Below are 137,186 nucleotides of genomic sequence, written 5' to 3' on the forward strand. Positions count from 1 at the left end.
GTTCTTCCATCTCTCTTCATCCTATGTCATTTGCTAACACATCAAGTGCCTACTGTGGGCTAAGCCGTGGAAGCAGAGCAGTAAGCCTAACAGACAAGCCCTTGTTGTTACAGAGCTGACATTCTAATGGTGGTGGACACAGTGAGGACACAGGACACAGTGAGGACACAGGGGGGCAGAGTGGAGGCCAGGAGACCTGTCCAGAGGCCACTGTGACAATCTGGGCAAGAGAACTTGACGTTGGTGTTGGGGCTCTTGAAAAGTAGTCGGATTCTGCCTAAAGTGTGAAGGTAGAGCCAAGATTGGTTGCTGGTTTGGATGAAGGCATATGAGAAACAGGCCATGCCCAGGGGTGAGGTCACCGCTGGGGACATGGGAAGGGCCACAGGGGGCAGCGTGGTGCTGGGGGTCTACAGGTCAAGTGAAGGCGCATTCGGATTTAATGCCAGAGATACCCAAGGGGAGGCATTGAGGGGACAGTTGCTTCTTGTCGTCTGGAGGTGAGGCCTAGGCCAGAGGTAAGAAATGGCATCATCAGTGCATAGACAACGCTTTAAGGTATGACACTGAACAAGCGCTCAAGGGGAAGGTAAAGAGGGAAGAAATGACACCTGGGCTGAGCCCTGGGGAGCCCACATTACAGCTTGACATGAAGAGTCAGAAGAGGGCTATGGGAAGGAGCAGTGTGGGGAGTGTGGGTGGACCGTGGAGTGGCCTGCCATGTCAGGTGACGCCAGCGGGTCAAGGAAGATGACAATTGCCACTGGACGTGAGCTTGTGGAGTGTTTCCCGGTGTCGCTGTGCACACTCCTTGCTCTGTCTGGAGCAGTGCCTAGCGTTCCCCTCAAAGATTTAAGGAGGCTCTGAATTCAGTCAGTATTTAACCAGGAAGCCACAGAATCAGCCTGCAGGTTTGATGATGGGCTGCCGCAGCCCCATGGGCCGCTGGAAACAGGAGGCTCCTTTGCAAATCGGAGGAGTCGTTTGTGCCAGGACACACGGCAGCTAAAAACCTGACCCTGTTCTCTTTCTTCAAGCTGTTTGGCGCTGTTGGAAGCAGCCACCTGACGCTGGGGGCATTTCTGAGGCCCTTTGCGCACTGTTGTCAGGGGAAGCCCTGGGCCTCCCCATACCCTGTCCTCGGTCCTCAGTGGGTCCCTCATGTGAGGGGCCACCAGTGGTGTTTTCTTTTCTGACTTCACCTCGGACCCTAAATTTGGTGGTAGTTTCACACCAATGATGATTTCTCTGACTCTCCCACACCAGCTAGTTGTCCAACAATTCAACTCAATTTGGACACCAACTCCTGAGGGAGTGTAGGCCCTACAGGTGGAGGGCTCAGTCCCACAGGATCGACCCTACTTCAGGTGCTAGAAAAAGTCTCTAGGGGGCCACTTGTAACTTCTTACCGGGTGCCCATACGTCAGGTATGAGCCCCCTCCTCAGCTTCAGTAATTTTGGGGACTGGCTCACAACGCAGGGAAATACTTTATTTACATTAACCAGTTTATTAACAAGGACACAATTCAGGAACAAACAAACAGAAGAGAGGCATAGGGCGAGGTACTGAGGGGAGGGCAAGCTTCTAGGATGACCAAGGGCTCCTGCATTCCCAGCTCCGGAAGCTCCCTGAATTCACTAGGCAGGGGGTTTGATGGAGGTTTCTTACGGAAGCACTTTGCCAAGTTTAAGGACGGGTGTAGGAGAACTGGGGTACCAGGAGACTTTACCTTCAAAACTCCTAGAAACCAAGTTACTTAGAGCATAAAATCATTGGATTCGAATTTTGAAAAAACAATGTCTTAACTTAAAATCTTTCTTTTTGGGGGCACCTGGGTGGTTCAGTGGGTTAAGCCACTGCCTTCGGCTTGGGTCATGGTCTGGGATCAAGTCCCACATTGGGCTCTCTGCTCAGCGGGGGCCCTGCTTCCCTTCCTCTCTCTCTGCCTGCCTCTCTGCCTTCTTGTGATCTCTGTCTGTCCAATAAATAAATAAAACCTTTAAAAAACAAACAAACAAAAACCACATTGGCCTTTGGTTGATAGAAGTGAAATCTCCACTCCCCACCTCCCCAGTTCGGCCTGGAAGTTTCTACCCTCTATTCCTGGCTTGGTCTTTTTGGTGACCAGCTTCCTCACCCCCATCCTGAACCTATCTGGGGTATGCCTTTTCTTGTAGGGGAGTCTTCTCATTAGCATCCAAAAGACAGTACATTCCAAGTGTTTTAGAAGGTCTGGTGCCAGGAAGCAGAGACTAAGAGCTTCTCTCTCTCTGTCTCTCTCTTTTGTTAAAAGATTTTATTTATACATTTTATATATAAATTATATATATATTATTTATATTTACATATTTATATATATATAATATATTATTTGTATATATTATTTATATATTATATTATATATAATATATTATTTCTATATATTATTTCTATATAGCACAAGCAGGGGGAGCAGAAGATAGAGGGAGAAGCAGGCTCACCGCTGAGCAGGGAGCCTGATGCGGGACTCGATTCCAGGACTCTGGGATAATGACCTGAGCTGAAGGCAGACACTTCACCCACTGAGTAACCCAGGTGTCCCAAAGACCATCTCTTCTGTATTAAACGACACCCCCAATGGGGGCTTCAGCCTGCCAGGTTAGCTAGAGCCCTTTCCTTTCATCCTAGCTGGATTTCTTTAGCTCCCACCAGATGAATGTCCAGTCTGGACACCTCCTGCTATCCCTGGGGACAACTCCTCTGTCAGTCGCAGGAAACAGGACTCTGCCCAACTTAATCAAAGAAGGCGAATTTCTTTCTTTCTTTCTTTTTCTTGAAGATTTTATTTGTTAATTTGACACAGAGAGAGCATAAGTAGGCAGAGAGGGAGAGAGAGAGAGAAGCAGGCTCCCTGCTGAGCAGAGAGCCTGATGCAGGGCTTGATCCCAGGACCCTGAGATCATGACCTAAGCCGAAGGCAGAGGCTGAACCCACTGAGCCACCCAGGCGCCCCCAAAGAAGGCAAATTTCTAAAAAGGAACTTGCGTAGCAGCCAGAGCCACCAAGGAGGTTAGAGGACAAGACACAGAGCCACACAGTTTGCCTCCAGCCCAAATCACAGCTCTGTGCTTCTCCCGGTAGGCCCAGACACTGCAGGAGGCCCGCCCCCACGAACTAGGCTCCCAGCAGTCCTGCCGCCGGTTGGTCCCCAGCCCCCGAGGGAACTCCAGAGCGGGTAGGTTTGATTGGCTGGGCCTGGACAAAGGCCCTTGCCCTCGGGCGAAGGACACAGGGGAGAGTGAGTATGTGGCATTTCTGCCTTCTGAAGCGGAAGAAAGGGGCCAGGTGCTGGGTGGAAAGGGATGGCCGGGGCCTCTCCTGTAGTATTGGTAATTAACGCGAATCCAGCTGAGTAACATGTAAAGCTCTAATTGGCTTAATTAAACACTTGGTTAATTGGGCAGCACTCCACCTGTTGAGTGGAGGGGAGCTCCAAGGACTAGGACCAGATGGAGGGTTTCTTTAGATGGACGGTAGAAGCGGGAAAGTTATTAGCAAAAGAAAAGGATTGTTCTAGGCCTCCTGGCTTGGGGGGGTGGGCAAAGCCAAGTGTTTTATCATGCAGATGACCTCATCTTTCTTTGAGTGGGGGTGGGAGAACAGCAGGTGGCAGACTCAGTGGCGCTCATCCAGAATTCCCGACAGACCGGTTAAGACCACATTTCTGGCGGAGGTTGAAACCGCAATTAGATTGGGGATCAAGCCCTGGTTTGGGGACTTGGTCTGAGGGGCCTGCAGTTTTCTCTTTAACAGCACTCACCCATCTTGTCCCTGAGGCTCAGTCCAGGGCTGATGGGCCGTGCCCACGCCCTGACACCCACACCCTGTCAGGACTGGGCCTCCGGGCATCACTGGATGTGGCTCTGGGCTGTGGGCCCCACTTAGAACCCCAGCACATCTGGGCCACCCAGCACAAGTGAAGGCCCCATTCCCATCAGGCTGAGTGTTCGAAAGGAGTTCAATCAAGGGTTGTTTATGGGGTTGTAAATAGGTTCAAGGGGTCACCTAGGTTGGCGCATCACTGGGGGGCTAACATCAGGAGGAGCCCTTTCAGGGTGTCTGGGTGGCTCAGTCGGTTTACTGTCTGCTTTAGGCTCAGGTCATGATGGGGGGAGTGTTGAGATTGAGCAGTCTGTTGGGCTCCCTGCTGGGTGGAGAGCCTGCTCCCCCCACCCCCCCCCCCCCCCGTCCCTCTGGGCACCTCCACACTTGTGTGTGCACGCACACGAGTGTGCACACGCACCCAAGTGTGCTCTGTCTCTCACTCTATCTCAAATAAATACAATCTTTAAAAACAAAAACAGCCACCCGCCTGGGTGGCTCAGTGGGTTAAGCCTCTGCCTTCGGCTCAGGTCATGATCTCAGGGTCCTGGGATCGAGCCCTGCATCCGGCTCTCTGCTCAGTGGGGAGTCTGCTTCCCCCTCTCTCTCTGCCTCTCTGCCTACTTGTGATGTCTGATGGTCAAATGAATGAATAAAATCTTAAAAAATAAATGGGGAGCCCTTTCCATCTAGGCCTGCAGGGGCAAAGTAGGGAATGGTTACTCAAACCTGGTGTGGGCCCACGCCTTAGTCCCGTTCAGTTCCTGTGATCTGTCCACCAGAGGGATCTCTCAAGTCATGCCCTCCTGTGGTCCTCTAGATAAAGGCCCAATATCTCAGCATATAGCCCTGCCAGGGACCTGGGAGAGGGGTGGCTGTGGGGTGGGGTGTGTTGACTGCAGGCAAGAGTTTGGGGAAGGAGTAGGGGAGGAGTAGCCCCACCCACACATTCTCCAACTTCCTACCTTTGCCTTCTATTTGCCAAGTCCAACAAGCAGCCCTGGAAGAGGGAGCCCCAGGACAGAGTAGGGTGGAAGATGGACCGGGATAGGAAAGTCAAGACAAGCTGCTGCCACAGGCCCAGACTATGGGCAGCACAGAGGCTTGGGGGCACTGAGGCAGCCTGTCCCCTAGGGGAGTGATTCAGGGCTGGTACTCAGGGGAAAGTGATTAGTGGGTTGAAGGGGATCCTGAGGATCCCTTTCAAAGAAAAGGATCTTTCCTTTTTCAGTTTTCTGGCATGTGCATGGCCCTTGTGCTGGTTATAGAAGATAGACCTCTACCCCAGCCTCACTGAACCCCCAGAGTAGCAGAAGACACCCATATAACCCAGGGTTTGGTGTTGGGCTGGGGAGCCACGAGGGCTGTGGGAACGTAGAGGGGAGCCCTAACTCAAACTTGACATCTTGGGAGGCTCCCTGTAGGAGGTGGTGTTTTAAACTGGGACCTAAAGGGTGAATCAGAGGGGGTGAGGGGGATGTATGTAGTGGCTGCAGAGCCAGGAAGCACAAGGAGCCCCATTTTATTGCTGGGAACAAAATTGGAGCTTTACCTTAAGAGCCATGGGAAGCCCTTGCAGGGTTTAGGGTGGTGGGGGGTGTGGGGGGCGGCGCTGGCTACTGATTTATTCTTTAGGAAGATCAAGACTGGAAGCATGGAGAGAGGTGGTGAGACCAGAGCTGGGTCAGTGGTGAAGAAAAGAATGTTCTGGAGCTGAGAGTGGCAGAGTTGGGGGAGTTGAGCACCAGTCTGGGTGACCAGGTAGAACTGAGGAGACAGGTGTGAGTTGTCCGTGGAGGCCTAGGAACTCTTGGGAGGTGCTGTCCTGGGAGTCCTTAGGGCCTGGACTATGCTGCATGGACAGGGACTCTCAGAGGCCCAGCCGGCTTCGAGAGAGAGGTGAGGGCAGGGACCTCTGGGAGCACACTGGGGAGGGGGCAAGAGGAGAGTTGTGGGTGGACAGACGGTGAGGAAGGTGAGGATAAAGTGTTCTGGGACTCCAGTAGGGAGTGCAAGGCGGAAATGTAGAGGGAGAGGGTGAGGACTTAGGGGAGGACCCTGTGGTGCCAGTGGCCTGGGACAGGGGAAGAGCAGAAGGGAGTGAGTGTGTGTGTGCCCTGAAGTGAGGTGTGAGCCATTCCAGGTAGACTAGACAGGGGTGGGGGGTTGGGGGGTGCAGAATTTAAGGGAGGGTCTGCTTCTAAGCAGGGAAGGGCACCAGCTGGAACCAAAAGCAAGTAGAGGAAGCCTGAGGAGACAGGCTGTCAGAGGGGTGGGTCTGAGCCCAACAGCCCCTGCTGCCTGGCCCCTCCATCCCATACACAGACGTGGTCTGACACTTTTTGGCTGAGCTAGTCCAGTTGGTCTGGGTCCTTCCATCAGGTATCCTGCGTTCGACCCTCAATCCTGTTGAATACACTTTTTTTTTTAATGTAAACTACTTGCAACGGAGGACTTGAACTCATGACCTTGAGACCAAGTGTTGTATTGGAGGGACCTCAGTCTTGCTGAGATGCCCACGTTTGGCACAGGGAGTTTGGTTTCTGTTTCAGAGCAGCTGATTTCCCCAAGGTGGCTTATGGAAGTGACACCTTCCCCACCCCCCACCCCCCCACCCCCCCTGCTTCGCAGACTTGGTGTCCTCCTCCCTCGCACAGACTCATGCCTGTCGGGGGCATGACTGTGATTTCTCAGCCATGGGCTGTTCTTGGTGTCCAGCCCCGCCCGGTCTGCACACAGCTGTGGGTGGGTCATGGAACCCTCACCGGACTCCCCCATGAAGGCTTCCCCTATTTGTCTGTGAGATATGGGAAGATGACAGGGCATGGGGTCCCCAATCCTGAGAAGGTCAGGGAGGATGAGGCCAGGGGAGAGGCCCCCAGAGGAAGTGGGGTGGGGGTGTCAGAGCAGAGAGGCCAAAGACAAGTGACAGGATGTAAGAAAGGACAATTCTTTTATTTTTTTTTTAAATTGCCTTGGAAATGTAGGAAAACATTGCATTTCCTCCCCCCACCTTTTTTTTTTAAGATTTTATTTATTATTTGACAGAGAGAGACACAGCGAGAGAGGGAGCACAAACAGGGGGTGTGGCAGAGGGAGAAGCAGGCTTCCCACAGAGCAGGGAGCCAGATGTGGGGCTCATTGAGTACCCTGGGATCATGACCTGAGCTGAAGGCAGATGCTTAACAACTGAGCCATCCAGGCGCCCCATGAAATAAAGGACAACTCTTAGGAGCTTTACTCAGGTCAGGGACTGGGTTATGAAGAGAGATCAAGTCTGTGGGAGGCAGAAGGCTGGGCACCCAGGGTGTGGAATGAGGTGGGGGAGGCTTGCTGGTCAGGTGCACGTGGAGGGGAGCGTGTGGCGGCTGTTGTCCTTGGGAAGGGGGACCTGAGCTGTGTTCAACTTCAGACTGTATTGCTGAGGGGGCGGGACAAGGCTGAGAGGTATCAGGGACGGCTCTTCATTCTGCTGGGGGACAGCCATGCCTCTACCTCTGCTGAGTCCTGACCCCTTCCTCGCCAGGTGGTCCAGGTGGTGACCAAGCTGAGCTGTCTCCTCCCTCTTCTCACCCCCCAGCCTGGGGCACCGCACTGAGGACCTCCCAGGTGGTCCTCTGGGGTCTGTTAGTCCCAGCGATGCCCCTGTCCTCCGGTGAGAAACACACGGCAGGACACAGGGTGTATGCCCCGGCTTGGGTGCCCAGTCAGTGCGACATCTCATTTTTTCTGCCTTGAGTATGAGGTACTGCACGTGCCAGGTGTGGGGTGGGCAGCAGGTCAGAAACCCTGGGTGAAAAAATGCTGCCCATAGACTGAACACCTGTGTCCTCCCCAAATTCAGATGTTGAAATTCTAACCCCAAGGTGATGGTATTTGGAGGTGGGTCCTCTGGGAGGCGATTAGATCTTAGGGGTGGAGCTCTCATGAATGGGGGTTAGTGTCCTTAGAGAAGAGGCCCAGAGAGGTCCCTTGGTCTTTCTGCCAAGTGAAAACACAGGGAAAAGACAATCATCTATGAACCCAGAAACTCATCAGATACAGAATCTTCTGGCTACTTGATCTTGGACTTCCCAGTTGGCAGAACTGTGGTTCCCCGAGCCTATGATGTTTTGGGATGGCATCTGGAACAGAGTCGTGGCAGGGCTCCTTCTGCATTTCCTTGGCTCTGCCCAGACCCCTGACCACAGTGAAAGACAGGGTCAGGGGTAGCTACTGCCCCATCTCAAGGAGTCTTGTGTGAGCACATGGTCCTGGAACAGAAAGGAATGCAAGCCAGCCAGACTCCCCTGAGCCAGGAGGTGGCCTAGAGTGCCTGGAAGCTGCCAGTTCCCATCCTTAGAACAGCTCATCTGAACCGGGCATGCCCTGAGATGGGGGATGAGCCTGCCTGGGCTGGGGCATAGGATGACTGTGGGGATAGAGAGGTCAACCCAGTGGATGGAGTCTCCTCAGAGTCTTTGGATTAGCATTTATTGAGTGCCTACTGTGTGCTTAGGTCTGCTCTGGACCCTCTTCTCACCACCTCACCTGGTCCCCGGCTCCCGGTGAGTCCCGAGTGAGGATCCGCCTGTGTCCTGCCTCCCAAGTGTTAGGATGCAGATTTCCCCCTTCCCAGGAGATCCCCTCCGGGCCAAGGGCTGGGAACTGGGACGCGGGGGTGGAAGGGGGCTGGAAGTATCCCGGGCACAGAAGGCGACGTCGGGGGGTGAGGGGGTGGGGCAGGAGCCGCCACCTCCTGAAGGAGCTGGAGTTTCCGCGTGGCCCCTGGACGTGGGCCTGGCCGGGAGGCTGGGAGAGGCGTCTGCTCCCCCTCCCTGGCCTCGCTCTCCTCCCCTCCGCTCCCTCCTCCGGGCGGGGTTCCCGGAACAGGCCGCCAAGGGCGGGGCGAGGAAGCGGTGGCCGTACGGGTCGCTGAGGCTGCCGCCGCACCTCAACCCCTCCTGCTTCTGTCCGTCTGTCCTTCTGTCCGTCCGCCGCCCCGCCATGGCTGCGCGGGTCCCCGCGCTCCGGATCCTACTGCTGCTGCTTCTGCTGCTCCCGCCGCCTCCAGGTGGTGAGCCTTGGGGGTGGGGGCAGTTTGTCCCGGGCAGGGACCGTTTGTCCCGGTGTATCTGGGAGGGGGGGCTGCCCCATTCCTGCGTCCCTAGAGTGCACCCAGGCAGCACCGGGATCCCCACAGTGTCCCCCACCCCCAGTAACCCCGAGGCAGTTAGCCAGACCCCCAGGACCTGACCTCAGCTCCCCTCCGTGTCTGAACGGACCCTAGGAAGTTGCCACCATTGTTGTGCCCTGGGTGAGGGTGGCAGTGGTGGGGTCTGTGTTCCCTCAGATGTTCGGAAGGATTGGGTCCCCAGGGGCTGGCATGGGAGTCCCTGCCTGGTCTTAGCCTAGGGTGATGGCGGAAGGGAGGCCTGGCCCCCTCCATCAGAGGCCTTCCCTTCAGCTCTATGTTCTGGCTGGACTCCCCCACCCGCTGTTCCCACGGCCCTTGTGTTCCTGGAGACGACTGAGGCTGGCCTCCCGGGTTGGAGGAAACACCACTGTGTGTGTTGATGGTACACTGATGATTCACAGACGGAGGAGGCCAGGCTGGGGGCCATTTCGGGGTAGGAATTGGAACAGACCCTGACCCAGCCGGCGGAAGCCGGAGTGATCCCTCTGGGGTGAGCAGTTTCCTCAAGGAAAAAGGCTTTATTTCCTGGGGGAGCTGAGATGAATCTGTGGACCCGGGCTGGGAAGTGAGAAGGTAGTTCCCTGGTCCCTGGTCCCTGGTCCAGTAAGTTCTGGCAAGTCTCAACCGGCCTGTCTGGGGCCCAGAAGAGCCTTTGTGTCCTGGGCTCTTGGCCCAAGCAAGTGGTGTGTGTATGTCTTTGTCCCCAGCTTTGAGGCCGAAAGGACCCTGCTGGAGGGGGGGGGTCACCTGAGTTTCCGGTAGCGTTGGCCAGGCTGACTTACCTACTACCATACAACCTACTGTTGGATGGACAGCTGGTTAGGGGAAGCCTGGGAGTGGTCAGGTCCTCTGCGCCTCCAGCTTTGCCCAGAGCAGGGTTCTGCCTGAACCTGCCAAGAACAGAGCACCCCTCTCCCGTTCCCCACCCCTTTCTAGTTATCTCTTCTCTAGGAGGTCACTTAGTGCCTCTGTCTTTGGGCCTCGCTCTGTATGTGATGCACTGACCAGGCTGGATCTCCAGACATGGCACACCGCCCTGGGGCTCTGGCCAGTCTGGGTCTTGAGAGTCCAGGTGCTGGGCTGGGATGTTTTCTAGGTGACATAGCCATATTTCAGGGTTTATCATTAGACCTGTCCCCAGGCTACCATAATCATCTGGGTCTTGCTGGACTGTGTGTTCTGTTCGGGGTCTGTCCAGGCACAGTCTGGGACCTGCCCCCCTCCTGCTGGTGGGCACTAGAGCTCTGCTCATGTGGTCTAAGGGTGCATGGGAACATTTGGTTATAGCATCTTCCTGGAAGTTGGCAAGCCTGTGGTCTCCCAAAGCCTTGGGTCATTTCCCACACTGGTCAGTCAGGTCCTCTCAGCATGACCTGGAATACTGGAGCTCTGTCCTTACCCCAGCCTGTGGGAAGGTCCTTGGATCCCTACTCTGGCTGAGAGCCTTGTAATGGTTCTGGGGCTTGAAGTGGGGCCACTGCCTCGGAACCCTGGCCACCAGTTGCATAAACATTTTCTGGGCATCTGCGCTTCATGGACTTTTCTGGGCTAAGCGCTTCATGGACATATATGGTGGGTATGACCATGGCCCATGGCGAGCCTGGTGTGAGGGTGTGGTCTGTGCGCGCCAGGCCCCTGCAGTCCTGTGTCTAGCAGAGACTGAGGATGCTGTGACTGAGTGGTGAGGAGAGGAAGTTAGGGACTGAGTGTGGATAGAGCTGGAAAGTTGGGGTGACCATCAAAGCCCTTGGCAGTCCAGCCCATGCTTTGTGGACCCTGGACTTGATTCTGAGGCAGTGGGGACCTGGGATGGTCCCTGAGCAGGAAGTGGCCCCACCTGAACTCCCACTTAGGAAGGCCAGTCTTCCTGCAGAAGCCAAGTGGCTGGTGGGGGAGAGAGGGAGCCCGGTTAGCTGCCTCTGCTGTGGGACAGGGGAGAGGGCAAGGCAGATGGGGGCTGTGGCTAGAGGTGGCCAGTGACTGGGGTGGCTCAAAGGCCCCCCAGATGCTTGTGACTGCTAGCAGTGCTGGGGAAGGGGCTCCATTGTACGGGCCATGGCCGAGATCTGGCGTGACACCTGGCCCTGTGGCCTCCCGATGAACAAGGGTGCTTCTCCGCTCCAGCCCACAGTGAGGTGTGTGTGGCTTCCCGTGGACACAACTTCTTCCCAGAGTCCTGTCCTGATTTCTGCTGCGGCAACTGTTACAACCAATACTGCTGCTCCGACGAGCTGAAGAAATTTGTGGGGAACAAGGAAAGCTGCGCAGAGCCCAAGGCCAGGTGGGTGCACAGTGGTCGCAGGGTGGGAGGGCTGAGTCTGCACCCAGCAGGAGTGTGCATGAAGGAGAAGTTCGCTCTGCCCCCGGCCTCTCAGGCTCTGCAAGGTGGTAGAGCACTGGACCAGGGATGGGGGGTGAGGGTGTGGAGACCCTGTTCTGGGCTGAACCCCCCACCCCCCCCAGAGCTTACTCAGTTAGTCCCCTACCCTTCTCTCCCCAACCCTCGAGGGCCCCGGCTCACCCAGCTCCCTCAGTCTTGAGCTGAGCAGTTTTCCCAGGGCTGGTGGCCTCAGTTGGCCCTGTGGCTCGCCCCTGGGTATGCACCTGGACCAACAAGGTGCACCCTTTGGTGTGAGTCTACCCTATAGCAAAGCATGCACCTGGCTGGGGAAGTATGTGACTTGTGTAGGCATCATCTTGTGAGCCCTGGAGCTCAGGTCGCATCCTGCACCATGTCCCGTGTCCTCTTAGTGTGGCCAGTGGATTTGCATTGCATCATGGGCTGGAAGCAAGGTCTCCCTTTGCCACATAGGGGTTTCTTTTGTGTTTGATCATAGGGATAGAGAGGGTGGAGGGGGTCCAGCTTCTCTGCTCGTGACAGGTTATCATCACTGGTCTGGACAAGACCAGCCCATGCCGTCCTATATATTTAATCTCACATACCCTTCCATTTCCCTCTCACCCCATAAGCAACCAGTCTGTATGTCATTTTCACTGTTTGTGATTGATTGATTGGTTGTTTGATTGATTGATTTTTAAACTCTGTACCCAACCTAGGGCTCAAACTCACTACCCCAAGATCTAGAGTTGTGTGGTCTACTGATGGACCATCAGTTTTGGAAAAGTCTACATTGTTTTGTGGATGCAAGGAACACCCTTACTTTTTGCATTTGGCTCAGGGTTTATAAGACCCAGTCATACTGCATTGTGTGCATCTGGCCTATGTCCACCCCTGTGGTGTTATTCTCTGGGGTGTGAGTATTAAGCTTGCTGTCATAGATGATTGCTGTAAGCATCTTCCTCTTTTTTATGGAACCATGTGAGAATTTCTTGGAAGTGTACACGGGAGCAAATTGCCAGGAGAGTGAGATGTATGTAGGACTTCTAAGGTGTTCTTGGGAATGGCAGCCCCAGGCTACATACCAGCCTACCTAGATTCCTGATGGATCAGAGTCCCCCCTTTCACAGGAAGTGAACACCTTTTGTTGTCCTTACATTTTTACATGAGTCTTTTAAAGAAAATCCATTCCAGTAATTTTTTTTTTAAATACACGAGCATTTCATTTAAATTTAATGTAATTATTGGTGTTCTGGGATTTTATTTGCCATCTTATTTTGTGCTTTTTATTGCTCTCTTCTATTCTCTCTTTCTTTCTTCTTCCCTTACCATATTGTTTTGCTTTGTTCCTACTCCATTTTTTTTCTTCTATTCTTTACTTCTTTTACCTTCTGTATTCCTTTATTCCTTTTTCTTGCCTTGTCGCACAGGCTGGGACTTCCAGTGCAATGTTGAATAGAAGTGGTGAGAGCAGATCTCCCTGTCTGGGTCTCAATTTTAAGGAGAAAATATACAGGATTAGGTATGATGCTAGCTATAGCTTTTTCATTGGTGGCTTCTATCAGATTGAGGAAGTTGCCTTCTATTTCTAGTTTGCTTGGACTTGAAGCGATCTTGAATTTTGTCAAATAGTTTCCCTGCATCTGTATTTTTTAAAATTAATTTAGTTATTTTTTTAAATTAATCTTTTTGATGGTACTGTAAGTAGTGTAGTTTAGAATTCTTGTTATTTATTGATATAAAGGCAATACATTTTTATAAATTGACCTTGTATCCAGAGACTTTACTAAATTTATGTATTAATTTGAGTGATTTTAATAAAAACTTCTTAAGAATTTTCTACAGAAATGGTCACGTCATGTGTAATTAATGTTTTATTTCTTCCATTCTAATTCTTATACTTTTAAGTAATTTTTCTTGCTTTATTGCACTGGCTAGGATATCTAGTGCAGTGTTGATTGGAAGTGATGATAGATAGCATTCTTGTCTCAGGGGAAGGCTTTTATCATTTCATGATTAAAAATAATTAAATAAAATCTTTTAAAAAGGGGGGGAGGCGCCTGGGTGGCTCAGTTGATTAAGCTGCTGCCTTCTGCTCAGGTTGTGATCCCAGAGTCCCAGGATTGAGTCCTGCATTGGGCTCCCAGCTCCATGGAGAGTCTGCTTCTCCCTCTGACCTTCTCCCCTCTCGTGCTCTCTCTCACTCTCTCTCTCTCTCAAATAAATAAATAAAATCTTTAAAAAAAATAATGTTTACTGTAGTTTTTTTTTAAGATACCTTTTATTAGACTAAGGAAAGATTTTATTTATTTATTTGACAGGCAGTGAGAGAGGGAACATAAGCAGAGGGAGTGGGAGAGGGAGAGGCAGGCTTCCTCCCGAGCAGGGAGCCTAATGTGGGCCTGGATCCCAGAACCCTGGGATATGACATGAGCCGAAGGCAGATGCTTCATGACTGAGCCACCCAGGAACCCGGTTTCTGCTAATCTGATAGTGATACTAAGAACTTTTTTTTTTTTTTTTAAATAAATTCTTGGTGCCCTTTATAGATTTACTTATTTATTGTGAGAGAGAGAGAGACAGAGAGTGTGTGTGCATGAGTGGTGGGGAGGGGCAGGGAGAGGTAAAGAGAGAATTTTTTTTAAAAGACTTATTTATTTATTTATTTAACAGAGAGAGAGAGAGAGAGAGATCACAAGTAGGCAGAGGCAGGCAGAGAGAGAGAGATCACAAGTAGGCAGAGGCAGGCAGAGAGAGAGAGGGGGAAGCAGGCTTCCTGCCAAGCAGAGAGCCCGATGTGGGGCTCAATCCCAGGACCCTGAGATCATGACTTGAGCTGAAGGCAGAGGCTTGACCCACTGAACCACCCAGGCGCCCCAACGAGAGAATTTTTTAAAAAACATTTTATTTATTTATTTGACAGAGAGAGTGAGATCACAAGTAGGCAGAGAGGCAGACAGAGAGAAGGGGGAAGCAGGCTACCTGCTGAGCAGAGAACCAGACACGGGGCTTGATCCCAGGACCCTGAGATCATGACCCAAGCCGAAGGCAGAGGCTTAACCCACTGAGCCACCCAGGTGCCCCTAAAGAGAGAATCTTAAGCAAACTCCCTGCTGAGTGCAGAGCCTGACTTGGGGCTTGATCTCAGGACCCCAAGGTCATGACCCGACCCGAAATCAAGAGTAGGGCACTTAACTGACTGAGCCACCCAGGTGCCTCTCCTTGGTGCCTTTTATTTTTTTAGAATTTGTAAAAGATTTAATTAATTTATTTGACAGAGAGAGTGAGAGAGCACAAGCAAGGGGAGCAGCAGAAGGAGAGGGAGAAGCAGGCTCCCTGCTGACCAGGGAGCCCAATGTGGGACTGTGGGACTCCATCGCAGGACCCTGGGATTATGACCTGCGCTGAAGGCAGATACTTAACCATCTGAGCCCAGGCGCCCCACCTTGGTGCCTTTTAAAAGAAAACATTTCTGGGGCTCCTGGCTGGCTCAGTTGGAGGAGCATAGGACTCTTGATCTTGGGTTCGAGTTCAAACCCCATGTTGGGGATAGAAATTACTTAAATAAAATTTTAAATGGAACATATTTCTTTTGGGTAAATATCTAGGAGTCAGATTGCCGAGTCATTGGGTACACGTGTTCAGCTTTGGCAGATACGCCCAGTTTTCTTTTTTCTTTTAATTTTTATTTATTTATTTTTTTTTGACAGAGATCAAAAGTAAGCAGAGAGGCAAGGCAGAGAGAGAGAGAGAGGGGGAAGCAGGCTCCCTGCTGAGCAGAGAGCCCAATGTGGGGCTCGATCCCAGGACCCTGAGATCATGACCTGAGCCGAAGGCAGAGGCTTAACCCACTGAGCCACCCAGGCACCCCTACCCCCAGTTTTCTAGCATTGTTGTAGTGTTTATGCTCTTACCAGCCATGTACGAGAGTTCCGGTTTGCTGTGCCTCCTCTGAAAACTTGGCATTGTAAATCAGTTTTTAAAAATTGAGGTATAATTACATGTAATAAAATGCACAAGTCTTAATGTTTCAGTTTGATCAGTTTTAATAAATGCATATTTCTCACCTGTAGTACCTCAGTCAAGATCTAGATCGTTTCTATTTCCTAGAAGGTTTTAATTTTAGTAATTTTGGTGAATGTGTGGTAAGACCTCATTGTGTTGTTTTCTTTTTAATTTCTTTTTTTTTAAAGAATTTTTTTTTTTAAGATTTTATTTATTTATTTGACAGACAGAGATCACAAGCAGGCAGAAAGGCAGGCAGAGAGAGAGAGAGAGAGGAGGAAGCAGGCTCCCCATGGAACAGAGAGCCTGATGCGGGGCTCGATCCCAGGACCCTGTGATCATGACCTGAGCGGAAGGCAATTGCTTAACCAACTGAGCCACCCAGGCGCCGCTGTGTTGTTTTCTTTTAAGATTTAAGTGTTTTGAAATTTATTGAGATTCATTTTATGACCGAGCATATACTATACCTTGGTAAATGTTTCATATGAACTTGAAAAATGGTATATTCTGCAGTTGTTGGGTGTAGTGCTTTTAGAAGTGTCAGTTAGGTCAAGTTGGTTGATAATAGTGTTTAGATCTTTTCTGTCCTTGTGGGCTTTGTCTGCTTGTTTTATTGATTACTGAGAGACCACAGATATGTTCATTCTTCTTTTAGTTCTGTCAATATTTGCTTTGTGAATTCTGATGCTTTGTTATTCAGTGCATACATATTTAGGATTGGTTTGACTTTCTTTTTTCTTTTCTTTTTTTTTTTTTTTTTTAAGATTTTATTTATTTGACAGAGAGAGAGATCACAAGTAGGCAGCAGAGGCAGGCAGAGAGAGAGGAGGAAGCAAGCTCCCCGCTGAGCAGAGAGCCCCATATGGAACTCTATCCCAGGACCCCAAGATCATGACCTGAGTTGAAGGCAGAAGCTTAACCTATTGAGCCACCCAGGCGCTCCTGGTTTGACTTTCTGATGAAGTGTTCATTTTATCATGTGTAATGTCCCTCTTTATTTCTTGTAATACTATTGTAAACCTTAAAGACAGTTAAGTATTTTAATTGGTTTTGACAGTGAATATTTATTTACATTTATCCATATCTCTGTCTTCTCTGCTGCTGCTTCTTGCTTCCTACATCTTTAAGCCTCGGCTGAGATCGGGTTCCTTCTACATCTTATGCAGGTATGCTGGTGTCATATTTTCTGTTTTTGTTTCTCTGAAAATGTCTTTATTTCACCTGCATTCTTAAAGGATATTTTTCCTGGTTATAGATTTCTAGGTTGGCAGCTGTCAACTTCTCTCAGCACTTTAAAGCTTTCATTCCATTGTCTTTTCTTTTCTATTTACTTATTTTTTAGTAATCTCTACACCCAGTGTGGGGTTTGAATTTATGACCTTGAGTTGCTTTTCTGCCTGAGCCAGCCAGGCGTCTCATTCCATTCCATTGTCTTCTGATTTCTGTTGTTTCTGTGGAGAAACCAGTTAACAGATTAATTATTGCTCCTTTGCAAGCAACATGTTTTTTTCTGACTACCTTTTTTTTTTTAATTTAAAAAATTTTAAAAATTTTTTAGGTTTTTTTTGGTTTGTTTATTTATTTGACAGACAAAGATACAAGTAGGCAGAGATAGGCAGGCAGAGAGAGAGGGGGGAAGCAGGCTCCCCGATGAGCAGAGATTCCGATGTGGGGCTCCATCCCAGGACCCTGAGATCATGACCTGAGCTGAAAGCAGAGGCTTAAACACTATGCCACCCAGGCACCCTCTGACTACCTTCTTTTTAAACTTTTTATTTTTTAAAGATTTTATTTATTTATTTGTTTGAGAGAGAAAGAGAGAGAGCGTGTGCGCATGTGTGTGTGTGAGCCAGGGGAGGTTCTGAGAGAGAAAGAGAGAGAGTGAATCTCAAGCAGACTCCTCATAGAGTGGGGAGACTTTTGTGGGGCTCGATCCCACTACCCTGAGATCATGACCTAAACTGAAATCAGGAGTCAGATGCTCAACTGACTGAGCCACTGAGGTGCGCCTTTGAAGACTTTTAAAATTTTTCTTTGTATTTGGTTTTCAGCAGTTTTGCTGTGATGTTCCTGGGTATGGCTTTGTGGTGGTTGGGGTTCACAGTACTTCTTCTTTTTTTTTTTTTTAAGATATTATTCATTTATTTGACAGACAGAGATCACAAGCAGGCAGAGAGGCAGGCAGAGAGGAGGAAGCAGGGTCCCCGCTGAGCAGAGAGCCTGATGCGGGGCTCCATCCCAGGACCCTGGGATCATGACCTGAGCTGAAAGCAGAGGCTTTAACCCACTGAACCACCAAGGCACCCCCCCTTTTAAAGACTTTTTTCTTTATTTATTTGACAGAGATTACAAGTAGGCAGAGAGGCAGGCAGAGAGAGAGGGAGGAAGTAGGCTCCCCGCTGAAGCAGGCTCCCCAGAGAGCCTGATGTGGGGCTCGATCCTAGGACGCTGAGATCATGACCCAAGCTGAAGGCAGAGGCTCAACCCACTGAGCCACACAGGTGCCCCCACACTACTTCTTGAATTGTTACTTTTTTCTTCAGTTTTGAAAAATTGGCAGCCGTTATCTCTTTAAAGATTGCTTCTGCTCTATTTTCTTACTCTTTTCCTTTTAGGACCCTAATTACAAATATGTAAGACCTCTTGTAAACCTCTTATATTTCATATCTTGCCCACCATCTTCTGTCTTTACATTTACTGTCTTTTTGTGTCTCTGAGCTTCAGTCTACGTGTATTAGACCTATTCTCCAGTTTATGAATTGTATCTTCAGCCGTGTCTAATAAATTATGAATTTGTAGTATTGCTTTTTAGTTCTAGAATTTTTGTTTCTTCTTTTATATTTCATGTTCTCCTGAAGTGCTCAATTTTTTCTTTGATCTCCTTGAACTGTGTATGTGGTGGTGTTTAATATCAGTGGCTTTGCTATTTGAGGCCCCGTGGGTACTTCTGTGGTCAGTTACCTGTGGTCACTTGTGTTGTATTCATGCTGTCTTGTGTCCTCATGTTTCTGAAACTTTTTGATAGTGTGCCTGATGTCACATTTACAAAATTGATTGTAGAAATTTGGAGCCCAGGACTTCTTCCAGGGAGAATTTGTGTTGCTTTTGCCAAGGTCACAGTACTCTTAAGACCGTCTGGGACCCCCTGCATGGCTCAGTCGGTTAGGCCTCTGCCTTCAGCTCAGGTCATGATCCCAAAGTCCTGGGATGGAGCAGGCTCCTTGCTCAGGGGGGATCCTACTTATCCCTCTGCCTGCCACTCCCCTCGCTAGTGCTCTCTCTCTGTCTCTCTCTCTCTGGCAAATACATAAAATCTTTAAAAAAAAAAAACCATGTTGGGGCGCCTGGGTGGCTCAGTGGGTTAAGCCGCTGCTTTCGGCTCAGGTCTTGATCTCAGGGTCCTGGGATCGAGTCCCGCGCCAGGTTCTCTGCTCAGCAGGGAGCCTGCTTCCCTCTCTCTCTCTCTCTCTCTGCCTGCCTCTCTGCCTCCTTGTGATCTCTGCCTGTCAAATAAGTAAATAAATAAAATCTTTAAAAAAAAACCCAAAAAACCATGTTGGCCTAAATGCAGACAGAGACAGAGGATTAGAAACTGAGCTGTCTGCTCACTTCCTCCCTTCTTCTCGGGGTGTCAGGGCACAGCTTTTGAGGTCTCATCCCAAGTGAGTGGGAATCACTGGGGCCTGCCCACCTGGTGGACTCTGGGTCTAATCTCTATTACCTGAGACCTTCAGAGAACAGGGCCTCAGGTGCCAGCCTTATTTCCATGGATCTTTCTAGCCTCCCACACACCAGCTTGGTTTCCTTTGCTCTGTTATTGCTCACCAAAGCCTACACAATGATTTTTTTTTTTTTTTACTTTTATTTAAGAATTGTCTGTACCCGACGTGGGGTTTGAACCCATGACCCTGAGATCAAGAGTTGCATGCTTTTCCAAACTGAGCCAGCCAGATGCCCCTGCACACTGGTTATTTATTTATTTATTTTTAAAGATGTTATTTGTTTATTTGACAGAGAGAGAGAGACAGTGAGAGAGGGAACAAAAGCAAGGGGAGTGGAAGAGGGAGAAGCAGGCTTCCCGCAGAGCAGGGAGCCTGATGTGGATCTCCATCTCAGGAACCTGGGATCATGACCTGAGCCAAAGGCAGATGCTTAATGACTGAGCCACCCAGCCGTCCTGCACATTGGTTTTTAAAAAAATGTTTTCTCCTCAGCTTTACTTTTCCTTCAAGTTTAGGATATAATTGTTCCTAATGCTTTTTAATTTATTTTGTTTTACATTTAATTTTGGAAATTTTCAATATATACAAAAGCAGAGAGAATAATATAATAACTGTACATATCCATCATCTGCTTCCATAGTCACCAACACTTTGACACTGTTATTCCCCCCATTTTTTTCTGATCATTTTAAAACAAAATAAAAATTAAAACATCATAAATATTTCTCCCAGGGACTTCCTGGATGGCTCAGAGGGTTGAGCGTCCAACTCTGGATTTTGGCTCAGGTCATGATCTGGGTCCAGGGATCCAGCCCTGAGTTGGGCTCTGCACTTAGTGGGGAGGCTGCTTGAGATTCTCCCTCCCCATGCTCCTTCCCCTGCACGCTTGCGCTCTCTCTCAAATAAATAAATAAATAAATAAATAAGTCTTTAAAAAAATGTCTCCTTAAATGTTAGTTTTTTTTTTTTTTAAGATTTTATTCATTTATTTGACAGACAGAGATCACAAGTAGGCAGAGAGGCAGGCATAGAGAGAGGAGGAAGCAGAGTCCCCGCTGAGCAGAGAGCCTGATGTGGGGCTCGATCCCAGGACCCTGGGATCATGACCGGAACCAAAAGCAGAGGCCCACTGAGCCACCCAGGTGCCGCTTACAAGTTCTTTATAAATAAATATAACCATGATTATATTTGGCATAATTAACAGTAACTCATTAATAATTTTCAATGCCAGTCTGTCTTTAGCTGCCGCCACTTGTTCCAAAGTGCCTTCTCATGGGTGGCTTGTTCCAATCAGAATCCAAAGAAGGTTATTATTGTTATTCTTCTTAAATTGAAGTATAGTTGAATACAGTATTTTGTTAGTTTCAGGTATATATCATAGTGATTCAGTATTTTCAAATGTTACAAAGTGATCCCCACGATCAGTGTAGTTACCATCTGTCACCATACAAAGTTACTGCAATATTATTGCCTGTTTCGCTGTTACGTACATTACATCCCTGTGGCCTATTTATTTTATGACCACAGATTTGTACCTCTTAATCCCCTTCGCCTCTTTCACCCGCCCAGCCCCCAGCTGGCCCTCTCTCTGTAACCACATCTTTGTTTCCTGTATTGATGAGTCTCTCTGTTTTGGTTTGTTGTTTGCTAAATTCCACACAGAAAGGAAATCATGCGGTATTTCTTTCTCTGTCTCATTTCAGTTTGCATCATACCCTTTGGCTCCATCCATGTTGTGGAAAATGGCAAGATTTCTTTCTTTTTTTTGTGGCTGAGTAATATTCTGTTGTGTGTGTATGTCTCCCATCTTCATTTTCCACTAATCTACCAATCAACACCTAGATTGCTTCCATTTCCTAACTATTATAAACAATTCTGCAATGAACATAGGGGTGTACATATCTTTTCAAATTGGTGTTTTCGTTTTCTTCAGATAAATACCCAGAAGTGGAATTGGTTATGTACGGATTTTTGTAGTATTTCTGTTTGTAACCAGTTAGGGGGAACCTCCATGCTGTTTCCCCACAGTGGCTGCACCAGTTCGAATTCCTATTAACAGCGCACCCGGGCTCCCCTTTTTCCACATGCTCCACAGTACGTGTTGTTCTTTGTCTTTTTGATACTAGCCAATGAAGTTATAACTTTTTTTTTTTCATTTTTCAAAAGTTTCTTTATTTTAAAGTGAGAGAGGAGAGGGCGGTGGGAAGGGGCAGAGGGAAAGGGGGGAGAGTCTCAAGCAGACTCTGCAGCGATCATGGAGCCTCTGTGGGGCTTGAACCCACGACCCTGAGATCACGAACTGAGCCAAAACCAAGAGTCAGATGCTCAACAGCTGTGCCAACCAGGCATCCCTGAAGTTATTACTTTCTTTTCTTTTTTTTTTTGGAAGAGGGAAACAATTTTTTTTAAAGATTTTATTCATCTGTTTCTTGGAGAGAGAGTCCACAAGCAGGGGAAGCAGCAGGCAGGTGGAGAGGGAGAAGCAGACTCCCCGCTGAGCATGGAGCCCAATGAGGGCTCCATCCCAGGACCCCAGGATCATGACCTGAGCCAAAGCCAACGCTCAGTTGCTCAATCGACTGAGCCATCCACCTGCCCCTGAAGTTATTACTTTTTTTTTTAAAATAAAATATTTTATTTATTTGATAGGGAGAGATCACAAGCAGGCAGAGAGGCAGGCAGAGAGAGAGGGAAGAAGCAGGCTCCCTGTTGAGCAGAGAGCCCGATGCAGGGCTCGATCACAGGACCCTGGGATCATGACCTGAGCCGAAGGCAGAGGCTTTAACCCACTGAGCCACCCAGGCGCCCCCTGAAGTTATTACTTTTAAAGTCTTTGTTGTACCTGTAGTTCTTTCCTCTTTTTTATTATGCATTTTTTTCTTTTTTTTTCTTCTCTCCTTGATGAGTCTTGCCAGAAGGCCTGCCAACTTTGGATTTTTAAATCTTTTTTTTTTTTTTTTTTGGTGGTTGTTGTTCTTTCTTATTTTTATTTTTATTTTATTTATTTATTTTTAAAGATTTTATTTGTTTGTTAGAGAGAGAGACAGAGCGCAAGCACAGGCAGACAGAATGGCAGGCTAAAGGCAGAGGGAGAAGCAGGCTCCCTGCCGAGCAAGGAGCCTGATGTGGAACTCGATCCCAGGATGCTGGGATCATGACCTGAGCCGAAGGCAGCCACTTAACCCACTGAGCCACCCAGGCGTCCCATGTTCTTTTTTATTTTTGTGCTTTATTTTATTAAATTCCTTTATTATCCCTTTATTAATCTCTTCCTTATTTGGGGGATTGACTCTATTAGTTTTCCCTCACCTTCTTGAGTTTAATATTTTACTTTTAAAGATAAATAAATTTCTGGGGCAGCTGGGAGGCTCAGTCGGTTGAACATCTGACTCTTGATTTCAGTTTGGCTCATGGTCTCAGGGCCGTGAGATCGAGCCCTGCATCAAACTCTGTGCTCTGGGAGGAGTCAGCTTGAGATTCTTTCCCTCTCCCTCTGCCTTTCCTCCTGCCTATACACTTTCTTTCTCTCTGTGTGATAAATCAATCTAAAAAAAAAAAAAAGATAATTTCCCTCTAATAACTGCATTAGCTGTGTTTTTTACCTGTTTTATTTTAACCTGTTGTATTTTTGTTATCCAATTTTACTAATTTCTCTCTCTCTCTCTAAGATTTTATTTATTTATTTATGAGAGAGAGCGAGAGAGAATGAGAGGGGAGTGGGTCAGAGGGAGAATCAGACTCCCTGCTGAGCAGGGAGCCCAGTGCGCAGGCTCCATCCTGGGACTCTGGATCACGACCCGAGCTGAAGGCAGTCACCTAACCAACTGAGCCACCCAAGTGCCCAGTTTTATTAATTTTTAAATTTCTTTTTCTTTTACTTGGCACAATTTTATTTATTTTTTTCTTCCAAATTTGTATTTAAATTTTGGTTAGTTGACATATAGCATAATACTGGTTTCATGAGTAGAATTTAGTGATTCATTACTTACAAACAGCACCCAGGGCTCATCATAAAAAGTGCCCTCCTTGGGGTGCCTGGGTGGCTCAATCATTAAACATCTGCCTTTGACTCAGGTCATAATCCTAAGATTCTGGGATCAAGCCCCATATCGGGCTCCCTACTCAGCGCAAAGCCTGCTTTTCCCTCTCCCACTCCCCCTGCTTGTGTTTCCTCTCTCGCTATCTCTCTGCCAAGTAAATAAATAAATAAAATTTTTTTTGTTGTTGTTAAAAGATTTTATTTATTTATTTGACAGACAGAGATCACAAGTAGGCAGAGAGGCAGGCAGAGAGAGAGAGAGAGAGAGAGAGAGAGAGGGAAGCAGGCTTCCTGCGGAGCAGGGAGCCCGATACAGGGCTCGATCCCAGGACCCTGAGATCATGACCCGAGCCGAAGGCAGCAGCCCAAACCACTGAGCCACCCAGGCGCCCCAATAAATAAATTTTTTTTAAAAAGTGCCCTCCTTAATGCCCATCACCCATCTAGCCCATCCCCCACCCATCTTCCTCCATTAACCCTCAGTTTGTTCTCTGTAGTTAAGAGTCTCTTATGGTGGGCGCCTGGGTGGCTCAGTGGGTTAAGCCGCTGCCTTCGGCTCAGGTCATGATCTCAGGGTCCTGGGATCGAGTCCCGCATCGGGCTCTCTGCTCAGCAGGGAGCCTGCTTCCTCCTCTCTCTGCCTGCCTCTCTGCCTACTTGTAATTTCTCTGTCAAATAAATAAATAAAATCTTTAAAAAAAAAAAAAAAGAGTCTCTTATGGTTGGGGCGCCTGGGTGGCTCAGTGGGTTGGGCCACTGCCTTCCGTGCTGATCTCAGGGTCCTGGATCGAGTCCCGAGTCCGGCTCTCTGCTCAGCAGGGAGCCTGCATCCCTCTCTCTCTCTCTCTCTCTCTCTGCCTGCCTCTCAGTCTACTTGTGATTTCTCTCTGTCAAATTAATAAATAAAATCTTAAAAAAAAAAAAAGAGTCTCTTATGGTTTACTTCCCCCTCTCTCCTTTTCTCTTGCTTTTTCTTTCTTACACGTTCTTCTGTTTTGTTTCCTAAAATCCACATATGAGTGAAATCATGTGATATTTGTCTTTCTCTGACTGACTTATTTCACTTAGCATAATACATTAGCTCCATCCACATCATTGCAAATGGTAAGATTTCATTCTTTTTGATGGCTGAGTAATATTCTGTTGTTTAGATATGCTACATCTTTTTTTTTTTTTTTTTTTTAAGATTTTATTTATTTATTTGATAGAGAGAGATCACAAGTAGACAGTAGACACAAGTAGACCGAGAGATAGGCAGAGAAAGAGGGGGAAGCAGTCTCCCTGCTGAGCAGAGAGCCTGATGCAGGGCTCCATCCCAGGACCCTGAGATCATGACCTGAGCCCAAAGCAGACGCTTAACCCCCTGAGCTACCCAGGTGCCCCTACATCTTTTTTTCTTAAGATTTTATTCTTAAGATTTTATTTTTTTATATTTTTGTTTGAGAATGAGGGAGAGAGTGTGTGTGCCCACATGCACAAGTGCGGGGGAGGGGCAAAGAGAGAGAAGCTGGCTCCTTGCTGAGCAGGAAGCCCTACTCAGGGTTCCATCCCAGGACCCTGAGATCATGACCTGAGCTAAAAGCAGACACTTAACCCAACGGCACACCCCTGGTGCCCCGATATACCACATTGTTTTTATCCATTCATCAGTCAGTGGACACTTGGGCTCTTTCCACAATTTAGCTATTGTTGATAACGCTGCTGTAAACATCAGGGTGCATGTGCCCCTTTGAATCTGTATTTTTGTATTACATATATCTTAATTTACTTTATAATTTCTTATTAAGGCACATTATTTTTGCTGCCTTTTTTTTTTTTTTTTTGGTAGCGTGTTAGTTTCTCAAGGTGTGAGTTATGTTCAGTATTTCTTTTTTCATTTCGTCACACAGTAGTCTTCCTTTGCTGATTTCTAACTTCATGGCACTGTGGTTGGAGAAGATAGCTTTGTGTGGTGCCCATCTTTTCAGATCGATGGAGCCTCTTTTTGTAGCCTTGTATGTAATGTCTACTGGAGAATGTTCTGGGTACACCTGAGAGGAGTGTGTGGCCTTATAGTCTGAGATCCTCAGGAGGCCTTGAGGAGTCTTCTGTGGCCCGTACAGGATTGGTTCTTGTGCATTTTGTGTGTGTGCTGAGGTAGTGTTTGTTTCTGGTGTGCTGGGTAGGGCTAGGGTGTGTCAATCATGAAGCTTTCTCTTTTCAGTGTGTTTGCCGGTACAGAGCCCCTGGAGCAGCTGGGCTCGGCACTGAGGTTCCGTTCCAGCTTGGACAGCGACCCCATGTCAGGGTAAGTAAAACCTGCAGGCAGGGTCCGTCTTCCTGGTGGAGGTGACAAGGGTCTCAGTGGGCTAGAGTGAGGGCTGTGGGTACTGGGATGCCACAGAGGCATTGTAGTGGGGCCCCAGAGTAGCTGACCAATAGGTTCCCTGATCCTTAGGTTGGAAAGTCGAGTCCTCATCATTGTGGACTGGGGATGGGGGGCCGTGGTTGACAGTTGAAAGGCCAAGTGTAGGGGGTCTGTATTGACCTAGGTGATGGGGTGGGCACTGGTGACTGATGGGGAACGAGTGGTGGTGTGGAGGTGATGGAGTTGATGGTGATGATGGTGATGGTGGTGACGGTGACAGTGATGGTGTAATGGTGACAGTGACAGGGCAATGGTGACAGTGGTGGGGTGATGGTGGTGACAGTGATGGGGCGATGGTGACAGTGATGCGGTGATGGTGATAGTGACAGGGGAGATGGCAGTGACAGGGATGGGGCAATGGTGGTGACAGGGATGGTGTGACCGTGGTGATGGGGATGGGATGATGGTCGTGGTGGGTGACGGTGATGATGGTGGCAGGGTGACGGTGGTGACCACGACAGGGCGATGGTGGGTCAGGTGGTAAAGACGCTGGGATACTGATACGCCTGGTCCCTGTGTCAGGGCCTGTGAGCCATGGTTGCTGTGTCAGGGCCCTTCTGTTGGGCCAAGGAACAAGACTGTCTCCCAAACCTCAGTTCCCTTGGCCAGGTTCCTGCTCTGTCTTGTTGCCACCGACGGGTGTTGTGACGCACCCTTCACGTGGGCGGAGCCAGCGTGCAGCCATGTGTATATTTTCCTGGTGGGGTCTGTTCCACGTGCTGCCCTCCTCGGCCCTGGTGGGTCTAGAAGCCCCCCTCAGGAGATCTGCACAGGCCTTGCCCCCCCCCTTGGGAGGAAGGCCCTTAGGGCTCCAGGCCCACATGGGGGTCCAGGTATGTACCTGCCCTTTCTGCCCTGCGGGGCTGGGTGGGTGCGGGGTCTCACTGGCCACAGTGGAATCAGGACAGGGCTCCCGGGATGGGGGAGGGAAGAGGTACAGCCTGTGGGCCCTCCTCAGAGCCCAAGGCCCAGCCTTGGCCCTCAGGTCTGTGGGCGGGTCCTTCGCCCTTGGCTGATGGGAGAATGACACCCTGATGAGCCCCTCCCTCCGCATGCAGGGGGCGCCCTTCCTTGGCTGAGTCCCCGAACTGTGGGCTTTCTGACAGCCCCACAGGACCTCCTGCTGTCCAGCCAGCGTGGGCCTGGGGCAGCCCGGGAGTGGGCCTTGTCCTGAGGACGGTGGAGTGTTCTGGGCAGTGCTGGTCTGAGCGGTGTTTAGGAAGGAGACCATTCTGGCTGCTCCAGGGAGGATGAGGCTGGGAGGGGGTGGCGGCCATGGCTTCCCAGTCCCAGGTGTTGGGAGCTGGAGGGAGGGAGACTGGGCTTGGTGCAGGGAGGTGAGTGCCTGGCCTCTGCCCTGGTGATGGGGACCGGAGGTCCAGGCCTGTGAAAGGAATTGGGACCAGGAGGGGGGCCAGGGTGAGGGGCTCAGGTTGGATGGCAGGAGTGTGCCGAGGACTGAATCTGAGGGTCAGCAGCATTTGAAGAAGGGCCTCGGGAGATGCTGAGAGGGAGGGTTCAGAGAAGCAGAAGGAAAGAGGAAGATGCGTGGGCTGTGGGCTGTTGAGGAATGTGGACTCCCTACCACAGAGGCCGTGGCACCCTTGGCAGGAGTCGTTCAGTGCAGCGGACTGAAGAGTGAGCCGGAAACGTGTAGGGTAAAGTGAGTGTGGAGGCTTCAGGGAGCCACTGGGCTGTGAACTCCAGACCGGAGTTGGAGGAGGAGTCAGGGTGAGGAAGGGCTTCTTGGGTGCTGGTAGAGACTTGAGCTCAGAGAGGGGACAGAGGGGACATTGCAGAACCAGGTCCCCGAGGGGCACGGGAGGAGAGGCTGCCGGGGCTGGTGGCTGCAGCGAGGTGACTGGGTGTGAGCACAGGAGCACCTGTTCCTGCCCGAGGTGTGCGCACAGAACGGGGGCTGGTGGGAGATGTGCGCGTGCCTGTGTGTGCGGGGGGTGCCTGCTGCCTCCCGCCCGGCTGTCCTGCCCACTGGGGAGCGTGGGTGACGGCAGTCGTGCTACCCCATCTCTCCCTCCCTGCCTTCTGGCCAGTGCCCCTGTGTCTCGCTCAGCACCTGCCTTACACAGGTTTAGGGCTTGGGAAGCAGCCAGAAGGGCAGGCTCTCCAATGACACATCTGTGTGCTGCCCTGTTGGCCAAGGGCACTGTTTCTCTGCTGGAGTGTTGGCTCTGTGGTGGGGTTCATCCCCTGCTGCCCAGGCCATGGCTGGAGCTTCAGGAAAGCTTCAGTGGGGGCAGAAAACCCCCCACATCTCCCTCTGTGGGTAACTCCTTGGGTTCTGCAAGAATGAGGCCCCAGGTCAGAGCATAGGGACCCAGAGGAGGTCTCCTCTGCCTGTCACAGCCTCCATGGGTGGTGTCTTCCCTCCACGTGGGCCCTCGGCTCCCTAGATGTGGCCGTGTTGCCTATGGGCCGGAGGTTGGCCCAGGTCTTCTGTAGCCTGCTCCTCAACTTGGGCGGGTGAGCCCCATCCTACCCTGTTGAATGGTCAGTGTCTGTGTCCACTCTTGGCTTGTATGCTCCCCATGTGCATACAGGATCCTCGGTCCCTGTCATGGTTCTTTTGGACCCTAATATCATTGTCCTTTCTGGTTCCTTGCTACTTCTGGGATCGATGTGTGTTTCAGCATCTGAGTGGTAGAATGCATGAATGCAGGCCCCACTTAGGTGGCTGCTGGCCCTGACTGCCGTGAGTGACGGTATGGGAGAAAGGCATGCAGGTCCCTTAGGTGCAGTGGGGTTGTGGTACACCTGGTACACCTGTCCCAGCTCTCCCAGCATCCTTTGTGCTGCTGTCACACCCACGGGGGCATGGCCGGTCCACCGCCTTGCCAGCATGATGCTGAAAATGCTGTTGTCCCTGCTCCAGAGAGGGTCTTCATCAGTCCCTACAAGAGGAGTCTTCAGCCTTCTAGAACCACGCCCTTTAGCCCTGTACACTCTCTGCTTGCGCTGATTCTGCTTTTTGAACTTGGCCTTTGGACTGTCTGATCTGGGAGGTAGCACCAATGTTGGGAAACCCATTCCTTCCTCTCAGAGGCATGGTTCCACTAGAACTGTGGCCTTGGGTACCATAGGCCCCTACCACACTCTGGAACCACCCCTCAAATATTACCCATCCTCAGAGCATCATGCCTGGCCTCCCTACTAGGTGCTGCCCATGGGGTCTCTGTGTGAATTTTTCATCCATCAAATCCCTATTGAACACACATAGTGTGCTCGGTGCTGGAGATAGAGCGATGGCCCAAAGCAGGTTCAGTCTGTGCCTCTGTGAATCCACAGGCTGGAGGCAAGATGCTCGTTAATCAATGCTCACAGAGTATATGTTTGTAAACTGAGGGAGACAGGGATTTAGTTCCGTCAGAGCATTTTCAGGGAAGATGTCCCCAAGGAAGTGGTATTTTGAGCTGAGTTCTGAAGCGTGAACAGGAATTAATTACGTGGAGGGCAGACCAGGCAGGAGGAACTATATATGCAAAGGTCCTGAGGTCAGATTATAGCATGGTGCTTTGAAAAACTGGAAGGAAGGTGATGTGGCCAGAGCACAGAGAACAAGGTGAGGTGGGAGTTCCAGACCACACAAGTTTATTTTTTTATTTTTAATTTTATTTTTTTAAAGATCTTATTTATCCATTTGACAGACAGAGATCACAGTAGGCAGAGAGACAGGCAGAAAGAGAGGGGGAAGCAGGCTCCCCACTGAGCAGAGAGCATATATATGTGGGGCTCGATCCCAGGACCCTGAGACCATGACCCGAGCCAAAGGCAGAGAGGCTTTAACCCACTGAGCCACCCAGGCGCCCCCACAAGTATTTTATTTTAATAGACTTTGTTAACAAAAGATATTTTTTAAAATTTGATTTTATTTTTAAAAATTCATTTAGTTAACATATATTACTGGTTTCAGAGATAGAGGTCAGGGGCGCCTGGGTGGCTCAATGGGTTGATCTCAGGATCCTGGGATCGAGGCCCGCATCGGGCTCTCTGCTCAGCAGGGAGCCTGCTTCCCTCTCTCTCTCTCTCTGCCTGCCTCTCTGTCTACTTGTGATCTCTCTCTGTCAAATAAATAAATAAAATCTTAAAAAAAAAAAAAAGAGATAGAGGTCAGTGATTTATCAGTTTTATATAATATTTATTAACTAAAGATTAAAATTTGTCTTATTTTAAGTTTTACTGTCTGGTGAGACAAATCATAGATTTTTTTCTTTTATTTTCAACTATCATATATATGTATGTGTGTATATATATGCATATATATATATATATATATATATATATATATATATGCACCCACACACAGAAAATTACACATAGATACATAAAGGGGTTGGTTTTTTTTAGGATTTAAAACAATTTTTAAGTAATCTCTACACCCAATGTGGGGCTTGAACTCACAACCCTGAGATCAAGAGTTGCATGCTCCACCGACTGAGCCAGACACGTGCCCCAGATACACAGTTTAACAAGTAAATTATAAATCAAATTCCTGGAGATCTCAAGAGCTACGGGAGCCATAGAAGGCTTTTGAGCAGGGTGACATGATCAGACCAGGCAGAATGGCCAAAGGCACTTGAAGAGGCTTCTGTGTCGTCCTGGCGAGGCAGGCTAATGGCTTGGAGCCCGCGCTGGTGGGAGAGGGGAAGCTCCAGGGGTCCCCAGGGCTGCTGGTGGACCTAGATCGCTGAAGGTGCCCATCAAGGAGGACAGCTGCAACAGGGCTGGCTGGCTGAGCAGGAGTGTGGCTCGGTCCCCCACACCTCGGATCCAGGGCAGCATCAGGGCAGGAAGGGGGACAGCCATGGTGTGAGGCCAGACCAGGTCAGGGCAGACAAGGCCGGGACAGGAGCCACTTTGGGAGGACCGCTGGACAGCCCTGGCTTCCCTCCCTGCTCCGGGCCTCCCTGGCACCGCTGGGCTTTGCTGTGTCTTTAAGGGCTCTGCGCTGACGTCAGAGATAGGGGAGGGCCAAGACTTGCTTTCCTTTCCTCGAAAGGGGAGGAGTTTGGAACTGAGTGGCCCAGGATGGAAATAGGGAAAGTCCAGGGCTGTGGGGAAGCCCGGGAGTGAAGGCGGAGGCTAACTAACATGGGGTGAGCTTGGGCGCCATAGTGTGTGTGTGTGTGTGTGTGTGTGTGTGTGTCTGTGTCCCCATTCCTTGGGGGCAGCAGCGGGTCTGGGAGGTGCTTGAGTCCCGGGCAGGTGACGCGCAGTGATCAGTGGTTTCTGGTTTGTGAATGCGTTTGTGTATTTTGGAATCCTCAGTGTGAAAAGTCTGTCACTAGCCTGTCCCTGGGCTGTGTGGGGCCCTGCTGAGATGGTGCTGCCCCTCTGAACTGTGAGGGGAAGCCCCTCCACCCAGGGCTGGGGTGGGGTGGAGTGGGGTACACCCCCCCTTCCCCCTGGGCCTGCTGTGAGGAGGCTCCACGCCCAACGTGGGTGGGGCTTGAACTCACAACCCAGATCTAGAGTGGTCTGCTCTACCAGTTGAGCCAGTCAGGTTCCCCTCCTTCCACGTTTGAATATTCTAGGTGCTGTCATCAAACATGTGCCTTTTCTTAGGGTTTGGTCCCTGGCAATAGAAGAGGAGAGCAAGGGACTCCATCTGCCCTTGAAAGTCAATGTTGGTGAACTCCCTGTCCAGGGCCTGACCTTTCTTTTTTTTTTTTTTTTTTAAGATTTTTTTTTTTAACTATTTACTTAGGAGTGAGAGTGAGAGCATGAGCAGGGAAAGGGGCAGAGGGAGATGCAGGCTCCCCAGGCTGAGCAAGGAGCCTCATGCGGGGCTCCATCCCGGAACCCTGGGACCATGACCCGAACCAAGAGTAGAAGCTTAACCCACTGAGCCACCCAAGCATGCTTGGGTCTGCCTTTTCTTTTCTTTTTTTTTTTTTTTTTTTAAGATTTTATTTATTTATCAGAGAGGGAGATGGGGAGAGAGCGAGCACAGGCAGACAGAATGGCAGGCAGAGGCAGAGGGAGAAGCAGGCTCCCCGCCGAGCAAGGAGCCCGATGCGGGACTCGATTCCAGGACGCCGGGATCATGACCCGAGCCGAAGGCAGCCGCTCAACCAACTGAGCCACCCAGGCGTCCCGGATCTGCCTTTTCTTAAAGCCCCTCTACTCTGCTATGGTCCTCGCTGAGGGGCTGGCATCAGGCAGGCCTGGCTCTGCTTACCCACTTGGCCTCCTGGTCAGAGCGTGGGAGCCCAGGATGTATGCGAACTTCTGGTACGGTGCTGGGTACCCAGTGGGTTCCCTGTCACTCCAGGGGGCCTGTAGCCCCTCTCTGGGGCCAGTGTTCCCTGTGTGCCTCTCCTCACTGTTCTGGGCACACTGGCCTCTGCTCTCCTGGGATTTCTCCCCCGCCTCTGTCCCTTGTGCTTCCATTCTTCCTCAGCGTCTGCCCCCTGCACTGAATTGTGGGCTCCCAGGGGCCGTGAGCTAGTTGATGTCGCCCCCAGGGACTGGCTTAAGCCATGTGCCCGAGGACCTGCTGCTGAGTGGTTGGGGTGAACAAGACGGGTGTGTGATCGGGAGACCCTCGAAGAGGTGGGACACAAGAGGGGTAGACGCTGGGTGAGGTGCTTTATACAGACTCACGGAACAACCCCCTTTTACACTGGGGAAATTGTGGGAAGGAGGTTCAAGTTGCCCCACCTGGAAGTTGCCCTGTGTGGCCGAGTCTCCTCTGGCAAGAAGGGTGCCCCTGGGAATGGTGGGGTGTGGACGGCTAGGGCCTGGGCTGGGGCAAGAGGCGCCCTGGGTCACGGCTGGCTCTTTGGCAGGTTTGGGGCAACCGTAGCCATCGGCCTGACCATCTTCGTGCTCACTGTTGTCACCGTCATCATCTGCTTCACCTGTTCCTGCTGCTCTCTCTATAAGATGTGCCGCCGGCCACCGCGTCGTAAGCACGCCCACCCCCTCCCTAGACCCCCCCCCCCCCGGGACCCTGGGTGCACAGGTGCAGAGCCCAGGGGCAGGGGGGTGTTGCTGACCAGGGCTCTGGCTTGGCTAAGCTGGAGTGAGGGGGGCTTGGTCCTGACTGAGATTCTCTTTGCAGCGGTGGTCACCACCACCACGGCCACGACGGTGGTGCACACCCCTTACCCTCAGCCTCCAAGTGTGCCCCCCAGCTACCCAGGACCGACGTACCAGGGCTACCACCCCATGCCCCCACAGCCAGGGATGCCAGCAGCACCTTACCCAACACAGTACCCCCCGCCTTACCCTGCCCAGCCTATGGGCCCCCCAGCATACCACGAGACACTGGCTGGTGAGTACCACTGCCAACGCCAACCCTGCCTGGCCCCCCACATCTCCTGCCACTGTCCCCTCGTGCTGCAGTCCTCCAGGTGCACAACCAACCGGTATCCTCTTCTGTTTTCAGGAGGTGCAGCCATGCCCTACCCTGCCAGCCAGCCTCCTTACAACCCGGCCTACATGGACCCACCGAAGACAGTTCCCTGAACATGTCCCTGCTTCTCTGGCTGCCCCTTGGGTGTGTGTGTGTGTGTGTGTGTGTGTGTGAGAGAGAGAGAGAGAGAGAAGATGGGTATGGAGGCACGGTCTTTTTCTCCCCATGCGTGGTGTTTGTGTCCCATTTGTACACGAAGCTTCTTGTGATGCCAACATGGTGGGGGGCAGTCCTTGCCAGAGTTGCTGGGACCCTACTTCATTCTCTTCCTCACTTGAAATTGTGCTCTTTCGAAATCTCAAAATTCAAAGACTGGGAGTTCTTTCCCGTACCTTCCCAGGGAGACCAGGCCGGCGGGGCTTGCCATGCCAGGACAGTGAGGCTTTTTGTGGGCAACGTGCCCATGTGTTCTGGTTTTGGTGGAGTGACAAGCCATTGTTCAAGGCCATGGCCTGTCCCCAGGGTGTGGGGTACTCTTCGAGGAACCAGAGCCATCATGGCGTGGGGGTGAGGCTTGGGGCCCGGCTAAGCAGACATCCCACAGTGCCAGAGCCTGCGCCATGCCCAGCAGAGGGTGGACAGCCTCCTGAGACCGAAACACTTGAGGCAGAGGCTCGGCCACCCGAACACGGTCTGCTTGGACTGTCCCACATCCTCCCTGGGACCAGCTGGAGGGCCACGTCCACCCACGGCTCTGGCTGCCCTGGCTGGCCACCCCTACCACAGGGCGGCAGGGCAGCCTCTGTCCACCTGCACACTCAGGTGTCCTCCCTGCAGTGTTTTTGTTTTCCTTTTAGCCAAACATTTTGCCTGTTTCCTGTTTCAAAATGTATGTGATCGTGTTTTGTGAGGCTGGACCTCCTGGGTCCTGGAAGGAAATTGGCCCACAGTGGAGAGGAACCGTCAGGCCTCTGATAGGCCCTGCTTCTCCTGACACCAGCTTCACAGAATAGCCAGAGCCTGTACCCCAGTCCACAGTGTGTCCTGGCACCTAGGGCACCTGGGCCAAGGGGCCATCTGGACCAAAGGTGGAAGGGGGCCCTAGGTGGCTGCTCTGGCCCAGACATGAATACCTCGGTGTTCCCTGTCCCTCTGTTAATATCTCACCAGATCTGTCTTAGCTTTGTACCTGTTGATGTGTTTCTGAGAGTTTAGGGTCTGCACCTTTGTTTATAATAAATGCAAACATTTGGGGCTGCTGCCTTCTTTTTTCAGAGCCTGGGTGCTGGGAGTGGGCATTAGGCCATGTCCCATCTTCATGCAACTCTTGGATTTCCATGTCTTTCCTAGACTCAGACGTCTGACCATCTTGCTAGGGAGGGTGAAGGACGGACTGTGCCATCCTCTGTGTCCCCCTCCCCAGGTCCCTGAGTGTGGGCAGAGGTACAGGTGGCTCCTCTAAGGCTGCCAAGGAGGGTAGAGGTGAGCGGCTACTCAGTGCTGGAGAGGAGGGGGTCTTTATTGGTCAGACTTTCCTCTTGGCCTACTGCCCAGGTGTAGCCAAGGAAAGCCCATACAGCATGGCTAGTGCCAAGGTGAGGAAGGCCAGCAGGCCCAGTGGGGCCAGCAGTCCCTCCTTGGGTGAGGCTCCAGGGCCCTCCACTGGAGGAACGGCCTTGAGCTTCCTGCCCTTGCCCAGGTTGGCACTAGTGTCCGTGGCTCTGGCCAGGGCTTTAGTGGCCGTGGAGGCAGATGGCCTTGGGTTGGTTCCAGCAGAGGCTGTGACCACGTACATGGGCTTGACAGTGCTGAACGGCCTGGCGTGTGCATCCACCCACTGGAGCAGGGCCCGCGGCCTCCACTGACAGATGCTGAGCAGGGCAAGGACGTCACTCTCGGCCATGTGGGAGTCCGGGGGGGCTTGGCCATACAGGCGTGTGTAGACACTGCCCAGACTGTAGCTCTTCCGTGGACCATGCTCTGAGGGGCTGGCAGCACGCTCCAGGGCCTTCAGGGCAGCAATGCTATCCACACAGAGGGCACCATCCAGAACACTAGCAAGGCCTAGTACAGCCAGCTCCGCCTGGAGCAAGGGGAAGTCATAGCGGTCGCCGTTGTGTGCCACGAGGCACCAGGGCTGTGGCTGGCGCTGCAGGAAGGCTCGGAGCAGGCCGGCCAGGTCGGCGTCAAAGCACAGTCGTCCATGTGCTGCCAGTATGGCTGTGCTTAGGCCTGTGATCTTGCTAGCTTCTGGGCTGCAAGCCTTCCCTGGAGCCACACACAGAGAGAGCTTGTCCAGCACCCGGGGTGGTGGGGGCACTGTGGGAGGCCCCTGAGTAGGGGGTGAGCTCTCCAGGGCACATCTGTGGACAGCCAGCAGGCACAGCTCCGTGACCTTGGGCTGGGAGGAAGGCAGGCCAGTGGCCTCCAGGTCCAAGAAAATGAGGGTCTGCACGGGTCCTGGGGCTGGGGCCTGTGAGCCCATGCTGGGTACCTGCCAGGAGCCTGGGGAGGAGCAGGGGTGGGGAGTTGGTGTATGAGTGCCCCAGTGGGAAGAGCTGAGGCAGGTGGGGTGGGGCACCTCAGCACATCTCTGGCCTTCTCTGCAAAGACCAGTGCTGTCACACTGTCGGTGAGCTCTAGGACCTGACCTGCTTCCAGGGCAGGAAGCCAGAGAGGGTGGCTTCCGACTCAACTGTCTTGGGGGAAGGCTTGGCTCCTCCCCTAGCACCCACCAGGTCTGGGCCTAGGTTGGCCATGAGGCTTTCCCACCCTGCCCCAACCCCATGGGGGTCCTCACTTACCGAGCAGCAGGTAGCAGCAGTGATTCGGGTCTGGCTGGTTCTTGCTGCCGGCAGTTAGTGGCGGGAAGTGAAACTTAGTGTGAGCCAGCCTATGGGCTGTCCTGAGTGGGGCCCGCCTTGTTTGTCAGGCGGCCAGGTCTGTCCCTCCCCAAGCACTACCCCCTTCATGACTCCACAGAGGCCTCCGACTTACAGCTGTGGGCCTGCTGGCTGGCACAATGCATCAGAGCCCTCATGCCATGAAAGCCCGCCGGCAGAAGGGTCATGGTGCCCAGCCCTTTGGGGAAGCCTAGCAGCAGGGCTCTAGCCAGCCAGGGACCTCAGCTGCGGCCACCGTGCACCTCCCCGTGGCCCCACTTTCTCAGGTCTCCCAGGTGTAGGCCCCAGCTCCCAGCTGCCTCCTGCCTTGCCACACAATGGTTTCTTCCCGTGGCCTCAGCCCAAAGCGATGACTCAGGACAATTCCACAGGCTGGGCAGGGCCGGGCTTCTTCCTCAGGGCAGATTCGTTACCATGGGGACGGGTCTCAACTCCAGCCAGGCTTAGGAGGGATATCAGCCTTCCCTGGGTCTGGCTCCTGCTCCATCCCTCCCACTCAGCGTCAGACTCAGGAAACATCACAAGGCTGGGGAGTTCTCAAACAACCCTTCACTGCTTTTAATCTGATGAAGCGGAGGGGAAAATAGTGGTTCTGGTGCCACCGTGTGGCTCAATGTTCAGCGGCCTCAGCTGCAGTCCATCTCAGGGTCATCCACATCGGTTTCAGCGGCACAGAGGTCATCCAGGGCTGCCTCTGAGCAGAGAGAACAGGGTTCTACGGTGAAGGCCCAGAGGTGCTGGGCACAGGGGCGAGGAGGAAGACCCACCGCTCCTCCCCCACGCCCGTGGGAACTAACCAGTCCCTTCCACGCCCAGGCCTTGCTCCCTCAGCTACTGCAAGCAAAGTGATACAAAGGCAATTCAGACAGGGATGTTTCTGGAAAAACCATGGCTGCCAGGCCAACTCAACAGATACAAGCAAAGGCAGCCTGCTATGCTCAGAGAGGAGCCAGAGCAGTAAGGCAAGTAGGACCCCAGCGCCAGCAAAGGCTGGAAGGAAGACTGCTGACTTAAGGCCAGGAAGTCTGACCTGTCCTTGAACTTCAGGGAAATACCGCATGTGGGCTGGACAGAGAGGGGTCCTCTTGCTGGCTTACCTTCACAGTCTGCCACGTCAGGAAGCCCTCGAATCAGCATGCTGACCCCTGGCATCACCTGGTCATACTGATGCAGGACCTCCACGCAGTGCACAGTGAAGAGCTTGTCCTTCTGGGACAGGCCATGCAGCAGCAGCACCGTGTCCCGCAGGCACCGCACCGTTCGCTTCTGCTGGTCCGTCCTCGGTGGCCCCCCGGCCCTCCGCACTGTCAGCCACTGTCTGTGCAGCATCACCGTGAGTGCTCGGACCGCCTGCAGGGAGGGCAAAGACTGAGGCCGGGTCTCAGGGCTCCGGTACCCTACTAACCTGCTCAGCTGGACAGGACCCTTCCTAGCCACGCCAGGTGAGGAGGGTTCTGAGCGGGGGCATGAGGTTTAGAAGGGGCAGGGAGTCTCTGCATAGGGTCGCCTCATCCCCCAACTGAGCTGCCAGGCCGCTGGCCCCCGTGCACTCACCTCCACGTTGCACTGGCAGTTAGAGCCAGTGACTGGGGAGGAGGGGCTCTGCACACCAAGCTTAGCCAGGAGCCACACAGCCTAGAACAAGAACAGACTGTTCCATCTGTGATAGAATGAGACCCTGATCACAGTGAGGGCTTTCTAAGGCTTCTACAAGTGCTCCAGTTGCCTTAGGAACTGCCTGTCTTTACAATGGGGTCCAAGAAATGGTCCTGTGGGACCTTCCCAGGCTAGACTCAGGGACAACACCTGTGTCTCACCAGAGACCCACCTGCCTCCAGGCCCCAAAGCCAGGGTGGGTCAGTTCTCAGACACTCTGACAAGTTCCAGGACAGCCTGGGGTCCACCTTTATTGCTTGTGTAGTGTGGAGCCCCCCAAACTGAGGTCCCCTTGTTAGCATCTAGGTAAACTCTTGTTGCCAAAATGAATGAAAGCTCTGTTCCCCCCAGAAGGAGGAGGAACAGAGGCCCTGAGGTGGTGTGGTGGGGCAAGGGGGTGGTAAGCAGGTCACAGAAGGGGCTCTGCAGTTTTTACCTCTTGTTCTAGCTGAAGCCACTGTGTGTCCGAGGCCACTTTGTCAGGCCTTGATGTGATGTACATGTACAGCAGCAGGAGGAGACAGCCTTCTGAAAAGGACGCCCCACCTCTCACACACGGTCCCCCTTCTTACCCAGAGCCCAGGGCACAAGCTGCAGAAGCCGTCAGGAGGCCTCTGACCCGTCCCTGCTCCCACCCTCGCTGCCAGCCTGCAGTGGCAGCACCCCCCTCCCCGCCCCCTCCCTGCCCTGCTCTACCTGAGCGGGAACAGAGCTGGGGCGCCAGTTTCTCATGGTCCACCAGGAGGGAGAGGAGCTCGACAGTCAGCAGCACGCTGGGCAGGGGGCTCTCGGGGCTGAGGCACTGTGGCAGCACACGGAACACACACTGGAACCTACAGCATAGGGGCCCAGAGAGAGGGGACACTGATAACCCCATCCCACAACTCACCCTCATTCTTCACCAGAGGGAATGGGACATTTTGAGCAGGCAATGCGAGGAGGAGCTGTGGTTCAGACCTGGGTTCAAGTGCTGGCCGACTACCACCTGCTTGCTAGGACATTCGCTTCCTGTGAACCAGTGGATACTAGCCTCCACTGCCATAATGCTGTGGCTTAGAGAGGACAGGCCCTAACCGGCCACCTGTAGATGGGGGCTGCCTCCCTGTACCTGGGGTGCCTGGCTTCCACACTGCTCCTGGAGCCTTTCTACCTTAACTTGGGTGTGAAAGTTACAAGCCCACTACCCAAGGAGTGGCCAGGTTCTAGAAGTAACAAATGCAGACTTGGCTAGGGCTGGTTTTATATCACTTGCTGAGCAGACCATTTTTGAAAACACCAGATCCTTTGTCACCACACAGGAGCAGGTGCCCCTTTGGAGCGTGCACGGGTGAGGGGCTCTGGGTATACTCTCCCCCAGGTCTCTTGGGCACAGGGAACTAGGAACTAAGTCCCGAGACAACCATCATTTGCTCAACCCACACAACCTTGTGGGGAGAGGGGCACTTTTATGTGGCCCCCTTCATGCATCATGCATCTGCAGTGTCTCACCACACACCACTGAGGGTTAAGAATATTTCTCAGTATGCCAATCAGGAAGCAAGTCCCCACTATTTGAGGTGAAATCATTTCAGAGCAGATCCTGTTCGGTGGATAAGCTCCATGTTTTCAGGCACCAGGGAGCATGGAACTTTGTGGGAAACTGGGATTTGACCTGGTTGTTACTCAATTTCATCATTAGAAGTGGTCTCTAGTCCTCATGTAAAGTCCCTGAAACTATCTGCAAGAAAAATCCATCTTTATATATGACACAGTGGTTTCCAAATTATTTTTGGATAGCATCAGCCTTTTAAAAAAATTTTTTCCAGAGCCCCCAAACATGCAAGAGAGAATAGTCTTGTTCTATTTGGAGCTGGGGATGAGACCTCTTTGCTCAAAAGCCACTGCCATCCCAGTACCCAGGAATGATCCAGTAACTGGGAATGACCTATGGCTACACCAGATATAGTAGGAAGACATGGATGGGTCTGAGGGTTAGGGTTAGGGCAAAAGTCCCTTTTATGAGACCGCTGTCTGCCTGGCTACTTGTGTTGCCCTGCAGTGTTGGAGCACATGTCCTTTGCTTTCATGCCAAGGTGAACAGGAAGCTGTGTGGTAGTGGGGTTCAGCCTGCAAGGATGTAGGAATTCTGACACCAAGAAGCACCAAGTTGGAAGTGGTGTCAGATCATGATCAAGGGCAAGTCAAGGCACTTGCCCAGCATGCTCTCTTCATTCATATTCATGTGCTTACAGCTAGGTGTAGGGATGCAGGGCTGTAAGGTGTCCCCTGAGATATTGAACAGAAGGCACCTATCTGACCTATAGTAAGCATCCCCTGACTAGCTGTTTTGTCATGTTCTTGTGGACAAGCTCAACAGGGATGGAATGATGGTCTCTCTACCAACAGGACTGGTAAGAAGTGGTTCCTGGCATTCATTCAATACCTATGAAACAAGCAACCAGCCCCTCTGAGCTAGCTCTGTGCCAGACACGTGGGTAACAGCTCTGAACCCACCATGCTGCCCACAGCTCTGAGGACAACCGTTAGCATGGACCAGCCCAGCCAAAATATCCTCTAATGGAAAGCAGGATCCAGAAGTGTTTTTAGGAGGCAAGTATGCTAAGCACAGAGACTAAAAGCTTAAGGTAACTGCAGCCAGTGGAGTTACTCCTAATAGGAACTGCCTTCTTGGTGGCGTGCTGAGGAGGAGATGGATTATCGCATGGGGGATGAGCTGAATGGTGTTTACAGTTCCTCCCAGTCTTAAGGCTCTGGAACCCCACGTTAGGATTATGACTACAGTGTTCACAAGCTAGGTTCACTATATAACCACTTCCCACAAACCTTAAGAGGAGCAAGTAACCTGTGACTTGTGCCAGAGTGGGGCACGGTGATGATGGGCAGATTCCCAGCAAGGTCAGCTTACGGGCTACCCCATACCCTCTGCTTCCTTAGGGAACCCCACCAAATTTAAATGTGGTATGATTCGCGGTCTTCACCTGATCCATGGCCCAGGTTCAAGGCTCTTGGTTCAGCCTTTGTCTGTCCTGGGGACTGGATGCTTTTCCATAGCGGCTAAAAGCCTTCTTTCATCACATGTGTCTTTTGCTTACCTGCTGTACAGAGGCAGAATTAAGCCAAATAAATCACTTCCTTGGTTTTCCTAAATCACTTTCTTGGTTCTCCTACCACCTGGCCCCACTTTCCATTACTTAAGAACTCTTTGATTGAAGCCTCAGAACATAAAACCAAGGCTTAGCACTGAGAAGTATAGAAAAGTCAAGATTGGGCAAAGTATAAGGGCCATGGGATAGACCTCAAGAGGTCAGGTGAGACCCACAGAGAATCATGACCCCATGCTGTGTTATACCTGGGGAGGAAATCAAAGGAAGCATTTTCAGCTAATTTCACCAAAATCGTAAGACACTGGCTCAGGACACTGGCTTGAAGATGACCTGTTGCTGAAGAAGAGAAAGTCAACAGGTAAAGAAGCATCTTCAGTAGTGGATGCTGGCCTTGGTCACTGGCAAGCCCCTTTGGAGCTGAGGACACATCCCCATGATCTTGTCTGTGAACCAGGCTCTGGTTTCCTTCCATAGCAGCAGAATCCACCCCTGCATCGGACAGTAATTGGTGGACGACCGCTCCGCTGTGGCACACGAGGTGCTGAAGAACACTGAGGGATGCCACAGAGAAGCCTTCCAGGTTACAAAGGGAGTCCTCGAGGCTGGCCTCTCCCCCAGAGCTCACGCAGGAGGAACGTGCCGCTGAGTCCCCAGGCGCTCCACTTCTCTTGGCTCCTGCCAAATCTTGCAGAGCCTGGCAGTGTAAGCTGATAAAGAACTGTACCAGGGGGAGGAGATGCACAGCTCCAGAAAGCTGGCAGAGTGGGAAGGCCCTTCTGCCGCCCTCTGCTGTGTCTCCATCACAGGAGCCTTCATCCCGGGCAATGAGATTCAGTCCAGTGAGTGCCAGGTTCTGTGCTTCTCTCAGAGCCAAGAGGGGAAATGACCCATCGCGAGAACCTGTGGTCCTCAGGCTTGAAATCCCAGTCAAGGTACTAGCAGTAAATAAAGAAGAAAACACACAAGCATGAGATGAGAGACAAGGTCAAGGGCTTCAGTCAACCTGCCCGCCAAATTCTCTAGTTTCCCAAACTGTACCCCACCCCCGCCCACTCCTGCCATGGGCACACAGACCTCCCAGGCTGGCCAGGACCAGAAAGGGACTTGCTTCCTGGGAGCTCCTTCCTAAATGAGGTTTTTTTTTTTTTTTTTTTTAATTTTTATTTATTTGACAGAGAAAAATCACAAGTAGGCAGAGAGGCAGGCAGAGAGAGAGAGGGGAGGAAGCAGGTTCCCTGCGGAGCAGAGAGCCTGACGTGGGGCTCGATCCCAGGACCCTGGGACCACAACCTGAGCCGAAGGCAGAGGCTTTAACCCACTGAACCACCCAGGCGCCCCCCTAAATGAGCTTTTTAGGAGTCTGAGGCTTACCTGCCAAACCCTGGGGGCTGCAGCAGAGTACTTGTAGGAGCCTCAGAACAACTGCTCAGGAGGTGGCACAGACCTAGTGATGACCCTGGGATCAAAGGCTGCTTCAGGAGGAGGTTTATCAAAATGGAACCTGCAGAAGACACAGTAATTCTAGAAGGTTCTGACAAGGGAGGCCTTTTCTAAGGCTTCAGAAGGAAAAGTGAAGGTTCCTTGGACACTAACTGTCCTCAGCTCCACTGAGATCCCTGTGGGTGCTGAGGGCTCTGGGACACACCTGCTTTGGCCCCTTCTAGTTTACAGTCTTCTGGTGAAGTCACAGACTACCACTCCCCTGGACCCTCTGAAGGACTGCCTGGGGTGCTGGTTCTCAAAGACAATTCAAAGACAACCAGAGCTGTGCCAGCCTCCTGCACGAGGGGTGGGTGTTCTGGTACCTTGAGTGTTTGATCTCTGCATCCAGCTGTCAATAAGACTTTTCTGGGATTCTTCTTGCTTTATGGAGTCACCTCCCAGACTGTGGCTCTTATTCTCTACAACTAGATAAAATGTGAATCAAAACTTGAGCACGAAAGCAGAGGCATATCAGAAACTCTTGAACATAATGAGTCTTTAAACTTTTTTTTTTTTAAGTAAACTTTACCCTTAATGTGGGGCTCGAACTCATAACTCTAAGATCGGGGTTGTGTGCTCTATGCACTGGACCAGCCAGGAGACCCATCATGAGTTTAAAACAGAAACTATTCCACCTCCTCAACCATGGAAACCTTGGATTAAAACAAGAGCCAGAGCAACTCAATAACCTTCACATTTTTGCCTTTCTCATGGAAAACAGGAGCTTATTCAAGGAAAGGAAAGTTCCTTTATACTGGCTATGTTTCTGGCATGTTGAGTGGGGAGGCTTTAAAATACGCCTGCAAATTCTAGAGACACTTCTTTTCAAAAGGCGCGGCCTAGTTTCCTTTCCCTTGAACACGGCTTCTAACAAACAGAATGTGGCAGAAGTGATGCTATGGGACTTCTGCGGCTAGGCCATAAAAGGGCTGGCTTCCACCTGGCTCTCTCCGGTCGGTTAGCTCTAGAGGAAGCCGTCCACCAGGTTATGAGGTCATCCAAGTAGCTCTGTAGAGAGGCCCACATGTGGAGAACTCCGCTGCCAGTCATGTGACTGAGCTACTTTGAAAGAGATCTTCCAGCCCAGACAAGCCTTCAGTGACTGCCGTCTCCACAGAGACAAACCGTTCCCACTGTGCTCTGTCAGCACTCTTGTTCCACAGACCCAGGAGAAATGCTCCTTGTTGTTTTAAGCCACAAGTCTGAATAGCTCGTTACACAGCAATGGATGAGAGACAGACTGACTTACCCTCTCTGCCCACCAGGGACTTGTATCCTGGCTCTGTCTGGAAGGGGTGGGGAAGGGACATGTTAGCACTAAAAGACTCCTTTGTAGGGAAAGATGGTTTTCCAAACTGTGGAGAACATGCTTCTGGCTTTACAGTCACAGAAGGGCTTTTCCTAGGACTGGAAAAAGTTAACTATGAAAGCAAAGTAATGATTCTGCTAAAACCATTTAAAATACCCGGTTATAAAACTTCTAACTTATTCACGTGTTAAACTTTTTGCATCTAGGTGCTTTAACCAAAGGTTTTATCTATTTTATATTTGTCATTCTTTATCAGGATAGCAGTGCAAAATTCAAGGCATTTTGTTCCAAATTGTTGAAAACCTCTTTCATCTCCATTTTCTTCTAATCACCCCAAAATACTGGCTTTAATTCTAGTACTGTTTACAATTCCACCCAAATATCTTTTTAATGTGGAACAACCTCTTATTCAATAGTCCCCAGAGGCTGAATTCAGAGATTTTCAGTAGAAAGAGCTCCTATTAAAAGGCATGTCATGTCCTGCAACTTGAAAACCAAGCCAATTCTTCGGTGCCAGGGTCTTGGTGTTAGAGAAGCAGTTTTAACCCTCTGAGTACATCAAACAACGCCAGGACCCTTCTGTCAGAGATGTGTGAAGAGGTGAGGATGGACCCCCTCTGCTCTCCTGTCTGACCTGGACTAAGCAAGGCAAGGAGAGTTCAATTTCACACCCTGCCTATTATGAGCAAAGACAGCAGAATGTTCAATACCAGAAAAAAAGATACCCTGACCCATACTGTTCAAATTTCAAGGCTGGTATCAACAGCGTGCCAGACTTCTCTGGCAGGCAGGGGGCAGGACAAGACCATTAACAAGCTGATCACATCTGTAGCAAAGGTGGGACGGTTGCACAAAGGTCCCAGGGCAGCAAATGAGAAAAAAAAGTTCCAAGTAGTTGGGACTGAAATACACTTATACCTGGGGCAAGATCAGTTATTTGAAACAAATTACATAAAAATGAAGACTGGCTCACCCCAAAAGTTCAGAGAGCATCTTTCTAGCCTTTTTAAGTCCTGAGTATAAAGTCCTACAGAGAGGAAGCCCTCCTGGAGTGTGAGGCCTTTATGCTGTGATGCACCAAACCTTTCAAGCCTGATCTAAAGCACCTTCAAGGTCTTTAGGAAAGAGGATCTGTGCTCAAATGGCAAAGTTTAAATGGCCTTCATTCAAGATTAGCCTGACCTTATTCATACTTTCTATAAACCATGCAAAACCACTCTCTCTCCAGCACCATCCTTACCTGATATGGGGAATAGAGGGAGCAACCAATTTATTTGCTCGTTCGCTGCTTTGGAGCTTTGACCTTAATTCATTCATCTCCGCATCTTTAAACTGGAGTTCAGACTGCAATGATTGGAGCTGGAAGGCAAAAGCAACATACTCCTGGTGGCCCATCATACATGCAAAATTATCTCTGGGCTTCAAATCTCAAGCTCATAACAGAAAACAAACCATGAGAATAAGTATGAAAGTCTGATGTGACACAAATGTCCTTTCTATCAAGCTTTAGCCTTCTTCCCAAAAGTCAGCATGGTATTCTAGAAAGACGTTTTGACCCGAACTATTGCGAGGTAGTGTGTGAGGGTTCAGATACCATTTCCTCAGCCTCTCTGAACTTTAGCTTATCTGTAACACAAATACCTGGCTTCATGGTTGGGGGGATTAAATAGGAAGGACGGACGTGAACTGCCCAGTCTGGCACCTGGCAAGGTGTCGTATCTTACAGTGACATGTCAACCTTTTGATGAACATAGTGGTGTACGATTCCAGGTCTTCTTGAAAGTCTGGGGAGAGGATTTGGAAATGTTGCCAAAACGCCATGCAGCACGGGGAGACCTGCTCCAGCTTACAGCCAAGAGTAAGTGCTGTGACTCTCTGGGCGCACTCTCCGTGCCAAGTATAGTACCAGTCACAGCACTCCCAGCAAGTGCAGGGCTGTTTAAATCTTACAGCAACCCTTTTAGTTATTCCCTGGAACAGATAATGGAAATGAGTCACAAAGCTTAAGTCATTACCCTGGGCTCTCCACTCATATGTGAGAAAGCCTGGATTCAAACTCTGTTTGGTCTGCTTACAACTCCCTGGCTCTTCCATCATGCATGTGGAGAGATAACCGTTGCTGTTAGTGCAGGGGCACAGGTTAGTGCTTCTTTAAAGTTTGCTAACTTGCTGAATGAATGGCAGAATAAGACCCAGGTCCTTGAGATTGAAGCCTTGGAAAGTGCTGAAGGAAAATGGTGTTATGTAAGGACACCTAGTAATTTCTCCCTGGAACAGCAGCTCCCTCCCCTGATAAATAATCATTTCCCTACCTCTGTGTGATTTAAACAGGAGCTATCATCTCTGTGGTTGCAGTGACTGGGTCAGGGACAGGCGCCTGACTCAGGTCAGACCAATCAATGAGAGCCTTGAGATGGTAGTGGTGGTGGGGCAAGTATTCAGTCTGCTTTGGAGCTATGAAATATGGGCCCAAGAGCTGCTGGAGAACATATCCTTTACCATAAGGATGGAGCCTGTCTATAGAGTAGACAGGAAAGACAAGTTGCAGCAAGGCTTAAGTCATTCAAGGCCTCCACACACCTGTTTTTTCCCAGACTTAATTATGGAAGTCAGTACATTTTCTTTTGGCCAAAGCTAGGTCAACTGAGTTTCTAACCTGCCAAAAAAGCTCTTACTTAAGCCTATTTCTGGAAAGTCTAAGCTATTGATTTGTTCCAGCCAAGACCAACTATCATAGCTACCACAGCAAAGGAGTTTCTTCTAAGTCCTTTTCCAAACCACATGCAGAGCCTGAAGAAAAGTATATGTAAGTTACTGATAGCAGAAAGTATTTAAGACAAACAACTGTTGAAATCTTCCAGGAAGATTTAAAGACACTTTGGTCATTGCTTCTAACAGAACTCAGTGAACAGGCAAAAAACACTTGTTCTTGTGGCCAGAACAAGGGAAAAAAAAAAAAGTTCACCTTTTTGGAAAATTCCTTTTCTTTGTCACCAAGTGCTTGAGTTTTCTCTTGCTCAAGAAGGAAATGTGATCTTCTCTGTTCCTCTAGCATGGATTCTGTCTGATGCAGTGAGTCCCGCAAAATTTTTATTTCTCCATTTTTAATGAGGACTTCTTCTTCCATTGCTTTCATCTGTAAATCCCAAATCAATCTTGTGAAAAGCTTACAAGGGTAAGTTACATATATACTTGTTTCAACATATAGTTGTGGAGATGGAAAAAGCACATGTAAACCATGTTCTACAGACCAGAAGTCCCCAAATACATCCATACCAACTAGATGTTGCCATGGTCCACTAGGCCCATTCGTGGAACAGTTGACATTCAGCAAGCTAGCTTAAGGACACACTGTCATTCACACATACAGATTCTGTAGGTTCTAAAAGTATTAAACAATCTGGGTCACGCACTTCACAGTTCCAGAATTTCACGCTATGTTCCTAGTTTTCCTAAGGACCTAACCTACAGATGGTCATATAAACGATGTCTGCTTTTCTGCAAAACTGCTAATGAAAACAGCAAACATATGTATAAGACATATGCTATAAATTTGTCTCAGTGCTATGACAGAAAGTTTGTATCTCTTTTTGGATTGGGTGTACACTGTTTCTTTTCTTGCCTAGTTGTTAGGAATCTCAGGATTTGGTTTCTTTCAGTCTGAATTTTCTGGCTTTCCCCAGCCTTCCTCCATTTTGTGGGGCTGAATCTTGAACCCTTGTTTTAAAGCATTTACATATCTTACTGTACAATGCTTTATAACACATGCATAAATGATTAAATTAGCTATAAGAACCACAAGTTAAGTCACTTACCTTTTCTTTAAGTTCTTTGTATTGTGCCTGAAGTACTTCTAATTCAAAATTATCTTGAACTGGAACAAATTCTCTGTTCTTCCCTACAGGAGTTTTTGACATCCCATCTAATCTGGGGACCTTATGAACATCTGTAAAAAACAGTTCCCATATACTTTTCAGAATCCAACATTTTCCCACAGCACTGTCGATCAATGCTGAAAAGAATCACTCTTGAAAGCAAATTAGAGAAAGTTCTAGTAAGCAATATAGTTATTTTCCAACCTAAGGAATCAAACTCACAAATGATCCTTATAAAATAACAGATCCTGCCACTCCCCTCAACCCCCAATTTTAAGAGTCTCATCTGAAGGCTGAAAACATGTTGTGCGGACCTCACTGATCAGCAGTTGGTGATCTATTTTTCAACAATATTTACTGAGCACCTTTATCTACACCAACACCTACACCTACTGAGCACCTGGCACAATCTAGTCTCTAAAGGTACAGCAGTTAGCTTAATGGTTCCAGTCCTTACACTCACAGAGCTTATAGAACATTCAAAAAGATTCACACAAATGCAAAATTACAACTGTGATAAGAGCTGCACAAAAGAACAAATATAGGAAAGCCTATCTGAAGGGGATTTGATCCAACAGGAATGACTGGAAGTCTTCCCAAGAAAGTGATGACTGAGCTCGGAGCTGAAGAATGAGCAGAATTTAAGCAGATGAGGAGGAATGGGGAAATGGATGAAAAGAACACCATGTACAAGAAATAGCAAGGAAGCAGGGAGAATTCAAGAAATGAAGGTCGTGTAGCTTAAACTCGGAAAGAGTGGGAAAGGGCCAGGCCATACTAGCCCTGCAGGCCATGTTAAGAACTTTGATCTTTTTTTTTAAAAAGATTTATTTATTTATTTATTTGACAGACAGAGATCACAAGTAGGCAGGGGGGGGGCAGGCTCCCTGCTGAGCAGAGCGCCCGATGTGGGGCTCAATCCCAGGACCCTGGGATCATGCCCTGAGCCGAAGACAAAGGCTTTAACCCACTGAGCCACCCAGGTGCCCCTCTTTTTTTTTCCTTAAAGATTTTATTTATTTATTTATTTATTTGAGAGAGAGAGCGAGCACAAGTAGAGAGGAGCAGGGAGAGGGGGACAAGCATATTCCATGCTGAGCACAGAACCCAATGGGGGCTCGATCTCATGACCCTGAGCTGATATCAAGAGTCAGAGGCTTAACCAGCTGAGCCACCCAGGTACCCCAGGACTCTGATCTTTATAATAGAGGCAGTGGGAAGTCATTAAAGGGCTTCAGTAGGGATGTTCACTTTTATCTGTGTGAGCCACAGCCAGATTTGAGTTCTGCAAAGATCACTCTGGCTGTGGTGTAAAGTCTGACTTACAGGGAGTCAAGACTGGAAACAGGGAGAATTTAGCAGATTATTGTCCAGACAGAAGGAGTGATTGTAGCATAGATCAGGGAGATGGTAGAGATGATGCAAAAAGGATGGATTCCCGAGGTGGACTAAGAAGGTAAAGTTATAGGATTTGGAAAGGAATTAGATGGTCAAAGAAAGGGAACTGTTGCCTTGTGCCATCTGATGGAGAGTGGTGCTAGTCACTGTTGTACAGAATATTTAGTCATTAATGAACATTTTCTGAATGTCCACTCTGCCAAATGCCGCGCTGGCAATAGTGGAGAATGACAGGGTTTCCAGGAGGTGAATGTGTGAGATTTAAGATACCTGTGAGATATCCAAGTAGAGATGCAAGGTGCCCTCAAAACTTTTATCTTTCTGTGACTCCACAAGATTTCATACCTTTCTCTAGCTAGAAATGTAAGCTCCTGAAGGAAGGAGCTTTTTTTTTTGTCTTTTGTTAATTGCTAAGTATGTTGCAGTTCCTAAGGTTTTCGGCACCTAGTACAACTTACTGGTTGTATAAAGGAATAAATCTCTTTCATCTCTTGCCTGGCCAGGCCCCTCTCTTATGTTCTTGCGGCCCAAGCGGAGGTGGGGGTTGGTGGGGGCGCAGTGGTAATCATTAGATCTAGAGCCTCCCAAACCCTTCACAAGAATGAGTTCCCATGTGTGGGTATGATTCTGGTGGTGGTGGACGTGTTCTAAGGATCTCTGCTTAGAACCAAGAACTTCGTGGCCCAAACTTTATAAACTAAAATGTAACCTAATTTTCCATATTTCAAATCGGCTGTCTGACATTCTTGATCCATTTCTCCCCGAAATCAAAAGGCCTTCTGAGATACAACCACTGCTTAAATGAAGCCATTCCTGTATTTTTAGGAGGGCAGTGTGGGTGCAGGACACCGGGGCCGCGGTCTCTGTGGGGTGCCGAAGCCACAGCCATCAGGGAGGTCTGGCGAGGTCTGCACCACCCTCCGGGGAAAGGCCCCGAAGCGCACTCACTGGACACGTCCCGAGCAGCGGCCGGGCACTGGCTCAGGGCCTGCGACGCGAGGGTGTCGAGTTCCTCCAGGTCGTCGGCAGTGAAATCCCCGTGCGCGCCGAACGGGTCTTCGGGGTCCGGGGCGGCGGCCGCTGGGAAGCCCCGGGCTCGCTTGGTCGGAGGGTGCCCGGTGCTGGGCGGAGGGCCAGGGCCAGGCGCCGGGAGCCCGCTCCGCCTCCTGCTGCTCGGCGCGGGGGTTCCAGCCATGCTTCCGCCGGCCACTGTCCGAGAGCACCCGAGGAAGGCCTGGTCGCCGCGAGGCAGGATCGCGGACCAACCGCCCGCGCGCCGCCGCTCTCCTCAGCCGCTAGGGCCACGCCCCCGAGCCCACGGGCCCATCGGCTCCAGCCAGCGGGCGCGGAAGAATGACCTAATCCGAACGCGTCGCCGTGCTCCGCTGAGAGCGGGCTTTTCTCGGTGGAGTCCCGCCCCCCAGTCCATCTCTGCTGGGCGCTGTGGTACCGGTGGCTGGGTCTCCGTGGGTCTCCGTGGGTCTTCGGCGGGATGTGTGCTGCGCGGTCCACGTTACCAAGGGGCGGGGCCGAGCCTTACCAGCCTTACAGCGCCGGTGGCTCTGCGCCCCCTCCGCGCAGCCGCGGTGGAGTCTGCCCTGACATTCACACGTACACGTGAATCGTGACAGGCAGCGTTCAGGGGTTTGGTCTCTATGACTTCGCTGTTTTCCTCCCGCCGGACTCACCTCTCACATACCCAGAGGTCCTCTTGAGGAGGCGTCTGGGAGAGTGGAGTTGGACGGAGTATGAATACAACTTTTGTGAGGAGGTATCTTTGAGAAGAGTTAATGTTTTGAGTGTGTGTATTTGAGATAGGTCTGGAGAAGAAAGGTCACAGAGAAGGGGTGATCCTGAGAAGAGTGTGCCTGTTTTGGAGAGTGTGGGAACTAACTCTTCAGGCTGTTGGCATTCATTCATTTCTCTGAGAGCGCCTGAGTGGTTTTGTCTTAAGCGCAGGTCATAAATGGACGAGGAGGCTCAGGAGGTCAAGAGACCTCTTGACCCTTGCCCCTTGAAAGTGGCACCTGGGCTGCCCTCCAGTTTGAGTGGGAGTGACTGACTTAGCAAGGAGACTGGCATACAAGTCTCCTCAGACGAGAATACAACACTGACATGGAAGCCACACAAATGCCAGGTAGGTGTTCCCTGTGGCAAAGAGAGGTTAAGCCTTCAAAGAGGAGCAGGACTTGGGCACCTGACAGGGTATTATTGGGGAGCAGTAGTGTGCAGGACAGTTAGCGGGTACAGGGTGTTAGAGAGTAACAGAGGTAAGACTCTACTGTTGCACACTCAGTACCAAACTTAGGTTTTAAGTGTCCTATGAATGTTTATGGAAACAGTGAATGAAGGGGAGATGGTTGTCGGGGTGTAGATCTTGAATATCAGAGTTTAGTTTTTGAGACAACTAGTAGGTTCCCTCAGTAGGCCCAAATGTTGAACACTTTTCTTAATTATGGCAGGTCTCTGGTCTTGTGAAGAAAGGATTGTCCTTCGTTTGTCAGGAAGGATTAGGTTCCACCAGAGTAGCAGGCAGCGGCATGTGTTTTGTGCTGGATCTTGGGGGTTGTTCTCAGCACAGCGTGCTGGCACTTGATCTTGGGAGTTATTCTCAGCCCCACAGGGAATGCCAGAAGTCCAGAGTGTGCTGGCTGTGCAACTTTCCAGAAGTGGACCAAGGAGGGCCCCCCCTTATTAATATCAAGTACCTTAGTCATAAAACGGGCTTCAATCTATTAAAAAACCTTTTCCAGTTTTGACTTAGCAAAATCTGACTAGTTCTAGAGCCCTTCTTGAAAACAGGCTATTAGAGAAAGATGAGCACTATTAGCATAATTTCCAGTGATATGAAGAGCTTGGAGGGGAAATCCAGACTTGTGCCACTGAATTGTTCCAATATATATGCATTTAGCCTCTGCCTCCTCCAGTTTACTCCTCCTGGAGTCAAAGGTGATCATCAACAAATATAAAGAGAAAAAAATAAAGGTAACAGACAACTGGGACCACCACTTTATAGACAGTGGTAAGGGAAAAGCTCACTACTGTGATGTTTGAATTCTCTAAAGGAAGAGAGGCAGTCTCCAGAATACACAAGTGACAGGCAGAAGGAAGAGTTAGTAAGAACAGTGAGCCAGCTTGCTTACAATGTAGACCACTGTGGCTCAAGATGATCAGGGGATGAATGGTATCAGAAGGTAGGGAGTGGCAGCCACATGCCTGACTGGTCATTGTGGGGACTCAATTTTGCCCTAAGAAGCCACTGAGTTCTGAGCCAAGAAGAGACAAAGTGTAACTTTGTGGTTTAGCAGGGACACTCTGCAGCCTGAATGAAGGTTAAACTGTAGGGGAGAAAGGGTAGGGGACAGGAAGACAAATGTGGATGTGACCACAATAACCCAGGTGAGGGATTTTAGGTCAGAATGGGGTGTGTGGGGGGTGATACTGGAGGAAGTATGCAGAGGCCATATTTAATTTGCTGATGGGTCAAATGTGGGGTTTAAAGCATGGGAACCTAGGAAGGACCTTTCTGAATCCCTAGTGTAAATGCAGACCTGGAGGCTTCAGAGTAAGCTAGGTTCTTAGGAACTTTCAGAATCTTTCTCTTTTCCCATTTTATTCCCTTTATAATGCATATTGTATGTATTAATGTTGCTTCTCTCCCATAACAGAGAAGTTCCTTGACAACAGGAATTGCCCTCTGGTACACGTGCAGCATGTAATTAGTGGACACCTGACTTGAAAGACGAATAATCCCATTACAACAAATGGACTGTATCATTGCAACATGGATGTCCTCATAGAAAGAGAACTTTTTTCCTCCCCAAAGTACAAATTCGTTCATTAACCTCATGTAATATATTCCATCAGGCATACAATGATACAAAAACAATAACCACTTCAAATGCATTGGTTTAATTCCAGGTGACACGGAGTTCAGGATAGAACCAAGACTGAAGAGCACACATTGGCAGGATTCCTGGCTAGTTTCACTCTGACCTCAGAACTAACACAGAAATGACTGAGTGACAAAAAATAAAGAGAATATGAGCCACTGTATGATTGTTTTATTTTTTTTTTTTTTACAAAAGTTTATTCTTAAATGTACAACAGGATCTAAGACAACACTTCATTCCAGCTATAGATAGCAACAGATGCCATGACAGGGAATCCAGATGTTTAAACAGGAATGGAATTAAGGATCATCATTGCCTCGGGCACAAGAACAGCTTACTTTTTGCCAGATTTCTTAATTCCACCTGTGGCTGCAAAAGGAAAAAAAAAGTCTCAGCTAAGGAAAAATATACTCTTTATGGCAGAAGTGCTGGGGGTCTGATATGGATCCTAGAAAGGCTCAGCTCTTGTGCCGGATAATCTTTTTGATACAAGCACGCACAGGGCTTTACCAACAGTCTATGTGGGATAATACTTGAATGAGGATGAGGCAGGGGCACAAATAATGGCTGTGCACTGGCCTCAACCTACACTATTAAATATTTCACACACTGGCTCATTTAATCCCCATCCCCCATCAACCCATTTTCCAAATAATGAAATCTCAGGGAGGTGTTGTTCAAAGATATAGGATGGTCTACAACAAATCCAAGATTCCACCTTGGGCAGTCTGATGTCCAATTCCACTTTCTCAACTGCCACATTACACATTACTAGATTATGATCCTGGGGTGTGGTTATTCAGTATCTTTATTTTATTCAATTTACATTTGACTATTTGGCACACATAAATAACTTAAAAAATAGTTACAAAATTAAATATGCCTAACGCAATAATGAAGATCCTAAATGTCTGACAAAATGAACCTTTAAAAAATGAGAGCTTAATGAGTGAAAAACAAGTAGTATAGGATTTCACTAAAGACTGACATTATCCCTATACACAATCACAGATTAAAGGAAAGTACAAAATACCTCACGATCCAAAAAGGAATCACAATACCTAGATCTCAGCACTGTGAATCAAACCAAATGCACTGGAATAGAAGCCTTGCGAAGCCCTGGACAACAACACTCCCACCATTCTAGCCTCCACCAGGGCAGGGGGTGGCTGAGTGGTCCCATAGGGCACAAATAACTACAGAACAAACTGTTAACTAGTTTGACGAATGTAAACAGCATCTATGAAGCACAGAAAAGTATTTGGGCTGTTGGGCTTGAAAAATCTTTTGGTATGTAAGCGATTCTTTCTACATAATGAAAAGAGGCAGAATGGTTGGTGGGGGAATTAGATTAAAAAAGCATATAGCACAATAACACATTAAGAAGCTTGGGCTCTATGTTCAGGTGCACCCGTAAGTGAAGACTCAGGATGCAAAAGAATTTACTAGAATTAACAATATGAGCGATGAAGTCAAGAAATGTTTTAAGCAAAAACAGTGAAATACGAATTTGGGGCAAGAACTAGCGGACAATATTTGGAAATTCAACTCTACGACTTTGTGTCTAAGGTACATGAATTTCGGTATTTCCATTTCTGCCGCTTCCCCAGAGACAGACCAGACTGCCTGGAAGAAAAGGGATTTCATTTCCAAAGCTGGTCTGGCTCCCTCCCCTTCCCGCTGCTGCGAATCGAAGCCTGGCGGGGTCGGTCCGCCGTAGCGGACGCGAGGACCTCACCAATGAGGCAGGAAATGGACCAGGCTGATTGATGCTCAGAGCGTTAGCCCAGCTTGAGCTCACTCTACTCGGCCCTCACTTACCCAGGGGACCCTTCCCCGCGGCCTTCGCTTTTAGCTCCTCGAGTTTCTTCTGCTCCTCCTTCTGTTTCTGCTTGAATGCCTTATCTTCCTAGGGAGAGGCAGACAGGGTTCACGCCAGGCAAATTTCCCAGTCCCTCCGCACCCGACCCACGCCTCCGCGCTCGCCCTCACCTCGTCCATCTCCTTGGCCTGTTTCTTGGGCTGCTTCAGGGGCTTCTTCTTGCCACCTGTGGGCGACACAAGCATGCTCAGTTCAGTCCCCACCGGGCCCTGTCCCTCTCTGCCCTGCCACCACCCCCGCACACTCACCTTCGCGGCCGGACATGGCGCCTGCCGCCCCTTCCCCAGACCCTGCCACCGGAAGCGGAGCTTCCCTTCCCACCCCCGGCGCCTATACTTCTACGCGAGCCCTCTGATTGGCTCCTAGTCAGGAAGCTTCCCTCCCGCTGCCGGAAGTAACTCTGGGGGCGGGCATTAAAGGGTCAGAGATCTACTGAGTGGCGGGCCCTCTGTTTGGGTTGCAGTTCCCGCGTTGGGTCGCCAGGTACGAGGTCGGGGTTGGCTTGCCGGAGGAGGGTCCGGAAGCCAGGAGGGGTGCTTAACCGGAAGGTGCTAGGCCTGGGACCGTGCAGGGGGAAAGCATTGGGGGTAGAACGAAGGGCGCGTGCTGAAGCCGTGAAGTTCCGCGCGTTCCTGGAACCGAGGAAAGGACGCGTGGGTGGAGAGAGATCGGAGGGAGGTGACAGAAATGTGGGCGGGGGCTAGATCTCTGGTCGTAAAGTTTTGGAAACCACCGGAAGGAGTTTGGATTTTATCATAGAGCCGGCTTATGACTTTTTGCAAATTCTGTTAATTCATTTAGTACTTTTTTGTTGAGTGTGTACTATATGCAGATAGTATTATAGGCACTGAGGATGCAGCAGTGAACAAAACAATGCCTACCCTGGCAGAGCTGACATTCTAGTGGGTGAGACAGCCCTTAAGCAAAGTAAGTAAGTGAAACATATCGCAGGTCATGTACGTACGTAAGTGCATGGAGAAAAATAAAGCAGACAAAGAGGGCATGGCAGGGACATTTGAGCAGGACTTGGAAAAGAGAAGGGAGCAAACTGAGCAAACTGCAGATAGCAAGCCGCTGATGTGAAGATCCTGCTGTGGGGATAGCCTCATGTGTTCCAGCAACACCAAGAAAGTCCATGCATGGTAATTACCTGAAGGATGTGCTAGCTAACTTTATTGTGGTACACGTTTAGCAATTTATATATCTGTCAAGTGTATTGAGTCATCGCGTGTGTATCTTAAACTTACACAGTGCTATATACCATTTATATGTCAATAAAGCTGGGGGGAGTAAGGTCCATATGATTGGAGGAGAATGAGAAGATTGAGACCCAGGAAGTGGATTCCCTGGAGACCATGGAAAGAATTTTGACTTTTACATTAAGATAGATGAGGAACCATTGGAAAGTTTGAGCAGAGAGAGACATGGTTTGGGTTGTGTGTGTGTGTTTTAAAGATTTTATTTATTTATTTGACAGAGATCACAGGTAGACAGAAGGAAGCAGGCTCCCCGCTGAGCAGAGAGTCTGATGCGGGCCTCGGTCCCAGGATGCTGAGATCATGACCTGAGCCGAAGGCAGAGGCTTTAACCCACTGAGCCACCCAGGTGCCTGGGTTGTGTTCTGAAAGGACTACTGACTGCTTTGTTCACCATAGACTGTAGGGGCTAGAGTAGAAGCAGGGAGACATGTTAGTCACTAGGACAAGGTGGTAGCAGTGGCAAGGATAGAGGGGGGGGATTTTGTTTTTAGAAAGGAAGTAGCATCTGCCAATGAATTGGATATGAGGTGGGAGAGAAGGATGTCGGGTGATTTGAGGGTTTTGGTCTGATTTGGACTTGAAGTTTCCATCAACCAAGATGGAGAAGGCTGTGGAAAAGGCAAGTTGGAAAGGGAAGTTAAGATCCCCAGTCTTCTAAGCAGAGATGTGGATTAAGCAGCTAGGTAAACGAGCCTGGAATCTACAGGAGAGGTCTGGGCTGGAAAAATCAGAGCATAGTTGATAGTTTTTTAAAGTGATGGTTTTGGCAGGGGGGGAAGGGTGGGGGGCACTTGGCTGGCTCAGTCAGTGGAACGTGTGACTCTTAATCTTGAAGTCATGAGTTTGACCCCCACGTTGGATATAGAGATTACTTTTTAAAAAAAGCAATAGTTGGGGCACCTGGATGGCTCAGTGGGTTAAGCCTCTACCTTCGGGTCATGGTCTCAGTGTCCTGGGATCAAGCCCCGCATCAGGCTCTCTGCTCAGCAGGGAGCCTGCTTCACCACCCCCCCCCACCCGCCAGCCTCTCTGTCTACTTGTGATCTCTCTGTCAAATAAATAAATAAAAATCTTTAAAAAAAAAAGTAATAGTTTTATCGAGATACAACTTACATACCATACAATTCACTTATTTAATGTGTACAGTTCAGTGGTTTTAGTGTATTCACAGTGTTGTTCAACCATCACTATAATTAATTTAATAACATTCTAGTAGATGGCTTTTAAAGACATGGGACTGGATGAGAGAGGAGTCCGAGGACCCTGCCCTGCAGCACTCTATGTGGGAGAGGTTCAGGAGATGAGTGGGGCCGAGTGTAGAAGGTATTTCAAGGAGGAAAAAGGTGGCATGAGTCCCAGGCCAAGTAAGAGGAGGATTGAGATCTGATCACTGGATTTAGTAATGTGGACGTGACCTGGACAAGAGCATTTCCAGTGGCATGGTCGTTTCGAGGGCTGCATCAGAGAGGGCTTTCAGAGAGGATGGGAGAAGAGGAACTGGAGAGAGCAAGTGCTCACAATCCATCAAGGAGTTTGGCTGTACAGAGGGGCAGAGAAGTGGGGCTATTGCTGGAGGGATGTTTGATCAATTAGTAGTGTCAGCTGGGGAGGGCGCACAGGGCCTGGGGCACAGCTTGGTCTTCCTAGAGCATGAATTCTTCATCCTGAAGAGCAAGAGAGAAGGTGGAAACTGGACAGACACTGGCAGGTGGGAAGGTACGGTAGGAGATTAGAGAAATTGTCTTCCAATTTTTAAGTATTGTCTTAGTGAAAAATGAAGCAAGTCATCAGCTGCACGTGAGGAAGAGGTACAGGTGATGGAGGTTCTTAGGATGGGCAGTTGGTAGGAGACGGTCACCTGGGTAGAACTGGAGAATTGATTTGGATGGGCAAGGTTCTGAACTTGGCCCTCAAGACCCTTGTTAAAGTGGCCTCTGTTTACCTCTTCAGCCTCTCCTCTGCCCACTCTCCTTTCCTCTGCTTTCTTCCAGCTACACCGGCTGCCTTTTAGGTTTTAGATGACCCCATATACCTCTCCACTTTGCCCCCTCTGGCAGGGACACCTTACCTGTGCTGACTGAGGGCCTGTGAGATGTTTGAGTCGGGAGAGGCTGGGTGGGTGAGAGGAGGGACTGGAACAGAGGAACAACTTGAGTCCTTTCCTCACACAGCAACGTCTCTGCTGTGACCAAGCTTATGTTGTAGCGAGGGGCTTGGCAACATGCGAAGAAGGCAAATATGTGTCTGATGGAGACAGATAAACCTGGTGGCCCAGGAGGAAATGGTCAAGGAAGGCTTTGCCATGAGGTGGATGTCTGAGCCAAGACCTAGAAGTCAGGGTGAGCCGCCTGGAGCTGAGGAGGAAGCAGCAGGGTTGGGCTTCGCGTGTTTGGGTGCCTGTAGCGGAGGTCAGGGGCAGAGAGGGGGAAGGGGATGACGGTCAAGAGGAGCGGGGCTTATTGCCCACTGGCGGGACTGGTGTTCATAGTAAGTGAGATGGGAGCTGTCGGGGGTGCAGGGGGGCTTGAACCAAGGCTATGCAATGATGAATTAACAGAGCCTCAGGTTGTGAGCAATGGCTCTGAGCAGCAGGGAGGAAGCCAGGACAGACAGAAGGACGTAGCTGTCATCGCTGCCAGGGTTGGGTGACCCTCCTGGCTTCCAGGAGTGGGCAGCTGGTAGAGGAGGAGCTGAGAGAGGAGGCTGAGAAGGTTGGAGGAAGCTGAGAGGGGTAGTGACTTCAAAAAGACAGGGTGTTGAAAGCTGCAGAGATTTGGAGAAGAAATCTGGGAAGCGCTTGCTGAATCCGGCAAGGTAGAAATTTTGTGGGGTTGGAGGGGCAGGGAGCAGCCTTGAGGTGGCATGAGATCAGGTTAGAATGGGGGCAAAGGAAGTAGTGACAGCTGAGGTGGACACCCTTGCAGAAAAGGACGGGGCTGTGCTTGGTGGTGCTGCAAGTCTGTGTGCTTTGCTTTGCTCTGGAGTCCACCCACAGAATTGTGGGGTCACAGCTCAGTGCAGTGGGTGCTGGCCTTGAGGCCTCCCAGGCTAGCTCAACTCCTGGGTCATGGATGTTGTGTGCTTTCTCAGGCCTTAGGGATGGGGTCCGGTAGTTAGGGGGCGGCACCAGCTTGGAAGCAGTGTCACAGCAATGTCCCCTTCTGTGGCTCTCAGCTCAGACCCGCTTTGGGCAGGAGGCATGTCCCTAGTCAGGCAAATTGTTTTCTAGAAGGCCTGAGCTTCTCCAAGCGCAGCACAAGAGGGAGGAGGCTGGGATGCTGTGGGCTGATCTCCGTTACATCCACAAGCCACTTTCTTCATCCCTAGAGCTTCTCCAGTCTTCTGTCCACAGCTCCTACTGCTTTTCTCTCTGGCCTGGTTGTTTGGCCACTAGGTGTCACTCTTACAGCCAGAGTCAGTACTTGAGGGCTGGGGGGGGGGGGCGCTGGCCAGGGGAGGGAGTGCTGGCCCAGGTGTGCTGGGAGCATGGGTCACCTGACCTGGCCTCTCTGGGGGTCCTCAGCGTCCTGGTTGCTCCTGGGCTTAGGCAAGGACTGACTGGGTAATGGGAGTCTCCCTGTGGTCTTTAGGTAACAAGAAGTGGGTGTCATTGGGGCCCATGCATCAAAGCAAGGTTGAAAAGAGAAAGATTAAAGAAACCTAACCTGTAGAGCATGACTGAGGTTGGAGAGGCGGGAGAAAGCTTACAGAAGGTGAGGATTGTGACATGGAGCTGGGAGCCTGGACAGCCTAGGCTCAGAGCACATAGGAGAAGGGCTCATGTGAACCTAAGAAAAGCTCTCCTCTGTAAAAAGATCTGGGCATTTTGTTTTGTTTCCTTTTTCTCCTGGAATTACCTTTTCAGAGGACTGCCAAGGAGGGAGTTTTCTGCCTTGGGATATGAACAACCTGTGTCCTCGAACATAGAGCAAAACTCTGCTTCCCCAGTGCTGTGGCCCTTGGTGTCTGGACTGTTGTTTGTTTTGTTTTTTTTTTTTTTTTTTAAAGATTTTATTTATTTACTTGACAGACAGAGATCACAAGTTTGCAGAGAGGCGGGGAGAGAGAGAGGGGGAAGCAGGCTCCCCGCAGAGCAGAAAGCCCAATGCGGGGTTCGATCCCAGGACTCTAGGATCATGACCTGAGCCAAAGGCAGAAGCTTTAACCCACTGAGCCACCCAGGTGCCCCTGGACTGTTGGTTTTGATGGCCTTTTACGGAGATCTTTCCCTGAAACCCCCCTCAGTTCCAGTTTCCCGGGAGTCTTTATGAACCTCCGTGGGGTTTTGTCAGCATGGGCACAGCTCAGGTTTGAGAATTTGCTTTGACATTAGCAGACAACCGGGCACCAGGCTTCTCATCAGAGTCGCAACAGAGACCTGGGGGATGTGGGGAAGGCGGGTGGAATGGGAGCGTCTGAGGGAGGTGGAAGGCATGATCTCCTAAATATCGTCTTCCCTGCCCTGTTCTCCCCTGAGTTGTCTGGGAGCACCCATGGCTGTAGTGGCTGCAGTCCCCCGGCACAACGGAGTAACGCTCAGTTTGGACTCCTCTACTGATATTTGTTCAGAACTGCCTCTGGGCCCTACAGTCTGACTCAGGCCCAGCCTTTCTCAGCTGGGAGCTGATCTGTCTGTCGTCCCCCCACCACAGATCTCCTGAGGACAGGGCGCAGCACCCCATTTACCACTCGGCACGTCATGGGTGTGCGCTGTGTGCTTGTGCGGAGAGGCCTCCTTGGAAGGGACCTCTTCATGACCAGGACTCTCTGCAGCCCAGGCCCTCGCCAGCCCAGAGAGAAAGGACCTGAGGAGGTGGCCCTGGGGCTGTACCACCGCCTCACCGCCATGGGAAGAGCCCTGGGGCACGACATTCGGCAGCGAGCGTCCTCCACGGCCACAACCTGGTGGGACAGATATGAAGAGTTTGTCGGACTCAATGAGGTTCGCGAGGCCCAGGGAAACGTGACCGAGGTGAGGAGGGAAGTTGGGGTGCTGGGCCCTGCCTTCTGACTCGGGAAATGTGGCCTGAGGTTTCTGCCAGATCATCACCAGCCACACGGTCCTGGGAAGCCATGCCCGCATTTGCCTTTTCTCAAACGAATACTATTCACAGAGGGATTTGACTCGTGTCTCACGTGACACCTGGGTTTGATAGCTCCACCTGGGGTGGAGCTCTCTGTGTAACCATGTTCTCCTACCCTGAAAACGGGTTTCTGCGTACCGGTCAGTCTCCAGCCATTGATATCCATTGTGTTAGGCCAGTGGACACTTCCCACGAGGGCTCTTCGGGGTTGTTGAGGACGTTACGGTGTCCTCAAAGCCCTGTGTGGAATTAGAACAGCCCCGGTGAAGGTATAGGCCCAGGGCCAGGGCAGCATCATACGCTGAGCTGGAAAGAACTGCCTGTGGCAGCCGTTGGTGGCAGTGGAAACGCCTTCTGTCACCTCTGTTCCTGCTCCTGCCTAGTGCATACCAGGCTAGTGAAGAGCAAGAATCTGGGGTGGGAGGTTTTGAGGCACCCTACTGTCTCTCCCCCTGGAGGTCGTGACCTTGCTGAGCTGGCGTTTCTGGGTCTGTAACATGGAACATGGAGGTCACGGCCCTGCCTCGTTGTGAGATCCAGCTAAGATAACGTACGTGGAGCAGCTCAGGAACCTGGGTTCCACTTCTTTATGGTTTGCATCAGACTAGAGTTGGCTGGATTTTGTGTGTAGTGTTCCTTATTTCCCAGTTTCTCAGGAGCACATTATTTCTACTTGAATGGATAAATCTGCAGATTCTGATGGGTGTGGCCCCGGGGCTGCACTTTGAGGACCGCTGGGTGAGCCAGGATTTTGTGTCTGAGGGACTCCTTTCCACCCTTTCGCACCGACACCCCACTCACCTCAGCCACAGCTTGTTGGGCACGGAGCTGAGCCTGTGTGGGTATGGAGGGAAGCGCAAATGGCCTCCCTCGTTCCCTCTGCAGGCAGAGAAAGTGTTCATGGTGGCGCGAGGGCTTGTCCGAGAGGCTCGGGAAGACTTGGAAGTTCACCAGGCCAAGCTGAAGGAGGTGAGGGACCGCTTGGACCGCGTCTCCAGAGAGGATAACCAGTACCTAGAACTGGCTACGCTGGAGCACAGGATGCTGCAGGTACAGGCAGCTCGGGAGGCAGCCCCTCCTCTCCGGGCAGGGGCCCTGGCCTGGCAGGTCATGGAGGGGCAGGGTGGGAACACTCACTAGCCTGTGGTCAGAGGTCTGGTGAGGAGGTAAACCTCCTCACTGAGCCCCAGGCTTCTGGACCCTATCCACCAACTTCGTCCTGGAGTTAGCAGTCCAGGGCAGTATAATCTGGGTCCCACGGAGGGAGCACCATGGAGGAGGGACTGGCCCAGAGAGGACATTCTGTAGACCCAGCACTGCTGGGTTAGAAGGTAGTACGGCTCATCTTGACCACCCGCCATTGCTTTGCTCCCTGTCCCGACCAGGTTTACTCTGCCTTCGGTCACCCAGCGGGTTTACGGAGCAGGGGTCTATGCTGGGCTGAGGTTGGGCCCCAGGAGCGTCTGCTCGTGGCTGCTGCTGCAGGGCCCCCTTGCTGCTGTGTAACACAGCTTTTGCTTCTGCAGGAGGAGAAGAGGCTTCGTGCAACCTATCTGCGTGCCGAAGACTCAGAGAGAGAGAAGTTCTCCCTCTTCTCTGCGGCTGTGCGGGAAAGTCACGAGAAGGAGCGCACTCGAGCTGAGAGAACCAAGAACTGGTCCCTCATTGGGTCAGTCCTGGGGGCCCTGATTGGCGTGGCTGGCTCCACCTATGTGAATCGGGTACGGCTACAGGAGCTGAAGGCCTTGCTCTTAGAGGCGCAGAAGGGCCCTCTGAGCCTCCAGGAGGCCATCCGAGAACAGGCATCCAGCTACTCCCTCCAGCAGAGGGACCTCCACGACCTCATGGTAGACCTAAGGGGCCTGGTACGAGCTGGGCCCGGGCAGAGCCCTGGGGCCCAGGCAGGTACTTCCCCCACCCGAGACAGAGACACAGATGTCCTTTCAGCCGCCTTGAAAGAGCAGCTCAGCCATTCCAGGCAGGTCCGTTCCTGTCTAGAGGGTTTACGAGAGCGGCTTGATGGCTTGGAAAAGACGTTCAGCCAGACGGCTGAGGTGGTTCAGCTTGCAAAGGCTGCGGTGCATCCGGGCCTGGTGGAGCCAGCAGATGGGGCTCTGCCGGGCTCCTTGCTGGAGCAGGGAAACATGATCCTGGCACTGTCGGGCATGGAGCAGAGGTTAGAAGCCCAGGTCAACAGGAACACCATCTACAGCACGCTGATCATCTCTGTGACATTTGTGGCCACGCTGCCTGTGCTCTACATGCTGTTTAGGGCCAGCTAGCCCCTGGACCCTCCTCCAGAGGCCCCGAGGGGATAGGTGTGGCTGTGGATTTAGAGAATCTCAACAATGAAGTGAGCCTTTGGGGTGCACGCAGCCTCACCGAGGCTGAGCACCATCTCTGTGGCTGACCAGCGGGCATACTTTGCTTTCTAGAAAATGCTTCCTTATGTTAATTATCAAAACTCTATGCTAATATCCAATTAAAATGTCTTTGGGTTTGTGTTACTTAAAGCAATTTACATCAGACAGAGTTTTTCTTGTTCAAGACAGATTTGGGATTTGAGGGTTGGTCCTGGAATTACGGTAATCCCCCCCACCCCTCCCTGTTAGTTCCTCTCTCACCTCCTCTTGGTCTCATCCTCACTTCAGGACCCTATTGGATGTACTTACCCTTGAGGCCTGGGTATTTGTTTTGGATTGCCTGGCCTGGCCTCTGCTTGCCTGACCTTCCTGTGTCAGATAGCCTGGGGGGTTCCAGTGAGTGGAATCTGGTACACTCACTGCTGACCGTGGTTTCTGCCGTTTCTGGATTACTTTCTCTGCAGGGGTGGGGAGAACCTTCTGGTTCTAACACTGGAGGGACGATCAGAAGGAAGGGGGTAGGGATCAGGGAAATGGTTGATAAATATTGATGGGGACATAATTAGAGATTGGTAGCCAGTCTGGGTCCCTGTGCAGAGAGAGCTTTGGGCAGCCCAGTGTTCTGCTAGAGCTAGATGTCCTCCCATACCAGCCTACGGACTGCCTGTACACAGGCAGAGCTTACCCCATCAGCAGTCTGAACTAAATGGCTTCCCAGAGTTAGGAGGTGCAGTGGGGGGCATGGGGCTGGGTTGGGTGGTGGGTGGACTGCCTGGAAACCCCTGGCCAGTCCCTTTTCAGAGAAAAGCAAACTTTGACCTCCTGGGCTAAACAGCCATGGATGGCCTTGTTGTGTCCATGGATGGCCTTGTGTGTCCTTGAGTAAACAGGAACAGCCAGGAAGTACTCTGTCCTCCCTGTAGGTCCGGAAGAGCCACTCCTTTCTGAGCCTGAGCGGGTGAAGGTATGTAGATCTGTGGGGAGGGGCTCCTGTGGGCTGGGACTTTTTTGCCTGGGCCTACAAGGTGCCCACTCTCAGCAGGGGCCTGTGAAGCCAGTAGGGTTTCCTGGGCAGTGCCCTTCCCAGGCTTGGGCTGTGAGCCTCTGAGCACCTGGTGCCTTGGTCATTTGGTCACTCCCTTCTTGACCTTATTTTCTTTGTGTAATGGTTCCTCAGGATGGCATGGGATGAAATGACCTCTGTGGGATGTTCACCCACCCGATGGGGGTAGGAGGTGTCATATCTGTGTACAGATAAGGGGTGCTGTGGGGTGAAGTAGGTCCTAAAGGGTGTGCAGTTGAGTGAATGGATTTCAAGAGGGGAGAATTCCAGGTATGTGGGAGGCTCCCCCCACTCCTCACAGGCTGCGCAGGCAGAAAGCCAAGGGGACTGAGGTGGTGATGGGTGTGTGTGGGGGGTGGAGGGCCTGGGGTCTCTGATGCCAGAGGCCATTGATAAGGGGACTGGGAAGGGTGTGCTATGCTGCTGCAAGGACCCAGGTGCTCAAAGTAGGGGTGGAGGAAAGGAGTGACATGAGAAGTTGGTGAGAGAGAAATTGGAAGGCAGAGTTGGGTAGATGGAAGTTAAGCAGACTCTTGATGGGAAGGGTGGTGGCAGGTGGCAGGAGAGCCCCTGTGGTGTTGGCTCTTTGGACAGTAGCCAGTGTGGGTAACCTAGACCTGGTTGAGGTTCTCCCTAGCCTGTGGAGACTATGGGGGTGATATGTGTGTGTGTGACAGATTTTGCCTCCCAGGAGGCTATCCCAGTGTGGCTTGAGCCAAAGGATGGGCCAGGTCCTGGCTCCTGAGTTCGCAGTGGGCAGGCCAGGCTGTGTGTGAAGGGCCCGGCAGAGGGCACAACTGGGCCTCTGTGCAGCAGTTCCTCCCTAGAAAGGCCCAGGTACGTTTGCCAGTGAGGGAGTCCAGACTTGCCCAGGGCTTCTCAGCTGAGGGTGGGTCCAGGTACAGGCCTGGAAGGAAAAGGAGTAAATGTGTCCTTGCTTGTGCACTTTGCAATCCGTGTGCGCTCCTTTAACAGCCGGCGAGGTGTGGCATCACCTCCATTTGTCGGTGAGCAAATAAGGCGTGTATGGGGGGTGGAGGGGGTCAGGTTACTAGGCTTAGTGGTGGCCACAAACCCAGGCCCAACCCCAAAGCCTGTGCTTCTCTCGCACAGCCAGAGTTTGGGGCCGGAAGGAGGGGGTGGCCATTAGGGAGTGTGGAGAGCAGGAGCGGTGGGGAGACACCAGGCGCCGAGAAGTTCAGGTAAAGAAAGTTAGAGGGCGGCCGCAGAAGGGAAGGAGGGAGCTCGAGGCGCTGGAGCGGCGGTGGTGGCTGGCGAACCCGCGGGGCTGCTGAGGGGCGAGGGCCGCGGCGCGGCGCCAGCACACCTGTGGGTGCCGAGCGCGCCCCCCGCCCGGCCCCGCCCATCCCAGGAGGGCTCCGGATTCCGGTTCCTGCGAGGCGCGCAGGTGAGGCCGGGCGGAGTAGCGCCGGGCCGCCCGCGCCCCGGGCTCCGCTCTTGGCACTCGGCTCGCCTGGCCGCGACCCGCGTTGCCGTGGCTACCGCCGCCGAGCAGCCCGCGCCCCCACAGGGAGGGGTCGAGTTCCCCGCCCTCGGCAAGTGCGGAGCCCGCAGGGCTGGAATGCGGGGTCCCGGGCGGCTCGGGGCCGCGCGCCCGGCTCTCGCGGCTGCTTCCGGCCTGGCCTTGGCGGCGGGCGGGGGGGTGGGGAGGGCGGCCCGGCGGGCGCTGGGGGAAGGAGCGAAGCCCGGCCCGGCCGACGCGGCTTTGTCTCCTTTGTTCCCGGCGGTGGCAGCGGCGCGGCGGGAGGGGCGGGCAGCGGGCGCGCTTTTCCGCCCCTCGGTCTCCGGGTAACAGCTGCGGCGCGGCCGGAGCCACCTCCCGGGGTGGGGGGGGGGCAGGGGGCAGTGAGACCGCCGCGCGCAGATCCCGAGCCCGCAGCGGCCGGCGCCCGCCTCGGCGCGCTCCTCCTGCGGGGCCCGGCCGGGTGGTGAGTGCGGGGGCCGGGGACCCGGGGCCGGAGCGGGGGCGTCGGGGGAGGCGGGGCGGCCCCGGGGGGAGGTGGGCAGCTTCGGCCTTGATGCTGCTGGGCAGGGGCAGCCTGGGGAAGCGGTGGGCAGCCGCGGTCCTTAGAGTTGGGACCGTACTTCTCCGCACTGAAGGAAACTCTGGCGGCTCCGCCTGTAACGCGATTGGGAGACAGAGGAGGTGGAGCTGCTCCTCCGCGCCCCCTCCTCGCCGCCGCCTCTGCCGGGACCGGCCGGCCCCTTCCCCGCCCTCCCAGGATCGCTGGTGGGGTCCTTGCCCCTTGGCCGGGGGAGGAGGGAGGAAGGGCCGATGGGGAGGTCGAGGCTTCCCCCTCTGTATGCAACAGCCCTTCCAGGCTACGCTCCAAGGCGGACTGTGAGCCTTGTGTTAGGCATCCCCAGAGGGGGACCCCCCCCCAGCCCCCAACATGACCCGGACGGTGGGTGATGAGCACTCAGGGGTGGTGCATAAATGGTGCCCCCCCCACCCCAGCACGCAGGCTGCGGGCAGAACAGTGTGCACTACAGCACTGTCAATGAATCTCTCCCTCGGGGACGCTGGGCACCGAGCAGGAGTAGGGGAAGGAAAGGCCAGTGTCCCACTGATCCCTGGGACTTGGTAGATGAGGGCCTGAGTATCACCCCTCCAGAGGTGGAAGGGCAGAGTTTGTTAGCCCCTTTGGTTGGTGAGGACAGCCCCAGGACTACTTTCTCTTTGCAAAAAGAAGTTAGGCAGCTGTGGGCTCTGCTCAAGAGGTCCAGAGAAAGGTGGGCTCAGAAGAGACCTCAAGGCAAGCACTGGGCCCCAGTACAGGCAGGTTAGGCTTTGCCCAGGAGTTTGGAGGAGGCCTGAGATCTGGTGATCTGCAAGTTGAGGACACAAAGCCTGGCTCCAAACCAGCCTTTACAGTCTGCTCTGGCTTGGTTATTAATAAAAGTGAGCCTGACAACTTGTCCCTTTGAGAGGCCAAGTGGCCTGGAGGGGGGGTGGGCCCCATATCTCCCCTACTGGCTGGATTTCTTCAGCAGTGAGATGGGGCTTCTTTCAACGTGTAAGAAACACTTGCTTTGTGCTGATATCTGGCTCAGTGGCTGGGACCTCTGAATCAAAAGCCACACTCCTTGCCTGCAAGGAGCTTTAAGTCCAGAATGGAGAGGGTGGAACAGGGAGAAAAGTGGCCTTGGTCGGTGCCACTCACACCAGCCACACACTGTTCCGTATTTAATGGCCGGAGCAGTCCTGCCTCCCGTTCTACAAACCGGAACTAAGGCTCAGCCCAAGGCAGAGCTGCTGTTCCCATCAGGATGGTAGCTGGCTTTGTCCATTCCATCCACCATAAGGAGCCTGGGGGGAGACAGGGTAGGCTCTCCTGGGAGATGATGGCTGGGAGTCCGAGTTAAGCAGATAGAGAGGGAGTGGGCATTCCAAGCGGGTAGGAGTGTGAAACAGCACACAGTTAGACCAGCAGAAGCTAATAGCATCTGTGGGGGAGCCCCAGCACGGATTAGATGGAAGAGGGCGTGGACTGGAGGGCTTTGACCTTTATTCTTCAGGCCTGGGGCTGCTCCAAAGACAGGGGAGAGAGATGCTCTGATTCTGCTTGAGGATCCCATGAGGTAGGAGGGGCAGTCTGGAGGGGCTGGAGGCTGCTCTGGCCTGTAGCAGAGGGTTAGGGGAATCCAAGTGCCCAGTAGGGGGAGAAGATGTCCTTGCCCCTCTCTTCCCCCTTCTCCACCTGTGGTACACAGGGAAGGGCGAGGGTGGTGCTTTAGTGACTGAAGAGGCCCTTCACTTTTCCCAGAGCTGCTCAGCCTCCAGCCTCCTTTGTGGCCTGGCCAGGAGCTATTCTGATCCCTTCCATTTTCCTGTGGGCCACTCGACCCAGTTGTGATTTTACATTTGGGGAGTGTCTTGGTTGCTGCCCCTTGAGGGCTGGAAAACCTTGGCATGCAGTAGGCTCTGAGCAAATGTTTGTAAGTGAATGGAATGACTCTTGGTCTAACTATGGACCTTCTGCCCCTAGCACATCCCTGGGAGGAGGTGGCCAGAGGGAGTGAGCAGTAGCTGAGTGCAGGAGATGGTCTCTGCCCATCCTCGGGCAGACCCTGTCTTCCCAGAGGAAGAAACTCTTCTCCCATCCCTTGGAAACAAGGTGGGGGGCTCCTGGGAGCCTGGCCTTGCCATAGTCCTAGGTTCACGACTCTCCCTGCTGTCCCCTTTCCCCCACCCCCTCGGGTAGCAAACAGAGGCAGCCTTGTTCCCGCTCCCATAGAGCTGCCCTGTTCTCCGCACACTAAAAATGGAAACCCCCAAGCTATTTCGGGAGCAGTGCCCAGCTGGGCTGTGGCCACCGCTCCCCTGCTCCCACCAGGCTGCTGGACCCTCCTCCGAGACTTAGGCCCAGCCTTCTCACTCTGGGACAGTCTCGGTAGCACCTTGGCGGGGTCTTGGCTGGGAGGAGCTGACCCCGGGCTGAGGGAGACTCTCCCTCACACAGCCTGGCAGCTGGGGGGCGGGAGGGGCCAGGCAACGTGGCCTGGGCAGAGGCAAGTAGGGAAAGTATCTTCCAGCCTGGGAGCAGCACTTCTTCAACCTGGTGTTCCTGGCTGGGAACCACCCCGGGGTGGGGGAAGATGGTGGTGTCATGGTTTTCTCCTCCTTGCAGGCTTTGGGTGGGGGGGCTACAGGGAGGGATCTGGGAGGAGAGCAGGCACCCAGGCTCTGAGGTGGCCCTGGGGATGGGGAACACAGCTGGACATGGTGACTTCCTCTGGGACAAGCCTCCCCCCGCTCCCCCCTGCCCCAGCCCTGGGCCCTGGCTCTGCTCTGACCTGCAGGAGAAGAAATAGCAAGAGATGTGCCAGCTTCTGCGGCCCTGTAGGCCTTAGGGCTCGAACCAGGGAAGTGTGCATGAATCCGTGTGTGGGGGAATCTGAATGTGGGTGGGTGTGCCATGCGCTCGTTGTGGAATGCCTGTCTGTGCAACGTACATGTTTGTGTAAGGAGGTTGTGTCTTTGCGCAGGTGTCTGAGCGGGGGTGGGGGAGTATGTGGCCTGTGTTTCTGCGTGCGTCTATGTGTGGACACGTTGTGCCTGCATGCGTCTGCACCTGTGCTAGGGCCTGTGTGCTTGTGTGTGCGTGTGCATACGTGGGGCTGGCAGCATGTGTGCTTCCTGGGGTGTGCAAGCCCATGTCTGCTCATGTGCTGGTGTCAGTCTGGACTAGGACAGTCCCTGGCCCCTGGGGAGGGTATGGACCTGGGTGCCCTGGCAGATTTGGGGCAGAAGGTGAAAAGGGAGTGCGTGGAAGGGAGAAGGGGCTGCAGAGGAACAGGGTGATGCTGGGGGGGGGGGCTGCCAACACGGGGCTCCTTCCTAGCTGCCCTTTCCCAGGCCCTGAGGGTGCCTGGTTCCGCTGCCCTCCCCCTCCCTGTGTGGGCTCTGAGGAGGCGTCCCCTCTGGAATGTGTTTGGTGGCCGAGGGCCAGGCTGGGCCCAGTTCCACTGGCAGGCTGGGCAGCGGGAAGGGGAGCCCGGGCTCCCACGTGCCTGCAGCCCAGCCCCCAGCTTCATGCTCTGCTATCTTCCTGGCTAGGTGACTCCCACACAGGTCATGCTGTTGTCTCCTGATCCAGCCGGCCCTGCCAGGTGAGCCTGACTACAAACCTAGGCACCTGGGAGAAGTGTGAGTCCCGCTTCTTCTTAGCGCTCTCCGAGGTGGTGTCCAGTCTTTCAGGCCCCAGCCCTGGCAGCCTCAACCTCATTTCACCATTGGTTCTGTGGATTCCTTCTGGATTCCTGGCCTAAAAGGCCCCCCATCTAATTCTTGCTCTGCTCTAATGTGCAGATGGCCCATGGGAACTTGCCCTCCCTCTTTGCCCGCAGGCTGCTGACATCTGTGCAGAGGGGTCCTCTCCCTCCTAGGGGCCCTGAGCCCCTCCTTCCCCTCACCTGTGCTGCTGCCTCTTCCAGGCCCTGGTCCCTGGGGATGGGATGTTTCCCCCATCTCTGGCCCTCTGGCCCTTCCCCTGGGACTCTGTGATGACACAGGGTGGTACAGGGTGAAGGGGTGGTGGGGTAGGATGGAGGTCCTCCTGGGACAAATGTGCTTGCAGAAAATGGGCAGTGTTGAAATTTCCAGGAAAGGTGTCCTGACCCTTTGCTGGTGTGCCGTCCTGGGGCCATCCTGGACCATAGTGCCATCTAAGCCTAGGCCTCCTTTGCTCACTCCTTGAGTTAGGAGGATCATCTTGGCAGTGTGATAGCCCTGTCCCACCAGTGGCCCATCAGTTCTCCAATTCTCTCCTTTCCAGGTGACCATGCCTGCCCTCGGCCCAGCTCTTCTCCAGGCGCTCTGGGCCGGGTGGGTCCTCGCCCTCCAGCCCTCTCCACCGGCTGCTTTTGCTCCCAACGGCACACACCTGCAGCATCTGGCACAGGATCCCACTTCAGGCACTCTCTACTTAGGGGCCACCAACTTCCTGTTCCAGCTGAGCCCTGGGCTGCAGCTGGAGGCTGCCGTGTCTACTGGCCCCGTGCTAGATAGCAGGGACTGCCTGCCACCTGTGATGCCTGATGAGTGCCCCCAAGCCCAGGCCACCAACAACCTGAACCAGCTGCTCCTGGTGAGCCCAGGGGCCCTGGTGGTGTGCGGGAGCGTGCACCAGGGGGTCTGTGAGCTGCGGCGCCTGGGGCAGCTCGAGCAGCTATTGCTGCGACCCGAGCGCCCTGGGGACACCCAGTATGTGGCTGCCAATGACCCTGCGGTCAGCACGGTGGGACTGGTGGCCCAGGGCTTGGCTGGGGAGCCCCTTCTCTTTGTGGGGCGGGGATACACCAGCAGGGGCGTGGGGGGTGGCATCCCTCCCATCACAACCCGGACCCTGTGGCCTCTGGACCCCCAAACTGCCTTCTCCTATGAAGAGACGGCCAAGTTGGCCGTGGGCCGCCTCTCCGAGTATAGCCACCACTTCGTGAGCGCCTTTGCACGTGGGGCCAGTGCCTACTTCCTGTTCCTGCGGCGAGACCTGCAGGCTCAGTCTAGAGCCTTCCGTGCCTATGTGTCCCGAGTGTGCCTCCGGGACCAGCACTACTACTCCTACGTGGAGCTGCCTCTGGCCTGCCAGGGGGGCCGCTACGGGCTGCTCCAGGCTGCGGCTGTGGCCACATCCCTGGAGGTGGCCCAGGGGGAGGTACTCTTCGCAGCCTTCTCCTCGGCCGCTCCACCAACCGTGGGCCGGCCTCCGTCGGCCGCTGCCGGAGCATCTGGAGCCTCTGCCCTCTGTGCCTTCCCTCTGGACGAAGTGGACCGCCTTGCTAACCGCACGCGAGACGCCTGCTACACCAGGGAGGGCCGCGCCGAGAACGACGTGGAGGTGGCCTACATCGAGTACGATGTCAATTCAGACTGCGCACAGCTGCCGGTGGTGAGCTCCAGCTCCTCCCTGTCTGGCAGTCACAGCTAGGCAGGTGGCCCGAGGAGTCTGAAGGGGAGCTAGCGGTGGTGTGGGGGCTGATGAGGTCAACAGAGGTAATGTGCTTCCTTTGTGCCTGGGTGATGGAAAGACGCCTTGCCGAAATCGTGGTGCGCAGAGGTCAGAGAGCCAGCCGTTCGGAACTGGGCTTGGACTGGACACTGCAGAGGGCATATTTGTATGGATGGACTGAGGGTTCTAGGGTGTGGGCCAGGGACCTTGATTGTAGGGGGCTGGGCCCTGTTTTAAGTTTTTGAGCGAGGGAAATTGAGACTTGTTCGGCTCTAGCTTCTGGATGGAACACAGGGAAGAAGCCACACCCAGCCTCCTGAGTGAGGGACAGGTGGCAGGGGCCCAGGGTAGCAGACTTGGACAGAAGGACTCAAGCTTTGGGAGGCTTTGGACAAGTGGTCCAGGGGAAGACTGAGCGCATAAACTGGGGCAAGGCCAGGCAGAGAGACTGGGGTGAGGGTGAGGTTTCTAGGGGCTCCCAAGGAGAAGGATGAGGGAATAAGGCTGTCCCAGGAGGCCCGGCAGAGAAGAGAGAATCATTTGGGAAGAGCTGGCTGGGCCAGGTGATTGGGATGTCCAGGGAGGGTCTTACTGGGCTTGTTGCCTGTAGGACACCCTGGATGCTTATCCCTGTGGCTCGGATCACACACCCAGCCCCATGGCCAGCCGTGTACCGCTGGAAGCCACGCCCATTCTGGAATGGCCCGGGGTTCAGCTGACAGCTGTGGCAGTTACTGTAGAGGATGGACACACCATTGCTTTCCTGGGTGACAGTCAAGGGCAACTGCACAGGGTGAGTGCACAGGAGGTAGTGGGCCCTGTCCCAGGGTCTGGAGGGAACAGGCTGCTGGTGACCAGCCTGGGCAGAGCTATACCTGTGACCCCTGGGGCCAGGATGAGGGGGTCTGTGACACACCCTTGGCCTGAAGGCTGGGAGAGATGATTTAGGCTTCTTTTCCCAGGGCTGGGTGTTAATTTACCTGTGACCTCCCCCACCTCCTCCTCAAGGGCTGGGTGGCAGGACCTGTACTGCCTAGGAGAAAACTCTGCTTCTTAATTGCTTCACTGTAGGGAGAGGAGAGGGCCTTGGGTTTGTGACCACGGACCTGGATCCCAGAACTTGTCTCTGATCTCAGGTCTACTTGGGCCCGGGGAGTGATGGCCACTCGTACTCCACACAGAACATCCAGCAGGGGTCTGCTGTGAGCAAAGACCTCACCTTTGATGGGGCCTTCGAGCATCTGTATGTCATGACCCAGAGCACAGTGAGTGCCAGGAGGGAGCTGGGGCCTGGCTGCTGGGAGGGGCATTGGGGCTGTGCCAGGGACCCATGAGTCACTGGCGTTTGGATTACCGTCATAGCTTCTCAAGGTTCCTGTGGCCTCCTGTGGTCAACACCTGGACTGTGCATCTTGTCTTGCTCATAGGGACCCATACTGTGGGTGGTGTGTGCTCCTTGGCAGGTCAGTGCTCCCCTGACTCCTGACCCTTGACTTATTCCCCAGCCCCGCCTCCTGCCCTCACCTGCATAATTGCCCTGTCCAGTACTCCTGGTCATCACTGATCTTTGACTTGCAACCCCTGCTCCCTGGACGCCCTACTTTCCTTCCTCCATCCTCCATTCTGGGCATCAGTGCCCTGCCAGGGTAGACATAGCCCTGGCACAGCCCACCTGAGGCTCCTGCTCAGGTCCCCAGGGCTGGGGGTGTCCCTGCCCCCCTGAAGGTGGTTCCCCATTATTTTCATACAGGTGCAGTCGCCACTCTGAGTGCTCACGGGGACAGGGCCCAGAGCGGTGGCTCTGGAGCTTCCAGCCCGAGCTAGGCTGTCTGCACGTGGCAGCCATGAGTCCCGCCAACATCAGCCGAGAAGAGCGGAGAGAGGTGAAGGAGCTGGGCGGGCGCGTCCCTCACGGGGAGGGCTCTGGTGATGGGTCAATACTCCACGTTTTAGTGTCAAGTGCTCCAAATACCACGTGGCCTTCCACCAGTCATTTCTCTTGAGGCCTTGCTTTCTCTGTTTCTAACCCAGGCTGGAGGGCGTTTATGAAGGCTTGGGGCCCGCCAGCCCTCAGGGGCCACTAGCCCCTGAGCCTGCTCACCTCAGCTGCCCTGGAAACAGGCCCTGGCCTGCTGCCCAGTGGCTCCAACAGCCTGGCCTGGCCTCTCTTGGCAGGTTTTCCTGTCAGTGCCTGACCTGCCGCCTCTGTGGCCAGGAGAATCGTATTCTTGCCAGTTTGGGGATCACCAGAGTCCCGCCCTGCTGACCAGTGCCGGTGTGATGTGCCCTTCCCCAGACCCTAGTGAGGCCCCAGCACTGCCAAGAGGAGCCGGTGGGTGAGAGAAGGGGCCACCTCTGGGGCTTGGGAGCCCCACCCTCTTCCTTTCTTGCTCCAAGGGGTGCAGTTGGGGTGAGGCGTGAATCCAGGCAGGGAGCCCTGAAGTAGCACCTTTCTCTGAGTCCCCTCAACTGCCCATTTCGTGCCCTGTGGACTGTATTGCAGACCCTGGGTGCTCCCCTCTGCTAAGGGGTGTGAACCCCACTCACCCTGGGCCCTCTCTTCCTGCTTTGCAGACCATGTGTCCATGAGCGTGGAGCTCAGGTTCGGTGCTGTGGTGATTGCCAAAGCTTCGCTCTCTGTGTATGACTGTGTAGCGGTCACTGAGCTCCGCCCGTCTGCGCCGTGAGTCCCCTCCCCCCCTGCTGACCCCTGGCCCCCGGGCTCCCCCACAGTGACCCCTGCCCAATGGCTGCACTCTGTGCAGGTGCCAGGCTTGTGTGAGCAGCCGCTGGGGGTGTAACTGGTGTGTCTGGCAGCAGCTGTGCACGCACAAGGCCTCGTGTGACGCCGGGCCGATGGTGGTCAGCCAGCAGGTGAGCGGGACCCCCAGCTGGCCCCCACAGGGTTGCACGGGTGTCTCTGACGGCCCAGGGTCTGTGTGCCTGCCCTGCTAGGTGAGGCTCTGTCGCGAGCCCCCCCCCCCACCCCCACCCCGGAGCTGCTGTGTGTGGCGGACTCCCTGGAATTTCAGGAGAGAACGTTTGTGGCTGAGCAGCGGCAGGGGAGGTCTGGGCCTCGGGCCCCACCTCAGCACAGATGCCCCTGGAGCCTGCCCTCCCCTCCCCTCTCTCCTTTGGAGAATTAACGGGCTGTTTTTGTTTCTCTTTCCCTTGGTCTCCTTTCCTCCTAACACACCCTTTGCCTGCCTGCCACCTGCTCCTGCGCCTGCCTGCTGAGTGGCCCCTCCTGTCTTTCTCTGCCTCCCCCTTCAGAGCCCGCTTCTCTCCCCAGCCCCTCCAGCAGGAGATGTACCCACCCCCTTCCCTCCCAGAAGCCCCCAGGCCCCAGTCACCTCTGTTCCCGACACCCTTCCCGTGGAGCCTGGGGTCCCCTCCACAGCCACAGCCTCGGCTGTCCCACCTGGGGACAGGCCTTCCCTGCTCAGCCCCTGGGGGCCAGGGGCGGGTCCTGGTCCGGTACCTGCCTCCGCCTCCACAGAGTCACCTCTCCATGAGGAACCTCCCCCTCCCGACCCCCCCAACAGACCTGGAACTGCTGTCCCCGCCCCCACTGACTCCGGACCCACGGCCACACCCGAGGACCTCTCGGCCTCCCACCCATCGCCCTCAGATGCAGCAGCACTGCCCCCCGCCCCTGCAGACCCCGGCCCCGAGGCCGACCCCTCTGCGGCACTCCTGGACCAGCCCCCCGGCACTGCTCCCACCACCACTTTCCCAGGGGCCGCTGGCTCCGTGAAACCTGCCCCGGACTGGCTCACGAGAGAAGGCGGCGAGCTGCCTGAGGCGGACGAGTGGACGGGGGGTGACACGCCCGCCTTCTCCACTTCCACCCTCCTCTCAGGTGATGGAGACTCGGCTGAGCACGAGGGCCCTCCCGCCCCCCTCATCCTCCTGTCCAGCCTCGACTACCAATACGACACCCCCGGGCTCTGGGAGCTGGTGAGGCCCAGCCCAGGAAGGAGGCCTCAGGGGAGGGGACACAGGGCAGACGCGCACCTTACCTGCCTTGCGATCCTGCATCAGGAGGGATCGAGGGGCAGAGTGGGTTCTGCAGCTCCACGCTGGCCTTGGGCCCTGGGTTCTGCACAGGGAGCCTCCAAGTTGACCGGGTGGGCGCCATAGACTGCCTTGATCTTGGTGTCTGCAGGAGGAGGTGAACCGGGGGCCAAGTGCCTGCCCTTGTGTAGACAGCGTTCAGGGTTCCATGCTAATGCCAGTGCACGTGGAGCGAGAAGTCCAGCTGCTGGGCAGAAACCTGGGCCTCCTCCAGGTGAGTGTGTCCTGTGGCAGGTGGATGTGTGGCCTCCTTGGCTGTTGGTCAGCTGTACACAAGCCTTGGAATGCAAGAGGAGGGCTTGGCCCTCCGTCCCAACCCGGGGGCTCTGTGAGGGGCCCTGGCAGGGCTCACTGGGTCCAGCTCCTCCAGTTGCCCCACCAACTGTGTCATCTGCCCCCAGGACAGCCCAGGAGACAGTGAGTGTGTGATGGAGCTGGAGGGCCGCGAAGTGGTGGTCGAGGCCTGGGTGGAGTGCGAGCCTCCTCCAGACACCCAGTGTCGTGTGACCTGCCGGCGGCACCAGGTGCGGGTCACAAGTGCCGGGGTGGGCGAGGATGCACTGACCATGGGTCGGCCACTGACCTCAGCTGGCCACGCCACGTTCATCGTGGGAATCTGCATTCCCCGGCTCTGGCCTCTGACCCTGTGTGCCTTGGGGTCCCTGTTTCCCAACTCTGACCTCTGACCTGGTGCTCCGATAACTAGTCCTTTTGGTCCTTTCTGTGACCATGCCCTCTCCAGGCCTGATGCCTCCCCCGGCCCCAGGCTCTGACCCGACTCCCATTTCTGCAGTTCAGCTATGAGGCTCTGCAGCCAGAGCTGCGCGTGGGGCTGTTTCTGCGTCGGGCTGGCCGTCTGCGTGTGGACAGTGCCGACGGGCTGCATGGTGAGCTAGTGGGGGCCTCTGGGGCCGCGGGACTCCTCTACACCCGCCTCTCACGTTTGTCTCTGCTCTCTCCAGTGGTGCTGTACGACTGCTCTGTGGGACATGGGGACTGCAGCCGCTGCCAAACTGCCAGGCCCCAGTACGGCTGCGTGTGGTGTAAGGGGGAGCGTCCACGCTGCGTGGCCCAGGAGGCGTGTGGCGAGACCGAAGCTGTGGCCGCTCAGTGCCCCGCCCCCCTCATCCACTCGGTGTGTTGCAGTGCTGGCGTGTCCCTTCCTCACCACTGCCTTTAGAGGGAGGGCAGGGGTGCAGGAGGCCTGAAGGAGGGAGGCTGGGTCTGCATCCCCGGGCTGCCCAGGGGTGACTGCCAGGTGGAAGTGTTCCAAGTCCATGTCTTGGAACAGGTGGAGCCACTGACTGGGCCTGTGGACGGAGGCACCCGTGTCACCATCAGGGGCTCCAATCTGGGCCAACACGTGCAGGACGTACAGAACACGGTCAGGGTGGCCGGGGTGCCCTGTGCCGTGGACGTTCTGGAGTACGAGGTCTCTAGTAGGTGAGTTAGCTGGACCAGCGGGAGTTCGGCACACCTCACGGGCTCCCTGGTGGGCTTTCCTGCACTTGGCCGCCCACCCACTCCTCATCTGTCCTTCCCTCTCCCCCTTTCCCTGCTTCTGGCCGCAGGGCCTCAGAGCAAGGGTTGAGGCCCTGGAGCGTTCGCCTCCACTTCGTGCACAGGTGTGCATGTTCCTGGCCTGGGCTGCCGGGGAGTCACTGCTGGGCCTAGGCCTGTCTCTACCTAGAGCTGACAGATGGCCCCGTCCAGGTGTTTTCACCTGGCTTTCTGGTGACCAGGGACGTAGTTGTGGTAGCAAGGTTCTCAGATCCCAGATGACTATGCTCAGGGGCTTGCTGTCCGCCACCTGCCCTCTCTGTCCCAGGCACTGCTGCAGGAGGGCACCTCAGGATGACAGACTTGTGGCCCGCCTGCCGAGTCCGGTCCCTGGGACCCCAGCTGCCTTCCCAGGCCTGCAGCTGATAGAGGTTCTGGCCCATGGTAGCCTGGCTGGCAGTTGCAGGGTCCCAAAGGTGCCCACATAAGACACTCCCAAGGTGATATCCATGATCAGCAAATCCCAAACCCAGCTGAATATCTGGGTTACCCGGACAGCCTGTCCAAAGCCACCATGGAATGGGTCCTTCGTACCCACCCTCAGAGATCTGGACTGAGTAGGCCCATGCTGGGACCCCATAATTTGTATCTTATATATTTTGGTAATCTGTATTTTATTTATTTATTTTTGAAGATTTTATTTATTTTTTCAATATTTAAAAAAATATTTTTAAGAATTTGTCAGAGAAAGAGAGCGCGTGCATGCTTGAGCACAAGCAGGGGGAGCGGCAGGCAGAGGGAGAAGCAGGGTCCCCACTGAACAAGGAGCCTGTTGTGGGGCTTGATCCCAAGACACTGGGATCATGTCCTGAGCCAAAGGCAGAGGCTGAACCCACTGAGCTGCCCAGGCATCCCTATTTATTTATTTTAATATTTATTTATTTAGTTTCTAAAAGACTTTGTTTATTATTTGACAGAGAGGAACACAGTGAGAGAGGGAACACAAGCAGGGAGAGTGGGAGAGAGAGAAGCAGGCTTCCTACTGAGCAGAGAGCCCGGTATGGGGCTCGATCCCAGGACCCTGAGATCATGACCTGAGCCGCAGGCAGAGGCTTAATCACTGAGCCACCCAGGCACCTCCCCTATTTATTTATTTTTAGAGAGTGAGTGGGCACGCATATGTGTGCAAGTGGCAATGGGGTCGAGGTGGGGGAGAAGGGCTGAGGGAGAGACCATCTTAAGCAGGCTTCATGCTTAATGGGGTGCCCGACGCAGGGCTTGATCTCATGACCCTGAGATCATGACCAGAGTTGAGATCAAGAGTCAGACACTCTAATTGACTGAGCCACGCAGGCACCCCCTCGTAATAAGTATTTTAAACTAGACATTGGGGGGCACCTGAGTGCCTCAGTTGGTTAAGTGTCTGCCTTCGGCTCAGTCCTAATCTTGGGGTCCTGGGATTGAGCCCAGCGTCGGGCTCCCTGCTCATTGAGAACCTGCTTCTCCCTCTCCTGCTGCCTCTCCCCCTAGTTTGTGCTCTCTCTCTTGCTCACTCACTCTCAAGTAAATAAGTAAAATCTTTTAAAAAAATTAAAAGTAAACCAGACTTTGTTGGCACACGTGGTTTCCCCCTCCAGTGTGTTATGACCAAAAACTTGAGGTGATCGTCTAGACTGTTAATGATTTTAAAACCATGAGACAAAGGTAACTTGCAAAGTGATTTATAAAGAGATTAAAATATTCGCTAGTTGGAGCCTCTCCTGGGTACTTCACACATCACTTGTTCTGTTTTCCAATGTGCTGGCAGTGAGTGTGACCATGTCACGGATTCTCGCCGCTGCCAGCTTCATGTTGGGGAAATTGATTTGCCCCAAGCTTGTTTTCTGGCCGAGAACCAGCATTTTCTGAGATTGTTCACTTTCCCTTTCCGTCTGTCCCCCGACCTGAATAGAGGCTTCCAGGGACTTTTTTTTCATGAGGAAATCAGGTTGCCACTGCTTTGCGAGTGGTGTGGCACGCGTGGTGGTGGTTAGGCCAAGCATTAGCTCAACCCCTCATCCTACAGCCAGCCCTCCGGGGCTCCTTATAAATTTGTGCCACAGAGAGAGGAGGATTCCCCTTCATAAGGGGGGCCTCAGGGTTGGATTTGAATAACTGAAACTGTGAATAGGAATTCGCAGGGGCCAGAGCCCCCTGGAGTGCCATAAGGCATTCCCTCCAAAGCAAGAGGATCTCTGTCAAATTCAGGAGCTGGAAGAACACCTGATTGAGTGGGGGCAAGGAGGGGGCAGCTGAGTCCATTTGAGGGAGCCCTTGGTGTGGCCCAGCACCCCAGCCTGCCCTGTGCCCACAGCTTCGTGTGCGTCACTGAGGCCAGCGGCGGGGAGGTAGCTGGCACGGTGACGGTGGAGGTGCCAGGAAGAGGACGTGGCATCTCAGAGCACGACTTTGCCTACCAGGTGAGGTGGCCCCCCCCCCCCCAAGCCCATCTAGTTTTGCCTTCCTGGGGCTTCCCACCCTAGGCCCTTCTGTCTGCCTCAGGCTCCCCTGGCTTCTCTGTGGGTGGCCTCATGCCTGCCTATCTCTCCCTACCCCTGTTCCCACAGGACCCGAAGGTGTATTCCATCTTCCCGACCCGGGGCCCCAGAGCCGGGGGCACCCATTTGACCCTGCATGGCTCCAAGCTCCTGACTGGGCGGCTGGAGGACCTCCGAGTTGTCGTTGGAGACCAGCCTTGTCACCTGTGAGGGCTGCTTCCTCCCTCTCCCAAAATCCATGTGTTCCGGGGAGAAGACAGAGGGGCAGGATGCTGGGGAGACCGGAAGTGGGGGAGAGGGTCAGGTCTGCTCCAGCAGAAAGTGGCCAAATCTTCCCGAAACTGGGGCTATTGTGGGAAGGCGGCCTCCAGGGTCACCTGTGGAGCTCTCAGTGGGCTCTGAGGGAAGCGAGTGGAGGCCTGAGTGGGCCCTGTGTCCTGGCCTGCCTTCCACTAGTCCCTCCCTTCCGTAGGCTGCTGGAGCAGCAGGCCGATCGGCTGCAGTGTGAGACCAGCCCCCGCCCTATGCCTGCCACGCTTCCTGTGGCTGTGTGGTTTGGGGCCACTGAGCGGAGGCTTCAACACAGCCAGTTCGAGTACACATCAGACCCCAATGTCACCTCTGCCGGCCCCACGAAGAGCTTCCTCAGGTGCTGGGCCAAGTGGCTGCATGCCATGTGCTGGCGGTGGGGGGGATGTCTTTGCAGCTGTAGGGCATGGAGGGGTTGCAGGGCTTCCTGTGGGCGTTGTGACTCCCGTGCCAATGGCAGGGAGAGGGACCATGTGGCTTGGGCTGGGCTAGGCGGGTTCTCAAAAGCCACCCACGGTTCATGGTCTGTCTTGCAGCGGAGGACGTAAGATATGGGTCCGTGGCCAGAATTTGGATGTGGTACAGACACCAAGAATCCGAGTGACTGTGGCCCCAAGAGCCCTGCTGCCCAGCCAGGGGCTTGGGCGGAGGCGCCGCGTGATCCCGGAGACGCCATGCTCCCCTGGGGCTTCCTGTGGTGGCCATCATGTAGGAGACCCACGGGCGTCCCTACGAGGAGACCCTTGGGGCTAGCTGTCCCCCGTGTCCCCCCCACTCCCAACCCTGTGTACAGCTGTGGGTGGCGGGTACCAAAGCGGCGCTCTCCCTGTCCTTGCTGGACCCCCTTCCTGCATGGCCCTCAACGGATCCTCCCTGTCTTTCCTCCCTCTGCCCCAGTTTGAGGAGCCGTGCCACGTGAACTCCTCTCAGCTCATCACGTGCCACACGCCTGCCCTCCCAGGCCTGCCCGAGGACCCCTGGGTCCGGGTGGAATTTATCCTCGACAACCTGGTCTTTGACTTCGCCATGCTGAGCCCCACACCCTTCTCCTATGAGGCCGACCCCATCCTGCAGCCCCTCAACCCCGAGGACCCCACCATGCCATTTCGGCATAAGCCCGGGAGCGTGCTCTCTGTGGAGGTACTGTGTCTGCTCACATGTGGGTCCGCGCAACCCTTCGCTTTGCTGGACATTGCTGCTGAGGGAGACTGGGAGTGGGGGGTGCATGGCAGCAGAGCAAGAGCCAGAGGACAGATCTGGCTCTTCACCCTTCATGTGGCCAGGGCTGAGGGGTTGGTGGGGGCTGCCTAGCCTGCCGCGTCGGGCGGGAGCTTGGGTCCTGCCGCCTGGGTCCCAACACATTCTGTGGCAGGAGTCTGAATGACAGTATGTAAATGGTCTGGCACACACAATAGCTGGGGGCATGGTACACAGTAGGTGCCTGGGCTGATGCCCGTTTGGCAGTCTGGCTCAATGTGGACAGGCCCTTGGCATGGGCTCGGACATGTGCAGTAGCTGGGCATCCCGGACGGCTGTGGGTGGACAGCCCACCGTTGTGTACCACTGACCCACAGACGCAGTAGGGGCTCTGGCTTTGTGAGTAACTGTGTGTCAGGGCTGGGGAGGCGACTTTAGATTGCCCAGATTTTTAGCTCTGGAGGAGTGAAAGTGTGGGGAAGAAGAACGGGAAGGGCAGAAGAGGGTCGGGGGCAACTTGGGAGATAACCATAGACGGCCGCCTCCCCCACAGGGGAAGAGTGCTGAGGCATCATCAGTGCTGCGCCAGGGGTGGGGGTGGGGTGTCAGGACTGTCCTTCCCCCAATGGGATCTGAGTGACCACCAGCTCCTCCCCTTAGGGAAGAGTTCTGAGTAATCTGTCAGTGACCTCGTGTTCCAGGGGGAGAATCTGGACCTTGCGATGTCCAAGGAGGAGGTGGTGGCCATGATAGGGGATGGCCCCTGTGTGGTGAAGACGCTGACCCGCCACCACCTGTACTGCGAGCCCCCCATGGAGCAGCCCCTGCCCCGGCACCACGCCCTCCGAGAGACACCGGATGCTTTGCCCGAGTTCACGGTCAGTAGGTGGGCGTGGGCTGGGCCGGGCCCTGGGCACGTGTTGAAACCTTGCTCACTGGATGCTTCCCATGTAGGTGCAGATGGGGAACCTGCGCTTCTCCCTGGGCCACGTGCAATACGATGGCGAGAGCCCCGTGGCTTTTCCCATGGCAGCCCAGGTGGGCTTGGGGGTGGGCACCTCTCTTCTGGCTCTGGGCGTCATCATCATTGTCTTCATATACAGGTGGGTGCAGCCGGCTGGGACTGGGCTGGGGCAGCGAGGGGGGTGTGGCTCTAGAGGAAGGGCAGACGAGGCCAGGGGTCGACAAATGTTCCTGGAAGGTGCCAGAGAGTACTGATTTTAGGCTTTCGTGGGCCACGTGGCTTCAGTTGCTGTGGTTCTGCTCCGCTTTGACTGTGCAGAAGCAGCCATAGACGAGAGGCAAACTCACGAGTGTGGCCATGTGCCAACAAATCTTTATTGGCAGAAACAGGCTGTGGGCCAGATTTGGCCTGGTTGTAGTTTGTTGATCCCTGGACTAAACCGCTGGGCTAGACTGGAGGTGGGCTTGCGCAGGACGGGACAGGCTAAATTATTCTGAGCGACGCCTTGGCTTGGCTGGGCATGGCCGTGTTAGATGGTGCCAGCCTAGGCCAGGGCGAGGCTGGGGTAGATAGGCCTGGGCCCGGGGCACCAGAAAAGGCTCTGTTCTGGTCCGGCCTCCCCCTTCCTGACCTTGGTGCTGAACAGGAGGAAGAGCAAGCAGGCCCTGAGGGACTACAAGAAGGTCCAGATCCAGCTGGAGAATCTGGAGAGCAGTGTGCGGGACCGCTGCAAGAAGGAGTTCACAGGTGAGGCTGACGAGCAGAGGCCTGGAGGATGCTCCGGGGTCTGCCAAGCCTCCTCCCATGGCATGGGTCCCAAGCCCCAACCCGGCCTCCTCCGCTCCACAGACCTCATGACCGAGATGACCGATCTCACCAGTGACCTACTGGGCAGTGGCATCCCCTTCCTCGACTATAAGGTGTATGCCGAGAGGGTCTTCTTCCCCGGGCACCAGGAATCACCCTTGCACAGGGACCTGGGTGTCCCTGAGAGCAGGCGTCCCACCGTGGAACAGGGGCTGGGGCAGCTCTCCAACCTGCTCAACAGCAAGCTCTTCCTCACCAAGGTGCCAAGCGCCCCACCCCAGGCCCCAGGCCTCTCCACTGCTGGGAGATTGGGAGGGAGGCTCCTGGCCCCGCCCCTCGGGCCTCAGCCCTGCCCCTTCTCTGTCCCTCCCGTTCTGAATCGGCCCCTCCCTCCCCATCGTGTCTCCTGGACCAGTTCATCCACACCCTGGAGAGCCAGCGCACCTTCTCGGCTCGGGACCGCGCCTACGTGGCATCTCTGCTCACCGTGGCTCTGCATGGGAAGCTCGAGTACTTCACTGACATCCTCCGCACGCTGCTTAGTGACCTGGTGGCCCAGTACGTGGCCAAGAACCCGAAGCTGATGCTGCGCAGGTCTGTGTGGCTGTCGGAGGCTGTGGGGTCTGGAGGGCTGTCAGGGCTGGAGGCAGGAGCTGAGGCAGGCCGCCTGGGGTAGAGGAGTCTGTAGCTCAGACGGCTCTCCGTCCTGCCCCTGCCCTTTCCTGTCCTCCCAGGACGGAGACCGTGGTGGAGAAGCTGCTCACCAACTGGATGTCCATCTGCCTGTACACTTTTGTCAGGGTGAGAGAGGCAGGGGTAGGGGCAGGGTTGGGGGAGGCAGGGTGGGAGGGGCTTACTCCCCCTCCCCCGTGGTGGGGGCAGGGCTCTCAACCACACAGCTTCTGGCCCCCAGGCAGCTCGGACACTCCTGCCCAGCAAGTCTCAGTCACCTTAGGCCCTCTGCGGCCTGTCCCCCTCCCCAGCGTGGGCCATGCCCCATATAGCTCCGTTTCATGCCCATCATCTGCCCCAGGGGGTCCTCATAGCCTGTCACTCCCCTAGGACTCAGTAGGGGAGCCTCTGTACATGCTTTTTCGGGGAATTAAGCATCAAGTAGACAAGGGACCAGTGGACAGCGTGACTGGCAAAGCCAAATACACCCTGAATGACAACCGCCTTCTCAGAGAGGATGTGGAATACCGTCCCCTGGTGAGTCGGGGGGAGGGAGAGGGGGGAGGAGGGTAGCAGTGGGGAGGGACAGAGCATGTGAACGTGTTCGCGCACAGCGGGGTCAGGCCCTGGTGAGGACGAGCGTGGGTGGTCGTGGTGAACATCTGCGTCTGGTTTACAGCGGGCCTGACTTCTGGCTGGCTGCTGGGGAGAGGCTTTAGACTGGCTTAACAGGACAGCAGCTTGAGGGCCAGTCCTTGAGGCGGAGGACCTGAAGGACCAGTGCCCACCAAGCCCAGGCCAGCTCTGTCAGACCCGGCCACCTCGTCCTCTGGGTGGCTTTCTCCTTAGGGCAGGCCTTTCCTCAGTGACCCACACGGGGTGCCTTTGGGAAAGTCTCATTCAGACTCACTTCTCACGCAGGCTTCTCTCGGGTGCCTCAGTTGTGCCAGGAACCTGGGGCCCTGAGTCAAGAGGGCCTTGTGTTCCCTTGTTTTTTACTGCCTTTCACTTACCCAGTGCACTGCGTTAGGTGCTAGGGTCACGGCGGAGGGAGCCACTGTCCCAGGGCCAGGTCGAGGGGGGGAGGGTTGAGGACAGTGAAGAGACAAGAATTAAGGACTCTTCAGTGCTTGGAGGTTGGAGGTAGTGGCTTCCTCATGGTTGTCCCTGTCCCTGCATTTCGGTCAGCTGAGGTGTGGCACGAGCCATAACTGCTCCCGTGTGTGCCTCCGTAGACCCTGAATGCACTGTTGGCTGTGGGGCCTGGCGCGGGAGAGGCCCAGGGGGTGCCTGTGAAGGTCCTGGATTGTGACACCATCTCCCAGGCCAAAGAGAAGATGTTGGACCAGCTTTATAAAGGAGTACCTCTGGCCCAGCGGCCAGACCCCCGCACCCTGGATGTCGGTGAGGGTGGTGGAGAAGGGTAGCCTGGGGGCCCAAGCCAGAGTGAAGGCTGGGCTGGCCCTGGCTCAGCCCTGCAGGGGCGGCCTATCGCTCAGTGGGCATGGGGCAGCAGTGGACTGTGGAGTCCCTCTGCAAGGACAGCCTCTCACATGGTGAGGGCCCGCAGCCCTAGTCTTTGCAGAGCGTGGGGGTGAGGCTGCCCCCTGATGGTGGGTCTGTGCCCCTGTGGAGGAGGAGGTAGACCCCACCTGCAGGAAGGGTGTCCCGGGAGTCCTCAACCCACCTTGCTCTTGCAGAGTGGCGGTCCGGGGTGGCTGGGCATCTCATTCTTTCCGACGAGGATGTGACTTCGGAGGTCCAGGGTCTGTGGAGGCGCCTGAACACCCTGCAGCATTACAAGGTGGGAGGGGTAAGAGCAGGAGGAGGGGTGGGGGGGTGGGGCTGGTGGAGGGGGTCACTGGCTGTGATCCTCAGGTCCCAGACGGAGCGACCGTGGCCCTGGTCCCCTGCCTCACCAAGCACGTTCTCCGGGAAAACCAGGATTATGTCCCTGGAGAGCGTGAGTACTGCCCACCCCCTTCCAGCCCCCACCAAGTCACTGTTCTCTGTCCTCTCTTTGCCCAGTCCCCAGTAACAGGCAAAGTCCTCTGGACCTTAGGGTGGGCGTGTGTCTACTTCCCTTCCACTGAGAGAAGCCCTCAACCCATGCCTCTGCTCCTGGAAGTTGGCAGGACCCTAGGGGCCCAGGGAAGGTGGTACCTGATGAGGGGTGAAGAGCTGTGGGGTCTTGGCACAGGGACCCCAATGCTGGAGGATGTGGATGAGGGGGGCATCCGGCCCTGGCACCTGGTGAAGCCGAGTGAGGAACCGGAGCCCCCCAGGCCTCGGAGGGGCAGCCTTCGGGGCGGGGAGCGCGAGCGAGCCAAGGCCATCCCTGAGATCTACCTGACTCGCCTGCTGTCCATGAAGGTGGGGCAGGACGGGCGGGGAGGGAGGCTGGGGTCAGGGCCAGGCCAGGCCTCAGGTCTGGGCTGCGGGGGAGGACGGCTGCTTAGGGGATTTGGGGTGGTATGGGGCTTGCACGAGCATGGTGCCACTGGGCGTCCGAGGCCGGGCTGGGGCTGAGGTTCCCTCCTCTTGTGCTTCCCCTCCCCCACAGGGCACCCTGCAGAAGTTTGTGGACGACCTCTTCCAGGTGATTCTCAGCACCAGCCGCCCCGTGCCACTTGCTATTAAGTACTTCTTTGACCTGCTGGACGAGCAGGCCCAGCAGCACGGCATCTCCGACCAGGACACCGTCCACATCTGGAAGACCAACAGGTGGGGAGGGGTGGCGGTGGCTGGAGCCGGGTGGGCCAGGCGTGCTGGGGTCTCCTCTCCTGCTTCCCCAGAGTGCTCACCGGCCACGCCTGCCCCACCCGCAGCCTGCCCCTGAGATTCTGGATCAACATCATAAAAAACCCTCAGTTTGTGTTCGACGTGCAGACATCTGATAACATGGACGCCGTGCTCTTGGTCATCGCGCAGACGTTCATGGATGCCTGCACGCTTGCCGACCACAAGCTGGGCCGGGTGAGTAGGTCTCGCCGGACGTGGAGGACACGCCGGGGGACCGGGGAAGCAGGAGCCGGGGCTGGGCAGTGCTGTGTGCACCCAGATTCCAGGCTTGGCCGACAAGGTCCAGGAGGAGGGCTGGGGGAGGCTGGTGACTCCAGTCCCAGGCCAGGCTTTGTTCCCAGGAGGTGGCAGGGCCTCGTCTTCAGAGATGACCCCTCCAGAACCAAATCCAGCAGGCAGCCTGGAGCTGTTGTGGGACCGTAGAAGCCACCTGTCCACCTGGTGGCCCCCACGTCACCTCAGGCTCCCCTTCTTCCAGTCGGGGCTCACTGTAGCCAGAGGCCCAGGGATCCGGAGTGACTCCCAGTTCTACATGGAGTGGAGGAGGTGTCTGGCTGCCAGTGCAGTGTAGATGGGAGAGTCTGGGGCAGCGAGTGCCCGGCGTGGAGCAAGGTGCTGCTGAGAGGAGCTGAGAGGCAGATGGTCAGGGCCAGGGCTGTCTGTCGGGTAGCACGCAGTGGCGGGGTATTGTCACCGCAGTAAGAGCCAGCAGAGTCCCATGACAGATAAGGGCACATGGCTGCAACTGCTCAGGCCCCCAGCAGGCAGGGCCGGTGGCTCCTCAGGCCCAGGAAGGGAGCCTGTTACCTCTGGAGAGATGGACCTCTAGGCCTCTGTGGAGAAACAGAAAGTTCGGTTCTATTCTGTAGTGTTGTCTTGTGGGACCCATTTTTGTTCCGTGTGTACCCATCACTCCGTCTACAGTGAACTGAGAACCACGGGGGCCACCAGGACCTGGGGCCACGGTGGGTGGGTGCTGCATGGTGGCGGGGTTCTTCCCCAACCTTCATACTGCCTCCCCTTGCCAGCAAAAGTGCATATGCTTGCCGGGTAGCTCAGCAATAGCCCTAGCCAGGAATGCCAAGCGTCCCCCTATGGAGAGCGGCTGAGTAGGCACACGTGCTGGCTCCGGCCCAGGGACTCGCACCACTGCCCACGCAGGGGCACCATCTTGCCTCACCCTCCCCGCAGCTTCGGGTTGAGGCAGCGGGTGCCGAGAACAGAAGTGTGCTGCCCAGAGCCCACTGCTGGGGGGCAGAGCTGGGACTGGAACCCACTTCGGTGGTGGGGGATGGATCTGGGTGTGTCAAAATTGTGGGTCCTGACTGGAGAGACCTGCTTCAGGTGCCAGCTCGGCCACTCGGGGTGAGGTGGAGTGGGGCCATTTACTAAATAGTGGGGTTAGTTTCCTGATCTTGAAGATGATTACTTGGGGAATGAGCAGCACCAGGAGAAGCAGCATCAGGGCCCCACACGCTGCTGCACCCTCCTGGCCTGCATGTCTCCTCCCTGCTGGATGCAGGTGGAGGCGGATGGAGCTGAGAAATGACTGTGGAATGATTCGGAGAGATGCTTGGGGGGACAGGAGCAGAGGCTGGACATCGGTGGGGCGGGGGGGAGGAGCGGAGGAGGTCCTTGCAGAAGGAAATGGGCCAGGGGCACCAACTGTCCCAGATGCCTGGGACCGAGGGGTTCTGGGGATATTCGAAATGGGGGACAACCGGGACAGTCGGTCACCCTAAGGGGCTCTCCTCTTTCTTTCCTGCTGCTGCCCAGGACTCCCCCATCAACAAACTTCTATATGCTCGAGATATTCCCCGTTACAAACGGATGGTAGAAAGGTAGGAGGGTGAGGTAGTGGATCTGGAAAGGGGATGGGTGGACAGAAGGATGGAGGTTTGTGGCTGCAGCCCAGGGGCTCATTATCTCAGCAGCCGCCATACCCATGGTCCCTGACAGGTACTACGCAGACATCAGGCAGACCGTCCCTGCCAGTGATCAAGAGATGAACTCCATCCTGGCTGAGCTGTCTCGGGTATGGCCCTCCCTTTGCTTCTTGGGTTGGGCACAGGTCTCCCACCGTGAGGATCCTGCTCTTTTGCCAGGAAGCCCTGGGGACATCAGCAATCCTGTGAGCTGGTTGGGGTGGGACCCATCTCATCAGCAGAAATGCGGAATTTTCCAGTGACCACTCTACAGATCAGGGCTCCCAGCACCTCACTATAGAGCAGCAGAGGCTTGTCTGGGCAGCTGCCACTGAACCTGACTCAGCTAGGTGCTGGGGGGCCTGCAGCCGTGCTGGGGTCAGGGGACGATGGGTCCCAGGCAGTGAGGTGGCTGGCATCGTCCCAGGAGGCCCATGCTGGCCTACTCTTGCCTCCATACTGCTCTGCTGCCCTCAGGGGTGTAGATGTGCCCATAAACCACACCCAGTAACAACAGGTGGTGGTGCTGCATGGGGGGGCTTTGTGTGCTCACCTGACCCCCCAGGAGCTTCATAGCTCAGGTGATCGTAACCCCGTGGCCCTGATGAGGAGGTACAGACTCCCAGATGGCCCCATAGAGGGGCCTAGTGTGACCTCACAGGAGACAGGAGGGAGATCAGAGCAGACTGACCCTGGGTCACAGCCTGGGAGTAGCACCTGTCCCACGGGGCCCTGCCACCATCTGGGACCCCAGGCTCCCAGCTGGCACCTCAAGGGGAGAGAGCCAGGCCCTATTCACGCTGCAGACCCGGGACCCCTGGTGTGCTCATGGGGCTTCCTGTGCAATACCTGTCCCTTCTGCTGCCTCGTCCCCCGAGGGGCTGGTGACACCCCTCATCTCTCATCTCTTGTCTCCTCCCTAGAACTACTCTGGGGACCTTGGGGCACGAGTGGCCCTCCACGAGCTCTACAAGTACATCAACAAGTACTATGACCAGGTGGGCAAAACCCGACAGAGCCCCGGGGCCTGATGGAGAGAGGGGCGGGACTCATGGTCCCCAGGGCATGGAGCAGGGTGTGCACTGGTGCTGGCTGTGCTCTAACCTGGCTGTGCCCTCTCGGTCTGGGCTCCTTGGCGGCAGCAGGGATCCCAGGCATTGGGGAGGAGCTGCTGAGGATCTGCCGTGGCCTGGAGGTGGAGGGGGGCACATGCTGGGAGGGACACACAGCTGCCACCCATATCCCGACCTTGCCCTGACTCGCATCCCTCCTGAGTCTGCAGTGGCAGCATGCCGAGCACGGCCACCTCTGGGCTCCCTGCGCTGCCAGCGGGGAGGGTCCTGCCGGGGGTGGGAGCCAGCGAGGGGGCTGTCTGGGCCTCTTCCTGGACTGGGCCTCGAGATCAGAGCACCCACGAGTCAGCCAGCTAGGTGCTTGCCAGAATCGCACACCCCAGTGTTTGTGTGGCACCTGCGGCGTGGCTGTTGCTGTTAGAGATGAGGAGCCTGCCTCGTGGCCCAGGCCTGGAGTGAGGACAGTCATGCCACAAACGAGGAACGCACAGATGTGAATGCAGGCACAGCGACTTTGCTCCAGCAGCGCAAGCCCCTGCATGAGGGAGGCAGGGGGTGGGGTGTGAGGCATCTGGAGGCCTCTCCCGGGCCCTGCCGTGCCCCCTGTGGCAGCCCCCGCTTGTGCTTCTGTAGTTGTGGGTGTGGGGTCGGGGAGCTCTCCGAGGGCAGGATTGCATGGGGCCCACCGTCGCGGGGTCCCTGCTCCTTGCCCAGTGCCTGGCAATAGGAAGTTAGGAAATGCTTCTTGCGTGGTGGACAAGGGGAGCCGCGATGGCTGAAACAGGGCTTCTAGAGGGTTCGTGGCGAAAAGGTCAGCATGGTGGGTGCAGGTGGCCTCCACTCAGTGCGATCTTACCCGTGGAGGTGGATGCTTATTACCATGGGTGCTAAGTACTGAGTAAAGTACCTCATTCTCACCTCTGGAATCCTTAAAACCCTATGCTGACCTCACCAGCCCAGCTCTGAGGAGGTGAGGGGACTCGCTGTGCTCCCAGGCCCCCGCCCCCCACCAGGCCACAGCATTTGAGGCAGCCCGTGGACGAGCACAGGGAAAGGTGGTGGCGGGCACCCCTGACCGGCTGGTCTTGGTTGCAGATCATCACTGCCCTGGAGGAGGACGGCACAGCTCAGAAGATGCAGCTGGGCTACCGGCTCCAGCAGATCGCAGCTGCTGTGGAGAACAAGGTCACAGACCTGTAGGGACCTGGCCAGCCCTGGCCTGCGTTTGCCTCAGCCTTGCCTGGGCGGCCCCGGAGCCGTGAGGGAGAAACTACCTTCTTAGATGCCTGTATGTAGTGCCTGACAAGCCGAGTTAGTGGAAGGTGGCTCCCAGTTCCCCTGGGGGCTCTGGCCTGGGCCCTGCTGGACCTGCCTCGCAGGCCTGGGGCCTTGAGGCTGATTGGGTGGGGCCCAGCCTGCTCCCTGAGCCCAGTGACCCTGTGGGCTATTTTGTGTGTGACGTCAGTCTGTGGGGAGTCAGGGACTAAGGGTTTCCAGAGAGTGGCTGGTGGGGCCTCCAGCCCCTGGAGAGACTGTACTGTTCCTGTACACTGGCCTTTATCCCGCTGGGATGCAGAGGGGGAGGAGAAGAGCCCCACTTCCTGTCCTGCCCTCCTCTATCATCCCTGACCTCAGTTTAGCTGCCTCTGGCCTTGTTGCTGCTGTCACGTTCCTAGGTCCGAGAGAGGAATGCCTTTGCTAGGCCGCTGCAAACTGACCCCTCCGCGGGGCCTGCTGCCTCCAGGCCACCCTGCCTCAGAGGCAGCCCGTGGTGAGGGCCACCTGCTGCAGGCGCCCGGGGGAGAGTGGTGGCCCCACTGACCCAGATCTTCATTAAAGGATAACACACTGCATGGCGTCTGATGTGTGGGCTCAGCCCAGCCCCTCCCCTAATAGGAGGTGGCAGCCGGCCTTGGAAGGCCCTGGAGGGAGGTGGGATCTGTACCCTGGGTCACGTGTGTGTGTGTGGGGGGGCGGTTCTCGTCACCCCATCCAGGATGGGCTGGGGAGCCTGCAACCCGAGGCGGGGCATTGGGGGCCGGTCTGAGTCCTATCAGGGGCCCTGCCTCGTCTGTAGCACAGATGTTCTCAGGCTGCCATCCTGTTGTCTTGTCGTCTGAGAGGAACTGGAGAGGAGGACTACTACAGGTGACTCCAGGCACAGTGGGTCTTAGGCCGCTTCTCTGTACTCCTGCTTCCTGGCTCCCCACACCCTTCTTGCCTGGGACGTTTGCTTCCGGGGCGGGAGGTCTGACCCAACCGTCCGCCTGTGTGAAGGCCACCTTGGGTGGTTCCTGACTCACAGCTGGAGGTGAGCATTGAGACTGTCTCGGTCGGGTCTTGTGTTGCGGGCTGGGCCTGTCCGTCTGGGGCTCGATGCCCCTTTGACTCAGACCACCTTTGGCCTCGGCAGGAGGCCAGCCTGCCAAATAGGAACACCCTCAAATCTTGACAAGCCTCTGCCCCTTGGCTCTCTGCTTACTCCCCAAGCCCAGAGACCCCCCAGGCTCTCTTCCCTTCTGACCAGAATCCCCACTTGCCACTCGGGTCTTCACAGAGTTTGAAGAGACTGAGGCTGATAGAATTCCAAGAGGAGTCCCTTCCTTTCCTCTCTGGGGCCCTAAAGCCATCTCAGAGTCCTTGCCCCAGAGACAGCGGGAGCCACGCTGATCTGTCTGTGCCCACTGTGGTCACAGCTGCTGTTCTCTGCCCCGAAGCCACTCCCTCCCCACTTCTGCCCCTCAGAGAGGTCAGCAGTCAGGCCCCATCCTCTGTGAGCCTGGGAGCTTTGGTGCTTCAGAACGAGGAAACCAGGTGCCTGCGTGCCCGGGAGGAGGACGTGCTCTGAGTCGTTCACTTCACGTCTCAGCCTTCTCAGAACGTTGTTCTAGATAAAGCAGAGAATGAAAATGTACGTGATAACGCAGGAATGTCTAAGTCCTCACTCCGACGCCACAGCTGAGAACGGAGAGCTCCAACAGCTCTGTGATTGCTCGCTTGGGTCTGGCCTCATTTCAGCCCCATTTCAGCATCACATGCTTGTCAGCCAAACTGACCAGCGTCTTCCTGTGTTTCCAATCAAGGTGGCAAACGCGTACTCTCGTGGCTTGGTATCTCACACAATCATGTTAGTGTGCAGTGGGACCCTGTTTCTTGCCTGGGGCGCCTTCAGGGGTTTAGGAAGTGACTTGCCTTCCTACATGAACTTTCTCCACTTTAAATACTGGAATAATTGTCCAGGCAAGATCTGGGAGTTTTGATGACTTTTTTGGCATTTAAAGAACTGTGCTCAATGGTGTCGTAGCTGAATTTGTGCTGATAAATGGTGGTATCATTTTGGAAGCCACTTGAAACCTTGGGAGTAGGCAGAAGGACTCCAGATCCTCCTGGGCAGCGCTGACAGATGGCTGTCGGCTATGCTGGGGGTCACAGGGTGGGCCTTGGCTGCCCCAGGCTTCTGGTTGGGCACCGACACTGGGGTATCCAGTACCTTTTCACCCCCCAGCTTCTCCTTAGGATAATACATTTCAGAATAAATTCAAACCCAAACCTTCTGGTGCTGCTCCATGGATCTCCCTTTGAAAGTGTCCTGTTCTAATTAAGGATGGTGGCTTATCCTATTGCAAATATTTACCGGAAATCTAAGGCAAAGATAACATCTTGGTATTTGAAAAGAATTTGTTCCATGATTGCAATTTGGGGGTTTTATTTTTAAGTGTTTGGATTACGTGGCTGATATGTGTACTTGAAGCAGAATGAGCTTTGGGCTGTCCCAGCAGCCACAGGTCTAGGAGGACTGAACCCCTGGGGAACTGGGGACTTGGGATGGTGGTGTACTGCCACCTTCTGGTCACAGTGTGGAATTTGATCAGAGGCTGCTATGGGTATTTCTGTGTCTGGAGCTCTTTAAAAATCACAGCAATGATAACTTAGTAGTGCTGGGGCTCAGGAGGTAGCCTTGCCTTGTCTCTGACCTCTGGTTTAGATGTGAGATACATGTAAGGAAGTAGCTGAGTCCTGTAACAGTGAGTGGACTAGTGCAAAAAACAAACTTGAGTGTTTCAACAGAAGATTGATCACCCAAGTGTTGGGAGGGCAAAGCAGAGGTTAGTGACCACTGAAGCCTTTTCACCCCTAAACTGGCAGGGGCACAACCCTGTAACGGGCCCATGGGATGCGCCGGGGCTGGGTGCTCACTGATGCTACAGGAACCCGGTACCTGACTTCCCGGCTAGGCACCTACTATGAAAATGCCACAACTCCCAAATTCATCTCTTCCCCACAACCTCAGGCCAGGAAGGCCGTAGACCTGGATTCTAGTTTGAGTATCGCCTCCCCTGACTTGCTGGGCCTCTGGGGAGAAAGGCAGAAACGTACTGGTACGTGGTTCCCCTGTGTCTCAGGATGGGACCGCAAGCTGGCAGCTGGCAGGATTTAATGAGGAAATGTTTGTCAAGGGCCGTATTGATCCAGGTCCTGGTGGGAAACTGATGGCATAAACCAGAGAAGAGGTCACGGAGATAGGCTTAGTGAGATAACTACTTCCAGAGCTGCGGAGGAGGTGGGGGGGTTGAATCCATCTGGAGGGAGTGACTTCCTCAAGGTCACCCAGCGAGGAGGACTAGAACCAGCTTCTGACTCCCAGACGGAACCGTGGAGACAGTGCTGCATCAAGCTGCCTTCAACCTCCTACCCTGCCCTTGCCCGGCAGGGAGTGGCGCCCAGGTTCCCTGTGCCACCTCCCACCCCCCTTTGTCCCCAACTCTATTATTGGACCAAGTCCTTGGGTCTCTTCAGGGACCAGCCAGGCCCAGGTTTGTCTGTTTCTTACACCTCATTCAGTCTTGGTTTTGTATCTCCTCCTCCCCTCCTTGCCTCCAGTGGTTGTGTCCATTTCTCCTGTTTTGTATGTTTGTGTGTTTGTTTTTTGTTCCTATATTTGAAGGGAGTCATATTTAGGATTTTTAAATCTTTGTGTTAAACTTTTTAATTGAAGTATAGTGGACATATTCATTTCAGGTGTGCAACATAGTGATTCAACAATCATACACACTCTGAAATGCTCACCACAGTAAATATATTAAAATATTGTCTATTTCCTGTCCTGTACTTTTCATCCCTGTGACTTATAATTGAGAGTTTGTACCTCTTACTCCCGTTCACCCATTTTGCCCATCCTCCCCACCCCTCCCCCTTCTTAGGCAATCACCAGTTTGTTCTTCATGTTTATGAGTGTCTCTCATTTTTGCTTTAATTTTTTAGATTGCACGTGTAAGTGCAATCCTATGGTATTTGTCTTTATCTGACTTATTTCACTGAGCGTACTAGATCTATCTAGAGCCATCCCTATTGTTGTAACTGGCAAGATTTTATGGCTGAGTAATAATCCATTGTGTGTCTGTGTGTCTGTGCATGTGTGTGGAATCTGTATCTGTTTGGCCATCCATGGACAGAGGCTGCTTCCATGTCTTGGCTATTAGAAATCGTGCTGCAGTAAACATAGGGGTGCATATCTTTCTGAATTAGCACTTCCATTTTCTTCAGGTAAGTACCCAGAAGTGGAATTACTGGATCATATAGTGTTTCCAATTCCAATATGTTTTTAAAAAGATTTTATTTGACATAGATCACAAGTAGGCAGAGAGGCAGGCAAAGGGGATGGGGGGGAAGCAGGCTCCCCGCCAAGCAGAGAGCCTGATGCAGGGCTCGATCCCAGGACCCTGGGACCATGACCTGAGCCAAAGGCAGAGGCTTCAACCCACTGAGCCACCCAGGCGCCCCTCTATTTCCAATTTTTTGAGGAAGCTTCAGACTGTCTTCCATATTACCTTCCCATCAACAGTTCCCAGGGGTTCCCTCTCCACATCCTGACACTGGTTGTTTCTTGTCTTTTTGGTTCTAGCCATTCTGACGTGTGTGAGGGGATGTCTTACTGTGTTTCTGATTTGCATTTCCTTGATGAGTAATAATGTTGAGCATCTTTTCATATGTCTGTTGGCCATCTGGGTGTTGTCTTTGGAAAAATGTCTATTCAGGTCCTCTGCCCGTTTTTTTAATTGGATCATTTTTTGGTGTTGTAGAACTTGTTTATTTTGGATACTATTTGGCTATCTTATGAATTTTAATATTCTATTAACCTCTCATCGGATGTATCATTTGCAAGTATCTTCTCTCATTCAGTAGGTTGCCTTTTTATTTTGTTGGCCTTCTTCGCTGTGTAAAAGCTTTTCAGTTTGATGTAGCCTCGATTGTTTATTTTTGCTTTTGTTTCCCTGGCCTGAGGAGACAGATCTAGAAAATGTTGCTAACGCTGACGTCGAAGAGATTTGTGTGCACCAGAGGTTGGTCTGCATTTATTACTGGGTAGTAGCTCATTATACGGATGTCACTGAGTACTTTTCACCAGTTGAAAGAGATTGGGTTGTTACTGATTTTTGGTGACTGTGAAAACAGTGGCTATAAGGATTTATATATAGGCTTTTGGGTGATCAGAAGTTTTCATTTCTCTTGGGTACTTAGAAGTGGGATTGCTGGGTGATATGCTAAGTGTATGTTTTATTGCATAAGAAATTGCCCAGCTCTTTACAAAAATGGCTGGAGCACGTTGCGTCTCGGCCAGTGGTGTCGGGGAGTTCCGGTTGCTCCACATCCTCTAGCTCTTGGCACTGTCCATCTTCCCCTTAGCCCCCTCCAATCTAATAGGTGTACACTATCCTTTTGTTGCGGTTCTAATTTAGATTTCTTTAATGGCTAGCAACGTTGAGCCCTTTTCATGATCTTGTTGGCCTCTTGTGGATCCTCTTTGGAGAGGTAGCTGTTCAAGTCTTTTGCCCATTTTTACGTGGGTTGTTTTCTTGTTGAGTTTTGGGAATTCTTTATATATTTGGGATGTAGGACTGTAAGGGCTCAAAGGATTTGAAAGGCTCATCAAGGAAAAAGAACAAGAGGTAGTAACACACATAAACTTTACTAAGCAGTGCATGGAGGGGAAGTTCCTCATCCTGGGAGCCTGTCTGGAAGCTTGTGGTGCAGGGGCCACCATCCAGGAGGGGAGGATAGCAAGGATACTCAGGGAGAGAGGAGGGGGAGATGGGAGCAGGTGACTTCTGTGCCCAGATGTGTGTGTGGGGTGGGGACCTCTGGGTCAAATAGTCCCCCATGACTGCAGTAGCCCAGGGCTCATAGTCCTAGCGCTCTGGCTTAGCAGTGGGTAAGGTTTCAGTGGGGGGTATGAAAAGCAGACAGGCTCCAACTAGCTAAAACTCTGCTTGTTTGGGCCATTTCCAAAATAAAATCTGAATTTGGTGCCAGTTGGCTTTTGCGGTAACAGGTCTCATGCCTGTCTTTGGAGCCAGTGATAAAGCATCCTCAGGATCCAGAAACTTGTAAAGTCACAGACTAGGATTTCAAAAAACCTTTATTCCTAGCCAGTCTGCCCCTTTAGTAGTAGAGAACCAGGAGAACTGATCTGATCTCTCTGTTGAGTCCGCAGACGATTATGTGGTGTGTGTCGCTTATTGTGAAACTTGCTGAATGTAATTCAGCCCCAGGCAGGAGGAGGTACTGACAAGCGCTAGAGCCACTGACGGGTGTGGTTGCCCTGGTAAAGGTCAAAGGGAAAGACAGGGCCACAGAGAAGGGGTTAAAGTTGAAGGTCATCTGCAGGGCATCTCTTGGGCTCTTGGGAACCACCCATATGGTGCTACTCCAATTCACACCAATGAATTCTGTTAGATAACAAAAAGGCAACCATGTAAAATTTAAAGGTCCAAGGGGCTTTATTAATCCATTTGTGAATTGGGCAGGGTTTCCATCTAGTGAGTAAAGGAAAGCTCCAGAGGGCTCCAGAAAAGGAAGAGTTTTTTAAAAGTTAGAGAATGGGGGAAAAGGAGATTATTAGCAAATAATCCACTGTTTTAGGCAAGGTTGTGCTCCTCCAGGGGACAGCGGTAACTCTCCTGGAGCTGATTGGGAAAGTCCCACGCAGACTGCGTAAAGGTGACATTTCTGGGGGGCTGAAACTGCAGCTAGGTTAAGTCCCCAAGTCTGCCAACCAAGACCCAATACCTTAACCCAAGAGATACCATGTGGGGCCTGTGGTTTCCTTTTCCACAGTTCCATCTCCTGGGTGTCAGGAGCAGGTCCATTGGCTCCAGTGGCCGCAGCAGAGCGAAGTACACCGGGGCTAGAGAGGCTGCCTTGCTCTCTCTGGTGAAGTCTTTACTCAGTAGAATGTGTTAGTCAAATCTATAAACCCCTTGGATTAATCCATTCAAGCAATGATATCTGGAAGGAAGTTCTAATAAGAGGAGTAGCCCTGTTTCATTCCTTGTAGCTACAGTAAGCCCCCACTCAGTAGCCGTGGCTTTCAGCAAGGCCAGCCCAGGGCACCCAAAGAAGAGGTGGGGGGGGGGCCGGGAGGAGTCAGTACCCCTTCTGTAACTAAGTCAGCTTCGCTAGGCCAGCACCCTCCTGGTACAGGTAGGGGAAGATTAACTCTTCCCAGCAGCTGCTTCCCGCCCGCGACTGAGACAGAAACAAAACCTGGCCTGGAATCCTGAGCGCAGGTCAAAAGTGGACTGCCAGCCCCCTGTGGGGATGCTTACAAAAAGGAGGGGCTAAAATGCCATCAGATCTATTAGTTCTGTGGGTTCTTGAATTCTTTTCACCACAATAAACCTTGGTCTCAAATTACCTTAATGGGTGTGACCTCTGTCTAGTTTGGGGACCTTGACTGATAGTAGCTCCACCTCCAAGGGGAGTGTAGTTACAGTTAAGAATTCTCTGGAGGGAATGGTTTCTTTGTTTTATTCCACCCATAACTGAAGCTGAAAGAGGCAGCTCTCCACATCATCCTTCTCTAAGGGGTAGACTTCCCTTCCGTTTACCTACAAGGAAAGGACTGTTACTTTTCTGAGGGTCCCGCACCTTACAGATCTGTGACCTGACCTCAGCGTTGGCAGGGGTCCGGGGCTCCATCATGGAGTCCTTTAAAATTCTGTGAATAATGCACACGGCGTTTCTGGACTTGCTCTCTTTTATTCCCCAGCTAAGAAGGTTTCTCTTCAGTTCAACCCCCTTTGCCATAGATCTTAAGGTTTTCTTTTGTCTTTTTGCAGTTTTGAACAATGTTTGATGCTGTGTGTAGTAAGTTTTCTCTGCTTATCTTGGCCAACTCTTTCCCGGAAATGAGCCCAACAGCAGTTCGGTTTTATCTCTAAGTTGTTCAAAAATCGCAGGCGCTGTGGGATCCTGTTTACTCCTGTTTCCTCAGACAGACTGCGTTTTGTCCTCCTGCGCACATAAGGCACAGATCCTTGCCTCGGTCCCTTCTCCCACCTCCATGTGCTCCGTCATACTCCCTTCATGGCAGGGATTCTAATCAAGAAGACAGCCTCACGGGCTTTCCTTTCCTTAGTCGCGACGGCTACATTTTTTTGGGTGGAGGTAAAATTGGTACAGGACAGGGTCCTCACTGCAGGTGTAGGCTAGGGCTGCTTCTTAAATCATTTTCTAAATGACAATGAGAAGGGATCTTTAAAAAAAACCACAGATCTAGAAAATGTTTTTTCTCCTGTGGTAAAAACCAAAGTATTTGGGTTAGACTCTGCCGCTGTCTGTGTGACTTGACACCTTGACTTCCCAGCCCGGGTTAGTACATACTCTCCTCACGGACTTTGATTCGCATCTAAACCAGACCTGTGACTGTCCCAGAACTGCCAGGTGCTGTGTACAGCACATTTCCTGCCAGCTTCTCCATCCAACCTTGTCCATCTCCGGAGACCCTCCACGGACTTCCTTTCCTTTATCCTCCTGGTCACAGCTTCCAGTTTATTTTAAGGAAGAGGGAATGGTGGGCATTTTAATAGCCCAGAAACCCACACTGCTCCTTGGAGAAATCTCCTAGTGAGATTTCATTCTTATGAGAGTATGTCCCCCTCCTCTCAGGGCCAGGACAGCAGAGCTGTGGGTCTTAGGCTTGATGTATTAGTACTCTCTCCCCGAACTCTGAATCCTGAACCAGTGACACAACCTAGGGGGCAGTTCTTTTTCATGTCCATTACAGTGGCTGTAATGAAACATGAATTGAAACTTCCTTGTGATTTAGTTTTTGCTGTGTGTCCTATTTCCTAGTCCTCTTGGACATTTGTTTTTACCATCCATATTTTTTTTTTAAGATTTTATTTATTTGAGAGAGACAGGGAGAGAGAACATGAGCGAGGAGAAGGTCAGAGGGAGAAGCAGACTCCCCGTGGAGCTGGGAGCCTGATGCGGGACTCGATCTTGGGACTCTGGGATCATGACCTGAGCCGAAGGCAGTTGTACAACCAACTGAGCGACCCAGGCATCCCTACCATCCATATCCTGAGTTGTTTCTAGCTACCGTTGAGTATCGACATCTATGCTTTTCTAATACATTTATGTTTTGCTTACATTTTAGAGAACATGGACTAATACAGATGACCTTCACTTTTACTATATATATATATTTTTTTTTTTTAAGAAGACTCCACGCCCATGGGGCTTGAACTCACAACCCTGAGATCAGGAGTTGCATGCTCTGCCGACTGAGTCAGGTGCCCCAGGTGCCCTCACTTTTAAACCTGCCTCAATCTGAAGACATACTACCCCACCATCCCCCATATAAGCTCCTTTTGAATTGACTTGTGACCAGTTATATTTTACTCCCCTAGTATTCTATACTCTCCCTGCTAGCAAGGACAGAGGATAGGTTGCTCTGCCTTCTGTATAGTGCATTTATTACAGTGTCTGATTTACTGTAGGTAGTTAAAATCACTTCTTTCCTAAGATCACTAAACAGTCATTCTCGGTTTACAAACAGAATTCTCTTTACTACATTGAGAGAGATGATGTGAGGTTAATTCCATTAGTTTCCACATTACATACGCAAGGAATACATCACCAGAATGCTGGATTCACGAAGTCTTGACACCACACATACAATGCTCATGTTATCGCATATTGCTTTGGAGACATAGCTGCCAACAGGAAAAGACAAGATCATCAGTGGACAAGTGGGAAAGTAGTTATATCCATTGCTGATACTACTAAATGTGAACCTGACACAGATACGGATATTCTTCCCAAATCAATTGGTCCTCTGATCGCTGAAGTTATTCTGTGCAGTCAAAACCAAATCTAAGATCTGACAGTTACGGTGATTTTTTAAAAAAATATTTTATTTGACAGAGAGAGAATCACAAGTAGACAGAGAGGCAAGCAGAGAGGGGGAAGCAGACTCCCTGCTGAGCAGAGAGCCTGATGCAGGGCTTGATCCCAGGACCCTGAGCCAAAGGCAGAGGCTTAAGCCACTGAGCCACCCAGGCGCCCCAGTTATGGTGATTATTAATTGCAAGTGTTGGGATCCCAACCTGCTTTAGATAACACTGCCAGAATTCTCAAGATAATAGCAAATCAGAGATATTATTTAGTAATGATGAGAGAATATTTTTAAAGGTTTTTTAAAAATTATTATTCATTGGAGAGTGCTAGCAAGGGTACGAGCAGGGGGAGGGGAGAGGAAGAGGGAGAAACAGACTCCCCGCTGAGCAGGGAGACCCATACAGGGCTCAATCCCAGGGCCCCAAGATCATGACCTGAGTGCATGTAGATGCTTAACTAACAGATACCCAGGCACCCTCAGAGAATATTTTTGTTTTTTAAAGATTTTATTTATTTATTTTTATTTTATTTTTTTTTTAATTTTAATTTTTTATTTTTATAAACACCCTCAGAGAATATTTTAAAATAGAATTCTGTTCCCTTTGCCGATACCTGCCCTCTCAGGTAAGTACTAAAAGAGGCCATGCCTCCCGCCCCACGGGGGTGATGTCGAGATTGTGGGGCATGGCCCTGTCAACCATTCTCATCCTGTACTAATGAGGTGATACTCCGACCCCTCTTCTCCAGGAGAAACTGGGCGGAGGCAGGGGATAAGAGTTCTGTTGACCATCCCTGCCTTGCACTAACCCAAGCAAGGCTAGTGCCTTTACCCCTCTCCTGCAAAGATTGAGGTAGAGCCTTATTGCCCATCTCCTCCCCTGCACTAAGGTGAGTAGAGGTGGCCCTCCTTCCTCTTGCCTTCAAGCCCCACAGAGAAAAGTAATAGCTAAAAACTCCTCAAATTTGGTAAACCTATAGAGCAAAAAAAGTTAGGTGAGATCTAAAGACTAACAATAACTTGAGATTTCCTCCTTGGATGGCCAGCAAGAACATCTCAAATGAAAGCCCTTACTCCCCTCACTGTTCTTCTCCTCCTCCTTGTAACCTCAGCCATCCAGTCAGGCATGACTACTAAAGGGAGTGCTCCCACAGATGGTACACCGACCACCACCACCACACCAACTCCACCTACTCCTCCAGTTTCTGTGTCAAGTATAGTTAGAGCCTCCACTGTCACGACTATAGAAAGCAAACCAAGCACAGTTGCAAAAACATCACCTAGAGCTACCATGAACATCACCTCACCTGTAAGTGGGAACTGGAGCACAATGGTTCCTTTTCCAAAAACACAAAAGACTAAAAGTCACTTGAAATCAGCCCGAGAAAAGTGACACTTATCTATAGAAGAACAACACTTTGAAAAACAGATCTCTCATTGGATACCATAGAAGCCAGAAGGAAATATAACAACATTTCCCAAATGCTGAAATAAGTTAATTACACCTGAGGAAAGACAGATCTGTGCACCATATGCATAAAAATCACAAGCCAATTAGATGTTGTCTATAAGAAACTTATTTCCGCTATAATGATATAAGTAGACTGGAAGTAAAGAAATGGAAAACAATGTCACATACAGACATTAATCGAGAGAGTAGGAGTAGCTAAGTTAATAACAAAATAGATCTCAAAGCAAAGAAAATTGCCAAGGACAAGGAGAGACACTACACAAACATAAGAGGGCCAACTAAGCAAGAAGACGTAATAGTACTAAATGTATATATACCAAGTAACAGAGCTGCAAAAATACATGAAATAAAAACTGATGGAGTTTAAAGGAAAAAAAGATCCATATTTATAATCAAAAAATTTTACTATCTTCTCTCATAACTGATAGAACCACTAGATCAATAATCAGGAGGGGTATGGAGGAACTGAAACAGATAAGACAATGTCATTGGCAATTACAGAACATTCTACCCAACAAGAGCAGAGTACACATTCTTTTCAGGCACAAATCAAATATTCACCAACATACACCATTCCCTGGTCATAAAGCAAAGTTTGACAGACATAGAAGAAAAAAAACAATTGTGGAGTGTGCTCTCTATAAGTGATTTAAACTAGAAATAAAAAATATAGCAATAAAATATACAAATACTTGAGAAATAAACATAAACATACTTTTGAATAATCCATGGGTCTTTATTCCTGAAACTAATATTACATTATATGTTGACTAACTGGAATTTTTAAAAATAGATTTAATTTTTTATCTGACAGACAGATCACAAGTAGGCAGAGAGGCAGGCAGAGAGAGAAGGGGAAGCAGGCTCCCTACCGAGCACAGAGCCCGATGTGGGACTCGATCCCAGGACCCTGGGATCATGACCTGAGCCAAAGGCAGTGGCTTTAACTCACTGAGTCACCCAGGTGCCCCTTGACTAACTAGAATTTAAATAAAAACTGGAAAACAGTCAATCCATGGGTCAAAAGGGGAAAGGGAATTTTAAAAAGTATATGGAACTGAGTAAAAATGAAAATACAATCAGTTGAAATTTGTAAGTTGCAGCCAAAGCAGTGCTTAGTGAGGAATTTAGAGCATCAAATGCTAATATTTAAAAAGAGAGGTCTTGGGACACCTGGGTGACCAATTCTTGGTTTTGGCTCTGGTTGTGATCTCAGGGTTGTGGGAGGGGGCCTGTGTTGGCCTCCATACTCAGCAGGGGGTCTGCTTGAGATTCTCTCCCTCTTTTTTCCCCTCTGTGCCTCCCATAGCTCACTCACACATTCTCAAATCTTAAAAAAAAAAAAAAAAGATCTCAAAGCAATAATCTAAAGTTTCTACCTCAAAAATTAGAAAAACAAACCAAAACAAAAAAGAAAATTAAAGAGTAGATAGAGATGAAACAGAAAAAAAAAAGACAAAACAAAAAAGCTATTTCTTTGAAGAGATAATTAAAGTTGATAAATCTCTATTAAGACCAACAAAGGGGGCACCTGGGTGGCTCAATTGGTTAAACATCTGCCTTCATCTCAGGTCATGATACCTGAGTCCTGGAATTGAGCCTCACATCAAGTTCCCTGCTCAGTGGGGAGCCTGCTTCTCCCTCTTCTCATGCTCTCTCTCTCAAATAAAACCATATATATATGGTTTTATATTATATATATATTTATCTTTAAATATATATATCTATATATTGATATATAGATATATAGATATATGGGGTGTGTGTGTGTGTGTATAAGACTGACAAAGAAAAAAGAAAAGAAATTACCAGTATCAGGAGTGAAGGAGTTGAAATCTACAGATATGTAAAAGACTAAAAGGAAAAAGTTAGATGAAATGACTAACAAGTTAGATGAAATGACTAATTACTGGAAAACCACAAACTACCAGAATGGTATCATCTATCATCTGAATGGTACTATAACCATTAAAGAATTCACAGTTGGAGCACCTGGTTGGCTCAGTCAGTTGAGCATCTGCCTTCCACTTAGGTCTTGATCCCAGGGTCCTGGGATCCAGTCCCGAGTTGGACTCCCTGCTTGATGGGAAGTCTGCTTTTCTGGCTGCCCCAATCCCCTGCCTGCGCACATGTGTGCACTCTCTCTCACACACATACATGCTGGTCATGTATGCTCTCAAATAAATAGAATCTTTATAAAAATTCTTTTAAAAAAAAGAATTCATGGTTATGGGGCACCTGGGTGGCTCAGTCAGTTAAGCACTTAAGCATCTGCCTTCGTCTCAGGTCCTGGTTCCCAGGGTCCTGGGATCTAACACTGCATTAGGCTCCCTGCTCCACGGAAAGTTCGTTTCCCCCTCTCCACCCCCCATGCATGGGTTCTCTAATCAGAATCTTAAAAAGAAAAAAATCAATCACTGTAATTTGTCTTGTTAACAATCTAAAAATGAAAAATCATATGCTCAGGAATTGGTGCAGGAAAACCATTGGCAAAATTAAACATCTACTCATGATAAAAACCCTAAACACAAAAGAGCTAGAATGGGACTTCCTCAACCTAATAAACGGTAACTACAAGAACATACAGTGAATTTCATAATTGTGAAAGACGCAACACTTTTCTATCAAAGTCAAGGAATCTGCTCTCCACTCCAATGTTGTTACTGGAGAGTTTTTTGTTTTTTGTTTTTTAAAGTAAACTCTACATTCAACATGGGGCTTGAACTCATGATCCCAGGTTTAAGAGCTACATGCTCTATCAACTAAGTCAACCAGGCACCCCTTGTTATTGAAAGTTCTATCCAATGCAGTAAGTCAAGAACAAGGACTAAAAGACATACGGATTGGAAAACAAAGGGAAAAAATCTGTCTATTGACAGACGACATGATTGTATACATGGAAAGTCACAAAATATCTACAGATTAATAAGAGCTATTTGAATAATAGTTTAACAAGGTTGTAGGATATAAAATTAGTATTTCAAAAGCCAATCATTTCTACATACTATTAGTGAAAAATTGAAAACTGAAGATATTACTGTTACAGTAGCACTCAAACCACTAAATACTTATAGTCTTACAAAACATTTGCAAAAGCTGTATCCTGAAAACTACAAAACACTTGATAAAATAAGGAAGACCTAAATAAATTGAAGAGACATAAGGTTCATGGATAGGAAGACTGTAAAATTTTAGACCCCCGCCTAAAATTTATAGATCCAATAGAATTCCAGTATGAACTCCAGCAGAATTTTTGTGTTTCTGAGTAGAATTCTGATTTTTTGATATATTTAATCTCTACACCCAATGTGGGGCTCAAAACCTGGTATTAAGAGTTGCATGCTCTTCCGACTGAGCCAGCCAGGAGCCCTTAATTCTGTTTTTTAAATTCCCTTAAGTAATCTCTATAACGAGTGTGGGACTCAACCTCACTACCCAAGATCAAGAGATACATGCTCCAAAGACTGAGCCAGCCAGGGGCCCCCCACCAGCAGAATTTTTATAGACATTTACAAAATTATTCTAAAATATATGTAGGGGGAAAAAACACAAAAATATGTTGAAAACAAGGGAAACAGAATAGTCAAAGTAATTTTGCAAAAGAACAAAGTGGAGGACACACATCATCAGATTTTAAAATTTCTATGAAGTTACACTTAAAAGTAGTGTGTTATTAGAGAAAGGATAGACACATAGGTCCTTGGGACAAAAAAATCCCGAAATTAACATATCCATGTTATATAAAATTTACATATATACACATAACATTAATATATATACATATAAAATTAAAACATATGTTATATAACATATATGGTCAATTTTTGGCGAAGATGTAAAGGAAATTCAATGGAGAAAGAACTCTCCCCCCACAAATGGTGCTGAATAATTAAATACCTATGTAAAAAGAAAAAAAAACCTTGATCTAGATCTTACCCTATATAAAATTTAATTTAAAATGGATAATAGACTTAAATGTAAAATCTCAAACTATACAATTTTGACAAAAACAAAGGGGAAAACCTTAGTGACCTCAGGTTAGGCAAAGATTTCCTAGATACACATCCAGAGCCCAATCATTTTAGAAGAAAAATTGGAGATTCAAAATTAAGAACACCCGCTCTTTGAAAGACACTGTTAGAGTAGAAAGACAAACCACAAAATGGGAGAAAATATTTGCAAATCCTTATCTGATAAAAAAATTTATATTCCAAATATATAGATATTAATAAACAACCCAACTAAAAAACATACAAACGATTTGAACAATGCTTCACCAAAGAAGATATGGCAAATAAGCAAATGAAAAGCTGCCTGACATTAGGGAAATAGACAGTACAACTATAATGAGAGCATACTACACACCTATCAGAATGTAAAGTAGTCAACAAAACAAAACCGGAAAAAAAACAAGTAGGAATGAAAAGACAGACAGCCCCTAGGAAAGCGTTTTGCAGTTTCTTATAAGGTCAAACATACCATATGACCCAACAGTTCCCCTCTTAGGTAAATATGGAAACATGTTCATCCCAAGCTACAAACAACATAAATGACCCTTAGCTGGCAAGGTGATGAACTGTGGTCCATCTCTATAATAGGGCCCTCACCACTCAGCAACTAAAGGGAGTGAATTCCTGATACACCACAGGAGCGTGAATCTTGAAAACCACGCTCACCGAGAGAAGCAAGACACAAAGGGATACATACTATATAATTCCATTTACATAAAGGCTTAGAAAATGTAAACTAATTAATAGGGACAGAAAGCAGATCAGTGGTTGCCTGGTGCTGGGGATGGAAGGAGGGACAGTCTGCAACGGAGCCTAAGAAAACTTGGGGGATGATGGAAATATTCTGTGGTTTGATTGTACTTCTGATTAAAAGACTTTATGTTTTTGTCAAAACTCACACTTTGTTGGACAACTGCACTCTGTTTGGGGGAAAGACATAAATTTCTTTATATTGTTAAAAGAAATTAGATGGAGAAAAGACATAATGCTACACAATATGGAACGTGTGATATGAAGGGGAAGTATTTAAAATTACTGAGAGGTGCCTGGGTGGCTCATTCGGCCAAGTATCTGCCTTCGGATCAACGTCATGATCTCAGGATCCTAGGATCGAGCCCCACGTCAGGCTCCCTGCTCAGTTGGGAGCCCACTTCTCCCTCTGCCTCTGCTCCTGCTCATTTTCTCTCCCAAATAAAATCTTTAAAAAAAAAAAAAAAAAAAAAAAAAAAAAAGGAGGCGCCTGGGTGGCTCAGTGGGTTAAGCCTCTGCCTTCAGTTCAGGTCATGATCCCAGAGTCCCGGGATCGAGCCCCACATCAGGCTCTCTGCTTGGCGGGAAGCCCGCTTCCTCCTCTCTCTCTGCTTGCCTCTCTGCCTACTTGTGATCTCCGTCTGTCAAAAAAAATAAAATCTTAAAAAAAAAAAAACAAAACACAAAAAGCAGCAACCCAAATGATGAACTCAAAAAAAGGTATAAACCTTGCAAATAAAGACAGGAAAGCCTTTTGAAATGTACTGCATGGGCTGTGAACCTATCCCAAGAGCTAGCAATTCTCTTTTTGGATCCAAGTTTATTTACACACACACACAAATTTTTTTTTTTTTTTTTAAAACCTCACTTATTAGCCCTTCATTTTTTCATATGGAAGAGTTGGAATCTTTGAGGAAAGCTGAAGTCGCAGAAGCAGGGCTTACCAGCTCGGCGCCGAGTCCCTGCCCACGTGCTCCAGGTGACAGCAGCTCTTGAGGTATGGGTAACGGCCTTCCTCTTCCCACATGTACAAATGCAGAGAGTCATCCATGGACGTGCTGAGGACGTGCACAGAATCCTACAAAGGACACCTGGGATGAGCAGCCCCGAGTCCGAGCGCCGGGCGGTGGGCAGAGGCTCGTACCTACCACCCATAAGTTGCCGATGGTCCTCTGGTGGTCCTCAAATCGCTGCAGCAGGTGGCCACTGATGGTGAAGAGGAACAAGGACGGCCCGCTCTCAAAGACGATCACATTTCCGTCTCCGACTCCCATCCACACAGGACTCTCCATGTGAGGCGGCAACAGGAAAGTTGCAACCTGGTGGGCTGTGTTCATACAAAACACACACACATCCGTGCGGGCGAACTGGGGATCCTGGAGTCCGCACAAGAGCTTTACGCAGAATGCAAACACACACTCCCTCCTTTCAGGGGACCTCAGTCTGCTGAGGAAGATGAAGGGCAGGCTAGTGACAGATACAGGTCATGGACCACAGTAACAGGTGCCCGGACCCCACAACAGGGGGCGGTGGGCAGTAACAGGTCAGGCACAGAGGAGGCTTTGGGATCCAGGCCCTGCAGCAGGATGGGAATCTGAACAGACCTGCCCAAGGGGGTGGAGGGCCTGTGGAACACAGTAGAAGTACGAGCATGGGCAGGAGAGGCCTGCAGGCTCGGCTTAAAGAAATCCCCTGCCCCCTTTCCACAGAATTAAGGCTTCCAAAGAATACACGGGTGGAAGGGTCTAGAAACCGTGTCTCCCATGTGGCACAGCCTACCTTGGATGTCTGTTCTGTCCCCCGTCCTCTCAGCCGTTAGCTCGAAGGTGGTAAATCCGGTCTTTCTGAAAGAGCCTCTTCGATACATCACTGTTATCCTGCTTGTCCTCCTTGGGGCCCAGCAGGCCCTGCAGCACGATGAATACGGGATAGAGACGGACAGAGGGCTTTTGCCTTCTACCGGTTTCAGCAAGCTCTCTGTGAGGAACACCTGGGGAGAGGGTATTGCACATGCGGTTAGATGAAGGGAGAAGTGACAGCAGCGACTCCAGAAAGACCTCCCTGAAAGCCCTTGTTTTGTGGGAGCACCTGGCTGGCTCCGTCAGTAGAGCATGTGACTCCTGATCTCAAGGTCAGGAGTTCAGGCCCCACACTGGACATGGAGCCTACTTAAAAAAAACAAAAAACAGAAACCAAAAAACAAAAAACAACCTTGTTTTGTGGCCAAAGCTTTATTCGGAATCTTAGGAAGCACTGAGTAGCCCCTGCCTGTCTCTGACATCCAAGAACTGGCTTCCTCTTCTGCCTGTCATGGTCACACGGAGAGCAAAGCCACCAAAGCTGTTCTTTCTGGTGTGCTTGGAGCTACAGAATCATCTGGCCACACCGGAGCCCAGATCAAGCTGTCATTGGTTGGATACATTTTTCCCTTCTTGGCAAACTCGTCATGGGCTGTTCGGCTGTTGCTGCCTCCACTCCGCTCCTCGCTCTCTGGTGCGAGGTGTGCATGTGCCACATGGTAAAAATGGTGGACTCAACAGCCACAGACTTTCTCAGAGGGACATCTGTAGGCTGATATGTTCTCATTTACCTCTGGACTTCTTTGTCCCCCTCCAGCCAAGGTGGATAAAAGTAAAGTAAAGGAAAGCTAAAAGGTTACCAAAGATCCTACCTTCTTGAGACCTCTCTCACCTTCCTCTAGCTCTTTGGCGGATTCAGGCTTCATGAGTAAACTTTTATTAACTTATTTTTTTTGCAACCAGACCCTATCACTTCAAAGAACATTGTTTCTTGGCTCCAAAAATGCATTCTACGTGTGATACGGACTTTGAGAGGTGGGAGCACCGTGTGTAGTCCTCCCGGAGTTCCGCAGGTTCTCCAACACCTCCTAAACCCCACTTTGCTCATGCTTGACCCTCTCCTCCCAAAATTAAAGCACAGAGCACCGCTTACCACTGGCAAGATATTCTGATGTGTCCCAGATGCAAAGGTCCATTTCTTGTCGGGAGAGCAGTGTAGGAGGTCAACACTGTATTTGAATGCATTGACTTTAGAGACATGCCTTAGCTCCGGCACGGTCAGTGTGTACAGGTCACCTTCAGAGTTGCCTACCTAAGACCAAAGCACCACCACCACGTCAACAGAAGGAGACAGGAAATCCTAGAGCCCTCAGAAGGCAGCACTGTCAGTTGCAAAACATAACAGTTTCTTTGATCCCATAATGGAAAGGAAAAGCTACCTCAGCATCGTGAGAATGATCCCCAAAAATACAAGTTCCTAAGCCCCACTCTTCTCAAGAATAGTTACTCACAGCACATCAACACTGTTCTTTTTTCACGTCTTCCCAAACCCATGGCTCTCTCCATAATCCCTGCCCAAGGTCAAGTACTGTACAATACACACTTGAAAGAAGAGACATAGATAGGAATCATTCAGGGAGGCTTTTTTTTTCCCTTTTCTGGAAGAATGACTAGGGAAAACATACTTGTGGTAGATCAAAGGCCAAGATGGTAGCAGAGTTTTTATGGCCAATATTCATGGGTATGTTTGGGCTCTCAGGGTTTGTGGTAGGGAGGACTCCAAGAAGACAGACAGTAATGGGACAGTCATGGGGGCACAACAGCTGTCAAGGCAGCGGGCATTTTGTTCTGTGGGCCCTCTCTAGGTGCAGGGCTCACTTACCATCAAGAAGGGGCCATCTTTTGTGAGACAGATTTCCAAGGAAAAACAGGCCTGTGGCATGGTGAGAGTAGCCAGGGCTTCCGCATCCTGACAATTCCACACTTTGACTGTTCCCTCCAAATCTGCAGTGAACGCAAGATGCATCTGAGGGAGGGTCGCCAGATGCGTGATGCTCGACTGCTGGGCGGGGCTGGACCAGATCATAGTGCCCTAGAGAATGAGAGGACACTGTAGGTGTGCAAGGAACTCTTCACACCTACTGGGCTTTCTTTCTGCCAGTGTTTATTTGGAAGTTTCCTCCAGATCCATTTTTTGCTTCTGGCAAAAGAATAAGAAAATTCTAAACATCTTAGTTATTTGAGTAGTAGTGAGCACAGAAAAGGAACATCACAGTACGTTCAAGGCAAGATTTCACTGTGCGATCAATCAGCATAAAGAATGATCAGGCTTCTGAGCTCAAGTGAGTTCTGCCTCTTACTAAAGGTGTTACAATTCAGCAAGTTACTTACCAGTTGTGGCTTCTTACAGGGCTCTCGTATTACATTTCACAGCACATGAAATAGTCTTTTTGAATTCCTTCTGCCTAGGGATGCCAGGGTAGCTCTGTCGGTTAAACATCTGACTCTTGGTTTCAGTTCAAGTCATGATCTCAGGGTTGTGAGATTGAACTCCATGTCAGGCTCCACGCAGAATTTGCTTGGGTTTCTGTCTCCCTCTCCCCCTACTCCAAATATATTTTTTAAAGATTTTATTTCACAGACAGTGATCACAAGTAGGCAGAGAGACAGGCAGAGAGAGAGAGAGAGGAGGAAGGAGGCTCCCCGCTGAGCAGAGAGCCCGATGTGGGACTCGATCCCAGGACTCCAAGATCATGACCTGAGCTGAAGACAGAGGCTTAACCCATGGAGCCAACCAGGCGCCCCCCAAATAAATAATCTTAAAAAAAAAAAAAAAAGAATTCTGCCTAGTCCACAGTAGGAATTCAAAGAATATCAACTCTCATAATTATTATTCCATCATCAATCTTGTACATTGCAGATAAGACAAAAGAAAGTTTCCCTTCTCTTTAGCCTTTAAAAAATTGTTGGGGCGCCTGGGTGGCTCAGTGGGTTAAAGCCTTTGCCTTCAGCTTAGGTCATGATCCCAGGGTCCTGGGACCAAGCCCTGCATGGGGCTCTCTGCTCAGCAGGGAACCTGCTTCCTTTCCTCTGTCTCTGCCTGCCTCTCTGCCTACTTGTGATCTCTGTCAAATAAATAAAATCTTTTAAAAAAATTGTGAAGTATATCAAAAAGAACACAAAAATATATGTAAAATTCAGTTATTACAAATTGATCATATAACTCCCTCTAAGCCGACCAGTACTTGCTCTATTAACTTCTCCACACTCCCCAAATGTAATCACCATTTTGGTCTGTAACACTGTAACACTATGCAAGAAGTCATCCCAAAATTGGGTGGCTTAAGATCAAAACCACAATATCATCTCACACCAGTCAGAATGGCTAAAGTCAATAATGCAATGACCAACAAGTGCCCACGAGGGTGCAGAGAGAAAGGAACCCTTGTGCCCTGTTGGTGGGAATGCAAACTGGGGCAGCCGCTGTGGAAAACAGAATCAAAAAATTAAAAATAGAACTACCACATGGTCCAGCAAGTCCTTTACTGGGTATTTAGCTGAAAAAAAGGAAAATGTAATTTGAAAAGCTCTATGCATTCTTGGGCACCTGGGTGGCTCAGTGGGTTAAGCCTCTGCCTTCAGCTCAGGTCATGATCTCGGGATCCTGTGATCGAGTCCTGCATCGGGCTCTCTGATCAGTGGGGAGCCTGCTTCCTCCTCTCTCTGCCTACTTGTGATCTCTGGCTGTCTAAATAAATAAATAAAATCTTTAAAAAAAAAAAAAAAGCTCTATGCATTCTTATGTTCATTGCAGCATTATTTACAATAGCCAAGATATGGAAGCAACCCAAGTGTCCATCAATAGATGAATGGATAAAGACAGACAGACAGACACACACACACACACACACTGAAATATTACTTGGCCATGAAAAAGAATGAAGCGTTGCCCTTTGCATCAACATGGATGGATCTAAAGGGTAGAATGTTAAGTGAAGTAAGTCAGAAAGACAAATAGCATATGATTTCACTCAAATGTGGAATTTAACAAAACAGAAAAGAGATAAGCCCCCAAACAAACTCATAACTCAAGTGAACAGTTACCAGAGGGGCGGAGTGGGAGATAAGGGAAACAGGTGATGGGGATTAAGGACTGCCCTTGTCATGACGAGCACCAGGTGATGTACAGAATTGCTGAATTGCTACATTGTAGACCTGAAGCTAGTCTAATACTGTATGTTAACTACACTAGAAGCTTTTGAAATAAGCAAAATAAATAATAATAAACCCTCTCCCAAAAATCTGGGTGGTTAAAACAGAAGTTTTTGTTCTCTCAGTGTCTGTTAGAAATTTAGGTACATGGGGTGCCTGGGTGGCTCAGTTGGTTAAGCAACTATTGATGGCTCAGGTCGTGATCCTGGAGTCCTGGGATAGAGTCCCAAATCAGGCTCCCTGCTTGGCAGGGAGTCTGCTTCTTCCTCTGACCCTCTCTCATGCTCTCTCTCAATTCAATTAAATTAAATTAAAGAAATTTAGGTACAGCTTGGCTGGGTAGTTTGTGACTAGGGGTCTCTTACGGGGTTGAAGTCATCTTCGTAAGGATAAGGCTCAAGATGGTCAACTCATTTGGCCAGCAAGTTGGTGCTGGCTACCTGCAGCCCTCAGTACTTCGCCACACAGACCTTCCCTGCAGGGCATTTTAAGGGCCCTCCTAACACTGTGGCTGGCTCTCTTGGAGCCAGTGACTCAAGAGAGAAGAAGTGTCTTTCAGGACATAGCTTCGGAAGTTACACACCATCATTTCTGCAATGTCCAATTGGTTACCAAGGTCAGCCCGATTCAGGGTGGGAGTAGACTACCTAGGATCGTGAATACGGGACAAGGAATATGGAGGCTATCTTCCAGATTGGCAGACACACTGCACCCTGCAGTCCCTAATAACTCACCTCTCTCCCACATGCAAAGTACATTCGCCATCGCCCATGCCCCCAGATAGCTCACCGTTACAGCATCATCGTAAAATCTGGATCTCGTTAAGGAGATGAGGTTCTTTAGGTTCAGCTCATGTTGATGTGAAAACCTCAGAAATATCCAAGTTGTCTGACCCCCATCCCCAACATACAAGGATAGGACATTCTACCATAGGTAAGGATAACATTATAGACCGTCTCATCCGGGGTTGGGGGAAAGGGCAGTAGAGGGGTGGGAATCCCTGCTGCACAGAAAATTCGAGATCTAATGACAATGTGCTGGTAGTACACTGACAAGGACTCAAGGTCCAGGAAAGATTCTTCAGGACTCTTGGCTCCACTCTCTAGGCTCTTGGGTCTGCCTTCTGCGTTATGCTGCCCCGTCCCTACCCGGTAGCCCAAATCAGTAGCTGAGTAGGGTCACAGGTGCTTCTTCCCTGTAAGAGTTCAGGATTCAAATGCCTTTTTTCCTGTTGGGATATTTCAGCCCCTGTATATCCAAGCTGGCAGCACCCTTGCCAATAGGATTCCTTGAGAAAACTTTGTGGGTCTCCAAAGGAACCTACAGGAGTTGACGTCATTAGACAAGAGCCCCATCCACAAGGTTTTGAGAGGAATCCCGACACCCTGGGTGGTGGCTGGGTCTGTTGAGGATGAGGCTTCACCCTGTGAGGTCCATGGCTTGACCTCGGTTCTGAGGCACCCTCTTAGTTCTTTCTGAGGTCGAAAAGAACGTTGTGGTCACCACTTCACCTTTATGGTATGGCTTATTAACACTGCCCTGCACTGATCTTGCTTGCAGTCTTGGCCTTAAATCTTAGCACCATTTGCCATCTTGAAAGACTGAAAATTTTCGGAACCAGCAAGCTTTGGCTCTCTTATCTGACCATCATTTTCTCCTCTCCTTCTCTTGTTTTACTACAAGCAGCAAGCCGTGGCCCGCACTCAGCATTCTGCCTAGAATTCTCCTTGGCAAGAGCATTCAATTCCTTGGATCTATTCACTCCTTTTCACATTAGTCGGAGTGACAATGTTGCTAAATTTTCTCCAGCTGTAACAAGAACCGGGTTTCCTCTGGTGTCCAATACTCTTGTTTACATTTCCCTTGGTCTTCACTGGTGGCTTCATGGCAGGCCACTAGGTTTCTGCTAGGTCTCCTCAAAGTCCCAAACTCTCCTCAGGGTTTCTCCAGCTTCTTTTCACTACCTGGTTCTAAAGCTTCTTCCACACCTTAAATTATCAAGAAAAGGAGTACTAAAATCTGCTATCTGTTGCTGCCTAACAAACACCATAGCAGCTCAAAGGAAGAAACACTTATCTCACACACCTTCCGACGGTCCAAAACTCGGGCGGGGAGTCACTGGTTTCGGGTTCCTCACTTGGTTGACTGTGGACACAATCTGAAGGCCAGAAAATTAGCTTCCAATGTGATTCACTCACAGGACTGCAAAGATGGCTGTTGGCAGAAGGCCAGAGATCTTTGCCAAGTAGTCCATCCACTTGGCTGCTTGGAGGTCCTCAGGGACATGGTGACTGGTTTCCCCTGGAGCAAATTATCCAAGAGAGTGCCTGATTTTCTCAGCTTTAGTGAAATGTAATTGACATATAACATTGTATAACTTCAGGGGCGCCCGGGCGGCTCAGTCAGTTAAGTGTCTGCCTTTGGCTCAGTTAAGTGTCTGCCGGGGTCCTGGGATTGAGTCCTGCATCGGGCTCGCTGCTCAGTGGGGAGCCTGCTTCTTCCTCTCCCTCTGCTGCTCCCCCTGCTTATGTTCTCTTCTATCAAATAAAATCTTTTTTTAAATTGTATAACTTTAGGAGTCCCTTCTAGACTTATTTCATCATTCTCCTGCTACCTCATATATTCATAAAGGGTTTACTTGTCATAGTTCACAAGACCCTGTGTGAAAAATGGTCATTAAATACTTTTCACAGGGAGGAGAGAAATACAAACAGGGAAGGCCAAGAAAAATACAATAACTTGTGACCCATTTTGGGGTCTTCTGATTCCCCGCCTAATGATTTTTGCACTACATTTACTAGTCCTGATATAGAAGACCTTGGTCTACCCTGGAAGTGACTAGAGCTGGAGACCACTTTCTGAAAAAGCCAACATAACAAATGCCAACAGTTGAGAGAGAGAGAAGTAGAATAGGTCATGGAAAGGCACAACAGCCCAAGTTTATCTCACAGCTGTTCCACGTTACCACTAGAAAGTAAGTCCCTGTACAAATCTATATGGAGAAACACACATAAGGGATGCCTGGGTGGCTCAGTCAGTTAGGTGTCTGCCTTCAGCTCAGGTCATGACCCCGGGGTCCTGGGATCGGGTCCTGCATTGGGCTCCCTGCTCAGTGGGGAGCCTGTTCTCCCCCTGCTTGTGCATGCTGACAAATAAATAAAATCTTTAAAATTTAAAAAAAAAAAAAGATGGGCGCCTGGGTGGCTCAGTGGGTTGTCTCTGCCTTTGGCTCAGGTCATGGATCTCAGGGTCCTGGGATCAAACCCCACATCGGGCTCTCTGCTCAGCAGGGAGCCTACTTCCTCCTCTCTCTCTCTGCCTGCCTCTCTACCTACTTGTGATCTCTGTCAAATAAATAAAATCTTAAAAAAAAAAACCCTACACATTAAAAAGTGAATTTTCTGTGTGTCTACCATCTAAATGGAAAGGTCCCAGATTACCAGTTAAAAGACCCAATTTGAAACTCTGTCTCTCACCAATTCCAAGTACCATTCCCGCCCCCCAGCACTTGCCACCTGTGTGGGACAGGGTGGATTCGACAAGACCTTCTTTGTGCTCCTCGATGGCCATACTCACTTCCTGCAGGTCCCAGGCATAAAGCATGTGCTTTGATGACACTGTACAAATGACTGACTTCTCCTCTCCACCCACTGCGTTGCCATATCCTGACAGATAAGCCATAGGTCCTAAGATTCCTAGAAGGAAACACAGACAATACTGGCTCACCAGATAGTTGAGGGATGGCCCAGTTGAATAAAAAGGACTCTGGAAAGATAACGAAGTTTTCCTGCATCCTCTTAAGAAGAGTTTGGGAAACAATTATGGAGAAGAGGAGGAGCTGGTTCTAGAGTCATCCATACGTAGGTTCCTGCTGCAGATTGGCCTGAGGCACTGGCCGACTTATTTTTCCTCCTCCATTTCAGTTTCCATACATGTAAAATGAGGATAAAGAGGTCTCCATCAGAGAATGTTCTGAGTTTGTTTTTTTTAATATTTTATTTCTTTGTCAGAGAGAGAGCACAAGCAGGGGGAGCAGCAGGCAAAGGGAGAAGGAGAAGCAGGCTCCCCACTGAGCAGGGAGCCCGATGTGAGGCTTGATCCCAGGACCCCGAGATCATGACCTGAGCCGAAGGCAGACGCTTAACCAACTGAGCCACTTAGGCACCCCTCTGTCCTGAGTTTTAAAAGAGGTATTAGGAATAAAGTTAATGGTAGAACGCCTGTTACTCAGTTTCCTTTTTGTTTAAAATCTTTATTCTATGAGGAACGGGAGGCCTTTGGAGAAAGTAAGTCACAAGGCCTGATTTTAGCTCATGTAAAGATCACTCTGGTCTCTCCACGCACCATAGACAGTGGGGGACAAGAGAAGATGGAGGGAGACCTTGACCGTGACCACAGCAACCCAGTCCCACTAAGCCTTCATTTTCTTTGTCTTCACTGAATGAAGACACGGGGGAAAGAGACAGTGTGTTTCTTAAAACCATATTGTCATGTTCCTTTAGCGGACCCTATCCCCGTACCGAGGTTCCCACTTGCTTCTCTGAAGATAAAATCCTCTGGCTTCACCCTCGCCATCCGGTGCTCCAGCTTTGTCTGTCTGAGGAAGAACTGCTTCCAGGTCTGTGAGCCCGGGCACGGGGAGAAGCTGCAGAAGCTCCATTTCCTCAGACACAGGTTTCTGGAAACAGAGTCACCAGCCCCCGAGGCAGCCCCCGTCAGCTCCCTCCTCAGTAGCTCAGGTCTCATGAACCCTTTCCTCACTGTAAGCCCCATTCGTGCCTCTCCCAGCGCAGCCCCACCCAGGCCCCCTCGGTACACACTGGGATGTCCTCTCCCTCCCAGGGGACACCCCTGCCTTCCCGCCTTACCCTTCCCTTGCTCACCTCCACAGCTGGTCATTCTCTGCAAGCCTGTTCCAGCACTGAGGGGGAGAAAGGAAGAGGTAAGCAGGCGGTCAGTACCCCAAGGCTGGCTCTTCCTCTGCTCTCCTCTGTTCTGGAAGCCAGGCCCTCCGCTCAGCGGTAAACCAGCCACCAGCCCGGCTCTCCAAGCCCTCCCAGACTGGGGGGGACCAGGACACGGTAACCACAGAGGCCCACTGCGGCAAAGACAGGTGCTTGGAATTCTTGTGGGAGAAACACTGGCAGTTTCCCGGGGCTTCAAGTGGACCATTTGATCCGCGCAGCGACACCTGGATATTAGTCTGCCCTTTTCGTTTAACAAAAGGCGAGGCCCTCAGAGCGAAGGAGGCTAACCCCCCAAAACCCAGCGCATCCCTCGGCTCTTCTGCGACCTGGCGCTCCACCTGGTCAAGACGGGCAGCTGAAACCCGGGCACTGGGTCTGTGGGAGCCGAAGGAAGGGGCCGGAACAGGGTAGACGTAAGCGAGGAGGGAGGCTGCGTGGGCCCCAGGCTGGGGTCGCCGAGAGGCCAGCGTGGAGGGGCTGCGGTGAAGGGGGTCTGTGTGACGACCCGTGGAAGGGGGGAGGTGGGGGGGAGGGGGCCCCCCAACAGAGGGCGGCCTGCGGAGAGCATTTACCCTGTTCACTCGGGAAGCCTGGAGCAAGCTGAATGCGTCCAGGAAGGAGAAGATTTTCAAGAGCGGCACATCAGGCACGGGGACCGCCATCTTGCACGGTCTGAACCTCCATCCGGTCTCCTCTCCGGCTGCTCCGAATTTAAAGTCTTGGCCCAAGTCTGCAGCACTGGGGAGGATCCCCACCCGGAGCTCATCGGGTTCTGACCGAAACAGGCCGCAGGTGGGCACGCTTCGGCCTCAGACCCCGGGCCAGATCCACGCTGCTGAGGGCACCGCCCCCCCCCCACACCTAGCACCTGCTTGTGCGTGTCCATTGTTTAAACCTGTTCCACGGGACCTTCTTTGGTGCTGGGAACCGAAAGTGCAGAGTCTGGGGCCCGCTCAGGGGCGGATGAACTTGTCAGAAGTTTAGGAGTTTTCCACGGACACACTCGCATTCACCAAATTCAAGTCTCTGTGTGTCCACCCTTTAAGTTCCAAATCACCAGGGCAGGGAATCAGCTTGGCATTTTTTCTTTCTTTCTTTCTTTCTTTTTTTTTTTTTTTTTTTTTGTAAGATTTTATTTATTTATTAAAAAGAGAGCACAAGCAGGGGGAGCAGCAGAAGGAGAGGGAGAAGCAGGCTTCCCGCTGAGCATGGAGCCCAATGTGGACTCAATACCAGAACCTCGAGATCATGAACTGAACCAAAGCAGATGCTTAACCGACTGAGCCACCCAGGCACTCTGCTTGGCATGTTTATCTGTCTATTTTGGGACATGGAATTTGCCATCAGGGCCTATCTTCTAGCACCAGCACAGCCCTGGGTTTCCACCTTTGCGCATTCCACTTCCCGGTTGGAGGAAAAAGCATGGGCCACAGGACTTTCCCACAGAGGCCCTGCTAAGGGCATAGGGACCATCAGAGATGGCTCCCACAGGTGGTACCTTTCTCTTGTGACCCAGTTCTTTTCTTCCAAGAACTTGATTACTGATTCCAGTATTTTCTATGAGTTCCTCTGCGAGGCTCAGTGACGACCACCCCTTTCCTTGAACTGCTGCCTCCAGCCTGACCCACAGGAGTGGTTCTTGGAAGGCCTGTTTTCCCTACAATGTTATCTACTCCATTATCCAAAACCAGATTGGGCTTTTCAGGGATAAGTGTCTTCTTCCTCAGAATTTGCAGTGGAAAATCTTTCACGGTGACAGGCCTATCAAGTACAAACCTGCCAACTATGGGAGGACACATTTTTCATTCTGTTGAATTAGGTTCATAGACAATCAGTTTGAAGAGAACATCCTTCAGGGCACCTGGGTGGCTCAGAGGGTTAAGCCTCTGCCTTCGGCTCAGGTCATGATCTCAGGATCCTGGGATGGAGCCCCGCATTGGGCTCTCTGCTCAGCGGGAGCCTGCCTCCCCCCCCAACTCTGCCTGCCTCTCTGCCTACTTGTAATCTCTGTCAAATAAATAAATAAAATCTTTAAAAAAAAAAAAGAGAATGTGCTTTAAAGAGAAAGAAATTATCATAAAAAAATTCTGATTTCAGGAGAGAGATAAAGGGAGTCTTCCAGTATCTTTCATATCAGTAATTCTAGTCCTTTCTAACTCAGTTTCCCTGAACAATGCCATTTTACTGATTATAAAATTATAATCTGTTTTTCGGTTTATCTAATTCAAATGAATGAGCAAGCTCTTAACTGACTCTTTACACTTTAATACCAACAAAAATGTATGTTCAAATTTATTAGACCTTGATATACATCCTCAGCTTTTCTTCATATATATTCATGTATGGGCCAATGGCACATGGGACTGCACACCTGTCAGAACGCCTAAAATAAAAAACACAAGAAACAACAGGTGTTGGCGAGAAAGGGGAACCCTCGTGTGCTGCTGGTAGGAATGCAAACTGGGTCAGCCACTGTGGAGAACAGCATGAAGGTTCCTCAAAAATTAAAAATAGAGGCGCACCTGAGTGACTCAGTAGATTAAGTGACTGCCTTCTGCTCGGTTCATGATCCCAGGATCCTGGGATCGAGCCCCATATTGGGCTCCCTGCTCAGTGGGTAGCTGGCTTCTCCCTCTCTCTCTGCCTGCCTGTGCTCTCTCTGTCAAATAAATAAGTAAAATAATAAAAAAAAAGATCTGCCTGATGTTTCTTTAAAAATATTTTATTTCTTTATTTGACACAGAGAGAGAAATCACAAGTAGGCAGAGAGAGAGGGGGAAGCGGTCTCCCTGCTGAGCAGAGAGCCCGATGCGGGGCTCGATCCCAGGACCCTGGAATCGGGATCTGAGCCAAAGGCAGAGGCATAAGCCACTGAGCCACCCAGGTGCCCCAAGAGCTGTCTGATGTTTAAAAAAAAAGTTAGGGCACCTGGGTGGCTCAGTTGGTTAAGCAACTGTCTTCAGCTCAGGTCATGATCCTGGAGTCCTGGGATCAGGCTCCCAGCTCCATGGGGAGTCTGCTTCTCCCTCTGACCTTCTCCCCTCTCATGCTCTCTCTCACTGTCTCTCTCTCAAAGAAATAAATAAAATCTTTAAAAAAATTTTTTAAATAAATAAATAATTAAAAATAGAACTACCCTATGATCCAATATTTCTACTACTAATTCAAAAAGATATATGCCCCCATATGTTTATACAGCATTATTTACAATAGCCAAGATATGTAGGCAGCCCAAGTGTCCATCAATAGACAAATGGGTAAAGAAGATATGTATATATACATATATATGGAATATATACGCACACATACACGCACAAGGGATACTTGGCTGTAAAAAAGAATGAAACGCTGCCATTTACAACAACATGAATGGCTCTAGAAGATATCGTGCTAAGCGAAATTAGTCCGAGAAATACAAATACCATATGATTTCACTCATAAGTGGAATTTAAGAAACAAAACAAATGAACAAAGGAAAAAAGATACAAAAAAAACAGAGAGGGCGCCTGGGTGGCTCAGTGGGTTAAGCCGCTGCCTTCGGCTCAGGTCATGATCTCAGGGTCCTGGGATCGAGTTCCGCATCGGGCTCTCTGCTCAGCAGGGAGCCTGCTTCCCTTCCTCTCTCTCTGCCTGCCTCTCTGCCTACTTGTGATCTCTCTCTGTCAAATAAATAAATAAAATCTTTAAAAAAAAAAAAAAAACAGAGAGAACAAATTGATGGTTACCGGGGGTGGGGGTGAGGGGATGGGTGAAATAGGGGAAAGGGATCAAGAGGATCACTTACTGTGATGGGCGCTGAGTCATGTTTAGAACTGTTGCATGGTTATAATGTACACCTGAAACTATTTTACACTGTATGTTAATTATACTGGAATTTTTAAAAAGATTTGATTTATTTATTTGTCAGAGAGAGAGCACAAGTAGGGGGAGCAGCAGGCAGAGGGAGAAGCAGGCTTCCTGCTGAGCAGGGAGCCTGATGCAGGACCTGATCCTAGGACCCTGGGATCATGACCCGAGCTGAAGGCAGATGTCCATCGACTAAGCCGTCCAGGTACCCCTGGAATTTTTTTAAAAGCCTCAAATCCAGAAAATTAAAACAAAAACTAACTAAATATTTACAACACTTGTGGGGAAAATCTTGTTTCCCAGAATGAATTATAGTTACATACAGTGTGTGTGTATACACAACTCTATACACAAATGATTTGAATATATCTATGTCAGTTAGATGTCCAAAAAAGCACTCAATTCTAATACATCCTTGGTCTTACCCTCTCTAAAATTTTAAAAGCCTGTCCAATGTGGAATCAATAAAATGACAAAATACCCACAAAACAAAACAACACATGGGACTGGAATTTGGTGATAAGCTTCCTTCCATCTCTCATGGTCCAGGACATTGACTGTGAGAACGGATCTTCAGGCTGCTGCCCACTCTTACCCTCCAAAGGGTAAGAATGGTGATTTCAAACTGACTTTGTCTCACGATCTCCCTCTCTTTTTTTCTCTGTGTTCTGTTCATCCTTTCTTCTCCAGATCAGGGAAATCACTTCTCTTTGTTTCATTAAGGTCTTTTTCTGAGGTTTTATCTTGTTCTTTCATTTGGAACACATGCCTCTGTTTCTCCGTGGTCCTCGACTCTCTGTGTGATCATTCACCTCTCCCAGTCTTGGCGAGCAGCAGAGTGGCCTCAGGTGGGAGATTAACCTTATCAGTCAATCCTGCCCTATCTCTTGCTTGTCTCCCAAGCTCTGCTGATTGTCCAAGTCACCTACTTTCTCTTTAGCGGCGCCTAATCGCTGAAGGTATGCCAAGATGTGTCAGCATCTCAAAGGGGAGGATCTTGGTCAGCACTGGATTCAGGCTGACTGGAAGTCTGACCCTCAGGCAGCAGCTTTTAAACATGCACAAAGAGCAGTGCCTAGCTGGCACAGTTGGGCTTGGGTTGTGACCTCAGGGTCATGAGATCTAGCCTCATGTCGGGCTCTGCGCTCAGTGCAGTCTCCTTAAAATTCTCTCTCCTTCTGCCTCTGCCACTCCTGCTTGCCCTCGAGCACGTGCTCTCTCTCTCTCTCTCAAATAAATAAATAAATCTTTAAAAAAAATCCAACGTGTACAAATATACCTTTTCCAGGAGAAGATGGATGTTTCTATCTGCTTCCTCAGCACTGAGCCTTGGGGAGCCGGCCAGTTGAGAACCGTTTCTTTCTTCGCTACTTTCCTGTTGAGCCTGTGAACATAAGCACCACTGTTCACGAGAGCAGGCTCTCAAGAGATGTGTCCTCGGGTGGCTTAGTCAGTTAATCGGCTGCCTTCAGCTCGGATCCTGGCCTCAGCAACCTGGGATCGAGCCCTGAGTTGGGCTCCCTGCTCAGTGGGAAGTCTGCTTCTCCCTCTCCCTTTGCCCTTCCCTCTGCTTGTGCTCTCTCTCTCTCAAGTGAATAAATAAAATCTTAAAAGAGAGACAGATGTGTCCTCTGGGCAGCAGACACAAAAGTCAGGGTACCAGGCATGTACAAGGTCTCTTTTCTCAGAGACACCACAGATCTGGGGTGGGACAGAGGGAGAACAGAGATGGCACCAAGATTTGCAGTTTATGCTTGTTGCGTTCCCAAGTCTCCTGTGACTTTAAATTGCATCCTTCTGGTCACAGGCACAGCCCTGTAATGCATCATTGACTCAGCAAATACCAAATGTGTGCTTACTCATCCTAGTCCCTTTTGTGAGCAGGGGGTGCTCACCAGGGAGAGGACTCAGGCTTCACTTCCCTGATCTCTCTGACTCGCCTGGAAGAGAGAGAGACAGAAGGTAGAAGTAGGGTTAGGCTGGCTGGCTCCAGGGAGCCACGGGCAGCAACTCTTGCTCTCTGTTGAGCTCCCAGCCTCTTGAAGTTGGGTCCGATCAGTCCAGAGACCTGACACTGTGCCTGGCACCTTGGAGGTATTTAGTAAATATTTGGTTTACTGCTTGCATGCATGAGTGAATACGTGTATGAGAAAGATTGTAAACAAAGGGGAACAAAGGTAGCAGAGGAAACATTAGCATGGGGGGGGTGGCTGGCTGGCTGGCTGCCAACCTGTAGGGTCATCTGTAAGTACCAAGAAAGGATGGAAGCCTCAATTCAGCAAGGAGCCCCGCTCCCACCCAGTTATGCCTTGGGGAGGTCCCGCAACATAAGAGTCTCCTCCTCACCCATGGGAGGAATCCGAGGCTCTCTCCTGCCAGAATGGGCCTTCACAGGTGCAGAGGCTGCACATTCAAGGCATGAGTGCCCCTACTCCCTCCCTTTCCCAACCCCTGGGAACATGCCTTAGTCCTTGCCCCTGTTCTTACTAAGCCCCGAGCCACCCGCAGGGTCCTTTTCCACCTTGCACTCTACCCAAGCATGGAATGAATTTCCCATCCTGAATCTCAGTTTACAGGAGGGACTGACTTTGATAAACAGAAGTTCTGAATGAAGAGGGAACACAAGCAGGGGGAGTGGGAGAGGGAGAAGCAGGCTCCCCACCGAGCAGGGAGCCCGAGGTGAGACTCGATTCCAGGACTCTGGGGTCACGATGGGAGCTGAAGACAGACGCTTCACGACTGAGCCACCCAGGCGCCCCAATCCATTTTTTCTTTAACAATTTGTTCTTTTCCTCTTTCAGGTACATTTGCCTACCACAAAGTTACTTTTTGCTTGGATATTTATTGTTTTGGGCGTTTATATTTAAGTCTGTAGTTCCTTGCGAATTAGTTTTTCTGTGCAGCTTTCCATCTGATATAGCACCACGTGTGGAAAAGGTGGTTTTTTCTCTACTACAGTTCACTGACAGCTTTGTTGAAAATCAGGTGATCGTGACATACGTTGGTCCATTCCTGGATTCAGTATTATGTTCCATCGATCTAATCATAAGGGCCTCTATACTTTGCTGGGTCTTGAAATGTAGTGTTTTCCTCTCTATCCCTGAGAGACTCGGAGATGTTTTAGAGGCTTTCTGTCCAAATTCTTATTCCCTGACTCCATGTAGTCCAAGAATTTGGCAAATGCCTCAAGAGGAAGGAGAAACCAAATCATACGTTGGGGTCTCATCCTCCTGCCTCCTTTCCCTAGAACACTGGCCACCCAAATCCTGGCTTCCTTGCCATCCAAAAAGTTCAATCTTTGTTTTGCTTACTTCTCTGACCCTTAGCAACCGCCCTCCCCAGACCTCCAGGGGTCTGGGTTTTCAGGCTCTCTCCTGCTATTAACAGCCCTTGGCTCTCTGGTTCACTTCCTTTTGCCATCTGCCCACTCAGATCCTACTTTCCTAGGCTGCTCTCTGATGATGTCATACAGATTCATTTCTTAAAATCATATTTCCTTTTTAATCTGGTTTTCGTGGGAGCATGAGGCTTCCACCATCCACTCCATCATAGCCAGAAAAGGGTGTCTGGATTCCTGATTTAAATGAGGTCTATATCCTGATGACTCCCACATTTACATATCCTTCCTAGGCATCTACATAGTTTAAAACTATGTAGCTTTTTGTCTTCTTAACATTTATACTTTGATATTTAAAAGGCAGCTCAGGGGCACCTGGGTGGCTCAGTGGGTTAAGCCTCTGCCTTCAGCTCAGGTCATGATCTCAGGGTCCTGGGATAGAGCTCCGCATTGGGCTCTCTGCTCAGCAGGGAGCCTGCTTCCCCCTCTCTCTCTGCCTGCCTCTCTGCTTGCCTCTCTGCCTACTTGTGATCTCTCTCTGTCAAATAAATAAAATATTGAAGAAAAACAAAGGCATCTCAAACTTCCAATGTACATTTTCCCTGTGTCCTCATGCATAGTAACTGTCACTTAGATTCATTCTCTTGTTCAGGCCCCAAATCTCAAACTTTTTCTCAATTTCTCTTTCCTTATGACCCTCCTCTTCCCTTGGAGAACCCCATCTCCTTCCTTCACATCTTAGCTTAAATACAACCTCCACATAATTTTTCTTAAAATTAAAAAAAAAAAGTTTTTCCTAAAACAACACTTCCCATCAAGTGTGGTCCTTTTTGCTTCATATCCTTAACAGCCCCTGTAATTCACTTACAAATAAATAAAGTACATTTATTTGTTTATCTATTTATTGTCTCTCCCCCTTCAAGGAAGATCATTTCTTTGATGAAAGGAATCTGTCTAACTCACTTCTGAATCAACGAAGTCCAGGCTTGTTTCTGGAAATGTAAGATTTAATTATAATCCAATGAATAAAGGAATGGATGAATCCATTTTAAGCTGATGAGCACCGCAAGTACCCTGAAGGGCACGGTTGCTAATAACCACGGGCTAACACGGAAGGGCTCCCGCCTGATATAAGGACGAAATGAATGAGAAATGAGCCTTCATTTTCTCTGTCGAAAATAAAGGAAGAGATTTCCTTCCCTTCCCTTTTTTTAGAGCATTACCTTGAGAAATTTTGCAATAGTAAAGCTCTTTCTCTGTCTCTTCGAAGTGTATAAAATCTTTTTAGACCCTAAATAAGACTTGCCAATCAAATCCACAATCAGATACCACCTCACACCAGTCAGAATGGCTAAAATTAACAAGTCAGGAAATGACAGATGCTGGCAAGGATGCGGAGAAAGGGAAGCCCTCCTGCACTGTTGATGGGAATGCAAGCTGGTGCAGCCACTCTGGGAAACAGCATGGAGATTCCTCAAAAAGTTGAAAATAGAGCTACCCTACGACCCAGCAATTGCACTACTGGGTATTTTCCCTAAAGATACAAATGTAGTGATCCAAAGGGGAACATACACCCTAATGTTTATAGCAACAATGTTCACAATAGCCAAACTATGAAAAGAGCCTAGATGTCCATCGACAGATGAATGGATAAAGAAGATGTGGCATATATATATATATATATAGGAATACTATGCAGCCACCAAAAGACATGAAATCTTGCCATTTGCAACAACGCGGATGGAACTAGATGGTGTTATGCTGAGCGAAATAAGTCAATTGGAGAAAGACAATTATCATCACCCCCTGATATGAGGAATTTGAGAAGCAAAGTGCAGGGTTTGGGGGGTAGGGAAGGAAAAAATGATACAAGATGGGGTCAGGAGGGAGACAAACCAAAAGAGACTCTTAATCTCAAAAAACAAACTGAGCGTTGCCGGGGGTAGGGGGTTAGGGAGAGGGTGGTTAGGTTATGGACATTGGGGAGGGTATGTGCTATGGTGAGTGCTGTGAAGTATGTAACCCTGACAATTCGCAGACCTGTACCCCTGGGGCAAATAATACATTATATGTTAATTTAAAAATTATAAATAAATAAATAAGACTTGCCAGAGTACACTTACTGTGATGAACACTGACCAATGTACAGAATTGTTGACTCACTCTGTTGTACACCTGAGACTAATAGAATGCTATTCCAGTTAGTATGCTAACCGCACTGGAAAACAAAGAAATAAGCCACCTGCCAGCTTTCCGACCCAGGAATGTCTTTCTCAAAGACCCGAGAAGACTTCCCTTTAAAATGTTAACGTCCAGGGAGAGAGCACCCCTATCTCGCAGTTTCTGGGGGAGGGTGGGAGCCTCCCTTCAGTGGGTTGCTCCCAGTTGAAAAACGATCTCCTGTCATGAAGATAAGAGTTATTTTTCCTTTGTATAAAACCAACGAACTAACACAGATTGTCACCCCATTACCAGGTGAATTTAGGATGAACTAGGTAATAAATTGTGCTGTCAAGTCCTCTTGGTGAATGCTTAGTCATTTATGGTCTATCTTGGGAACATGTATGTAATAAGGGGTTGTATCTGCTTGCCCAAAAGGGTGAGATTCCTTCCTGTCTTTGTAACCTCTTCCTGACTGCCAGTGAGCCACAACACATTCTGGCTTGATGCTTATTCAATAATGAAATTTCTTTTTCTTCTACCTTTGTGGAGAGGTACCCTGGGTTGGGAGATTTTTTTTTTTTTCAAGATTTTTATTTTTAAGTAATCTCTACACCCAGCGTGGGGGCTCAAACCCACAACCGTGAAATCAAGAGTCACGAGCTCTTCCAACTGAGCCAGCCAGGCGCCCCTGGGAGATGGTGTTTTTCATTACATTTCTACGATGCCGACAAAGGTAGGGAAAAATTACGTCTCTTGAGGGTACATGAATTTGGGGCATATTCCAAACACACTCATCTTCTGAGAAGCAATAAGCCAAAGGGCAAGACAAACACGAGTTACATCCAACATAAATGAAGAACGAAGCGACAGGCATCCAGAACTCTAAGTTGAAGAGGTTTGCTTGTGCTTCATATTTTCCCACCCTTCCTTGAAAAAAAAAATACAGTAGAACTAGATATTTTTTCTTGATAGAACTAGACAAAATAGGCAAGAATGTATAGTATGCGTGGCTGAGCAGTCCCAACCTATTTCCTGTGTTTTTCTGAACAGATCTACATTTTCCAGAAAAATATTTGATGAGCTCATGGAGTTCCAGAGGACGCCTCCACAGGGCTTTCTCATGTGACTACTGCCCATTACTGAAAGGCCTTAGAAAGAAAATGGACTTTTGCTGCTCTGGGGGAAGATAGACAAATTAGGAAAGTGCTTAATTACAGACAACTGGTAGAAATGTGAAGGCTAAGGACGCCTGGGTGGCTTAGCGGCTGCCTTTGCTCAGGTCATGATCCCAGGATCTATGATCCCAGGATCCTGGGATCTATGATCCCGGGATCCAGTCCCACATCCAGCTCCCTACTCCGCCGGGATCCTTCTTCGCCCTCTGCCTGCCACTCTGCCTTCTTGTGCTCTCTCCCTCTCTCAATCTCTGACAAAAAAAAAAAAAAAAAAAAAAAAAAAAAATCTTTTTAAAAAAATGTGATGGGGGTGCCTGAGTGGTTCAGTGGGTTAAGCCTCTACCTTCAGCTCAAGTCGTGGTCTCAGAGTCCTGGGCCCTGCTCAGCGGGGAGCCAGCTTCCCACACTCTCTCTCTGCCTGCCTCTCTGCCTACTTGTGATCTCTGTCTATCAAATAAATAAATAAAATCTTTTTTTAAAAATGTGAAGGCTGGGGTGCCTGGGTGGCTCAGTGGGTTAAAGCCTCTGCCTTCCGCTCAGGTCATGATCTCAGGGTCCTGGGATCCAGCCCTGCATTGGGCTCTCTGCTCAGCAGGGAGCCTGCTTAGCTTCCTCTCTCTCTGCCTGCCTCTCTGCCTACTTGTGATCTCTGTCTGTCGGGTGAATAAATAAAATCTTAAAAAAAAAAAAAAAAGTGAAGGCTAATGAGTAGTTGTTTGGGGGGAGAGAAAGAAGTCTAAGTTTGGCAAAATGGGGGCAATTATCTATGCTTCCTGTAAGGGGCCTCCTTTGCAGTGAGGCTCCATAGCTCCGCCCATTCCATAGCTCCGCCCATCAGGATGGGCCAGTTTCTCTGGGCTTCAAGACTGTTTCTTTGGCTCAGGATCACGCACAGGACGTGTTGTTTGTGGCAGCCCATGGGCACTCAGGTGAGCCCGCCTAGTTGCAAAGGGATGATACCTCTCTGCTACAGAAGGGGAAGACAGTTTCGCCATATTTCTCCATACGGCATCTACTCCACTGTTGAAATTTAATTTCACTGTTTTTCTGGTGGAAAATTCTGTTCATGCACAGCCAACTGGTATTTAAACTGTCTTTTGGAGCTACCTATGATTTTCCAAGGTTTTTTTTTCTTAGTATCAGCCTTTAAAAAAATTCATAATTGTACTTTATGGTTGATGCACTTTCTTTCATACAGAAAAATAATTTAGGAGAAGCCATACTTTTCTCTCCATAATTAGATGTTTCTATCTCAGTTTGGTCAGTTTCACCTTCCTGGTGAAAGCAAATCAGCAACTCTTACACCATGTGGGTGGAAATGCCCACAGCTAACGTATATGATCTCATAATCTTGGAAGAGTCCTGTTGGACACTTTTCAATGAGAAAATGTTTTTTCCTAAAATTAATAATGATTTGGGGAAAATGTGATTCTCTGAACTTGCTCTAAGCAATATGGCAAGTTTCTCCTGTCCCCAATAAGAGGAATAGAGTAGTTCCATTGATGGTCCTTTTGGAGAGAGAACCTCTGACTTGTCTATTGATTGCAGAGATACGTATCATAGATACACTCTTGTCACCCCACCCCCCACCCCTTTGGGCCACCCAAGTTCACCTGCAACTGTAAAGCAAGAAGACTTCCTCAGTGTACTGTCAGATTTACATCCCAGGTATGTGCGTCTTCTCTCTGCCTGAGGCTTTCAAAACCTGAGGGGTACCACATGAACTTGCTTGGCTGTATAGACAGGACCAGGGATGGGGAAATAAAGTTTCTGAGGGTCCCCCTCAAACATGGGGACATGGGAGTTGGATGGGGAAATGTTGAAGCCTCCCAGACTGAAAAAGAATGATTCTGGGCGCCTGGGTGGCTCAGTGGGTTAAGCCGCTGCCTTCGGCTCAGGTCATGATCTCAGGGTCCTGGGATCGAGTCCCGTATCTCTCTCTCTCTGCCTGCCTGCCTCTCCATCTGCTTGTGATATCTCTCTGTCAAATAAATAAATAAAATCTTTAAAAAAAAAAAAAAAAAGAATGATTCTGACTTTGTTCCATACCACTTCTGAGACCAGCTCATTGATGCCACAATGGATGGTTTTTCTAACTTCCTTGTCTCATTTCTCCACTTCCTCATTTTTTTTTTTTTCCTCCTGGAGACCATCTTCAATATAAAGTATGCCATTTGAGTCCTTGTCTCGGGATTTTCTTTGGGGGAACCAATCCCAAGACCATCAGCATAGAGACCTGTCAACTGTCGGTCAGATGACAGTGAGGACTGTATGGCTAGTGTTAAGTGCCACATTTGGGAACATTCCAAAGACATGCAATGGATTGGGATGGGATACAGATGGAAAGTGAAACACTAACTTATGCAATAGTTCTAGCATTTGAACTATATGTGGGGAAAGAGATTGGACGGTCCTGGAGTTGGGTGTGTGGCCAATCATAACCTATGGACATGTTCAGAGAGCCAGAGTATCACCATGGCAGCATTTAAATAGACCCTCATTTTTTTTTTTTTTTTTCTTTCTTTCTTTCTTTCTTTCTTTTTAGGTTGTATTTGTTTATTTGAGAGAGAATGAGAGCATGAGCAGGGGTGGGGGAGAGAGGCAGAAGGAGAGGAGAAGCAGACTACCCACGGAGTGGGGAGCCTGACGTGGGGCTCGATCCCAGAACCCTGAGAGCATGACCTGACCTGAAGGGAGACATTTAACCAACTGAGTCATCCAGACACCAATGGATCCTCATTTCCTTTTTTTTTTTTTTCTTAGTATATGTGCTGCCGAAGTGAGCACTCCTTTTTTGTTTTCTCTTAAATATTTTATTTTTTTTTTATCAGAGAGAGACAGTGAGAGAAGGAACACAAGCAGGGAGAGTGGGAGAGGGTGAAGCAGGCTTCCCCCTGAGCAGGGAGCCCAATGCGAGGGCTTGATCCCAGGACTCTGAGATCAGGGCCCGATTAGACCCTGAGCCACTCAGGCACCCCTAGACCCTCATTTCTTGAGCAGGAAGGCAAACAGCAAAAATTAAGGCCAGGATTTCATTATAAGGGCAGTGGAATTAAAAGGATATCAGTGCGGACACCTGGGTGGCTCAGTTGGTTGAACAACTAACTGCCTTCAGCTCAGGTCATGATCCTGAAGTCCGGGATCGAGACCCGCACTGGGGCTCCCAGCTCCATGGAGAGTCTGCCTCTCCCTCCGACCCTCTCCCCTCTCATGCTCTCTCTCACTGTCTCTCTCTCAAATAAATGAATAAATAAAATCTTTAAAAATAAATAAAAATAAAAATAAAATAATCTTTAAAAATAAATAAATAAATAAAAATAAAAAAAGAATGTCAGGGCACAGAACTTGCAGGTCTTCTCTGCTAAATTAGGACACTAAAGCTGAAGGAGTAAGACCCTGATACCAAGGACAGGAACATATGTTTGGATCCTCCGGAGACCACTGAACCCCTAATTCCCCCCTAAAAGACCTCTAGGTCGGGGCGCCTGGGTGGCTCAGTGGGTTGGAGCCTCTGCCTTCGGCTTGGGTCATGATCCCGAGGTCCTGGGATTGCGCCCCGCGTCGGGCTCTCTGCTCAGCAGGGAGCCTGCCTCTCCCTCTCTCTCTGCCTGCCTCTCTGCCTACTTGTGATCTCTGTCTGTCAAATGGATGAATAAAATCTTTAAAACAAAACAAAACAAAACAAAACCTCTAGGTCTATGGAAGCAGTCGCCTTACCTTTGCAAGAGGAGAGAGGGCTCCCATTATCCTGTGGCCGTACAAAGGCCCCCCGAAGTGGCTTCTGCATAAGATGCTGTCTGTCCCCCTCAAGTCCCACTGCTGCCCCCTTCCTGACCCCTAGGCCAGTAACTAGGTTCAGGTCTCAGCAGGGCCTCGGTGAGGAAATAACTGATGAACCGAATGAGCGGTGCACTGTGTCTCATCTGTATAGATGGGCACTGGGGGAACAGGAGCAGAAGGGCGCTGTGAGGGTTCTCACTGGCCTGGAAAGGGCTGGGCATGGGGGTGTTTGTCAACATGAGGGCACTCACAGTGACTCAGGATTTGACATCTTGCAAAGACACATGGCACTGGTCCTTGATCCTGCTGGGAGAGCTCTTTGAAAATGCGACCTGTTGATGCCACAACAAATGAGGTGGAGATGCTGGAGTTGCCTTGGCAAACTGTGCGGGTCAAGCTTCAGCAAGGGAACACACAAGAATTGAATTATTAGGGCGCCTGGCTGGCTCAGTCTGTTAAGCATCTGCCTTCAGCTCAGGTTATGATCTTGGGGTTCTGGGATCAAGCCCCACAACGGGCTCCCTGTTCAGTAGGGGGCCTACTTCTCCCTCTCCCTCCTCCCTCTGCCCCCCACCCCGCTCATGCTCTCACTCTCTCTCTCAAATGAATAAATTTTTAAAATCTTGGGTGCCTGGGTGGCTCAGTGGGTTAAGCCGCTGCCTTCGGCTCAGGTCATGATCTCAGAGTCCTGGGATCGAGTCCCGCATCGGGCTCTCTGCTCAGCAGGGAGCCTGCTTCCTCCTCTCTCTCTCTCTCTGCCTGCCTCTCTGAATCTCTCTCTGTTTTAAAATCTTAAAATAAAATAAAATCTTAAAAAAAAAAGAATTGAATTATTAGGGGTACCTAGGGGGCTCCGTCAGATGAGTGTGTGACTCTTTTTTTCTTTTTAAAGATTTTTTTTTAAAAAATTTATTTGGCAGACAGATCAAAAGTAGGCAGAGAGGCACAGAGAGAGAGAGGAGGAGGAGGCAGGCTCCCTGCTGAGCAGAGAGCCCAATGTGGGACTCAACCCCAGGACCCTGAGATCATGACCTGAGCCAAAAGCAAAGGCTTTAACCACTGAGCCACCCAGGTGCCCCGAGTGTGTGACTCTTGATCTCGGAGTCATGAGTTTGAGCCCCACATTGGGTGTAGAGATTACTTAAATAAATAAAACTTTTTAAAAAGAATTGAAATATTATGTGACTCCAGAGAACCCACTAGAATATGGTCCAGGAGAGGGCCCAGAGATCACTCCTCTCACAAAAGCAATACAGGATGCATTAGTTGGACAGGCAGCAGCATCACTAAGAAACTCAGTAGTGAGCTTCTGTCTACTGAGGGTCCTGGTGAGGACAGGAACGTGACTAAGAAAGTGGGCTCCCTAGTGTCAGTGGGGACAACGGGATTCCATACCACCGGAGCCAGATGGTAACAGCTCACTGTTAGAAGTGGGATGCATGTGACGGCTATGACAGGAAATAAGTCTGGCTTTGCAACCTGGGGGCCTCTATTCACACGGATTTGTGTCGAGGGCAAATCGGCGTTGTTCCTAGGCATGAGAGAGGATGGGCAACCAGGGATGGCACAGCTTACCTTCTGCATGACGTGATAAAGAATGGGATTGCAGAAGACTCGTGTCAGCAACTAAGCAGATAACTGTGGGGCCCTTATACAACTTGGACATCTAAACCAGTTTCACAGAGCCCATTGCTTGAATGGGGACCTGGTGTCCTTAAGAATGGACCCAACAGAGCCTCTGTAAGCATAAATAAACATATATTCATGAGCCCTTTGCCAGTGGGACCTATGGCCATGGGCCCAAGTAACCCTACTCTGAGAAAAGAAGGATACCTAGATCTATTGGGGGCTGTTCGATATAGAGAAGGGGCTTACCCAATTACCAGGGTCGACTAAGAGGTATAAAACACATAAGTCATGGAGATGAAAAGTACAGCAGAGGGACTACAGTCAACAGTATTGTATCAACTTTGCAGGGTGACAGATGGCGCTCACACTTGCAGTGAGCATTTGTGTAAGGCATATAATTGTTGAATCAGAACTTTGTACACCTGACACGAACCAATTACATGTCAACTATACTTTGATTTTAAAAAAGAAAGAAAGAAAGAAAAAAAAATCGATCACAGCCCTCATGTTAAACTCAAGCATATGAAGACCAGAAGATAGCCAACTCATGTCCATTTTATACTGGATCCAGTGGTTCTGTGAACTTACCTCATTGTCCTTTCTCTGGTCTCGGACTATAAAGTCATGACAGCTCTGCCTGGCTGGTGGGAGGGCACGTGTGTTGGTTCTATGTCCTGTGAAGTAAAATTCACTAAGGTAAGAAGAGCCGAGTGAACGCTCCTGAAACCATCTTAACTAATCAAAATACTGTACTGTATCCAGGTAGAATTGTGGTCTCAAAGACAAAGGGCATGCGGGTCCCATCACAGGCCAAGCTATGGCTGTTGCGAAAACAAGATGGATCATGGCGGATGAGAGTCAGCTATCATAAACATAACTGTGGGGCCATTCTCTGAGCAGCAGCCAAGGCGACGGATTAACCTTGTAGGAACAGATTAACACGAACTCCGGAATGTGGCTCTTAGTCTAACATGTGTTGTCTCTTGTCTCTATCAGGAAGGAGAATCTAAAGCAATTTTCAATCACCTGGATAAGAAAGCATTCAGGGGCACCTGGGTGGATCAGTGGGTTAAAGCCTCTGCCTTTGGCTCAGGTCATGGTCCTGGCATCCTGGGATCGAGCCCCGCATCGCCCTCTCTACTCAGGAGAGAGCCTGCTTCCCCCCACCTCTCTGTTTGTGTCTCTGCCAACTTGTGATCTCTGTCAAGTAAATAAATAAAATCTTAAATTTTAAAAAAAATAAATAAATAAATAAATAAAAAAGAAAGCATTCACATTCTCTCTCTTTCCACCCAGCTGCCACAACTTTTCTGTTCTACGTCATCATGTAATCTGACAGGATTTTCATTATCTTGACATGCTGACATCATGTTAACTGGTTCTCAAGAACAAGATATAGAAAGTTCTCTGGATAATCAGGGAAGACAAATGGGCCCCAGGATGTAGGATAAATGCCCTCTCTTTTCATATCCAAAATATTTAATAGAGCCGTCTACACGACAGTGTCTGCCTTCATTCTTAGCTTCCTCGGAATCACAGTTCCACGGAGGGTGCTGAAACCATCAATTTCCCCCAAACTTCCTTCCTGTTTAATTCAAGAGCTACTTCAATGTAGTTATATTAATTTTCCTCTTAACAGTTTTGGAATTAGTCAAAATCCAAAATATTTGTTAAGATGACATTAGCGGGGTGGGGGGAGGGTGCTTATTTACTTCTTCCTCCTTGGCAGTCCCATTTTACACATTTTTTGGTGTATTTCACTCTTTTTTTTTAAAAAAAGATTTTACTTATTTATTTGACAGAGATCACAAGTAGGCAGAGAGGCAGGCAGAGAGAGAGGGGGAAGCAGGCTCCCCGCCGAGCAGAGAGCCCCATGTGGGGCTCGATCCCAGGACCCTGAGATCAAGACCTGAGCTGAAGGCAGACGCTTAACCGACTGAGCCACCCAGGCACCCCTCTATTTCACTCTTTATATCATAAATGCCTGAGTATCTGAAATTTGTGAAGAAAAGCATATGGAATTATACATTCAGGGAAATCGATTCCTCAAAGGAACCATAATTCTCTCTGGAAAGTGAAATTAGATTCTCTACACTCATTTACTGCATCTGAGGTTATCTGTTTCCCATCACCCTGGAAATTACTGGGAAGTTTCTCTTCTAGTTAATTTTGACCATTTTGTTGGGCATTTTCATTAACTGCTAATCATTTTCAATAATAATACTTGGACAAATCTAGGTCGGAGAATTAGCATGCTGTTCTCTTAAAGCGACGGTCATTCCTGCTGCAGGTGGCAGCTCTGGAAACAGGCGAGCTCAGAGTTACCATGCAGAGTTTAGCTGCTTCTCACCATACATGCATTTGGGTAGAAAGCTGAGAATTTCCCGCCTCATTTCCGTGCTCTTATAATCACCCTTATCCCGTCGCACATCTAAATTGTGACTGTGTCATCTTCTCTAAGCTCGACGGGAATCTCAGATACTGCAACATACAAAGTTCCGTGTCCAGCTGGAACCCAGAACTCTCGATTCCTGGTTGAATTCAGTTTATCCTAACTGGTAAGGTAGACATTTCCATGGCACTTCTAGGGTTCCGAGGATCGTCTTCTCCAGAGTTTGCAAGTGACAGAAGAAAACCTATCACACTGGGGCACATGAGTAGCTCAGTTGGTTAAGAGTCTCTTTTTTTTCCTTTTTAAGATTTTATTTATTTATTTGACAGACAGAGATCACAAATAGGCAGAGGCAGGCAGAGGGGCGGGGAGCAGGCTCCCCGCTGAGCAGAGAGCCTGATGTGGGGCTCGATCCCAGGACCCTGGGATTACAACCTGACCTGAAGGCAGAGGCTTAACCCACTGACTCTTGATCTGACTCTTGATTTCAGCTCATGATCTCAGGGTCCTGATATTGAGCCCCACGTCAGGTTCCATGCTCAGCGCGGAGTCTGCTTATCCCTCTCTTTCTGCTCCTTCTCCCACTCTCAACCTCTCCTCAAATAAATAAGTAGATAAAAAAAAAGAAAAAAGAAAACTTGGCACACTGCTTTGTGGTCTTACTTTATATTTTAAGATGCTTATATAAACATAAAAATGCTCTTTGTGTCTTTTTAAAACTCTATGGAGCATTTTGTGAAAAATAAATAAAGATAATCAGGACTTATAGTTTTAGGTTAATAATTTTGGGGAAGTCACTGAATTTTTGTCCTCCTTGGATGGTTGGTAACTGCAATCTTCAAATCTGTAGTTCTTATGAATCTCCAAAGATCTTTAAAGAAGAGGGTCTGGAAGCTACTTTCAGTATTTGTAAAAGCCTATCAGAAATCATATCTAGGGGCGC

At 51.1% G+C, this 137,186-nt stretch overlaps 6 protein-coding genes and 1 long non-coding RNA gene across 31 annotated transcripts; 3 read left to right on the forward strand and 4 right to left on the reverse strand.

Moving 5' to 3' along the window:
* The first annotated feature begins 8,714 nt into the window (after positions 1–8,714).
* On the forward strand, positions 8,715–34,178 carry SHISA5 (shisa family member 5). Of its 4 annotated transcripts, none has more exons than XM_004760721.3 (6): positions 8,715–8,918; positions 11,163–11,319; positions 25,346–25,429; positions 32,356–32,474; positions 32,631–32,843; positions 32,958–34,178. In XM_004760721.3, the coding sequence occupies exons 1-6, from the start codon at positions 8,849–8,851 to the stop codon at positions 33,035–33,037; spliced, it is 723 nt and encodes a 240-aa protein (XP_004760778.2). In that variant the 5' UTR covers positions 8,715–8,848; the 3' UTR covers positions 33,038–34,178. The 4 variants fall into 4 exon arrangements, with proteins under 4 accessions (XP_004760778.2, XP_012915959.2, XP_044936341.1 ...); XM_013060505.2 differs by having other exon boundaries at positions 8,716–8,915; XM_045080406.1 differs by lacking the exon at positions 8,715–8,918 and adding an exon at positions 16,510–16,547 and having other exon boundaries at positions 11,225–11,319.
* A 247-nt stretch (positions 34,179–34,425) lies between these two features.
* TREX1 (three prime repair exonuclease 1) lies at positions 34,426–36,224 on the reverse strand. The gene is made up of 2 exons (XM_004760727.3): positions 35,729–36,224; positions 34,426–35,429 (listed from the first exon to the last, which is right to left on the reverse strand). Exon 2 carries the CDS (start codon positions 35,407–35,409, stop codon positions 34,468–34,470), a length of 942 nt encoding a protein of 313 aa, XP_004760784.1. The 5' UTR covers positions 35,410–35,429; positions 35,729–36,224; the 3' UTR covers positions 34,426–34,467.
* Positions 36,225–36,361: 137 nt separating this feature from the next.
* On the reverse strand, positions 36,362–49,846 carry LOC101671444 (ATR interacting protein). 4 transcript variants are annotated; one of them, XM_013060501.2, is made up of 14 exons: positions 49,600–49,846; positions 47,194–47,324; positions 46,344–46,514; positions 44,619–44,737; positions 43,319–43,476; positions 42,393–42,494; positions 41,959–42,088; positions 40,833–41,522; positions 38,180–38,316; positions 37,920–38,011; positions 37,382–37,462; positions 36,925–37,177; positions 36,625–36,661; positions 36,362–36,521 (listed from the first exon to the last, which is right to left on the reverse strand). In XM_013060501.2, coding segments are annotated over exons 1-14 (2,349 nt in total). In that variant the 3' UTR covers positions 36,362–36,520. The 4 variants fall into 4 exon arrangements, with proteins under 4 accessions (XP_012915955.2, XP_012915956.2, XP_012915954.2 ...); XM_013060502.2 differs by having other exon boundaries at positions 36,362–36,542; XM_013060500.2 differs by lacking the exon at positions 36,625–36,661 and having other exon boundaries at positions 37,920–38,008.
* A 2,854-nt stretch (positions 49,847–52,700) lies between these two features.
* LOC106006622 lies at positions 52,701–54,808 on the reverse strand. Its single transcript, XR_001180818.2, has 4 exons — positions 54,675–54,808; positions 54,537–54,592; positions 54,366–54,453; positions 52,701–52,913 (listed from the first exon to the last, which is right to left on the reverse strand). It is a non-coding gene; the product is annotated as an uncharacterized LOC106006622 (long non-coding RNA).
* On the forward strand, positions 54,778–63,286 carry CCDC51 (coiled-coil domain containing 51). 9 transcript variants are annotated; one of them, XM_045080388.1, is made up of 5 exons: positions 54,850–54,909; positions 59,276–59,398; positions 60,459–60,657; positions 61,655–61,819; positions 62,296–63,286. In XM_045080388.1, the coding sequence occupies exons 3-5, from the start codon at positions 60,532–60,534 to the stop codon at positions 63,049–63,051; spliced, it is 1,047 nt and encodes a 348-aa protein (XP_044936323.1). In that variant the 5' UTR covers positions 54,850–54,909; positions 59,276–59,398; positions 60,459–60,531; the 3' UTR covers positions 63,052–63,286. The 9 variants fall into 9 exon arrangements, with proteins under 9 accessions (XP_004760791.1, XP_044936323.1, XP_004760794.1 ...); XM_004760732.3 differs by having other exon boundaries at positions 54,852–54,909; positions 60,338–60,657; XM_004760734.3 differs by lacking the exon at positions 59,276–59,398 and having other exon boundaries at positions 54,778–54,909; positions 60,338–60,657.
* A 1,759-nt stretch (positions 63,287–65,045) lies between these two features.
* Positions 65,046–91,381, forward strand: PLXNB1 (plexin B1). 11 transcript variants are annotated; one of them, XM_045080332.1, is made up of 39 exons: positions 65,610–66,144; positions 68,206–68,334; positions 69,777–69,829; positions 70,495–71,607; positions 72,278–72,460; positions 72,804–72,932; positions 73,030–73,130; positions 73,418–73,550; positions 73,843–73,999; positions 74,242–74,350; positions 74,433–74,541; positions 74,941–75,627; positions 75,836–75,958; positions 76,146–76,268; positions 76,538–76,631; positions 76,707–76,879; positions 77,036–77,187; positions 79,598–79,703; positions 79,851–79,987; positions 80,254–80,430; positions 80,627–80,798; positions 80,988–81,230; positions 81,989–82,165; positions 82,242–82,390; positions 82,898–82,998; positions 83,101–83,318; positions 83,474–83,652; positions 83,793–83,859; positions 84,121–84,267; positions 84,966–85,134; positions 85,431–85,534; positions 85,609–85,693; positions 85,931–86,103; positions 86,294–86,454; positions 86,559–86,706; positions 88,309–88,373; positions 88,492–88,567; positions 89,381–89,455; positions 90,626–91,381. In XM_045080332.1, the coding sequence occupies exons 4-39, from the start codon at positions 70,501–70,503 to the stop codon at positions 90,728–90,730; spliced, it is 6,414 nt and encodes a 2,137-aa protein (XP_044936267.1). In that variant the 5' UTR covers positions 65,610–66,144; positions 68,206–68,334; positions 69,777–69,829; positions 70,495–70,500; the 3' UTR covers positions 90,731–91,381. The 11 variants fall into 11 exon arrangements, with proteins under 11 accessions (XP_012915945.2, XP_012915950.2, XP_012915947.2 ...); XM_013060491.2 differs by lacking the exons at positions 65,610–66,144; positions 68,206–68,334 and adding an exon at positions 65,046–65,202; XM_013060496.2 differs by lacking the exons at positions 65,610–66,144; positions 68,206–68,334 and adding an exon at positions 65,046–65,202 and having other exon boundaries at positions 70,649–71,607.
* Positions 91,382–99,822: 8,441 nt separating this feature from the next.
* FBXW12 (F-box and WD repeat domain containing 12) lies at positions 99,823–111,278 on the reverse strand. The gene is made up of 6 exons (XM_013060762.2): positions 110,625–111,278; positions 109,896–110,054; positions 108,723–108,933; positions 108,092–108,270; positions 107,888–108,021; positions 99,823–100,530 (listed from the first exon to the last, which is right to left on the reverse strand). Exons 1-6 carry the CDS (start codon positions 110,826–110,828, stop codon positions 100,431–100,433), a joined length of 987 nt encoding a protein of 328 aa, XP_012916216.2. The 5' UTR covers positions 110,829–111,278; the 3' UTR covers positions 99,823–100,430.
* Positions 111,279–137,186: the final 25,908 nt, after the last annotated feature.

Source organism: Mustela putorius, unplaced genomic scaffold (genome assembly GCF_011764305.1).
Source record: "Mustela putorius furo isolate JIRA1106 unplaced genomic scaffold, ASM1176430v1.1 tig00000095_pilon_pilon_pilon, whole genome shotgun sequence".
NCBI lineage: Eukaryota > Metazoa > Chordata > Mammalia > Carnivora > Mustelidae > Mustela > Mustela putorius.

Excerpts from the sequence above, each read along its gene's own strand:
- SHISA5 (XM_004760721.3), top strand. The coding sequence starts at position 8,849 with ATGGCTGCGCGGGTCCCCGCGCTCCGGATCCTACTGCTGCTGCTTCTG. Across the intron at positions 11,320-25,345 it reads TGCGCAGAGCCCAAGGCCAG|TGTGTTTGCCGGTACAGAGC; the intron begins GTGGGTGCACAG and ends TTCTCTTTTCAG. Across the intron at positions 25,430-32,355 it reads GACAGCGACCCCATGTCAGG|GTTTGGGGCAACCGTAGCCA; the intron begins GTAAGTAAAACC and ends GCTCTTTGGCAG.
- TREX1 (XM_004760727.3), bottom strand. The coding sequence starts at position 35,409 with ATGGGCTCACAGGCCCCAGCCCCAGGACCCGTGCAGACCCTCATTTTC.
- LOC101671444 (XM_013060499.2), bottom strand. The coding sequence starts at position 49,846 with ATGGCTGGAACCCCCGCGCCGAGCAGCAGGAGGCGGAGCGGGCTCCCG. Across the intron at positions 38,012-38,179 it reads CCAGCTCTGTTCCCGCTCAG|AAGGCTGTCTCCTCCTGCTG; the intron begins GTAGAGCAGGGC and ends CGTCCTTTTCAG. Across the intron at positions 37,178-37,381 it reads ACTGCCAGTGCAACGTGGAG|GCGGTCCGAGCACTCACGGT; the intron begins GTGAGTGCACGG and ends CCCTCCCTGCAG.
- CCDC51 (XM_004760730.3), top strand. The coding sequence starts at position 57,125 with ATGGTCGTTTCGAGGGCTGCATCAGAGAGGGCTTTCAGAGAGGATGGG. Across the intron at positions 57,402-60,337 it reads AGACACTGGCAGGTGGGAAG|ATCTCCTGAGGACAGGGCGC; the intron begins GTACGGTAGGAG and ends CCCCCACCACAG. Across the intron at positions 60,658-61,654 it reads CCCAGGGAAACGTGACCGAG|GCAGAGAAAGTGTTCATGGT; the intron begins GTGAGGAGGGAA and ends TTCCCTCTGCAG.
- PLXNB1 (XM_013060491.2), top strand. The coding sequence starts at position 70,501 with ATGCCTGCCCTCGGCCCAGCTCTTCTCCAGGCGCTCTGGGCCGGGTGG. Across the intron at positions 75,628-75,835 it reads CCCCCGGGCTCTGGGAGCTG|GAGGAGGTGAACCGGGGGCC; the intron begins GTGAGGCCCAGC and ends TGGTGTCTGCAG. Across the intron at positions 75,959-76,145 it reads GAAACCTGGGCCTCCTCCAG|GACAGCCCAGGAGACAGTGA; the intron begins GTGAGTGTGTCC and ends ATCTGCCCCCAG.
- FBXW12 (XM_013060762.2), bottom strand. The coding sequence starts at position 110,828 with ATGATCTGGTCCAGCCCCGCCCAGCAGTCGAGCATCACGCATCTGGCG. Across the intron at positions 108,271-108,722 it reads GGACAGAACAGACATCCAAG|CCCACCAGGTTGCAACTTTC; the intron begins GTAGGCTGTGCC and ends GTATGAACACAG. Across the intron at positions 100,531-107,887 it reads AGGGACTCGGCGCCGAGCTG|CTATGTCTCCAAAGCAATAT; the intron begins GTAAGCCCTGCT and ends TCCTGTTGGCAG.